Consider the following 143008-nt stretch of genomic DNA (forward strand, 5'->3'; position numbering starts at 1 on the left):
ATTTCGGCCCCTCCTTCCGGTGGTGTCATCACCCCTCTTCTCTCTCGGTGCTTTCCTCTTGAGGTCTTAATCATCAGATCACCCACCATTTGCATAATGCCTCATCAACTTCTTCAAGGCCGGAGAGCATGATGTGAGACCATCTCTCCGTCACCCCACTGACTGCCATCTGCCGGCTCACAACACAGATGGGGAGTGCTCGCCCTGACCATTCCACAACATTGTCTTCTCAGCAGTCCAACGCCTTGAGAGCGATGGTTATGCAGAGTTGTCTGCCTCTTATGATAAGACACAGACGAGATGGTGGACGTATTAATAACATACAATACATCTGAAAGGTTTCGTGACTGCAGGAATTCATACTCTTTGAGTCTTTCGGTAAAGTCACGTAGAAGAAAAATACAAAAAAATCACGTTTCGATCGCAACACGAGCAATCGTCTTCAGGTGAAAAAATATACAGCGAGAGAGCTGTTGAAGCAGGGTGTTATATAGGCCTGAGATGGGTAAGTGGGCGGGACGAGAGATGCTATTTGCATGTCAATGTAAGATCGGAGGGCATCCTGAAGCTGTGGGGGTGGCCATTGTATCGTGAAAAAACGAGAGCCTCCGCCACATCGAGGGAAAGGAGCATCGGTGACTGCGAGTAAGACAATACAGCACAGCCTGTCAATGCAACTCAGAGTCAGAAATAACTGCGAACATCGGCAGGTGAGAGACACCACGTGAGAGGAGGAAATCCCTCTGTATCTGGCATGAGCATCCCGGGGAGAGACACCACGTGAGAGGAGGAAATACCTCTGTGTCTGGCATGAACATCCCGGTGAGAGAGACCACGTGAGAGGAGGAAATACCTCTGTGTCTGGCATGAGCATCCCGGTGAGAGAGACCACGTGAGAGGAGGAAATCCCTCTGTGTCTGGCATGAGCATCCCGATAAGAGACACCACGTGAGAGGAGGAAATCCCTCTGTGTCTGGCATGAGCATCCCGGTGAGAGACACCACGTGAGAGGAGGAAATCCCTCTGTGTCTGGCATGAACATCCCGGTGAGAGACACCACGTGAGAGGAGGAAATCCCTCTGTGTCTGGCATTAACATCCCGGTGAGAGACACCACGTGAGCAGAGGAAATCCCTCTGTGTCTGGCATGAACTTCCCGGTGAGAAAACCCACGTGAGCAGAGGAAATACCTCGGTGTCTGGCATGACCATCCCGGCTATTACCGCGCGCCCGTTTGAACCGGAAGTGGAGTGGCGCGGGGCGCTCGAAGAGCGGCGCGAGGCGCCTGGGCGCGAGACGGCGGCGGTGGCACGCGAGGTGAGTGGGGAGCGGTGAGCGGAGGGTGAGGGGGGCGAGGGGCGGTGAGCGGTGGGCGAGGTGAGCGCGGAGCGAGGTGAGCGTCGGGGGCGGCGGTCCTCACTCTCAGTTTCGCACGCCTGATACAGTATTGCACTTTTATACCAATAGCTCTAATAGTGGAACACTCCATCACCCCGCTCACACCATCACATCACGAACACCATCACCCCGCTCACACCATCACATTGCAAGAGTCCCGTCCCCGCGTGGCTCTTACATAAGAGCAGCAGCAGCTGTCGTTGCTGCTGGCGGTACCACGAGGATGCCTCTGCGGTGAGGAGGGGCACTGATTCAGAAATCCCGAGTGGAGTCCCCTCGCGTTGAGTCGGTGGTGGGCAGCGGGTCACGCTGGGAGGTCAAGGTCAGCAGATCTGCGCTTCCATCGCCTCGCATCGGTCCTGCAGCTGTTGCACGGTCGACGCGTGACCTGCAGGCTTCGTTATCACATTCTCCTCGTCCCCATCGTCTGGCTCGAGGTCGTCTCACCGCGGTGGCGAGGAGATGTTAACTACCTCGCCACGTGTGCAGGAGGTCGTAGGTTCAATCCCGACCCTGACGATGCCTGCTGCTGCTGTATATTTGGAGTTTGCGTGTTCCTCTCCCCGTGGTCGCGTGGAGTTTTTAAAGGGAACTCTGTTTTTTTCTCTCCACGTGTAGAAACATGCGTTCAAAGTATATGGCTGCTATAAATAACCATATGATAAGCGACTTCGTTGAGATATTATTTGTGGTCAGTCGCTTCTGAAAAAATTCTATATAGCTCAGTGGGCCTTACCAAGTATGTCTTATGAAGCCATCCAGATATATAAACACAGACGCATCTTCAACCGAGAGGATGGGTACAAACTGAACAATCATTGGAAGGACATTATTAACCAGGTAAAGTCATAACTGACTGTGATGTTTCCATCCTACCTGCTTATGTCAGCTGTTATTTCCGACTCTGATATACATCACCAGGTTAAATGTCTTTACATTAACGGGCTAAGTGTCTCACTAACACAGCTACCATTGCCCCTTTCCCTCGATGTGGCGGGATCTCTCGGTTTTTAACAGACTATATCTGTCTTTGATGTTTCTGTGCATGTGTCTCTCTGTTTGTCTCTCTCTGTGTGTGACTCTCTGTGTGTGTCTCTCTGTGTGTGTCTCTCTGTGTGTGTCTGTCTGTGTTGTGTCTATGTGTGTGTCTCTCTGGGAGTATGTCTCTCTATGTCTTTCTGTATGTGTCTCTATGTGCTTGTGTCTCTCTCTCTGTGGTTGTCTCGCTGTTTGTGTCTCTGTGTGTCTCTCTCTTTATGTGTCTATATGTGTGTGGTCTCTGTGTGTGTGTCTCTGTGTGGGGGTTGTCTCCCTGTGTATGTCTCTCTCTGTGTGTCTCTCTGGGTGTATGTCTCTCTCTCTGTGTCTCTCTGTTTGTGTGTGTGTCTCTCTGTGTGTGTGTGTCTCTCTCTCTGTGGGGGTTGTTTGTCTGTGTGTCTCTTCCTCTCTCTCTCTCTCTGTGTCTCTCTGTGTTGTGTCTCTGTGTGTGTCTCTGGGTATATGTCTCTCTCTCTGTGTCTCTGTGTGTGTCTCTCTCTCTCTGTGTGTCTCTCTCTCTGTTGGGGTTGTCTGTCTGTGTGTCTCTTCCTCTCTCTCTCTCTCTGTGTCTCTCTGTGTTGTGTCTCTATGTGTGTCTCCGTATGTGTCTCTGTGTGGGTCTCTCTCTCTATGTGTGTCTCTCTCTGTCTCTCTCTGTGTCTCTCTAGGTTGTCTCTCTCTCTGTCTCTCTGTGTGTATGTCTCTCTCTATGTGCGTGTGTCTCTTTATGCGTGTCTCTCTGTGGTTGTCTCTCTGTGTGTCTTTGTGTGTGGATGTCTCTCTGTTTGTGGGTTGTCCCTCTGTGTGTGTCTCCCTGTGTGTGTCGACACTTGATGTGGCCTCAAGGTGCACATAGCCTGGCACAAGCGTAGTTGTGACCTCACCGCCACTTAGTGGCGAATGGCGGTTGTTGTTGTCTCTTTATGTCTCTCTCTCTGTGTGTCTCTCCATGTGTATCTCTCTCGTTGACATGCTGGTCTCGCCTCGTACTTGCTCTTGCGGGTTTTTTGTTCTTGTTGACCGGTTCTCTGACATTGACATGCCAATCTTCTCATTGGCACAGCCCCTGGTTGCTGGAGCCGTCTCACATTGACATGCTAATCTCTTACATTTACATGCAAATTCCATCTCTAGCTCCGCCTACTTACCCTTGGGTTGAGCTCACCTAAAGCCTATATAACCTCTTGTTGCAGCAGCTCTTTCTCCTGCGTCAGCAGTTCTCCTGCTGTGTTTGTCTCACCTGATGACGGTTGCTTGTGTTGCAATCGATACGTCGTGATCTATTAATTTTCTATCTACGTGACTTTACCAAAAGAACCAAATAATATGGATTCCTGCAGTCACGAAAGCTTCAAATCAAGATTGAATTACAAAAGTTTAGTTTAAGAGAAACCAGCTCAGACAAATTTCTGGAACAAATGCATTTGCGCTGGTTGCTTGGCCGTGCCTTTACATGCATTTAACATACATACATAAGCACTGCAAAAAGCAGCAGAGCGCTGGATGAAGGCTCCAAAGATGTGCAGCGCTCAAATGCAGCGCAGTTTGCAGGGTGCAGAGCGTGGTGCAGTGGGATGTGAACAAATGCGCAGAACGACTGTGGACAGTGTGTAGGCAGCTGTTGGAGGTGCGTGCTGATCTAGTCCACGCTTCTCTCTGTGGGAGACTGGCTTCACCTCAATGAGTGCCCGGTGCTGTGGGCTGAATTCCTCAACTCGGATGTATAGCTGTGTATACAGTATGTGTTGTAGAGCACGTGCAACATGTCAGGGGGGTTGGTATGTTTGGTATTTCAACCGAGTAGAATTGTTGACAGCCTCAGCTCCGTTCTATTTCATATTTATTAGATTGTTGTTTTAAATGTTAGTTGTTGACAAAGGTGATGTGCAATAGCTTGATGATTATTAGTTCTGTACTTAACTGGGGAACCTAACATCTATAATATTATGCAGCACACTTGTTTCAAGATAAGTTGGCCACCTTGTGTCATCGACGATTAATTTGACAATCGGAGTGATATCCACTTCTGGCTGATTCATGCTACCCACGACCGTACGACCGTGGGTGGCATGAGTCAACACCTAACTTCTGGGGACCCACCTCCGGGTGCCACCTGGCTGTGGATGAACATGAATAGTCGGAGTAATTGTGTCCTGTACCATTATCGACATCATTACATCATCATAACATACATATTACTTTCAACATCACCAACATCACCATCGTCATCAACATCATCACCAAAATTATATTAATCACTGTCGGCTCCCCACATCCATCTCACTCCTACACGCGAGCAGTTTTCATCGTTCCATCTCACCGGTGGTCGTCCTCGCTGCTTTTCTTCATCGCACCCCGTGCAGTGCACAAGCTAGAGGCGTATCGACAATTGAGAATCGGTTTGGACAGGGCAGTCCATTGAAGAAGTTGATGGCCAGTGGGCGAGACTTAATGACAGAGTGGTAGGCAAAGGATTGAACATGCCGGAGAGGACGTCGGGCACAGAGAGAGAGGGAGCGATTAAATCAGCCCCGTTGCAGGCGCTAAATGGATTTGCTGCATCGCAAGACGTCGAGAGTTTATGATGGCTTGAGGGGAGGCCTTTATCCAGCAGTGGATTGATCTTGGCTCATATGATGAATCTGGCCACGGATAACAGGAGTCATAGGTATAAGGAGCTCCATTTTGTCTTGTTTGTGGCTTTCTAAAAAGGCAGTGCCGAAACGGTCATGGATACTCATTGGGGCTAAATGTAGTGGCCGGTCTCTGTCAGAATGTAAAGAGAGACCAGGACGACTCGCATGATAATGTTTTACAACACATCTTAGCCATAGCTACGAGTGTTGTTTGGCTTCTGTCCTTGGAGGTCTCAGATCCTCTCCACGTTTTCGTTGAATTTGGGGGGGGGGGGGGTGCGACGAAGGGGCCCTGAAGGTACTGTCTCTCACAGCCAACATTTACATTATTTTCCAGACCACACGCTTTTCCGGTTGTTGGGGATGGTTGTCAAATATCGAGATTTTCAATATGGTTTAACATCTTTCAGTAGTGCTATATCCAAATGCATTTTTGGCAGATTAGGGCGATGATGAAAGTAAAATCATTACACTTTAAAAAACTATATACAGTATACTGTTGCTCTGTTTACTGCCACATAACGCTAGCTTTGGATGAGGCTATTAAACACATGCATGCAGTGCGCATATAGGGTGGCGTGATGTTGATGTCATGCACAATGGCTTACAGGCACTTTGACACTTGGGTTGAAATCATAAACACATTAACTATGTCTCTCCGTCTGAGGCAGGGGCTCACAATTCATCATAAAGACAAATCTTAAGTACAAAATTGGTATTATAAAGTGTTATAATTAATTACTTAATGACAGTGAGGGAATGAACTGTGTTTTAGCTGATGACTGCACGTGTAACGCTGCCTCAAGTGTGTTGTTGTTTACGTTTAATAAGTTACGTGGAGAAAGATGACATCACAAGTGATGTCACCTCATTAAGTGGGATGTAATCTCATTTATTTTGAAATTATAAATTAACGTATTAATTTTAACCATGAACGCAGCTGACATCTAGATCCTGCAGGGTGAGTCCTGTCTCATATCACTCATCATCAGCCATGGTCTATCTCCTGCCTGGATGAAGACTAATGCGATGTCTCTGATTTGTTAACCCGAAATGTGTTTCCCTTTCTCAGCGTAATTCCAAATCTGCAACTGTCCTTGCTTTTATCTTCTTCATCATGGTCTGTCTATTGATACATTATATAAACAATTAGGACAACTTTGTAATTTAATATCAATTTAAACGCATTGCATCTAGATGTTAAATGATCTTGAGTCATAACGTTACTCAAATTAGACTATGAATTATTCTTACAGTACTGCTTTTGTACTGATGATGGGGTTATGGCCCATGTCTGCTTTGTTCTAAACGTGCCTCTGCTTTAGTTTTGTATACATTTCACCCACCCTTGTGCTCAAATGCGCCAAGCTGGGCTAATTCGCTTCGCCAAGGGCAGTAGGGTGGCGTTGCAGTGGTAACGCGCATTCATGCCTCACACGAAGAAGGACCTGGGTTTGATTTTCGACTTGGGCGCCTCTCTGTGTGGCATTTGTACGCTCTCTCCCTGTTGTGGATGGGTTTCCTCCCATATATATAAAAATAAGCTATGTAACTGGTATTTTACAAATTCTTAAATTTACCTGTACATGACTCAATTGGGATTACAAAGCAACATCATCCCTGATTACTAAAATTTGGCAGGAGTGCTCTGTGGATTACTCCATGGATCAGAAAGAGTCTGAGACTGGGGTTTTCCTGGGTAAACACACCAAGCTATATTGATGACCACAAACAAGAGTGAAACCAAAACACAACTCTTGACTGTTATCTTTCAGCTGCAAATACATGGTCATCATTCGTGGTGGCAAATACTATCTTGAGTATACAAAGCTGCTTGTTGAAACCTATGAAATATATACCTTTGGAATCCTACAATCCCATGTGAACCTTTTATTTGTACTTCGTGACATAAATCGGCCCTCCCCCATCCTGCACTCTCAGCGTAACTATTTTTTTGCCTCATATCTCCAACACTCGCTGGCTGTGTTCGCTTCCGGACTTCTGCATTCCTTATCCTGCCCTACCACAACATTCCTAGCATCCGTCTCAGACACTACCTGAGCTCAAATATCCAATAACTTTCATCTAGAACTGCTCAGGGTTCCAGCTCTCTGATCCATATGGGAACACGGATGTCACTCGTGCCTTACATGCCCTTCTCTTTACACGCAGACTCATCTCCCTTCTCTTACACAGTGGTTTCTGTAGCCCAGCACAAACCTGCCCTGCTGATGCAATGCGCCTCTTGATCTTGTCTTAGCTCCCTACATTATGGAGAACACTGCCTAAGTACACAAAGTCCCTCACCTTCTCTCCACTTACCAGGGCTTGTGATCCTACGAGAGGAGCTCCGTTTCTACATTTGTCTGAAAGGGAAAGCCTGCATCTTCAGACCCCAGTGTCTAACCCAGGAGTCGGCAACCTGTGGCTCCGGAGTGGCATGCAGCTCTTCAAGGACTGCTTCGTGACATTATTTATTAAGGACCACCATCTCCTATTCACATGCATTGCAGCTCTTGTTCTTTTGCTTGTCGCCCTCTGGTCTAGCCTCATTGCCGTAAGACTGCCAACAACTGTATTGACTCCAGCCAAAGTCATAGGCAAGTGTGTTAGGTATTGCGTGTAAACGCAATCAAACCTTCACAATGATGCATGCCATTATTTGCAGTGTGCCGGACACCCCCCTTAATTTGAAAGGCTCTTCTCACAATTCAGCGCCAAACACTGTAAGTAGTGCAGTGCCACTGCACTACAGCGTTGCTCTGATACCGAACATCTGCTTCGCAAGAATACGACGGCGGGGACAATGAGGCCCTCCTCGTCCTCACCGTCGTCATGTGTGTGGGAGATGTGGCCCCTGCACCTGGAGAACTTGGTCCTCCACCCACCCGGCAAAAGGGAAACAAGCACCAAGCTCAGGCACCTGCTTGCAGCGCCTGATTGCAGATATATTTTAAGTTTAGAGTTGCTGTGGTTATTTTTGCTGAAGCGATTGCGAAATGATGCTAATCTCCCGTTTACATTCCTTGGGTGCATACTGGCTTAAGTTCCACATTCATATGACAGAGTAAGTTTGTCCATAGGACAACCACGATTGACTTCCTACAAAGTGTTACTAATTGTGTCAACTCGTGATAATTGATGGTTGAGTTGACCACCTACCAGAACTTACATTTCATTACTTCCCAACTGAGTGTGTACGCCTGAGCGAGGTTTTGAATTCGCCCACTCGCACGGTCACTGGCTGTCGTGGGCATTGCAAGCACCGTGGGCCTGCTTTTAAAACGATGCGTTACGGTTTGGCTGTACTCCAAGTGGACGTTAAATAGCATTATGTTCACTGGGAAAAATATGACCTTTTAGCCGACAACCCTCGAAGGGCAGCGTTTTCCGTTAGAATGTAAAGGCGCGTGCCACCACAGCCACACAAATGCGCCCTGGGCTCCTATAAGGCAGAAGTGCTCAAGGGTAACCACCTGCAGAGCTGCGACGCACCCGTACTCTTGTACCTTCGCTACTTGTGTGCAGATGAACAAGCCGGTGTTTTGACAGCATGGGCTAGTGTTGCCATGCTTGAGGGTAGTAACTGTCTCTGTATCATTGGAATATTGAGGAAGTTGCTGCCATGCGTGTCTGCATTGTCTAAACAGCAGAATATGAGTCGGTCTGCTTTATCTCCATCCCTTCTGTTCCACGGAGTTTGTGGCAGAAGTCTGGGCGGATTGAGTATGAAACCCAAGCAACCGTCATTGCACTCTGTTTCTTTCTGCAAACCACCACAGGTGCAACGGTGCATTACGTGTGCATTTATGCTGTATGTACAGTGAGGGAAAAGTATTTGATCCCCTGCTGATTTTGTACGTTTGCCCATTAACAAAGAAATGATCAGTCTATAATTTTAATTGTAGGTTTATTTGAACAGTGAGAGACAGAATAACAACAACAAAATCCAGAAAAACGCATGTCAAAAATGTTATAAATTGTTTTGCATTTTAATGAGGGAAATAAGTATTTGACCCCCTCTCAATCAGAAAGATTTCTGGCTCCCAGGTGTCTTTTATGCAGGTAACGAGCTGAGATTAGGAGCACACTCTTAAAGGGAGTGTTCAAATAAACCTACCATTAAAATTATAGACTAATCATGTCTTTGTCAGTGGGCAAACGTACAAAATCAGCAGGGGATCAAATACTTTTTTCCCTCACTGTAGTACGCTGTGACTGTCCCTTGATTAGACTTGGAGTAAAACTGAAGGTTACTTTTTGAAATGCCAGGATTTTTGTCTTGATGTTGCGTTATCAGACCCATGTTGATTTTGCCCTTGTTGCCTTGATGTCTGCTCTTTACAATAATGTGGTTATCGAAAACTGGAAGAGAGATATGAATACAGCGATAGGAGAAAGGGGGGGGGGGGGGCTGCTCCTCCTCCGCCTCACCTCCCCACAATCTCTGTACTCCAAAGCCTCTCATGTTTTGAGATGAGACTGAGCTGCCCTGTGTGTGCGTGGGCATTCTACCTACGTACGAACTTCCATACCGAGTCACTGTGCGCTGTTGACCAGTGGCACCAAGAGCACCGTGATCATCAAGCCCCCTCCCAGGTTCTGTTCGCTCAGCAGCCGCATGGCTCTGAACAAATAGATAGAGCCGTGGCTTCGTGTAGGGCACGTGAGAGCAAGTACACGCGACTCCATTAAGTGGCACGTGTACACCGATATTTACGGAGCTCTTTTAGCAAAGAAGCACAACGCACACCTGTTTTCACAATTCCGATGCAGAACGAAATAACCGGAGTGTAAAAGCCCTTGTGCGAATACTGAAACTTGTTCACGAAAAAAATGTTACCACAAGTGGAGCAACAAACCAGTACAACTGCCTTATCGGAAATCACGAACGCCCGGCTTATCACTGCAGCACACGTGTGGGGACCATGGTGAGGTTGTGAGCCGTGACGTCACAGCTCGCGCACAGGACAGGGGGAGAGAGAGGGGGGAACCGCTGCTTGGCTATCGGCGGCGGCCACAGCGGCCACGTAAGCCGCACGCTCGCTCTCTCCGCGGACGTCTCCCAGCTGCGGTTCTCCACCGGTGCAGTTTCTTCGCAAGAAGACAATTCAGACATTTCAGTGGGGTTTTGTTCCTTTGAACAATATAGTTCCGTGGCTTAATAGATGTTTAAAAGTGAATACATTGCGGCCATTGAAGGTGAGCGGTGTGCACAAGCATCACGGTGAGCGTGGGTTGGGTTTGGTTTTACCAAACGTCACTTATTGCTGCTTTGAGTAACAGCATCGTCATCATCTGTGTGTTCATCATCTGTGTGTTCATCATCTATGTGTTCATCATCTATGTGTTCATCATCTATGTGTTCATCATCTATGTGTTCTGCCAATTATTACACGTGGGGAAACGTTCGTACATTTGAACAGCAGCTGTCTATCGGAGCAAGTGTGAAGCTAAATCTCCGTAATGTAACACACATTCTCTTTTAAAGGGCTATTAAAAGAGAATGTGTACAGAGTTTGTATTGTTTTGTCTGATTCTCATAATTTTAGTAAATGTAAAATAATGTCCGTTCGTTGCCATTTTACTCAAGACTCGAAAAATGTAACCTTGGTGTGCTTCCCATGACTGGTGGACTGCAGTTATTTACGTTTATTAGCCATATTACTTCCAATTGCGCACACATATTGTGAATACCTTCTTCGGACATTAATGTCCAGATATAATCAGTCAATTTTTGTAAAAGATGTGCAGGCCATGTTGAGGCATATTTAAAGCAATGGCTAGGTTTGAGGTCCGGGGTAAGGTGTCGTTTTGTTCGTGCTCTGTGAGTGTGCCAAGTGCATCACCACCATGTCTCTACGAAGCACAATGACGCTGTCCATGAGGACGTGCACTTTCCTCATCGTATCACCACCGCTCCTCCCATTTGGACGCTTATGAGCAAAGGATCATCCGTAGCACCAAACAGATCTGCAGCATACATTATTTATTTAGTTAAATCTTCTGTATTATTAAAAAATTGTAGACATTTGACAACTGCCGGTGCGTGGGCGGATCACTCCCTCATGGCAGTCATATCATCCATCTCGCCACACCCCCTGCCGAGCGTTGGTGGTGCGCTCCAGGCAGGCTAATCTTGTACGTCCAAACCAACTCCTCCCTTCTCTTGAGATCTCATCGCATTTATGTACGTTGAACTTCTTTCGAACCGTACATAGCCAACCATGCCAATCAGAGGTGTGGGTGGAGTCAGTCTCTGGGCAAGCTGCAAGTGACAGTGTCGCTTTAAGGCCTCTGTGGTGAGGGCACATATTAGAAAGTGGGAAGCCTTGATGATACAGCACCTATGCCTTCTCCCCCAGCGCTGCCTAAGATGCTCAGTAAAATGGGGCCAGAGCTATCAGAGTGAGCTTATACGACCGACTCCTATGATGAGAGGAGTGCTCCACTCCTTAGAGAGAGAGAGGAGGGACAGTTATTCAAAATGATTTGATCCTCATCCTCCGAGAGCTTGGAAGGAATTGCCACAGGAAAGACTCGTGAAGCGCCTTCTCAAGTCTGGCCAGAGCTCAAAAGTCTCTTCTCTGAGGGAAGAGTGCCCAGACATTTCTGATGGTGCACTGGCCTGGACACATTAATGGGTGAAGCTGCGTAGGGGGATTGAGGCCTCCTCAATTATGAAGGCAATGTTCATCATACAGCAAGGTCAAGCCTAGACATGTACCACAGTCCTGACTATGGATGCAGTGAGGTTAGCTAAGAACCCCCTAGGAAGGCTGCATATGAGGGACTTCTGGCCTCAATTCCATCTCCAACAATACCGGTTGGATAAGGATTTTTAACAGGAATTTAAGACATGCACAGATTGACCACAACTCTAAGATTGTGACTATTAAAGTGAATGTAGGCAAGTTCTTCACCCAGTCCCTGAATCATCATTGGAAGCCTGAGTGATGGCAACATGAAGAGACAGCGGTGCGAGGAGGAGCTGGCTGGTTGTGAGTTTCGGGTGGCGCAGGGGCAACACATTCCTGTGAGGGCCGCAGTGGCTCATGAGGCGTCGCCAGATGGGGTCTTTTAGCTGCCGCTCGGACCCTGTTGAGATTGTAGAGCGCCAAAGCGTTACCCAGCAGCGGTGGAGAGGGTCGGTGGGATGGGCGGACGGCACCTTCTCAGCGAGGCCACGTTTCGCTCGCACTCACTCACCCACCCGCAGAGAGTCTACGCTCGTTTCATAGTTTATTCACTGGTCGTGTTCGTGAAAAGATTGAATATCTAAATTTCGATTTGAAGCTTTCGTGACTGCAGGGATTCATATTCCCTTCTACGTGACTTTACCGAAAGAACCAAGAAGATTGATGATCATTAAATTCGCGACATCCGGCTGGCGCTATGCTCTTGCGTTTCGCAACGGGAGTGAGGATGGCGGAAGCACGAGTTGTAATGTGGGCGCGAAAAATACCCTTTTGTTTCAAATCGTGAAATTAAATGAGGCAGCTGGAACTCGCGATAGCGTCCGAGGTTTATTTACACCGCTGAAGTGCACTTTTCCTATCTCCGTGGCAACGCTTATATGGCATAAACATCACGAAAGTAAATGGCGCACAATGCACGCACACGGGAGTGGTGTTTGGAGTGTTGTACACGTGCGAGTTAATGCGCACGGTTCTCACAGGGCATGTGCAGGCGTGAGCAGAATGCCGTATGTGGATCGGTTCAATCGCATCTGTGGCTTCTTGGACATTGAGGAGTGCGAAGGCAGCGGGCGCTTCCAGCGGCGATACTTCATCCTAGATGGCTCCGCCAACAGCCTCGTGTGGTACATGGACAATCCACAGGTATGAGGGAACAGATGGGCTACGTCGCCTTGCAAGAGCCCGTTGATCAGTAGCAGTGTCGACCGTTATTGCACTTTGGATTACCCAGTACAGCTTTACTGAAGAGTGGACATTCTCTTTGTTAGGAGGATCACAGTAGTGTGGGCGACAATTGCCGTGCAATTGCTAAGCAAGCAATATGCGAGTATTTTTATTTTAATTATTTGGCAAAAGTGGACCATGATGTCAGCACGCAATGGCCTACTCTTTGAATGACATTGCAGGGTCTTTAATGTCCAGCGTTAAAGTGACGGCATGTATTGGAGCAAGGCAGATTTGTACCAAACTCAAGGTGCCAGGTCATACAGAGTGCCTTAGATTCAAGAAAGGCTAAGTGGTGGGTGCTAAGGGGTTTCAACAAATTGCCTTCATGTGCCACGGGTTGCACACACCAATTCTTTTTCCTGGCCCGCCGGTTGGGTCACGGAGGTTTAGCCTTCAAGACCAAACTCGGCTTCTACGTTGGTGGCTTTACAGCATTGTTCACCGCAATAAGTTGACGGCAGTTTCATAATAATCCCAAGTCGACTTTTAGAAAGTGTGCAGATGCCTGCTCCAAGGGCTTACATTTACTGTGGCTGCAGTGGCACAAAATTCACCCACTTCTCATAAGTGGCTTATTTGATTAATTCATTAACGGGCCTTAAATTGAATGTGAAGATTTTACTGTGAGTGATTAATACAAAATTACGCACGATGTGTATGTTCTATGTACAAAATTCCTATGTCATTGATTATTACCATGCTTCATGTTCATGAACCCACTGAACAAGTATTACAATTCCTCATTCATAATGTAATCCTAAATCTTAACTCGATAGTTTAGGGATATTTCCATTCTCTTTTGCCGATTTGTATCTCGTGCTGGACATGAATCATCGGGTTCAATGTTGTGAAATATTTGTCTGTTTCGGTTTCCTGTGACTTGCCTTGTTAGGAAGTCCCCCCCACTTTGTTTTGGCATGGAGCATATGAAGCGTATGGAGTTGTCTTCATCATTTGGACGATTACGGCCGTCGCACGCAGTCACTCCGAACGAAGATCCCTGCACGGCCATATACGGGCCCTGAGGACGTTATCCACTGAGAACAGTGCACACGAGCCAGATGTTTATTGTCTTTGAAGTACAAGGCTGCAATGCCACCAGAGAACACTATCTTTATGATGTTTTACCCATTTAAATTTAGAAGTGAATGCTCCATCCAGGGACTAGGACTGTATGTATGGGTGTGTCCTGGCATTGCGTTCACAGCATGGCGCTGGGCTGAGGGTCATCCAGAGGGCTACCCAGTGTTCTGTTGCAGTGCGTTTGAGTGGCTGAGTCATCATTGTTCCTTTTGAACCACTTTTAGAACCTGCCGGAAGGAGCGACAAATGTTGGATCTCTTAACCTCACCTACGTAAACAAGGTGCGTTCCGGCCAACATACAAGCGTTCGGTACATGTTAATACGTGCACTTCGTGTGTCTGTTGTAAATATTTGTGCATGCGGCATCTTGAAATAGGGTCACATTTAGACGCTATATAAATTACTTGGATTGGAATACACGAGTTCATGAGAATTAGTTTGATATCACGCTGCTCTTTACACACTTTACATCGCATGTCATGCCAACACATTTGATAGGGTACTCACATGGGCAGCTGGCCCTGTGGGCACAAGGTGACTCAGCGCCCCTGGCCTACAAAAGGATATTCTTCTGCCAGTTAGGGGCGATAATTGATTGCTGGGCGCCACGGTGGCGAGATGTTAACTACCTCGCTTAGTATGCAGGAGATCATGGGTTCGATCCTGATCCTGACGCCTACTGTATATTTGGAGTTTGTGTGATCTCCTCGTGGTTGCGGAGATTTTTGTCCGAGTCCTCCGGTTTTTCCCTCCACATTTAGAAACATGCACTTCGAGCATTTGGCTACTATAAATTTCCACATATTAAGCAACTTCATTGAGCTATCATTTGTGGCTAGGTCGCTTCTGAAAAAGATATATATATCTCAGTGGGCATTACCTGATCAAATAAAAAATAGTTTAGTTTTAGTTTAATCCCAATTGAGTGATGTTGCGGGTCATGTAAAATTTGTCAAATTTGGATCCAGAGGCCGGCACACCATGGTCTATTCGTTTTGAATGGGATCTTTAACGTCTGCTGTGTAGCGTATGTGAACATCTACATCTCTGCGTGAACGCAGGCTGCGTGCAGCCCATGGGCATCGCATGTGAATGTGTCTACGGGTGTTTGTGGACACGTTTTGTACCGAGACTTTTAGACTGGTTGACGCAAGCCTTGGGATTCCCATTGAGACGTTCCATCCGCATGTATTGCAGGACTTCAGCTGACATATACGTTTTATTTTTGCACTGTACATTTGGGTAATTAGTTGATTATAGAACATTTTACATTTCTAAAGCATCTAGAAGTAACTACAGCGCAAGCCACTGTATGCAAATAAATGAATATATGATATTTGCTGTATTTATATGGTGTTTTTTTTTTAAAACAGCTACTGGTGTCTGTAACGCTGAGGCAGTTCCATCAACAGAGATGTGCGCAATGACAGCAGACCCACCCAGCCTGGCTCTGAGCATACCCACAGGGGGAAGCACAGGCCCTCCCCTCCATCCCCGCTCCTTCCCCTCATCCCTCCCTCCTCTTCCCCTGTCCCCTTCCCCCCACCCTGCGCTGTGTGGATCGGTCACCCACCTCCTTGCCTCTTACTGTATGGCAGTATTAGACGGAGGGCACCGTGTGCGTTCCTGTGCACCTGCCGGCTCCTTGCTGCTCCGTGACAGCAGATTGACCCAGCCTGGCTCCGAACATCCCCAAAGGGGGGCAGCACAGCCCACCTCCCCCCTTCCCCCCTTCTCCCTCCCATCCCCATTTGCCTCTTCCCTCCCTCCATGTGCCTACCTGCGCACTTGCAGACTCATTGCTGCTCCATGTTGTTCCATTTAAGTGGTATCATGAGGAATCGTCACAAAGAACGGTTATTTTTGTTTTTGTGCACAGTGCCAATTTTTATTTAAGCAACTTGTTAACACATCCGGACACTAACCTCTCCATGTTTGTCACATGTTTGTACTTGCTTGTGAGTTGTAACTGTCTGAACTCGGGAGGGGCTTTAAAAGTAACCGTGATAAAATGCTCATCGGTCGTAAAATTAAACCAGGAAATTGCGCACTGTACGTGGGTGTAAGCGCGCTGTAATGAGCGTTTGGCCACGGGAAATTGCAGTCATGTATGTATGTTGAACTTCTTTCGCACCGTACGTAGCCAACCGTGATCATCAGAGGTGGGGGGGAAGGACAACAAACTAAACACAATGAGCAGATCATAGGGATTAAATGTTGCCAACCTCGCACACGTGGGTTTTCTCCAGGTACTCCGGCTTCCTCCCACGTGTCTAGACACTCGTGAATGGGGTTGGCATAAATGTCGTATAGGGCCACAGAGCTTGGGCAATTCATTATTGTCTGTGGTTTCCCGTCTCTCTGAATGTGACAAAAACCATGCTTGCTGCAAATCTGTGTCTTCGTTTTATCAAGTATTTGACACAACGGTCGTTTTGGAGTCCTGGCCATAGCAGGAGGCGGCACTCCAGTGTAGCGCTGCCTGTCGCCAGTGGAGCGCCGCCGGTTCGCTGAGCCGCATCCGCAGGCCTCGATTGATGCTCACAGGAAGGTTTTCTCTCCCCAGGTCAGCGATGCAACAAAGGTGCGGCCCAAGGCAGAATTCTGCTTTGGTGAGTGATGTCTTGGTGTGTTTTGCACGGCGTTTTTGAAAAAAGTATGTAAAAGCCGTCGCGGTGGGAATGATCGCGCCTCACGGCAAGATGAAGGGCCTGGGTTCGATTCCTGGCTCGAGTGCCCCTCTGTGCAGGTTCTACGTTCTCTTTCCCCCTGTTCTGCTCGGGTTTCACATGAGTTCTCCCGTTTTGAGTGCTCCTGTTTCCTACCACAGCTGGAAGCATAGACCGTCATTGGTATTGGTCAAATATGAAACATTATCTACAAATAACTCATTTGAATCTTGACTTAAAGCTTTCGTGACTGCAGGAATTCATATTCTTTGGGTCTTTTGGTAAAGTCACGTAGATAGGTTCAAAGAAAAAATCAAAATAAATAAATAACTACGACGTTTCGATTGCGACACAAGTGTTCGTCATCAGGAAGAAAAGAGACGGGGAAAGCTGCTGAGGCAGACTGTTTTAAAGGTTTAAAATGGGTGTAGCCCAAGGTTCATAAACAAAGTGGGCGGGGCTAGTGATGTTAACGTGAGAAATTAGCATGTTAATGTAGGATCGGAGGGCGACCACGGTGAGGGTGCAGAGGTGGCTATGTTACTGTGAGAGATTAGTATGTTAATGTAAGATCGCAGAGCAGCACCGGCGAGCGAGGTGGCTGTATTAATGTGGGAAATTTAAACCTGTTAATGTAAAATCAGAGAGCCGAACATTAAACAACTAACATCGGAAGGTGGTAGGATCGGAACATCACAGCCAGTTATGACTTGAACTGGTTGATAACATCCTTCCAATCATTGCTCAGTTTATACCCATCTTCTCGATTGAAGTTGTGTCTGTGTCATCATCACCTGACCATCATCACCTAGCCGGTGAACTGAAACACATACACCAAGCCCTCAAGATGAATTAATATTCAGACTACACAATCCATAAAGCCATCACCCCAACCGTTGGGAAAGAACCATCTGAAGACCCAATCAAAACCATCACCTTGCCATACATAGCAGGGGTCACCAAAAAGATCTCCAAAAGCATGAGCAAACACACGATCCAGATTCGATTTAACACAGTACATAAAATTCGTGATCTGATCCCATCTGTAAAGGATGTGATCCCTGACATGCAATACCCCGGTGTCTACAAACTAAGCTGTCTGCAGCAGTAGTTACATTGGGGAAACTAAGCGACATGTCTCGGACCGTGTTCGTGAACATAAGACAGATCTGAAACACGGTAGGACCAATACCTCGGCCGTGGCTGATCATTATTTTAATTTACGTTAGGCTCACACGAAATTGATTTCTCTAAGACGAAGGTACTTTGCAAACCCACTGGCTATCAACAAATATTCGTTTATCATGGGACCTCCTTTGCCAGTACCAAAATAGGAGAATAGGTTTTTCCCCTTTTATCTGGCAACAAAACAGGTGTTAAGTTGTTAAAACACCAAACTGATAATATATGCATTGTCTTTGAAACTGATTGGTCCACACCAGAGACAGCTTTCTTAGTCTCAAACGGTGTTAGACCAGAGAACGCCTTTTGGTGTTTTAACAACTTAAGACCTGTTTTGTTGCCATATAAAAGGGGAAAACCCTAATCTCAATGAACGAATCAAAGATTCATGAACGAATCAAAGATTCGTTCATGAATCAAAGATTCGTTCATGAAGCCATCTACAGACACAACTTCTATCACTCGCCAAGCTCGACGTTGCTGCTCTGATCTTCCATTAACATACTAATCTCTCACATTAACATACTAATCTCTCACATTAACACACTAATCTCTCACATTAACATACTAATCTCTCACATTAACACACTAATCTCTCACATTAACATGCTAATCTCTCACATTAACATACTAATCTCTCACATTAACATACCAATCTCTCACAGTAACATACTAATCTCTCACATTGACATACTAATCTCTCACATTGACATACTAATCTCTCACATTAACATACTAATCTCTCACATTAACACACTAATCTCTCACATTAACATACTAATCTCTCACATCAACACACTAATCTCTCACATCGACATACTAATCTCTCACATCAACACACTAATCTCTCACATCAACACACTAATCTCTCACATTGACATACTAATCTCTCACATTAACATGCTAATCTCTCACATTAACATACTAATCTCTCACATTAACATACTAATCTCTCACATTAACATACTAATCTCTCACATTAACACACTAATCTCTCACATTAACATACTAAACTCTCACATCAACACACTAATCTCTCACATTGACATACTAATCTCTCGCATCAACACACTAATATCTCGCATCAACACACTAATCTCTCGCATTGACATACTAATCTCTCACATTAACATGCTAATCTCTCACATTAACATACTAATCTCTCACATTAACATATTAATCTCTCACATCAACACACTAATCTCTCACATTAACATACTAATCTCTCACATCAACACACTAATCTCTCACATTAACATACTAATCTCTCACATTAACATACTAATCTCTCACATCAACACACTAATCTCTCACATTAACATACTAATCTCTCACATTAACATACTAATCTCTCACATTAACATACTAATCTCTCACATTAACATACCAATCTCTCACATCAACACACTAATCTCTCACATTGACATACTAATCTCTCACATTAACATACTAATCTCTCACATTGACATACTAATCTCTCACATTAACATACCAATCTCTCACATCGACATACTAATCTCTCACATCAACACACTAATCTCTCACATTAACATACTAATCTCTCACATCAACACACTAATCTCTCACATTAACATACTAATCTCTCACATCAACACACTAATCTCTCACATCAACACACTAATCTCTCACATCAACACACTAATCTCTCACATTAACATACTAATCTCTCACATCAACACACTAATCTCTCACATCAACACACCAATCTCTCACATCAACACACTAATCTCTCACATCAACACACTAATCTCTCACATTAACATACTAATCTCTCACATTAACATGCTAATCTCTCACATTGACATACTAATCTCTCACATCAACACACTAATCTCTCACATCAACACACTAATCTCTCACATCAACACACTAATCTCTCACATTAACATGCTAATCTCTCACATCAACACGCTAATCTCTCACATTAACATACTAATCTCTCACATCAACTCACTAATCTCTCACATTAATATACCAATCTCTCACATTAGCTGCCTAATCTCTCACATCAACACACTAATCTCTCACATTAACATACCAATCTCTCACATTAGTTGCCTAATCTCTCACATTAACATACTAATCTCTCACATCAACACACTAATCTCTCACATTAACATACTAATCTCTCACATTAACATACCAATCTCTCACATTAGCTGCCTAATATCTCACATTAACATACTAATCTCTCACATTGACGTACTAATCTCTAACATTAACATACTAATCTCTCACATTAACATACTAATCTCTACTCTTTGGTTCTATTCGGTAAAGTCACGTAGGTAAAAAAATAAAACAACAAAAATCACGACGTTTCGGCCACAACACAAGCGGCCTTCATCAGGTGAAGGGACCAGACTGTCTCGAAGACTGCGCTGGAGTGAAACAGAGCCAAGCTCAGACCACGACCTTTAAGCTGTGTGAGAGGGATTAGGGTGCCTTGACAAAGGAATTAGCATAAAAAATAGCATTTGATTGGCGGCTTTAGCATGATGAAAGGTGCAGCTCAGTGATCGGCGACGGCATTGCAACCGCCTGTGCTGCGAAAGTTTGGGGTACCACTACTTGAAAAAATATACTGTACCAATGAAAATTAGTTTAATGTTTGGTTCGATTTAGAGCATCTTTCCAATGGTTGCTTAATTTGAAACCGTCTTCTCGGTTGAAATTTTGTCTGTGTTTGTAGATCTGAATTGCCTCGTGAACAAATCTCTGATAAAAACCTCACAGTAACATAGCCACCTCCGTGCCCTCGTCGTGGTCGCCCTCCGATCTTACATTAACATTATGCTAATTTATCACATTAACATTTCTCGCCCCACTCACTTCGTTTATGACCCTTGGGCTACACCCATTTTAAACCTTTATAACAGTCTGCCTCAGCAGCTTTCCCCCTCTTTTTTCTTCCTGATGACGACCGCTTTTGTTGCGATCATAACGTCGTAGTTTATTTTTTATTTTATTTTCTTTGAACCGATCTACGTGACTTTACCGAAAGACCGAAAGAATATAAGAATAAGTCATATTTAAAAATACTTTTTTTAAAACACGCATTAATGAAATGTACCATACTCATAATGGCAGAACTCCACGACTCTAGGAAGTGGCCGCAAAGCTTGCCATAACGTAAGGGGCCATGGTTATTTACAGCCAACATGAGTTGACCGTGGACAATTAGACCCAAGTCGAAACATAACATATAAAAAATAATGTTTAAAAATATATATTTTTTTAATAGAATGTAGTATTGTCATCAGTATGACATAAGTATACCAAGTTTGCAGTCGATACCACATTGGGAAGTGGGTTAAAATTTAGTTACAAGATTTGAGGATACAACAACAACAACAGACAGAGTGAGTTAAATAAAAACGTGTAAAAAGAGTCTTGAGAATCGGTACGGCTTTGCTGGGTAAACAAGCCAAGTAGTAGTAATAATAATAAGTAAACTAGTTGGATGCATTGTTTTGGAAGGATTTTTAAGTTTACATCACTTCACACGTTTGAGGTATTGGAACAGGCTTCTGATTTTTGGTGGAGTAGAGACCAACTTGGCACAAACTGAGCGGGGTATTTTTTATTTCCCTGCCAGCACAGACCCCAGGCCCCTGGTTTCTTAACCCTGACCGCTGTTGCTACACGTGCTGCTTTGATTATTTTGGAGCCACAAATGCTCTCATATTTCCTCTTTCTATCACCTGACACTCGCCTTGCTTCAGCTACTCAATCTCAGCCTCTATATTCCCGAAGCAAAGCCGTTCAGCCGTGCAAGGTGGCACATGCCCCGAATCCATTATTCTGGAGACAGATGTTTGCTGGATCACTTGGGTATACTGTACAAGGGTTATACCTCATCGGATTCCTCCAGTATAAATAAATATTCTGAATCTGAGATATGTGAACCTCCCAAACCTTATCAATGTAGCCATGAGGTAAGTGCGGTGAGCATTGAGACTCATTAAGGATTTCCTGGATGAGTTAAATCTATACATTGCCCCCTCACACTTTTGTACTGGCAGAATACTCCTTGAAATGCACGTCATTGATGTCATTTTGACACGTGCGTAATAAATGTTTGATAAGACTCTATTACCGTGCATCATAGTGCACCTTGCCCCTTTGGGTCTTTGTGATTGTAGTTATCAACTCAGGGATGAGGAGATTTTTCCTGCAAGCCAACGACCAACAAGACCTCATTGACTGGGTGGAGGCCCTCAACAATGCCAGCAAGATCACGGTACGTGCCAGAAGCCCTGACTGCGGCGGTGTGCTTGTGAGCGTGTGCCCCGGGAGCACCCTGCTGCGCTGCCCATGGTTGTGTGTGAAAAGGGCCGCAGTTCGACCGCGACTGGGGTGGCGATTGCGTGTCCCAGCGGCCCCGCGGTCGCCGCTTGTTGCAGAGGTTCGCGGTTCGAATCTCTGGTCTGCCGTGATCAATACTGCTGCTGTGGGTATATTGACAATGTTGACGCTACGCGCCATCCGCTTCACTCACAAGTGGACGTTAAAGATCCTTGACGCCGTTCACGAGAGTATGCCGTTGTGTGCCGACGTCTGGGTCCAACTTTTCCAAATTCGATCAATTACCTGCAACATCACTCAATTGGGATTAAACTAAAACTAAACACGAAATTTAGCACTCTTCTGAAATTCGTGGACCGCCAGGCAAGTGTCTAACTGTGTCGTTGGCCGACTGGTTTTGCATCACGTAATACTTTCTTAGGTTTGTTGAATTCTCGTCTCTCATCTTCCTGTTGTATTTACCTCCGTGCAGTCTAACGTTCTCTATGTGTTGCGTTGATGTAACCTATGTACTCCCTCACTGTTTTTTTTTTTTTACACCTGATGAAGATCGCTTGTGTTGCGGTCGAAACGTCGTGATTGATTTATTTTAATATAATTTTATGGTATTTCTACATACGTGACTTTACCGAAAAAACCAATGAGTAATTTTATGCAGTCACGAAAGCTTTAATTCTTTATTAAACCTTTTTATTTGACCAGGTATGGCCCACTGAGCTCTGTAGCTTTTTTCAGAAGCGCCCTCACATTTTTTAATTACGTCCATTGTGAAAACATGGGAACAACCTCCTGAAAGAGTCATGAGACTCACCGAGGCTTTTCTGGATTAGCAAAACATCATAATAAATACTTACATTTCTGTCTGTGTGTGGAGTGGTGTTGCAGTGGTGAGCAAACTATGCTACAATCCCAGAAATTTGGTATCTGAATTTATCACGGGCTGTGTCTATGTTATCTCAGCCTTGAATGAATACTTTGGTGTGCAAACATTTGTGGAGACAAATGTGGCCAGAGGTGGTCCTGACCACAGCACCCACTTTGTGCACCGTGTAGGCCTTGAAAGGTGTTCCCTCACGGTACTTGTGCCTCCAGTCTACACAGCTCAACAGGGGATGCTGTCTGCACAGTCAGAATAAATAGTTCAGTACAACCATTCTTTCAGATTATGCATTCTCAAAATGTTTTTCCTTTGCTTGTGAAGGATTTAAGCGTCCTAGCCAACTGTGTTTGATTTCTGCGTGCTAAAACAATGGGTGGTATAAATAACATTCGAGGAAAGATGCCGTGTGCTATTTTGGGCATACGGTTACATATGGGGTAATTTCCTCTGCGCTCACTGTAACACATTAGTGAGATGCGGTAGTGATCCTCTTGCAGTCTTATGTTGCATTGAGTGGGGTTATGGTCAGGATCAAAAAGGTTAGGCTATGTTCTGTTGGTTGATAATGGAGACCGTGTTTTGTGGTGAACCCACTGGATAAACACCGATGCCTTCCGTGTGTCCGGCAAGACAACACAGTGGTAAAGCTCGCGGCTCGCAGCAAGAAGAGCCTTGTTCGATTCCTCAATTCTGGCCCCTTTCTGTGTGGCGGTTATATGTTCCGTGTGGTGGTTGTATATTCTGTGTGGCTGTTAAATTTTCTCCCCATATTCTGCACAGAGTGAGTGTGTGAATGTAGGTGTGTATATGTTTAATACAATACAAAAATAACCTGCAGTGCCACACAGTGAGTCTGAAAACTTGTTATTGTGCACTCTTGAGTCCAATCCATCACCATCTTTAAGGGACAGAACAGTGATCCAATCCCCGAACCCCAGGAACAAGTTTCCAGGTTTTCTGAGAACAATTCCGCAAACGAGGAACCCCATAAAATCTTGACAACAGTTATAACAACATTTTAGGGCAGAACAATTCCACAAACGAGAAGGACGAAACACAAAAATAAAAAATCCTAACATCAATAATAACGGCAAGGAAGAGAGAGAGAAAAAAAATACAATCCGACTCGCGTTGCTCGAAACCCGATCCCAACGCACCCCCACACACACAGGAAGATTCCTATTTACGGAACATGGCACATTTCGACCGGGTCCTTGACGCCGATCCATCCTTGGGGGCGAACTTTGTCTTCTCTCCGGGCGATGGAGACGTGCATAAAAGCCCTAAAGGGGTTGGCTCCTCCCCTGTTTCTTTAGAAGACGTGGACCGAGCTCCAGCCAGTGGTCCATCGCACACAGTGGGATCCCGTGACTCCGCGGCCTTCAGGGGCTCAGAATCTTTTGGCGGCACAACACAATCCTTCTGACGCACTCTCTCTGTGGCCGATTCCTCCAACTCGTTGAACACATCAGACACCGGCCGTACAGTGCTTGGAGATGATCCGTCAGTTTGGGGAAGAACATGGTTTCAGACGTGACGGATGTACAAATCAACGGTGACGCCCCACCTGTATACCCACACACTGTGGCCGTTCAATCTCCACCACTTCCACAGGACCCTGCCATGACCGATGCAGTTTAGGGGACGTGCCCAGGGGCACCTGCGGGCAGTGCAACCATACCCTGTCCCCGATGGCCCATGGAAGCACACGCTCATGCTGCCCCGCGTTCTTTTCATTGGCGGTATTTACCTTAGCCGCGTCGCGTGCTGCCGACATGCAACTCAGCGTAACCTGCAGGGGCATGGGCAAGGCCGTTTTTCCATTACCCGCCCGTCATGCCCAATTGGACCTCCATGGGGGGTTCATTCTCCCTCCTGTGCATAAGGAAAAATGGCAAAAATCCCGTGGAAGCGTGTGGGGCCATCCTGTACGCTGCCAAGACTACATGTGTACAGACTGCCCTATGTGAATTCATTACAACCGGCTGGTCCACAGGACGAGTTCCACAGGACCTGAAGGATGCCCTGGTGGTCCTAATTTTTAAGAAGGGGGACTACACTGATTGCAACAATTACTGTGGCATTTCTCACGTCAGTGTGCTGGGAAATGTCCTGGCAAGGATTATTCAACATTAACTTGCCAGGCACGCTGAGGAGAGGCTTGTGGAGCCCCAATGTGGTTTCAGGCCAGGGCAGTCCTGCATGGATCCCATATTCTTGGTCTGTCTGCTAGCAGCAGAGGTGTAGGAAATATCAACAGGACCTACATCTCTGCCTTTTCTTCCTGGTCAAGGCCTATGATACTATCAATAGACCAGGGCTCTGGATTATACTTCATGTTTTGAGAGTCCCAGACCCTCTGTTCACAATTATTAAGGACGTTCATGTTGGTGGGAAAGCCATGAGTAAAGCTACGTGGCCCAGAGTCAGAGATATTTCCTGTTCATTTTTTGGGTGCAACAAGGATGTTCTCTGGCCCCTACACTATTTTACATTTTTTTAATTATATAATTCGAGATGTTTTACATGGCTGTACTGGAGGAGTTTCCATTTTTTTACAGATACCATGGGAGGCTGATCGATGCTCTTGTGCAGTCAAGGGATGGCCTCCATGTTATGTATACCGGTGATCTGGTAATTACTGCTCATTCTGAGGAGTTGGAGATGCTACTGCTGAACCTGGAGCGTGCTACAAAGAGATGGGTTCTTACCATTAGTTCCACCAATACAAAGCACCTGCATGGGTATTTTTATATCATCAACACATCCACTCGTCATGAGTGATGGAGCAGTTGTGCAGAGAGTAGAAAAATGTTTGTACCTGGGCAGTATGCGTATGACCAGCTTCGTTTTGGTAGAGGAGGTATCACTCCAAATCAGTCAGGCGGCATTATATTTTGATCAACTTCACAATTTTGCTTGGAAGATACCTGACCTATTACTCCATACAAAGTTCCAGGTCTTCTCTAGCCACAGTTATGCCCTGTGCTCCCTTTATGCTTGCGAAATGTGAAGCCCTTTAAAGGAACATCTGTCGGTTTGAAACATTCAGGCTGGTTTGCCTCCCGGCAAGACTGGATTGTGAGCAGCTCACAGATGTTTGAAACATCTGAACACAGTCCCATCAGTGAGCTCCTCTGGCAGGCGAGGCTATCTTGGTTGGGTCATGTATCCTGCATGCTCACCCACTGCATGCCCAAGCAGCATCTGTTTGGCCGGATAGATGGAGCAAAATGGGTGCGGTATGAGCTGGAGAAGAGATGGGCTGATGTAGTACAGAAGTATGTGGAGCTGAGTTGACTTGTTGATGACTGGATACCAGCGGTGTCAAGATTGTCCTCTGTGGAGGAGGCTCGTGAAGGATGCTACTGGGCAGTTGGATGCAGTCGACCTCCAACAACAGAGGGTAAAGGAGCGATGCTCAGCAATGAGTGTAGCACCAGGCAGCTAAAATGCTGTAAGTTGGCACATTAGAGAGCACAGGTGGTAGATCTGGCCGACATCAACCCATAACACCTGAGTCTCTTCTGTGACCTGCCAGCGAGCCTTTGACACTTCACCTGGCCTCAAGGTACACCATGCCTGGCACACAGTGAAGTGACTTTTCCACCACTTAGTAGCTTCTAGTGGTTGTTGTGTGAAGTATGTTCCGCTGTTCAGCGTGAGTTCCCTCTGGGTTCTCCGGTTTCCTCCCATAGCTAAAAAAACACAATCTAACCAGTATTGGCCAAACATTCTAAAGCTGAAAAATTACAAACAGCTTACTCAATTGGGATTATACAGCAACATCATCCCCTACCTCGGAAGCCTGGTGGAACACTGCAAGACATTACCGGGTAGACTTGCATGAACAATAATAATAATATCCACACACGACTAAGTTTTTTGTGAGTGTCATGAATGTATGTATTTTGAACTTCTTTTGCACTTTACGTACATGTTTCTCTGTGTCTTTGGCTTGTTTACATAAACTACCTGGGTGAGGTTTGCAAACGTGAATGTGGCTCAACATTTTGTACGTCACAGGGCTGGCGTATATGTTATGTTGGCTCAATAACTGAAGAAACATCTAGTTTTACGCTCTTGCCAATTATGATTTGCATCTTTGAAACATGTCTTTTTTTACTACGCCAAAATAACAAGAAGAGCCATTTATTTCAAATTCGGCAAAAATCTAAATTTCAAGAGCCGCAATGCATGTAGTGAATACGAGATGGTGGTCCTCCTTAATAAACAACGTCACAAAGCAGTTCCTTAAAGAGCCGCAGGTCGCCGACCCCTGCTGGAGATCATTACTAATACAAACTGTGTTCTATGGGAACGAGTATGCAAGTTGTTTATCATGACGTTCAAAAGGCAGGCTTTGTTACTAGCGAGCACGAGGGTGCTGGTTGTCGAAGCCCTCTTAATGAAGCCGGCAGTGTTGTTGTCGTCGTGGTGGTATGCGGAGGATGCCCTCTCATAGTGGCGTCGTCGTCGTGTCTCCCCCAGGTGCCCAGGCCGTGCACCCCGTCCTCGGCGTGCGGGAGGAGCTCCGTGGCCATGGAGGCGGCGCTGCTGCGTTCCGCTCACGCTGGGCCCTACCGTACCGAGGTGATCGGCGGTGTCGTGCTGCAGCTGCCCGTCTCACAGCCGGTGGGTGCGAGGAGTGTGACTGAGTGAGCTAGTGTGATAGAGTGAGCGAGAGTGTGAGTGTGAGCGAGAGTGTGAGTATGAGAGAGTGAGCGAGAGTGTGAGTGTTCGTGGTGGATGTGGTGTTGAGGTGGTGGACACGGTGTTGAGTTGGTGGACCCGATGTTGAATTGGTGGACGCGGTGTTGAGGTGGTGGACGTGAATGAGGTGGTGGATGTGAATGAGGTGGTGGATGCGGTGTTGAGGTGGTGGACGCAGTGTTGAGGTAGTGGACGCGGTGTTGAGGTGGTGGACGCGGTGTTTAGGTGGTGGACGTGGTGTTGAGGTGGTGGATGCAGGTGGACACTCCGTCAGTGTGGAGCAGGAGAAACCCGGATCCCTGCGCCGCACCCAAAGCCAGTCCCCTCGCGCTGTCCACCGCGAGTCGCCAACTCAGCCGTTTGCACTGAAGACGGGCTACTGCGTCAAGCAGGGGGGCATGGTGTGTACCACAGTCTCAGCGTGTTGATGCTCCTACCACTGCTGCTAGTGCTGCCCTGTTACACCAAATATTGGACATTATTAATGCATAATTCGCGTGTGTAGTACAACTCTTTTTACCCATTATCTTATCAACATTGTACAAGATGAAACTGTTATTGTTATTACTATTCTCTGGACTTTGGCTGATGTCAGGAGCTAAAGGATGTTTAGTGTCACCACACCTAATGTTGTCTTCACCTCCGTAGCCTTAGTTGCGTTTGTGTTTTATGTATGTTGACCTTGTTTTGCACTTTACGTAGCCAACCTTGCTAATCGGAGGTGCAGGTGGCAATCCGAGGTGTGTTGTGTCTCTGTGCCGTGTTTCTGATGTTACTGTGGCTTGCGATGTTCAACGTTTTGAGATGCAGTTTGTATGAGTAACATTATTATTTGATTTGAAGCTTTCTTGACTGCAGTAATTACTTTCTGGTTCTTTCGGTAAAGTCACGTAGAAAGAAAATAAATTTAATAATAGAATACGACGTTTCGATTGCAACACAAGCAATCGTCATCAAAATTTACCAGGCTCTCATAAGTCCATTCGCTCTTTCTCTCCCCCTGCCGCCGCGGGGTGTATTTCCACACAGCTCTAATTTAGCAATCTTTGGAGAACATAATCAACCAGGCTATGCGTTAACTGTGTGTTAGCCGACTCTCTGCGTTGCATTGCATTACATTTCCAAAAAAATGCTAAGTTTGTGTTCTTAAACTGCCTATTTCTCTCTCTAAAATTTACCAGGCTGTCATAGGTCCATTCGGTCTTTCTCTCCCCCGGGCACTTCGGGGTGGATTTCCACACAACTCTGTCTAAACAACAAAAATACCAGACTTGCTGGGTCTTTCTCTCTCCCTGCCGCTGCGGGGTGGATTTCCACACAGCTCTCTCATTGACATGCTAATTTCTCTGCTCCAGCAGACCCACCTCTCTCCCTGCCCCACCCCCCCCCCCCCCCCGTCTCTCTCTATTTAAGGCGACGACACAGAGGCATTGGGTCTCTGTGTGTCTATGTTGTGTGTCACTGTGTGTCTGTTGTCTCAATCTGCTTGTGTGTCTGTGTGTCTCCATGTCTGTGTTTGGTCTCTCTCTCAAATGTAGTTCTACCTAATGACTGCTTGTGTTGCAATCGAAATGTCGTATTCTATTATTTAATTTATTTTCTTTCTACGTGACTTTACCGAAAGAACCAAAGAGTAACATTATTGTATGCTCCAACCCTGCTCAGTCCTCTGCATGAAGAGTGGGAAAACCTTCCGGTGTAGCCGTGGCATTGAGGCCTCATTTCACAAAGCAACGCAGTCTGCGCGCTCACTGGCACTGCTGACGCGTGCACGCACGCACCAACTCAGAACCCTGTGGGAAGCCACAAGGAAGCTAACGATATCTGGAGCTCCATTCTCTAGTCGGTCGTACTGGAGACTCCCTCCAAATACAGCCTGTGCACGGTTTGGCTACGTAGGGTGCCAAAGAAGTTCAACATACATACCTATCCTGAGCCTATCTCTCATTGCTATGGAGCTTTGAAATACACTCCCCACTGAGTCATTGTATTGTCTGTACCTTATGTTTCAGCATTTAGAAATATACATTTGTGTTACAAATTTTGAAGTCGTGTTTTTATATTTTACAGATGAAAACCTGGAAAAGGCGCTTCTTTGTACTGAATGAATGCACCATCAGTTACTACAAGTCTGAATTTGTAAGTATTCATATGCTCCATAAATGAAAGTTGTAAAGTGAAACGAGTTTAATTGTGAGGAAAGATGTAATTCATTGACAGGAGAATTAAGCCCTTTCGAGGGCGAATCTCATTGCAATTAACTTTCTCAAAAGCTGGCCAGTGCCCTCTGCTGGCCACGTCACGGCGGTGACGCGGGGCCGCCTCTACCGTGGCAGCCCCCTCTGCGGCCGGGGACGTCTCTCGCCGTATTGGCGGTCATTGGTATCCGAGTACGACGCTCACTCCAGTAACTAGAGTCCAGAGTCCAGGATGACGGACTTCGAGGTCACCGCTTGCTCCCATCCCGACTAGTGCTCGGGCGACTCGCGAGTCCCATTGTGGCTCCGTATGCTCGCCCTGCGGGCTTCACAGCGGCAGTGAGTGTGCGGAGTGCCGCGCGGCTGGCGCCGGGCTGCTTGGCGGTGGCCGCATCGTAGCGACGCGCGCTGCACACGCGGGGTGTGTGTGCACTGCCCTTCTGTCCCCTGCCCTCTCTCGCAAGCTAAAACTTCCTGCTGGTTCTTGCCTGCCAGTTTGCATTTTGGCAGCAAAGGTTTGGCTGCGCTTGTGGATGTGGCAGAGTGGCCGACTTGCTGGCACAGCCCCCACATTGCCTTGAGACCACGCTGCTCTCGCTCACTTTCGTAGCCGTCTGGCTAACAGCAGCAGCTACTTATCAGCAAGAATCTGACAGCTCGTTAATGATGACGACTTCGATGAGCCACTAATTCACCGGCGAGATACAGGTTGCAGCTTTGTTTGGAGGTGGTCGATGTTAAAGTAACATTTTTCAAGAACAAATGTTATATTTGACATAGGTTCTGTTGAAACAAGTCTACGGGTTCCCCTCTGCTTAATCACAGGAGAGAGACCCTCTGCGCACCATTCTAATAAAGGACGTAATCAAGGCAAAAGAGAACAGCCATGGGTAAGGTGTGTGTGATGTGTGTTTGTTTTTACGTGCGTGTGTCTGTGTTTATTTGTGTGTCTGTGTTTACTTGTGTGTTTGTGATGTGCGTCTGTGTTTACGTGTTTGTGTCTGTTTACTGGTGTGTTTGTATTTTTCGATTTAAAGCTTTCGTGACTGCAGGGATTCATATTGGTTCTTTCGGTAAAGTCACGTAGAAGGGAAATAATAAAATAATAAAAATAAAACAATAAAATAATATTAAATTCTCACGACGTTTATGTAGGATTAGCAGTAATAAAGGGAGGGAAATTTTTATAATAAAGAACTGCATATCAAGCTAGTGCATTGTGGGGAACAAAAAAGGAGTTTCTAAAGAACTGCAAATACCCCACTACCATACAATAAACCGATTGAAAAAATATATAAACTACATCAATATCATCAATGTACTCAATATACTCTCCAATAAGCTGAGCTATTAACATTAAGTAACTGGGTATACACTACACTATATAATGACTACCATATAGTAAACTGATAAAAAAACTAAAATATAAACTCCATAAATATGAATTATGATTTAAAGCTTTCGTGACTGCAGGGATTCATATTCTTGGTTCTTTCGGTAAAGCCACGTAGAAGGGAAACAATAAAATAATAATAATAAAAATATAAAACAATAAAATTCTCACGACGTTTCGACTGCAACACAAGCAATCATCATCAGGTGTGTAAACCACAGCAAATTTTCTTGCTGTGGTTTTCACACCTGATGATGATTGCACATTTTCTGGCTGTGGTTTTCACACCTGATGATGATTGCTTGTGTTGCAGTCGAAAGGTCGTGGGAATTTTATTTTTTATATTTTTATTATTTTATTGTTTCCCTTCTACGTGACTTTACTGAAAGAACCAAGAATATACATCAATATAATCAATAAACTCAATATACACTCCAATAAGCTGAGTTACTAACAATAAGTCATTATACATTACACTTCTATGTCGAAAAAAGTGGCGTTTTTTTCCTTAACGTTAGCACCACGGAAAGCGGTGAGCGTTGTTCAGACGGAAGAGTCCATCTATGCTCGGAACGGAGGAGGGGGGAGAGAGAGAAACAACCACGGTGCGCTGCTCTGTCCTGTGCTGCGTTACAACTATGCTATAAACTAGACTACTATACATTACAATATCATACCTTCCAATCTAAACTACACTGTATAATATCGTATACACAGCCGAATATAAACTCTAACATGCATTATATTGATATGCCTCCAACTAAACTTTTTTCTACATCACACGACTATACACCGTACTATACACTGCCATAGACAAACCCCAACATTGAATTATACACTGCGTTACTATACACTACCCTATACCTTAGACCAGGGGTCACCAAACTTTTTTCACAGTGGGCCGGATAACTGAAAGAATGACGAGCGCGGGCCGCATAATCATTCTGTTCAATACTTGCAAGCCAGAACGAAAGCTCGGGGAAAAAAGACGAAAAACTAAGTTTAGCATTCCATGTTAATCATGGGTGAGTGGCGTGCAATGCACAAAAAACAAAGACAAACAACATTTATTTACTAAAACGTTATCAAAGAAGGCGACGTTAGCAAAAAGATAGATAGTTACATCAGACCTAGTGTGCACATATCCGAATCTCACAAACTAAGCAGCAAAAAAATGTTAGTGAGATTTGTGAAACTGACGTTTGGCTTTCAAGATATCATCAATGTTTGGTTTGGAATTGCTGCATCCAATCAAGAGAATTGCTTTCAAATGTTCATCAGTCAATCTCGTTCGATGTGTTGACTTCACATACTTCATTTTTTAAAATGTTTGCTCACAGACATAAGTTATTCCAAACACTGATGCCATACCAGCGGCAAATTTCTTCAGTTTCGGAAACTCAACATCAGGTAAGCAGCGGTAAAATTCAACAAGTTTTCATTCTCTGTGCTCTTTTTCAACAAGTCATTTGCTTGCAAATCAATGAGCTCCAACTGTAGTTCAACTGGCACATCATCAAGGTTACAATCAAACGGATTCTGGAACAGAAGAATGTCACTCAATTCTGTCAAGATCTGAAAATCTCTTCAAAAAATGCTTCTTCAAGTCACGAATAATCTTTTTTGGAAAATCGAGGTTGACATCTTCAGCGATTGTAGCGCAAAATTCTTTGAAACAGTGAAAATGAGAGAAGTTTTCTCTTTCCAGTTGTGCTTCAAACAATGACAGCTTTCTCCAAAATCCTTTGATGTTTCTGTAGAGATCACAGACGAGGTTATCCTTTCCCTTAAGTTTCAAGTTCAGTTCATTCATGTGGGATGTGATGTCGACCAAAAATGACAACTTTGACAGCCAGGTAGGATCTGACAGCTGTGGATCAGCTCTATCTTTTTCAGTGAGAAAAACATCTATTTCGTTTCGGAGCTTGTAAAAACGAAACAGGACTTTACCGCAGCTGAGCCACCTCACTGCTGTGTGATAAGGCAAGTCACAGAAATCAGAATCCATTTCTTCAAGAAAAGCCTGGAACTGACGGTGATTGAGTGCATGTCCCCGAATGAAGTTCACAGCAGAAATGACTGGTTTCAGTACACAAGAAATATCTAAGTCTTTCCCACAGAGTGCTTGCTGATGTATAATGCAATGTATGAACAGAGCACCCGGAATTTGCAAATCTTCCATCTGCGTCCTGATCTGCCCCACCAGACCCTTCCTCACTCCAGCCATGTTTTTTCCTCCATCAACTGTAACACCTCGAAGCTGATTCCACTGAAGGTTATAGTCTTGCAAAGTTTTTTGCACTTCCATGAAAATGTCTTTTCCAGTTGTTGTTCCATGCATGCTGCAAACGGATGCCAACTCTTCCATTATCTGAAAGTCCAAATTGACACCACGAATGAACACGAGAAGTTGTGACGTACTCGAGAGATCAGTAGATTCATCCAGCGCCAGAAAATACCACAACAAATTCCTAGCTTTCTCGCGTATTTGTAGCACAATGTTCTCTCCAAGTTCTTCTGTTCTCCGCACAACTGAACTTGCCGAAAGGCTGATACTTCCAAACAAATCGGCTTTCTCAGGACACAAGTCATTTGCTGCTTCCATCATACACTCTTTGATGAAGTTGCCATCAGTAAACGGTTTTCCTCGTTCTGCCATCTTATGCACTATTTTGTAACTTGTACGAGTTACAGATTCCTTTTCAGCAAACTTTCTTTGAGTTTCTAAACCACGTTTCATGGACTCATATTTCTCAGAGCGTAACTTTCCAGAAAACTTTGAATATGTTGATAGATATTCTTAGTTTTTTCGGTAAAGTCACGTTGAAGAGAAACAACAAAATAACAAAATATATATAAAACAATAAAAAATTCTCACGACGTTTCGACCATAACTCAAACGGTCATCATCAGGTGTGTCGGTTTGCATAAATTTATTTTGAAAACGGCATATTTATTAAGATCTTTCAACAAACTCCGGGATAAGAAAGCTCAGCTGATCGAGTCTCTCACCTTCCTGAAGAGATGCCGCGACTCTGGGGTAATACCAATCGCATTTACACTCACCTCTGCTACTGTAACTTCTTCTAATGCGAAACGAATTCTTTTCAAAACTAGTTTAGCTCTTATCTCAGAAAAAATCAGACTTATACGCACAGAACTAGATCAGTTAGACAAGACACTCTACAAATCACACTTATCATTGACGGCAATAATGTCCACATCGGATTGGGAACATGTAGACAATATGACTGCCTCTTCAGCTGCTACGATGTCGACCAAATGTAAGGAAAACCTGATTTCCAAATTTAACCTCCTCTTAAACAAAAGACCGGACCCACACACCAAAAAGTTAGACGTTAATAAAGTCGTAATTAATCGCAGTAACAGTTCTATTTCCGATGGTCTGAAATCCGTTTTAGCTAAAGGTCTAAACTTTGCAGTCACACCTAAACACATACCAGTTAATGATATAATTGCCCAAGTAGACGTTGCTCTCAGGGGCCTGGGTCACATCGCTGCAGACGTAGCAAGATCTGAAATCGCTGCAACCCTCAAAAACGCTAAGATGCCAGCTAGCAACCTCAGCAAAGATGAGCGTTTTGAATTATATAAATTAAAAAAGAGGAATGATATTGTAGTTCTCTCAGCTGACAAAGGCAATGCTACTGTTATCATGGATAAAATAGAATACAACAACAAAATTAAAGAATTACTCGACGATGGTAGTTATACAAAAATAAAAAGAGATCCCACCAACAGCCTCGTCACACAAACCAACAAAATAATTTCTGATTCAACCACATTAATTGATCAATCTAAACAGTTTTCGTTGAAACCTTCTGCTGCCAGGCCACCAAGATTATACGGCTTACCAAAAATACATAAAGTTGATACACCTCTTCGTCCCATAGTCTCTACTATCAGCTCCCCCACCTACAAACTAGCTCGTTTTTTGTCTGAAATCCTGCGTCCTTTCACTGGAAAGACCACCTCTGCGGTACAAAATTCTACTCACCTGGTATCAACAATCAAGGGTATTTCCCTGTCCCCAGACGACCTGCTTGTCAGTTTTGATGTAGTTTCCTTATTCACCAAGGTTCCTGTACCTGACACCATTGCAATCATTGAAGACTTGGTTCATCAAGGACTAAACACTGAGGTACCCCCCCTGGTGAGACACTGTTTAACCAATACATACTTCACTTGGAATGGAACTTTCTACAAACAAACTGAGGGCACCCCAATGGGCTCCCCCCTTTCTCCAGTTATAGCTAACATTTTCATGGAGAAATTTGAGACTGACGCCATCCAGACTGCCACTCTGCGCCCAACCTTATGGAAGAGGTACGTGGATGACACTTTTGTCATCTGGCCACATGGCCGGCCTGCTCTAGACAAATTCTTCGACCACATCAATTCCATACACCCAGCCATCAGATTTACCATGGAAGTCGAAATAGATGGCAAGATACCTTTTTTGGATGTCCTAATTAAAAAGAGACCTGATGGTTCAATGAGCCACTCTGTCTACAGGAAAGCTACCCATACGGATGCTTATCTGAAACCGGATTCCCACCACCATCCATCACAGAAGAATTCTCTCATCAAGACTCTGTATCATAGAGCCCAATGCATATCCGACCAGGAACACATAAGCAGTGAACTCAAGCACGTACACCAAGCTCTTAGGGCTAATGGTTACTCCGACTATACAATCCGCAAAGCTATCACTCAAACCATGAAGAAGAACCCTCTTGAGGAGCCTTTCAAAACCATCACTTTACCCTACATTGCTGGGATCACAAAAAAGATCTCCAAAATCTTGAATAAACACAAGATCCAGGTCCGTTTCAACACATTACATAAAATCCGTGATCTGGTTCCGTCTGTAAAAGATGTGATTCCGGACATACAATACCCTGGTGTCTACAAACTAAGTTGCCTCTGTGGTAGTAGTTACATTGGAGAAACCAAACGCCATATCTCGGACCGCATTCGTGAACATAAAGCAGACCTTAAACACGGTAGGACCAACACCTCGGCCGTAGCAGATCATTGTTCTAATTCAGTAGGCTCACATGCCATTGACTTTTCCAAGACGGAGGTTCTTTGTAAGCCATCTGGCTTCCATGAGAGATTCGTTCATGAGGCTATCCACATATACAAACACAGAGACAATTTCAACCGAGAAGATGGATTCTATCTTAGCAATCATTGGAAAGATTTGATAAATCATTTCAGTTCTTGATTGATTGTTCACGCTTACAGTGCCTTTCAGACAGCTTACATAAAAACAAATTTCGTCTCCCCCCTCCTCTTTTCAAAAAATAGATGGACTAGTCCTGGCAAACTGCCATCGTTGCGCGTGACGCAAACGTTATTTTTATATATATAAATAAATATGCCGTTTTCAAAATAAATTTATGCAAACCGACACACCTGATGATGACCGTTTGAGTTATGGTCGAAACGTCGTGAGAATTTTTTATTGTTTTATATATATTTTGTTATTTTGTTGTTTCTCTTCAACGTGACTTTACCGAAAAAACTAAGAATATGAATTACTGCAGTCACGAAAGCTTTAAATCAAAATTTAATCGCCTCTACGGGGAGGGTTTTCACATAACTTTAAGATCTTTCAACAAACTCCGGGATAAGAAAGCTCAGCTGATCGAGTCTCTCACCTTCCTGAAGAGATGCCGCGACTCTGGGGTAATACCAATCGCATTTACACTCACCTCTGCTACTGTAACTTCTTCTAATGCGAAACGAATTCTTTTCAAAACTAGTTTAGCTCTTATCTCAGAAAAAATCAGACTTATACGCACAGAACTAGATCAGTTAGACAAGACACTCTACAAATCACACTTATCATTGACGGCAATAATGTCCACATCGGATTGGGAACATGTAGACAATATGACTGCCTCTTCAGCTGCTACGATGTCGACCAAATGTAAGGAAAACCTGATTTCCAAATTTAACCTCCTCTTAAACAAAAGACCGGACCCACACACCAAAAAGTTAGACGTTAATAAAGTCGTAATTAATCGCAGTAACAGTTCTATTTCCGATGGTCTGAAATCCGTTTTAGCTAAAGGTCTAAACTTTGCAGTCACACCTAAACACATACCAGTTAATGATATAATTGCCCAAGTAGACGTTGCTCTCAGGGGCCTGGGTCACATCGCTGCAGACGTAGCAAGATCTGAAATCGCTGCAACCCTCAAAAACGCTAAGATGCCAGCTAGCAACCTCAGCAAAGATGAGCGTTTTGAATTATATAAATTAAAAAAGAGGAATGATATTGTAGTTCTCTCAGCTGACAAAGGCAATGCTACTGTTATCATGGATAAAATAGAATACAACAACAAAATTAAAGAATTACTCGACGATGGTAGTTATACAAAAATAAAAAGAGATCCCACCAACAGCCTCGTCACACAAACCAACAAAATAATTTCTGATTCAACCACATTAATTGATCAATCTAAACAGTTTTCGTTGAAACCTTCTGCTGCCAGGCCACCAAGATTATACGGCTTACCAAAAATACATAAAGTTGATACACCTCTTCGTCCCATAGTCTCTACTATCAGCTCCCCCACCTACAAACTAGCTCGTTTTTTGTCTGAAATCCTGCGTCCTTTCACTGGAAAGACCACCTCTGCGGTACAAAATTCTACTCACCTGGTATCAACAATCAAGGGTATTTCCCTGTCCCCAGACGACCTGCTTGTCAGTTTTGATGTAGTTTCCTTATTCACCAAGGTTCCTGTACCTGACACCATTGCAATCATTGAAGACTTGGTTCATCAAGGACTAAACACTGAGGTACCCCCCCTGGTGAGACACTGTTTAACCAATACATACTTCACTTGGAATGGAACTTTCTACAAACAAACTGAGGGCACCCCAATGGGCTCCCCCCTTTCTCCAGTTATAGCTAACATTTTCATGGAGAAATTTGAGACTGACGCCATCCAGACTGCCACTCTGCGCCCAACCTTATGGAAGAGGTACGTGGATGACACTTTTGTCATCTGGCCACATGGCCGGCCTGCTCTAGACAAATTCTTCGACCACATCAATTCCATACACCCAGCCATCAGATTTACCATGGAAGTCGAAATAGATGGCAAGATACCTTTTTTGGATGTCCTAATTAAAAAGAGACCTGATGGTTCAATGAGCCACTCTGTCTACAGGAAAGCTACCCATACGGATGCTTATCTGAAACCGGATTCCCACCACCATCCATCACAGAAGAATTCTCTCATCAAGACTCTGTATCATAGAGCCCAATGCATATCCGACCAGGAACACATAAGCAGTGAACTCAAGCACGTACACCAAGCTCTTAGGGCTAATGGTTACTCCGACTATACAATCCGCAAAGCTATCACTCAAACCATGAAGAAGAACCCTCTTGAGGAGCCTTTCAAAACCATCACTTTACCCTACATTGCTGGGATCACAAAAAAGATCTCCAAAATCTTGAATAAACACAAGATCCAGGTCCGTTTCAACACATTACATAAAATCCGTGATCTGGTTCCGTCTGTAAAAGATGTGATTCCGGACATACAATACCCTGGTGTCTACAAACTAAGTTGCCTCTGTGGTAGTAGTTACATTGGAGAAACCAAACGCCATATCTCGGACCGCATTCGTGAACATAAAGCAGACCTTAAACACGGTAGGACCAACACCTCGGCCGTAGCAGATCATTGTTCTAATTCAGTAGGCTCACATGCCATTGACTTTTCCAAGACGGAGGTTCTTTGTAAGCCATCTGGCTTCCATGAGAGATTCGTTCATGAGGCTATCCACATATACAAACACAGAGACAATTTCAACCGAGAAGATGGATTCTATCTTAGCAATCATTGGAAAGATTTGATAAATCATTTCAGTTCTTGATTGATTGTTCACGCTTACAGTGCCTTTCAGACAGCTTACATAAAAACAAATTTCGTCTCCCCCCTCCTCTTTTCAAAAAATAGATGGACTAGTCCTGGCAAACTGCCATCGTTGCGCGTGACGCAAACGTTATTTTTATATATATAAATAAATATGCCGTTTTCAAAATAAATTTATGCAAACCGACACACCTGATGATGACCGTTTGAGTTATGGTCGAAACGTCGTGAGAATTTTTTATTGTTTTATATATATTTTGTTATTTTGTTGTTTCTCTTCAACGTGACTTTACCGAAAAAACTAAGAATATGAATTACTGCAGTCACGAAAGCTTTAAATCAAAATTTAATCGCCTCTACGGGGAGGGTTTTCACATAACTTTAAGATCTTTCAACAAACTCCGGGATAAGAAAGCTCAGCTGATCGAGTCTCTCACCTTCCTGAAGAGATGCCGCGACTCTGGGGTAATACCAATCGCATTTACACTCACCTCTGCTACTGTAACTTCTTCTAATGCGAAACGAATTCTTTTCAAAACTAGTTTAGCTCTTATCTCAGAAAAAATCAGACTTATACGCACAGAACTAGATCAGTTAGACAAGACACTCTACAAATCACACTTATCATTGACGGCAATAATGTCCACATCGGATTGGGAACATGTAGACAATATGACTGCCTCTTCAGCTGCTACGATGTCGACCAAATGTAAGGAAAACCTGATTTCCAAATTTAACCTCCTCTTAAACAAAAGACCGGACCCACACACCAAAAAGTTAGACGTTAATAAAGTCGTAATTAATCGCAGTAACAGTTCTATTTCCGATGGTCTGAAATCCGTTTTAGCTAAAGGTCTAAACTTTGCAGTCACACCTAAACACATACCAGTTAATGATATAATTGCCCAAGTAGACGTTGCTCTCAGGGGCCTGGGTCACATCGCTGCAGACGTAGCAAGATCTGAAATCGCTGCAACCCTCAAAAACGCTAAGATGCCAGCTAGCAACCTCAGCAAAGATGAGCGTTTTGAATTATATAAATTAAAAAAGAGGAATGATATTGTAGTTCTCTCAGCTGACAAAGGCAATGCTACTGTTATCATGGATAAAATAGAATACAACAACAAAATTAAAGAATTACTCGACGATGGTAGTTATACAAAAATAAAAAGAGATCCCACCAACAGCCTCGTCACACAAACCAACAAAATAATTTCTGATTCAACCACATTAATTGATCAATCTAAACAGTTTTCGTTGAAACCTTCTGCTGCCAGGCCACCAAGATTATACGGCTTACCAAAAATACATAAAGTTGATACACCTCTTCGTCCCATAGTCTCTACTATCAGCTCCCCCACCTACAAACTAGCTCGTTTTTTGTCTGAAATCCTGCGTCCTTTCACTGGAAAGACCACCTCTGCGGTACAAAATTCTACTCACCTGGTATCAACAATCAAGGGTATTTCCCTGTCCCCAGACGACCTGCTTGTCAGTTTTGATGTAGTTTCCTTATTCACCAAGGTTCCTGTACCTGACACCATTGCAATCATTGAAGACTTGGTTCATCAAGGACTAAACACTGAGGTACCCCCCCTGGTGAGACACTGTTTAACCAATACATACTTCACTTGGAATGGAACTTTCTACAAACAAACTGAGGGCACCCCAATGGGCTCCCCCCTTTCTCCAGTTATAGCTAACATTTTCATGGAGAAATTTGAGACTGACGCCATCCAGACTGCCACTCTGCGCCCAACCTTATGGAAGAGGTACGTGGATGACACTTTTGTCATCTGGCCACATGGCCGGCCTGCTCTAGACAAATTCTTCGACCACATCAATTCCATACACCCAGCCATCAGATTTACCATGGAAGTCGAAATAGATGGCAAGATACCTTTTTTGGATGTCCTAATTAAAAAGAGACCTGATGGTTCAATGAGCCACTCTGTCTACAGGAAAGCTACCCATACGGATGCTTATCTGAAACCGGATTCCCACCACCATCCATCACAGAAGAATTCTCTCATCAAGACTCTGTATCATAGAGCCCAATGCATATCCGACCAGGAACACATAAGCAGTGAACTCAAGCACGTACACCAAGCTCTTAGGGCTAATGGTTACTCCGACTATACAATCCGCAAAGCTATCACTCAAACCATGAAGAAGAACCCTCTTGAGGAGCCTTTCAAAACCATCACTTTACCCTACATTGCTGGGATCACAAAAAAGATCTCCAAAATCTTGAATAAACACAAGATCCAGGTCCGTTTCAACACATTACATAAAATCCGTGATCTGGTTCCGTCTGTAAAAGATGTGATTCCGGACATACAATACCCTGGTGTCTACAAACTAAGTTGCCTCTGTGGTAGTAGTTACATTGGAGAAACCAAACGCCATATCTCGGACCGCATTCGTGAACATAAAGCAGACCTTAAACACGGTAGGACCAACACCTCGGCCGTAGCAGATCATTGTTCTAATTCAGTAGGCTCACATGCCATTGACTTTTCCAAGACGGAGGTTCTTTGTAAGCCATCTGGCTTCCATGAGAGATTCGTTCATGAGGCTATCCACATATACAAACACAGAGACAATTTCAACCGAGAAGATGGATTCTATCTTAGCAATCATTGGAAAGATTTGATAAATCATTTCAGTTCTTGATTGATTGTTCACGCTTACAGTGCCTTTCAGACAGCTTACATAAAAACAAATTTCGTCTCCCCCCTCCTCTTTTCAAAAAATAGATGGACTAGTCCTGGCAAACTGCCATCGTTGCGCGTGACGCAAACGTTATTTTTATATATATAAATAAATATGCCGTTTTCAAAATAAATTTATGCAAACCGACACACCTGATGATGACCGTTTGAGTTATGGTCGAAACGTCGTGAGAATTTTTTATTGTTTTATATATATTTTGTTATTTTGTTGTTTCTCTTCAACGTGACTTTACCGAAAAAACTAAGAATATGAATTACTGCAGTCACGAAAGCTTTAAATCAAAATGTTGATAGATGTTTTGTTTCATAGTGACGCCGAAGATTGTACTCTTTCAAAACGGCAACACTTTCGCGGCATGTTACGCAACTAGCTTTCTGGTCCTTTGTTTCCACAAAGAAGTACTTTACTCCCCATTCTTCATTGAAAACGCGACACTCGGCGTCCACTTTTCTTTTCTTAGTAGCCATAATGAAGGGTGAAGAAAACGGGATCTGAAAATGAAAAAGACATTGAATTGTTTCCTATTGAAACACAAGAAAAGCAGAGGATTCAGGGGTCACTGGTGAAGCTACAGCTCACCAAAGGCACATATAAAGTTTATAGGTACCTTTGGTAATAGAATATATCACATAATAAGGTTTACAAAATATATAAATAGGGCGGGTCTAAATAAACAGCCTAGAGACCAGCTCGATTAACACCTTAACCGGGGAATTTTTCTGAGCTGGGGATAATATTTTCGTAATAACACGAGGCTTCTATGGCCTTGTTATTCTATGTTTGTTACTTTATGACCTCTAATCACACTTGTAGTTCACTTACCTATCACTGTCAAACAAAGAAATCCTTGTTACATAGCTATAAAATGGATGACAGGCAAAAAGAAGTAAATATTTCTGGAGCGTCCGGACCTGTGTTGACAGCCAGAAAATCTGGGGGCGGGAAAGATGCGTGTTTGTGTGTGTTGCCATGGAAACCGTGGTAACGTCAGAGCGTAGGCGGAGCTACCACGAGCCGGGGAAGGACTTGGGATGGCGCGAAATAAGAAAGCATTACAATAAACAAGAAAATCTAGATACAATAATTTAAAATAGTAAATTTAAGGCACATAGCAGTCAGGAGGTCTCCGCACGCGTGAAGATCTCCTAGTATTCTAAACATAAACTTTAAATTGTATCACAACGTCTCGTGTTCCATACGTTTTATCAACCAAATTCAAGTACCGTCGGCGGGCCTGATGGACTGACGTCGCGGGCCGGATTCGGCCCGTGGGCCGTAGTTTGGTGACCCTTGCCTTAGACTATACATTGTAATATTACACTATGTATTATTCTACAAACCCTACTGTATACCACACTGCTGTATATTGACTATACAATTACGATACTATATATTACCTTATACATTCTATTAAATATTACACTATTATACAATCTACTATACACCATACCATTGACCGTCACGTGAAAGGTACTAAGAGGAAGCAAAGAAATATGTCAATGGGAGAGTGGTAGCAGGAAACTTGCAGCGGAGCAAAGACTCCGATCCGTGAAGAGAATACAAAAGCTATATAGTCAATGCCAGCGAATGGAATGTGGTCTGAAAGTCACCGTAAACGTGAACACAATCAATCAAGACCCAAAATGGTTGATCACGTCCATCCAATGATTGCTGGGCCAGAATCCATCTTCTCGGTTGAAATTGTCTCTGTGTTTGCATATGCGGATGGCCTCATGAACGAATCTCTCATGGTAGCCGGATGGCTTGCAGAGAACCTCTGTCTTGGAGAAGTCAATGTCATTTGAGCCCACTGAATTAGAACAATGGTCTGCCACGGCTGATGTGTTGGTCCTACCGTGTTTCAGGTCTGCTTTGTGTTCACGGATGCGGTCCGAGACATGTCGTTTGGTTTCCCCAATGTAACTGCTACCACAGAGGCAACTTAGTTTGTAGACGCCAGGGTACTGTATGTCTGGAATCACATCTTTTGCAGACGGGACCAGATCACGAACTTTATGTACTGTGTTGAATCGGACTTGGACCTTGTGTTTATTCAGAATTTTGGAGATGTTTTTTTTGACCCCCGCAATGTAGGGTAAGGTGATGGTTTTGAATAGCTCAAGAGGATCCTTCTTCATGGTTGAAGTGATGACTTTGCGGATTGTGTAGTCGGAGTAACCATTAGCCTTGAGAGCTTGGTGTACCTGCTTGAGTTCACTGGCAATGTGTGCCTGGTCGGAGATGCATTGGGCTCTATGGTGTAGAGTCTTGATGAGGGAATTCTTCTGGGATGGATGGTGGTTGGAATCCGGTTTTAGGTAAGCATCCGTATGTGTAGCTTTCCTGTAGACAGTGGCTCATTGAACCATCAGGTCTCTTTTTTATTAGGACATCCAAAAGGGGTAGCTTGCCATTTTTTTGACTTCCATGGTGAATCTGATGGCTTGGTGTATGGAATTGATGTGGTCGAGGATTTGGTCAAGAGCAGGCCGGCCATGTGGCCAAATGACAAGTGTCATCCATGTACCTCTTCCTTAAGGTCGGGCGTAGAGTGGCAGTCTGGATGGCGTCAGTCTCAAATTTCTCCATGAAAATGTTGGCTACAACCGGAGATAAGGGGGAGCCCATTGGGGTGCCCTCAGTTTGTTTGTAGAAAGTTCCATTCCAGGTGAAGTATGTATTGGTGAAGCAGTGTCTCACCAGGGGGGGTACCTCAGTATTCAGTCCTTGATGAACCAAGTCTTCAATGATTGCGATGGTGTCAGGTACAGGAACTTTGGTGAATAAGGAAACCACATCCATACTGACAAGCAGGTCGTCTGGGGACAGGGAAATACCCTTGATTGTCGATACCAGGTGAGTAGAGTTTAGTACCGCAGAGGTGGGTTTTCCAGTGAAAGGCCGCAGGATTTCAGACAAAAAACGAACCAGTTTGTAGGTGGAGGAGTTGATAGAAGAGACTATGGGACGAAGGGGTGTATCTTCTTTATGTATCTTTGGTAAGCTATATCATCTTGGTGTCCTGGCCGCAGAAGGTTTCAACGAGAACTGTTTGGTTTGATCAATTAATGCGGTTGAATCACAAATGATTTTGTTGGTTTTAATGACGAAGCTGTTGGTGGGATCTCTTTTTATTTTTGTATGGCTTTTTGTGTCTGTTTACTTGTGTGTAGATGTGATGTGTGTCTGTGTTTCCTTGCGTGTGTATGTAATGTGTGTTTGTGTTTACTTGTGTATGTGATGTGTCTGTGATTTCTTGTGTGCGTGTGTAATCTGTGTCTGTGTTTACGTGTGTGTGTATGGGCAGCAGTAGTGTCACGGTTAACGCACTTTGCTATGGACCCGACTACCTGAGTTCGATTCCCACTCCCGAATAACTCCAGTGACAATTATCCAAACTAGTCCTGGGCCTCTCTTAAGTCGACTCGGCCTCAAATTAGTACCTGGTTCAATATGTAAACATCACCACTAAGGAAACAAATGTGGGCATGGTACTGGCTACCCATCTCCTTGTGTGCCATGCTTGCCTTCATAGGTACTCGCTAATAGCACTTGCCCAAACAGCCTGTGTGGGCTACATGGGGGGGGTCTTTGTCTCCCCCTAATGTAATGTGCCCCCCACCCCTCAGTTTGCTTCACTGTTCTCCCTGTAATCATTGTACTCCCCTCTAACATCGGTTAACTCGGCCTGTACACTGACTTTCTTTGACATGAATTGAAAGTAAAACTTAAATTAATTCACCAAAGTGACACAGCGACCCCAACTCTCTGAAGTAATGAAGTCATGTAAATGTGACGCGATGAGACCTCGCTGAGGTACAGGAGACCTGGCTTAGGAACAGGTATAGCAGGGAAGCTGAGCAGTGCAAAGTGGTATAACCTAAACATCAAAAACACAATAAATCAGGTTTACATACAAAAATGTAACTATTACTTCTAAATATAACTGGCCTTTAATGTTATAAATACCACTAATCAATGTATGTGTTTTTCCGTGTGCAGGGAAATACTCAGGAGAGATAACTTGTTTGAAATCGTCACAACCAACAGGATTTTCTACATCCAAGTGAGTCGTCGTCACTGCCACGGCCGCGGTGCCCCTGGCGCTCCCTTCACTGCCGCCTGTTCAGGCCGCAGCCACGGAGCCGTGGCGAGGGCCGCGAGCGCGAGCACGGGCAGCGTGTCGCCCCCTCGCCACCCCACGGTTACTCTGACGCGTGGCGACGGTCCGATTCGAGAATGCGTCTTTTACTTTTGATAGTAGGCTGGCGTAGCCATTGTTGCGATCCGTATTTGTTTGTGGGTGAGGCCGCGTTGTAGTTTTGTGCCCCCTTCATCTAAAACATTACTAGCTGGTCCCACAGAGCCGTGCACTCGTGACACTGACCAAGGGATTCCGAGATTACACAGCTTTTAGATCATGTAAGATGTTGTAACGTTCTGATCCGCCCCTACTGGACATCTTCCAGTATAAATATTCTGATTTTGATTCTGAACCATATGTATGTATGTTCAACTTCTTTTGCACTGTACGTAGCCAACCGTGCTAATCGGAGGTGCAACTTCCTCTTCACAGTCATGTAAAAATTGGTTCACATAAAATTGTTACGTAACCCGTTAAAAGTATTTTTAAAATCAAAACTTGACTTATGTGTCTTCTCAAAGTTGTGCGTACAAGTATAGGATGTAGTCTTTCTCCTGGTATGAATACATGGACAAAAACGACTCAACGGTTTGATGCCTGCGCTTGGTTTGTGTTGTGATCAGACAGAGAGTCCGGAAGAGATGCACAACTGGATCAAGGCCATCTCAGGAGCCATTGTGGCTCAGCGAGGCCCAGCACGAGCTGCAGCCATGGTACGCACGCTCAGCTCTGTGACCGCGGCTCTCTGGGCTTCCTTGCCCACATCACAAAGACAAATATCCCACATATAGCCTTTCCTGACTGTTGGGGCAAGTGCTGTTAGCGAGTAGCAACCTATAAAGGCCGGCACTGCTTATGAGGGGGTGGGTCGCCAGCACCACGCCCGACCGCCTTTGTCTCCCCGGCGGCGATGTTTACACACCACACTCGGTACTCGTTTAAGGCTGAGTCGACCTAAGGGAAGCCCAGGACCGGTTCAGATATTCGTCACAGATGTTTGCCGTGTCCACATTGCTCACTTTCCCACCTACCTATCTCCTCGCAACTTTGTGAAGTAACTCCATAAGCACAGACCCAATGCAGAAGATCCCTGGGTTTGATCTTCTATGAAGATCATGGTCCATCCTAAACTGCATCCGCACAAACCATGGCAGATGCAGATACCTGATGCACATATGGAACACTTTAAACTCTCCAGTGTGCGACTGTGATAATCCAAAAACAGACCATACAACGTATAACGACTCAATGGCCGATCCATAAATACGAGGGAGACATTCCAGCGATAGACTCCGCTGCTCTTGACGTGGTTATCAGGCTTGTCTACTTGAATGTGAAATTGTAGTTGTTGCTCTACATCTACATCAGCCATATGGAAGAAGAAGATCAGCAGGATATAGGAATTAGCTTATAATTCTGAATAGTATTTTAACACGTAGGCTTTCCCAACCAATATTCATAATAAACGTTTTTGGGTTAGATCACGCTATTTATAAATGTGTCGTAACCCTCTACCACCCGACAGGGCCAATCAGTAAAAAATATGTCACGTTGACAAAAGACAAATAGTTCACTACTTTAGTCCACCGGTGTGTTGAAGAGTGAATCAACATCATTTACAATTTTTGAGTATGACGTTTCACTAGTAATTACATCCAGCATCATTGGTAGTGAACTATTTGTCTTTTGTCAACGTGACACATTTTTTACTGATTGGTCATGTCGGGTGGTGGAGGGTTACGACACATTTCTAAATAATGCGATCTAACCCAAAAACGTTTATTATGAATCTGATTATTATTGTTCTTGCACTTGTTTACCCAGGAAAGTTTCGATGAGTCTCAATACTTTTTTCCAAGAGGGTCCTGCCAAGTGTTCACAGTCGCAAGCGATAATACTGCTGTGTGTGATCCAATTGAGATATTTTAAGGTCAGTTTTCAGCAATGGGATGTTTGGCCCAAACCAGTCACACTGGATGTGTTAAGCTATGGGAGGAAACTGGAGAACATGGAGGAAACCCACGCAGAACAGAGGGAGAGAATACAAACTCCACACAGGAAGGTGCAAGTTCAGTTTCTGGTTGGGGATTGACTGAGCTCATGAACCCTCATCAATAAAGTGAATTATATTTTATGTTAAGTTAATAGTCATTGTTGATTTGAAGCTTTCGTGACTGCAGGAATCCATACTCTTTGGTTCTTTCGGTAAAGTCACGTAGTTAGAAATAAAATAAAACAAATCACGACGTTTCGATTGCAACACAAGCAAACATCATCAGGTGGGAAAACCACAGCAAGAAAAAAATTGCTGAAGTGGGAGAGAGACATGTCTCAAACCGTGTCCGCGAACACAAGGCAGATCTGAAACACGCCAGAACCAATACCTCTGCCATAGCTGACCATTGTTATAACGCTGTGGGCTTGCATGATATTGTTTTTTCCGAGACCAAGGTACTCTGCAAACCTTCAGGCTATTATCAAAGGTTTGTTCATCAAGCCATCCAGATATATAAACATAGACATAACTTCAACTGAGAAGATGGATACAAATTGAGCAATCATTGGAAGGATGTTATTAACCAGGTAAAACCTTAACTGCTTTATGGTCGTGTCTATCATATCTGCCGGGTACGAGTCTATTTTTCAGAGTTAATTTCCCCCCGCATCCCCAGCTCTCTCGGCCTCCTACTTCTAGCCCCGCCCACTCCCCCCCCCCAGCCTCACGTCCTCTCTCCCCCTAGCGCTCACGCAGCGCCCCCCTCCCCTTACCCCACACCCTCCCCTCTCTCTCCCCCCTTGCCCCTCCCCCCTTACCTATATAACCTCTTGCCACGGCAGTTCTCTCTCCCACTTCAGCAATTTTTTCTTGCTGTGGTTTCCCCACCTGATGATGATTGCTTGTGTTGCAATCGAAATGTTGTGATTCGTTTTATTTTATTGTATTTCTAACTACGTGACTTTATCGAAATAACCAAAGAGTAAGAATAGTCATTGTGGTTTGGGTAATCTGGCCCCTGCCATGAGAATGTAGAATTTTCACCAGTGGATCAGAGCCTCAATCCCCCATGTGCGCCATTTGAGTTGGAACCCACCTGGGAACTCATACCAGGAGGTAGAATCTTAAACTTTGCGACTCAATCTGTAACCAGCTTCAACGACGCTTTTTTTGGTTCATGATCGCCCAATTTGCTTTTTTACTGGCGCCTCAAAAAAGAATAGTTTACACGAAAATACGTGTTAATATTTCCTTTTATATTATTACGATAAGTAGCTAGCCTTTTCCCCAAATTACCAAAAAGTGGGAATCTTCTACAAACAAGACAGGAAAGACACGTGAGAGGATCTGTTGTGATTCCGAGGGGGTTTGAGTTGAAGGGAAGCTGACTCAAGCACAAACCGCAGCTGCTCATCTCCCGGCGCAGCTGAACCTGAAGTGTGTGCGTTTCACAATCTGAGGCTTTTATGAAGTTTGCACGATAGACAAATAACCGGTCCACATCTTCACGGCGCTGCGGCTGGCTTGTACAGCTTGTAGCACGTGCATTGAGGAAGTTGTGATTTGATGTCGCTACGAGCCTCTTTTTACCCTTTCCACCGCCGCGTCCCTCAATGGCCCCAGTGGTGATAGTGGCGGCCCATCTCCTGCGCGCTCTCTCGTACTGCTTCTGCTTGCCCCTCTTCTCAACGCCTCGCTTCCTGGCCCCCCCACCAGCATGCGCAGTGGCAGTGCCAATCGCGTTTCCTCCACCACGAGGGGGTGTACCACTCATTGTTCTTGTTTTGCATTGAGCGGGCCCACGTGGAGGGGGATGGCTCTCGTCTGTAACGTCCGCAAACCTAAGAGCTGTCGTTTACAGACCCGACTATGCTGTTGAGACTGTGCTGCAAGTGGAAACGTGTCCAGAGGGTTTTGGAGTTCAAAACAAATCCTCCTCGAAATCATTGCTGCAGAAATCTATTTATAGGCTGATGTACAAACTAATTTATTTGTACGTGGAGAGACTGACTTTTTGTCTGGGTTGTTTTTTTTCAAGGACTACTGTTCATAATAAAGGTTTTTGGGTTAGATTGCGTTATTTATAAATGTATCGTAACCCTCCACCACCCGACACGACCAAACAGTAAAAAATGTGTCACGCTTACAAATGACAAATAGTTCACCACTTTAGCCCACCGGTGTGTTGAAGAGTGAATCAACATCATTTAAAATTTGAGTACGACGTTTTGCTGGTTATTACATCCAGCATCATCGGGCAATTCGCCAGAATAGTAAAGCCCTCACTTGCTCCCGGTCTTAAACCTTTCTTATGAATAATATTGGTTGCGAAAGCCTACGTGTTAAACTGAAGGACTACTGTTTTTGCATTCACATTTTTTTTTCCAAATCTACAATGCAGGTTTTTTCCCAGCGTAGTTTAAGATAAGACTTAAAAATACAGTGACTAACCTTAACTTCCTCACCAGCATCTATGACTTAATTCTCACGTCTCATCGTTATGTTAAAGAGTTGACACAATTAGGACTAAATTTTGATTTAAAGCTTTCGTGACTGCAGTGATTCATATTCTTGGTTCTTTTGGCAAAGTCACGTTGAAGGGAAACAATAAATATATATATTGTTTTATATATTTTATTATTTTATTGTTTCCCTTCAACGTGACTTTACCGAAAGAACCAAGAATACAATCAGGACTCTTGTTTTGGTGCTGTAACCGTGAGAATTAGCGTCGGACAGTGAAATGTAAATCTATCTGATTCTGGTTATCAGTGCTGCTGCAGTTGTCTATTAGTCGTGCAAATACTACGCGCCGTCTTCACAGTGGACGTTCTAGATAATGTGATGTCATTCATAAGAGTAGGCCTTTGTGTGCCAGCATCATGGTCCAAATATTAAATATTACAGTCAATGTAATAAAATGTAATATCCATTGCAAACATCACCCGAGACTGCAAAAACTTGGTAGAATCCTCCTGAAAAATAATGCCGATACTCAGGCTTTCCTGGGTAAACAAGCGTTATATTCTAGATTTAAAGCTTTCGTGACTGCAAGGATCCATGCTCTTTGGTTCTATTCGGTAAAGTCACGTAGGTAAAAAATAAAACAACAAAAATCACGACGTTTCGGCCACAACACAAGCGGCCTTCATCAGGTGAAGGGACCAGGCTGTCTCGAGGACAGTGCTGGAGTGAAACACAGCCACGCTCAGACCGCGACCTTTAATCTGTGCGCGAGGAAACAAGGTGCCTTGACAAAGGAATTAGCATAAAAATTAGCATTTGATTGGCCGACTTAGCATGATGAACGGTGTAGAGGTGGTGTACATGCGGGTGAACATGCCGGTTGGCGAGGGGGGGAGGGGGAGTTTACCTATTGATGGTGTGAAAAGGGAATTTTTAAGAGCTGCGAAAGTTTGAGGTACCACTACTTGAAAAATATACTGTACCATTGGAAATTAGTTTAATGTTTGGTTCGATTTAGAGCATCTTTCCAATGGTTGCTTAATTTGAAACCATCTTCTTGGTTGAAATTGTGTCAGTGTTTGTAGATCTGAATTGCCTCGTGAACAAATCTCGGATAAAAACCCGTGGGTTTGCAAAGAACCTTGGTATCGGAGAAAATTATATCGTGATCACCCACAGCGTTGTAACAGTGATCAGCTACGGCAGAAGAATTAGTTCTGCCGTGTTTCAAATCTGATTTGTGCTCGCGAATTCGGTCAGAGACATGTCGCTTTGTCTCCCCAATATAGCAATCACTGCAGGTACAACTCAATTTGTAAACCCCGGGGTACTGTAAGTCAGGAATGACATCTTTCACGGATGGGATCAGATCACGAATCATCAATTCCAGACATCCCGCCATCAAATTCACCATGGAAGTGGAGAAAGATGGCAAGCTACCATTCTTAGATGTTCTGTTTGAGAGGAGACCTGATGGCTCATTGGGGCATTCTGTCTACAGGAAACCCACCCACACAGATTCCTACTTGAAACCTGATTCCCACCACCACCCAGCCCAAAATAATTATCTCATCAAAACTTTATACCATAGGGCTCATTGCATTTTGGACCAACACCACCTGACCAGTGAATTAAAACATGTACACCTGGCCCTCAAAAGGAATGGATACCCTGACCGTACCATCCGCCAAGCTGTTTCTCCCTCCATACAGAAACAACCACTTGATACTCCGGTCAAAACCATCACACTACCATATATAGCAGGCGTTACTAAAAAGATTTCCAAAATTCTAAACAAACACAAGATCCAGGTCCGGTTCAATACAGTACACAATTCGTGATCTGATCCCATCCGTGAAGGATGTCATTCCTGACTTACAGTACCCCGGGGTTTACAAATTGAGTTGTACCTGCGGTGATTGCTATATCGGGGAGACAAAGTGACATGTTTCTGACCGAATTCGCGAGCACAAATCAGATTTGAAATACGGCAGAACGAATTATTCTGCCGTAGCTGATCACTGTTACAACACTGTGGGTGATCACGATATAATTTTCTCCGATACCAAGGTTCTTTGCAAACCCACGGGTTTTTATCAGAGATTTGTTCACGAGGCAATTCAGATCTACAAACACAGACACAATTTCAACCGAGAAGATGGTTTCAAATTAAGCAACCATTGGAAAGATATTCTAAATCAAACCAAACATTAAACTAATTTTCAATGGTACAGTAAATTTTTCAAGTAGTGGTACCTCAAATTTTCACAGCTCTTAAAAATTCCCTTTTCACACCATCAATAGGTAAACTCCCCCTCCCCCCCTCGCCAACCGGCATGTTCACCCGCATGTACACCGCCTCTACACCGTTCATCATGCTAAGTCGGCCAATCAAATGCTAATTTTTATGCTAATTCCTTTGTCAAGGCACCTTGTTTCCTCGCACACAGCTTAAAGGTCGCGGTCTGAGCGTGGCTGTGTTTCACTCCAGCGCTGTCCTCGAGACAGCCTGGTCCCTTCACCTGATGAAGGCCGCTTGTGTTGTGGCCGAAACGTCTTGATTTTTGTTGTTTTATTTTTTACCTACGTGACTTTACCGAATAGAACCAAAGAGTAAGCGTTATATTTATAATAATAAATAATAAACATTTGTTATTAGCCCAGAATTTTGAAACTCTTAAGTTGAGAGTTTTCTTTGGTTTACATGAATATTACATTCCTATTGATGAACTTCCCAGGAAGTCTGTGCCCTCTGTATGTCTTTGTGGATGCTGCCTGGCGCCGTCCCTTCACACATAAGTCTGGCTCCTTGTTAAATCAGTCATGCTACAGTTGCTGCTCGTGAGACATGGGCCACCTTGTGTGAACGTGTGTGGTGTCGGCTGGCCAGTCTGCACTCTGTGGTATGGCCTGTCAAGGTTGGAATGTGTAGTGGTTCATTCGGAGATTGGAGATTTTTGATAGGTATAGCATTTTCATTCAGTGATGGGAGCCTCAATCCCACGACGGTGCGAGCTCGGGTCCCCTAATCCACGCGGTAGTGACCGGACGCTATAGCGGCGGCTATTTCGCATGATCGAGAGAGCAGAACCAGTGAACGCAGCAGGGGTCAGCCGCAACGCAACAAGGTATTTGATACAAGTCTAGGTTGTATGTAGCCCAAATACTAGACATTGTTGACCATCCACCAAAGCTACCTGACCACTTCATATAGCCTTGCTGTGCACCAAGCCTGGCACAAGTGCCCTGATGACTTCACTCTGCAGTGAAGGATTACAGTTGTTGCAGCGCGTTGCTGTGGTACAGAGCTCATGGTGGTGGAAGGGTTTCGTGTGGTGAGAATAGGGGGCATGGTGGAGTATTACAAATGTATGAAGGAAATTGCTTCAGTTTCAAATTAAATACATTTACTTTTGTCTGTTACAGTTATGTAGCACGATAAATTGCCTAAACCGCACCAAGACTTATTCTAAATCGTGGTTCAGTGTAACTCCTCCAGACTCAAATAACCAAAGAGTTGTGGGAGAAATGTTGCAAGCCGGTCTGCACTGTCACCTTGTTTACGTTGTGTTGTCTTGTTCGGCTCCTTACATGTCGTGTGCTTTCCAACGTGTCTCCTGTACGTTGTGGTGTCCTCTTGTTGATTTTCTCTATTGCGATTTTTGACGTATCTTTCAGATGAGAGAGGCCAGACGGCTGTCTAAGTCTTGTTTACCCAGGTACCTCTTCGATCCCCCCTCTTGTCAACTCTCATTGAGCTAACAGCTTGACTAACCCACTGACTTCTAATCTCATCCCTTTACACCTTCCGGAGACTTGGAATGACTCCGTAATTTGAAACGGTGTCGTCATCTCCTAACCCCATTCACCGGTGCCACCGACGCATAGCGTGGTCCCTCTCCCCCCGTGTTGAGCGCATGCTCCCACAATGATGCGTGCCCAGGTGCTTCCTGCCGGGCAGATTGGGCAACCGCAGTGCGCCGAGGAAGCCGAGTTACGCAGCAGTGACATTGGCGGTCTCCCTAACCACCAGCGACATCAGCTGCTCTTGTGCTTTGACCAAACACTCGCAAATAGCTTGAGCAAATTACCTGTTGGTGCCATTGTAGTGGATTATGTAGGAGCGAGTGTGTTGGTGTGGATTAGCTAGTGTTGCCGTATACATACACAGCGCCGAAGGCTTTATAAATCGTTGACCATTTTGAAGATGTTGAATCATTGGCCGGTGATGCTGATATTATCCATACGTCCTAGCTACCACTGGATTTACAGCACCATTATTAGAGGACAACACAACCATCATTGAAGGACTTGGTAGGCATGGCACATTGAATACAGCCTGCATAGAGCATGCCATGTGAAGAATCCCTTTCTCTACACTGCCCAAAAGGCAAATGGCCTCGATTCAATAGGAAATGCTTCTAAAGTTGGAATTTGGAAAACTGTTTCATTAAAACTAAATCTTGAGATTAGCTGCCAGCATTGGTCACTCTTTTACAGTGAATTGCCAGCCACCAGTAGCCAAGAACTCCACGAGAAGGCACAGTTAAGTGCTTGGAGTGTTGGCAGGAGACCTCCGGTGTAAAGAGAGGTGCAGTGTGATGTGCCACGGTGGCGAGATGTTAACTCCCTCGCCTGGAATACAAGAAGTTATGGGTTCGATCCCAACCCTGACGCCTGTATATTTGGAGTCTGTGTCTCTCTCCCTGTGATCGCATGGATTTTTCTGCGGGTCCTCTGGTTTTTCCCTCCACATTTAGAATCAACATGCGTTTAGAGTATTTTACTGCTATCAATTTCCACGTGATAAGCCACTTGGTTGAGCTACCAGTTACTGATAGCCAGGTCGCTAAATAGCTCAGTGGGCCTTGCCTGGTAAAAATGTTTAAAATTATAAAAAATGAGATGTAGGGGCACTCCCTGCTGAACAGGTCCCCACTCCATGTGCCTTGGCGCTCAAGAGCTACCAAACATCCCCACACCTGGCCTTTGTCTCTCCTGATGAACGCCTTCACCTCAAAAATAACTTTCATTTCTGTTCTCGAGGGAAAATTGTATTATTTTTGCTGTCATGTTAACAGAGCTGTGCCGACACGGGCAGGATCCACTGAGTTTGTGAGAGGGACTCCCACAGCTTCTCGTTGTCAGTTGGCAGTTAACGTTTAATACAGTTGAATTGCAGGAGTGAGTGGGTAGGTGCGATTTATTTAAAACATTTCAAGCTCACTGTTTCTCAAGGGAGAGCTGGGGGAGTACAATTGCAGGAATACAGGAATCTGAAACAATTGCACACATCCAAAACAGTGAATACAAATGAGTACCATTTAAATGGAGAGGCGTTCCAGTCATGCAGCTGTGAATGGTTGGTTCTACCACGTGGGGGCGAGGAACCTGCAGCGAGTTGGAGACGTTGCGTTCACTGTTGAGCCGCCGCTGCTGCTGTCTGCATGACGTCTGCATGCACACACGCGGAGTCCCCTGCTGCGGAGCCCCCTGCTGTGGACTGTACGGGAACGCTTGCATGCGGTGCGCACGGCCGTCGCGGCCGGGGTTTTGCCAGAAGAATATTCTTCCTTGCGGGATGCAATTTGTGTTTATGTTTTCGGACTACGCTAATTCACATTCGGGCATGAACAGGCTTTTAGCAGTGGCCCACCACTGAAATGTATAACATTTCGCCAGAAAATGATGTTGAATTGCAAAGCGTGGTAGTGGTGGAGGTGGTGGGGTTGCTCGGCGTGCTGGCGCCGTGTCACGGCAGCGAGCTGAGTGTCTCTGCGTGCGCAGCCAGGACGCAGCTACCCGGTGCCAAACCAGCGACTCATGGAGCAGCAGCAGCGAGTGGACGGTGTCTGGTGACCGATCCCCGCATAAAACAGCATAGAGGTTAAACTTATTTTAATGGTAATGAAGTGAAATGCTTCAAAGGGGGTCGTAGTGCAATATAATTGGTTATTGTTGTTACAGCGACGGTAATTTGTATAATTTGGCTCGCTTGTTTGTAGCGCACTCTTGTTTCACAACAGGAGTGATGTCACAGTTATCCAATGTCATTCACGTATCAGTGCTGCTCCTGGTGCTGCCCGTGCACAATCGCCTCCACAGTTGAAGAATATCAGCGTCACAGCAGCTCTTAGCTCTGTTACGTGTGGAGAAAAAGCTCGAGTGCGGTGGTGATGGTGGTGTTGGTTGAAAATGTGAATTTACAATCAGTTGGCAAAACAGTTTGAGATTGTGATGCTGTCAATGAAAAGTCACAGTTCAGCCCCTGTGAAATTCTACGGAACCATACTGCAGCCAGAGATAGCAATTTGGAAATTAAGTGGAAGATGTAAATATTATAGTGTAATTTATATGATTAAGTGGAAGATGTAAATGCTATAGTGCCATTTACATGATGACATGAAGAGTGTAATGGAATGTTTTTATGTAAAATTTTATCAAATTTTTAAACAAATAACAGGAGTGACATTTGAATGTCTACGCAATTATACTGAGAGCTCCGTGACGTCGCGCCTGTCACTCTCTGAGCTCCCTGACACGGAGTTCCTGGCGTGCAGAGGAAAAGCTGTGAGTTCAGATGGTATTGTAAGAGATCGCATAAAATACTAATTCAACCGCGGGCCCTGATTTTGGTGACAAGATGGTAACGCTTTTGTGCCACAGAAAGAGCTGCCTGGGTTCAATTTCTCTGTGGAGTGTGTATGTTCTCCCCCCGTTCTGAATGGGTTTCCTCTGGATTCTTAGGTTTCGTCACACGTTTTGGTCAATACCGGTTACACAATGTAACCGGTATTGATCAAAACATCCCGATTCTGAAAGATTAGCAGCAAGTGATTCAACTGGGATCACACAGAGCAGCAACGTCACCTACTGCAAACGCTGGGCAGGACCCTCCAGAAGAAAGAGTCTCAAGACTCAGGAGAGGTTTTCCTGGGTGAACTACAAGCAAAATGACGCCGTTGTATTAATATGGCGTTAAATACAACTGCATCTCTAAAGGCCCGGATGCAAGTCTACATTTCTAGAGAAGAGACAGTCATACGCAGAAGTGGAATGTCCAGAACCTGGCCTTTAACAGGGGGGAGGGGGAGTTAAGTAAACGATCGCAATTAAAATATATTTGCCCAAAGAAGTGGCGATGATTCTCTCAGAGTGAATTCCAGAGAGGACCTTTGCAGGGCGAGCAACGTGTGTGGAATCTTTTCATGGTGGGTGTTGTATAACTGTCCTAACTCTGGCCCAGCCCTCAAGTGTACAAAGTGGCAGTTGGCGCAGCTGTTTGCTGGTACAGGACGATAACAGCTCCCTCACTTCTCTCCCCCAAGGCATTTTGGATCCTTGCATCCACGTGAAGAGAACGGGGACATTGCTACCTCAAGTAGAGAAGCCGTCTAAGTGTGTCCATATTTCCGTTGCCCTTTCTCTTGTTCGCTGACATTTTTGTTGCAGATTTTCACCTGACAGGTTTTTTTTCCATGGTGCACCTCAAAAGAAGACTCACCTGGTGATGTGCCTTCATTCTCACCTTTTCTTCATCATGCTGATGGCTCGGCAAACATTTGCCACTCAACTCAACGCCCTTTGTATTTACCCGCACCTCCGATTAGCATGGTTGGCTACGTATGTTGCGAAAAGAAGTTCAACATACATACTGTACATTACCGACCCTTGACCCGGGATGTCTCCCTTTCCCCATAGCCGCCGGCCCCATTGTGCTTGCGGAGTGGAGGAGGGCTACGAGAGTGCAATGATGACGTCGTCCGCGGCATTGCATTTTCACGGGGTCGTGAGATGACCCGCGCTCGCCACACGTTTTAAACATCATGTGCTCCACAGCTGTTGCTTGATCGCACGCGGCCCCAAACTGACCTGCGTGCTGTTCCTCCTCGCAGGAGTTTCCAGAGACAGGCGTCGCACCTTCCACCGGAAACTCTGGGGCCAGGGACGCGTACGACGGAGGAGCCACCGATTCCGTGCCCCCCCACGACCGCACGTCTGCCGCATCCGGCGCCGCCGCAGCCGTCTCCCGTTCGCGACCCAAGTCCGCCGTTTGGCAGCCTCCTGCTGCCTTTGCACAAGCTCGGCAGTGGCAGACACAGAGCATGCGTCTCAGCGGGCAGGGAAGCAGGCAAGTAGGTAGCCGTCTGGCCCGCCAGCACAACCAGTCATCGCTGAAGTCAGCGCGCGCCACTACGGTGGCGACGGCGTCAGGGCCGTCGCGACACGGAGCCACAATCCACCACCTGTCCATCGCTGACAGCTGCGATGACGAGGCCCTGCCCAGCACTACTGTGTGAGGACCTGTGCTTGCGAAGGGATCCTCTCGAGCGTTGCTCGGCTACGAATCACCTGCCATTGGTTTATAATTCAGCTCCAAAGGGCACAACCACTGTGTGTCGCATCCCGGACAAGTCGTGCCCCCGGCCTACGAAGGCCGCGGGCAGCGCCGAGTCGGGTCGACGCGTCTCATTCAGGGCGTTTCTCTGCCGTGTTACTGTGGCCATTGTTCGCGGTGACCTGGAAATCTGCTGCTGAAGTACCTTGAAACCATCTCTCGTGAACAAAACGCGCAACTGCCATTGTGCCTGTTTAATACGGTGCCATTCTGAGTCATTGAATTTATTTAAGGTTTAGGCGTTAGCACGTATACACGTACCATGAGTACAGTTCACACGGTGCATGGCACGCTTGTGGTAAGGCAGCCCGCACCTCTTGCAGTTCCCACAGTTGTCGTTTAGGAACCGTTCGTCATGGTTTCCGAACACCCAATGGCCGCCACGGCTCATGCCCTGTGCGGAGAGCACTGTTGGGTGCAGGCCGTGGGGGGTCCAGTGCGGCTCGGAGCGGATGCGTGTGTGTGGGGAGGGGTGCCTTGCTGGCGTGTGGTGCTGCACAAACGCAATTCCTTATATTGGCAAATCTCAGTGCTCCTTGGGCAAAATGTCGGCTGTGAATTTGTATCCTTATTTCATCACCACTTGCACGTTACAGCTGCCTGTAATGTGCTGCTGCTGCTGCTCATGTTTCTGGCTGGAATTTGACACCTCGAGAATTCTGATCTGGAGTTGAATAGTGAGTGGGTGAAGAGAGGACGTGCGCTTTGTGGCACAGTTGCCCAGAATTTCCCTCTGGGTTTTTGCAAATCCACCAGTTCACCATGCAGCGAGCGGCGCAGCCGTGCATGGTCGCCTGCACACCGACACGTGTGTGTGCGCGCGCGGTAGTGTAGTGGTTTAATTCGTGGAGCTGAGTGGACTTGCCGATGACTGGTACCAGCGGTGTCAAGATCGGCCTCTGTGGAGGAGGCTCGTGAAGGATGCTACTGGGCAGTTGGAGGCAGTCGCCCTCCAACAACAACGGAGGGTGGAGGAGCGACGCTCAGAACAACGAGCGGAGCGCCGGGTGGCTAAAGCACAGCAGGTTGGCACAGTAGGGGGCACAGGTGGTGCATCAGCCAGTCATCTCAGTCAGTCGACCCGTGGCACCTGGGTCTGCCCCGTGACCTCCTGCCAGCGGGCGTTCGACACTTCACGTGGCCTCAGGGTGCACATAGCCTGGCACAAGCGTCGTGGTGACGTCACCGCCACTTAGTGGCGAATGGCGGTTGTTGTAGTGGTGAACGCACTGCGCTACGAACCCAGCGATCCGAGTTCGATTCCCGCTCATGGCCAACACCAGTGACGACTATCTAAACCAATCCTGGGCCTCCCCTAGGTCGACTCAGCCTAAAATGAGTACCTTGGGTGGTGTGTAAACATTGCCACCGGGGAGACAAAGGCGGCCAGGCATGGTTCTGGCCACCCACCCCCTCGTGTGCCACAGTGCCGGCCGTCAGAGGTACTCGCTCACAGCACTTGCCTCAACAATCTGTTAAGGCTTCACGGGGATCTTTGTGTGTGTGTGTGCGTGTGCCATTTAACCGACGAATCTGTGCTGCTTACAGTGCGGTGGGGTAATTGGGGTGTGACGTGGCCCCGCTGTCACCGCGGTTCGAATTCCTGGGCTGCCCTGATGAATGCTGCTGTGGGTGTATTGACCGCGATGATGACGCTACACGCCGTCCGCTTCACTCACAAGTGGACGTTAAAGATCCCCGACGTCATTCGCAATTGGAGGCCGCTGTGTGCCGGCGTCCGCCTCCAAATTTGCCAAATTCAAACATAACACCACAAATTACTCCTGTGGGATTATACACGCAGTAATCCAGAGTGAAAGTGAGACTCATTCTGGTCTCTTGAGTTCTCACCTGGTGGCTAAGTAAATTAAACTTGAACTGTAATGAAGATAGGCTCGGTAATATATATTGTTTATGTTGAAGGATAATAGAGTGGTGTATATACTTTTTTACGTTTTCGTATACAGTATAACGTGTTTGTAATGCACTGTTTTGATAGAAAAATTTTACTTTTTGGATAACTTGGTTAATCCTGTATCTGTATATATATCAGTATTGATTTACTTGGTGAAGGAGTGTTTTATGAAAAATGTTGAACAATGTTAAAGCCAAAAAGCAGCCGGTTTGAGTGGGGAACGGATCAAACGGACACAGGCCACGTGCAATTGCTGGATAACCTGCAAGCCACCACCCTGCGGTGACTGATCAATGAGCCAAATTCCCAAAGATCAACGTCGAAAGAGGAATCACGGTGATATTTTAAAATAAAAGACTCCGCTTTTGACGACGCGTGTGCTGTTGATTTGTTTGTGTGCCACGTTCGACGCTCGTTGCAGAGGTTCTCTGAATCCCAGCGGCCGCCCTCCTCACTGCTGCTGGGGTGAGTGTAGTTAACCGCGCTAGTGCTAATCACACAGTGACAATCATGGTGGCAATCACACATCTCTAGCGCTAATTGCACGGTGACAATCACAGCATTAGCGCTAATCACAGGGTGACAATCGCAGCACTAGCGCTAATCACGTTGACAATCACAGCACTAGCGATAATCACACGGTGACAATCACAGTGCTTGCGACAATCACAGCGCTAGCGATATTCACACATTGACAATCAGCGCTAGCACTAATAACACGGTGACAATCACAGTGCTCGTGTAGGGGTGTTACAGGAGGGTGACACGCGGTTATATAACGGTGGTCACAAACACGTCCATTAAGGCCACCACACTGGGGGGCTGTGGGGGATGCTGTGATTCCTCCCAGCCCCGCCCCTCAGTGAGAAACAGCACTAGCGCTAATCACATGGTGACAATCACAGCACTAGCGCTAATCACATGGTGACAATCAGCACTAGCGCTAATCACATGGTGACAATCACAGCACTAGCGCTTATCACATGGTGACAATCACAGCACTAGCGCTAATCACATGGTGACAATCACAGCACTAGCGCTAATCACATGGTGACAATCACAGCACTAGCGCTAATCACATGGTGACAATCACAGCACTAGCGCTAATCACATGGTGACAATCACAGCACTAGCGCTAATCACATGGTGACAATCACAGCACTAGCGCTAATCACATGGTGACAATCACAGCACTAGCGCTAATCACAGTGACAATCACAGCACTAGCGCTAATCACATGGTGACAATTACAGCACTAGCGGTAATCACATTGTGACAATCACAGCACTAGCGCTAATCACATGGTGACAATCATGGTGGCAATCACAGTGCTAGCGCTAATCACATGGTGACAATCAGTGATAGTGACAATCATAGCGCTAGCGACAATCACACGGTGATAATTACACAGCCCTAGTGCTAATCACACGGGGATAATCACAGGCCTAGCGCTAATCACATGGTGACAATCAGCGCTAGCGCTAATCACTGTGGGGGCTACCGTCCCCCGCCATCACTGAATTGTCGGGGCCGTTGCCCACCGACTCCCCCGTTCCACTCATACCTCTACCGCCAGGCTGCTCTGTCAGGTCCAGACTACCGACCCCTAATGTCTCGCCCCCCTGTACCTCTGCCTGGGATGTCGACCGCGTTTGCATAGCTTAATTAGCGGCTCGTACGCTTCGCGCTTGCGATGCGCTACCCTGTTCAACGGCGGTGTGGGGCTGTAAGCGCGCTCGCCAGTAAAATCTCCGTACCGCCCGTAAACAAACAGGCGCGGCGCGTGTTTCCCTCCCACCCGCGCTCCACGTGTGCCGACAATAATAAACACGCCCCTACCCTCTGCCCAGCCCCGTACACCAATCGCACGCGAGGGGGTTGGAGCCGAGGGATGAGCGGGCGGGGTTTCTGCCGTGTGCGCGCCGCTGATTGGGGACGCTCGCTCAGCTCTGAGTTAAAGGTCCCGCTCAAACAGTCGCGCGAATACGCGCGCGCTCGGCGCTTTAACTCGCTACTTCGCGATTAGACCCGTGTGCGGGTGCGTGACCGCGACACAGCCACCCAGGTACGCGATCGCTAAGCACTATTGTGAGCAATCGTGCGGGCACGCAAACACCACACGCTTCGTCTCGAGGTGCACAGCTGCGCATACACGTAGACACCCAGCGCACTCTGCCCTCCCCTTCACACTCCCAAAAGACCACGCAACACAGTTTTATCCCCCCACTAGCGAATTTTATTTACCTCGAGTAACCAATTTTATCTACGCGTGATGGTATGGGTTAGTGGACGCTAATCTATCCCTCAGGTCTTCGATTCAATTTCTCCTACCGATCGCCCCGCTCTCTATCCTGGATTTAAAACGCTTAAACTTACGCCTCTCTCACTCGTACTTACTTCCACCTGATGTACTGACCGCTGTAAGGGGATGAGGCAGCGAGCCTGTCGGTGCTGGAGTACGTCTTATGGACGTCTCGGATGGCTGACTCTGCTGCTGCCGGGACCGCGATGATCTTGAAGAAGAAGAACACCCTTGCTACCCCAATCCCCCTCCTTTTATCCTACCTACAACAAAGGAATTTTGCTCTTTCAGTCCCTTGGCCTCCCGTCCAATCAGGGGCTCGGATTCTCCCGCCCTATCGATGCCCGGATCCCAGCTCGGGTGACGTCGCCGCAGTGATCTCACCGACGTCCGCTCTCTGTTCTCCCGCTACCAGTCCACTGACCCGTGCTTGTGCGTGCGTGGTTCCACTCGCGGTGGTTCGATGGCCCTTGCCGTGACCATGCAACTTTAATATTAGGTCGCGGCGCTGCAGTGCATGTCAGCTACAGGGGGAAGATCGCCCAATTTCCCGGCCGCAGGAAACAATGAAGTTCGATCCCACTAGGGACTTCTGGACAAAAACCTATCAGCCGGGTGACCTCCCCTCCCGACTCTACGTGGGGCGTGTGTACGTTCGTGTGTGGGGGGGGGGGGTGGTGAGGGTGCACCGCGTCGGCGTCCCCCGGTGGCGGCTTTGCGGCGGTGGGCACGACCTCGGCAGAGCGGCCCTGCTGCAGCGGCCTCACGACTGTGCAGTGGCCAAAACGCGGACGTCTGAGAGGGCACCGGCTTCGGGAGAGTGGCGGGAAATCCGAGGCATCGGTGACGGCGTCGCGGTGGTGGGCGCGGTTCCGCTGGAGCGGCTCTGTTGCGGCGGCACCACAAGTGACAATCACACGGTTACAATCACAGCGCGAGCAATTAATACACGGTGACAATCACACGGTTACAATCACAGCGCTAGCGCTAATCACACAGTGACAATGATGGTGGCAATCACAGTGCTAGCGCTAATCACATGGTGACAATCAGTGATAGTGACAATCATAGCGCTAGCGACAATCACACGGTGATAATTACACAGCCCTAGTGCTAATCACACGGGGATAATCACAGGCCTAGCGCTAACCACATGGTGACAATCAGCGCTAGCGCTAATCACACGTTGACAATCACAGCACTAGCGCTAATCACACGGTGACAATCACGTGCTGATGCTAATCACATGGTGACAATCACAGTGCGAGCGACAATCACAGCACTAGCGATAATCACACATTGACAATCATACGGTGACAATCACAGCGCTAGCGCTAATCACACGGTGACAATTACAGTGATAGTGACAATCACAGTGCTAGCGGTAATCACACATTGACAATCGTATCGCTAGCACTAATCCCCATGGTCTGTTCCTTGGCTCAGTTGGCTGTCCGGGCTGCCTCTTCCTCACCGGCCGAGGGCTGATCCAACTCCGGCCGGCCGAGGAGTGCAGCCACTCCTCGCGCTTACGCTGGCCCTTCTACAGACCCTTCTCCTCACCCCTGGTCCTCACACCCACCCTTCACGTTCCCAGCTCTCCGCAATGACCTCGCTTACGTCACGGGCTCTCTCAAGTATCCCTGCGGGACATGACGTCATCCCGCCGGCGCACATGACGCCACCTCCCATGACGTCATCGCCCCTGGAAGCGAGCGTGACGTCATGTCCGCAACTAGTCCTCTACATTACCCCCCCCCCCCCCGTGAAAAAAAACAGCCGACCCGGCTGCAACCATTACGTAAGTGGAGCCCAATTCCGAATGGAAGGCCCAACAACTGAACAAAACGTATGTGCCCAAAGGCAAAATCGGCTACTAGAAAAGGAACCCAACATTAGGGCAGCACGGCATAACAACAACAACACCCAAAAAAAGAGTCCAAAGGCCTCTTCCGCACGACAGTGCCGAACTGGCGCCAGGGGCTGGGGCACGATGAACGGCCATCAAGGCCATCACCGGAGCTGCATCCCCCTCGAGCGGGAATGCGCTGCCGGTCCGCTCCTTCGTGTGGCGTCGGCCGCTAGTGCAGGTGGCTCGTCAGCGGGCGACAGGCCCCCCGCCATGACCTCCGGTGGCCGAGGATCTTTTGCAGGCGTCACTTGGGAGGGCTCTGGGGGCACACACAAAGGGCGGACGTCGCCTCCGTCATCAAGACCCGGCCGATCAGGCACGTCGGACGCATCACCCACCGGCCGCTCTGGGAGTGGGGATGGATTCACCGGGGTAGATGACACGTAACACTTGAGCCGGGACGGGTGCACCATCCACCGCCGGCGACCAAACCGAATCCGAACGCACTGCAGCCATCGGACCTCTACAACCTCAACGGGGCCCTGCCAAGGGCGATGTAATTTGGGAGATGTGCCAACGGGAACCTGGGGGCAGTGCAGCCACGCCTTCTGGCCCGTTACCCATGGGAGGCCAGCTGTCTGGTGTTTGGGCAGGCGCTCGTTAGCTGCCTGCCAACTGGCGGAATTCTCGACAGCGGCCTGCCGTGCCTCGCGCAATCGGTCGAGCGCGACCTTCAAGGGGACCGGCACCGCCGAGCACTTCCTGGAGGACCCGACGTCCATCTAGACGTGCATCGGGGGCTCCGGTTCCCTACCATACATCAAATAAAAAGGTGAGAATCCCGTTGAGGCATGAGGAGCCAACAGATACATCGCCAAGACCCCCGGGACAAACAGGTCCCAGTCTGACTGGGACGTGTTCACGTGGTGGCACAGCATGGACGTGAGGGTGCAGTTCAACCGCTCTACCATCCTGTCCGATTGGGGGTAGTAGGGCGAGGTGCGGATTTTCTTGGTGCCAAGGAGGTCACACACTTCCTTGAGCAACCTAGATGAGAAATTCCGCCCCTGGTCAGTTAGCAATTGTTCTGGCGCGCCCTTGTCCAAATCGTACCCCTGGACGAACGCCTCGGTGATAGAAGAGGCTGACTGGTCCACCAAAGGCCACGCCACAGGCCAACGTGTGAGGTACTCGACGCCCACCAAGAGGTATTTATGGCCCCGTTTGGATGTGGGGAATGGGCCCAAAATGTCAAGCACTACGAGCTCAACGTGAAAACCCGGATGGACTGCAGCGGGGCCCGGTCCTTGCCAACTGGGGCCTTCCTCCGCGCACAGTCGTGGCAACCTTTCAAAATCAGTGCCACGTCACCCTCCACACCCGGCCAATAATAGTCCCGTTTAAGGGTCAACAAGGTCTTGTAGTAGCCAAGGTGCATAAGCTTCTCGTGAATGGCTCGGGTTAATTTACCTCGCAGGCTAGTAGGCACAACCGCGCAATAGCGTTCCAATTGGGCATCCCAATGCATGAGGAAACCGTCATGCATGGCGATCGCCGGGGCAGTCGACGAAGCTGAGCTCTGGGCCTTACGCCCAACGCGGCGTCGTAGCTTCAGCAGAGAGGAATCCTCCATATGCAAGCTAGACCATACCTCTCGGGGGAGTCCCAGGCCGAAATCCACGGGCAACGCCGTACCTGGAGGGGTGGCCGCATCGGCCGAAGCAACCAACTGGGCCGCGGTATCCCCTGGGGCCTTGCAACGGCTAGAGCCTAGGGCACAAGCACACCCGCCGCCTGCCGGCAATCTGGAGAGACTGTCCGCATTTTCATGCTGTGCCCCCTTTTTGTGGATTACGTCAAAGGGGTATTCCTGGGGCACCTCGAGCCAGCGGGACAGCTGACCCGAGAGCTGGCCAATCCGCAGCGAGTATTGCAGGGCTGCATGGTCAGTTCGGACCGTAAACCGTCTGCCGTACAATAAGGCCTATACAACTGCATAAAAAACACGATGGCAAGCAGTTCCCTCCAGGTCACACAATAACACTGTTCCGTCGGGGACAGAACGTGACTACCATAGGCCACTACCCTCTCAACCCCGTCCACTACCTTGGCCAGGACTGCCCCAATGCCAATGTCGCTGGCATCGGTGTCGAGGAGGAACGGTTTTGAAAAATCCAGGAACCCCAAAGGCGGCGCATCTGCCAAGGCCGTGCGAAGCGCCGCAAAAGCGGCCTCCTCCTCCGTGCCCAAGTTAAACTTTTGGCCTTTGGTGGAGAGCGCGTGCAGCGGCTTCGCAATTGTCGCAAAATTGCGGCTAAGCCGACGATAGTACGATGCAAAGCCGACGAAGCTACGCACCTCCGCGACAGATGTGGGAGTCGGCCACGTCCGGACACAAGCCGTTTTCTCCGGATCCGTGGCGACACCTGACGCACTAACAATGTGTCCCAAATACTTCACCGATGGTTGTAGCAAATGGCATTTCTGGGGTTTAAATTTCAAGCCCGCAGCACGCACTTTGATGAACACTGACTCAAGAATATACTGACTCAAGACGTTGCAAGTGCTCGTCAAATGTACGGCCAAAAACAATAACGTCATCCAAGTGAATTAAACAAAACTCCCACTGCAGCCCCGCCAAGACCATCTCCATGAGACGCTGGAAGGTGGCTGGGGCCCAAGACAGCAGAATGCTGTCTTGGGTCTAGAGGCCTCATCTAGTGGCAATTGCCAGAAGCCGGAGAGCAAATATAGAGTCGAAAAGAACCACGCACCCGAGAGGGCGTCCAGGGAATCATCCATGTGAGGCAATGGATATGCATCAGCACCGATATCTTGTTCAATTTACGGAAATCGACGCAGACCTGGAGACTCCCTTCCTGTTCCTTGACTAGCACAATGGGGGCACCCCAAGGGCTAGTGGATGGGGAGATAATGTCCGCTGCCAACATTTCATTGACAGCCGAGTGGACATGCTCTTTTTCCGCCGGGCTAAAGCGGTGGGAATTCAGTCGAATAGGGGCCGAATCGCCCATGTCAATGTGGTGTTCCAGAAGGGCAGTGCGACCCAGATCAAATTTACTTTGGCTGAACACATCAGTGAATCTCTCGACGAGGTTGTGGAGTCGCTGGCGCTCCTCGGGGAACAACGTGGTGTTCTCATCGCACAACGCGTCGATCCACGACGCGTTGTGCGCATCACACCCGCCACCACCCCTCCATCCGGTGAAGTGCACTCGGGTGGAGGAGCTGGGGTCACATGCGCTAGGACGGCGCCGCCCGGAACAACGATCGAATTGAGGACCTGTAAGAAAAGGTCCTGGCCTCCCGACACGGCCGTGAAAGCACCCACAAACCCGTCCATCCTTGAAAAGTAACTGGAGGGGGATAGAAGAACAGCCATCTCTGGAGAGCCCAAATTGAGCGATCTGCGCAGCCTGAGGGGTAGCAGGATTTGTGACCCCAGTGGAACGGTCACAGCCACCCTATTCAAAGCCCGTACACTGGCGACCAAGGGGGACAGAACGGTCGGCGATTGCAGAAAGTGCAACCACTTCCCAGACGGCATTTCCACACAGACCTGGTCGACGAGAATTCGAATGGGCATTCTGGACAAAAAGTCAGTCCCCAAACGGCATGGCACCGCCAATGCCTTGGAGACCAAAATAGGCCCGACCAAGTCAATCTCGTCGCCCCAAACCGATGCCACAATGTGGCCAAAGGATGCCCAAACTGACGCTATTTGCGGCCACACAAGCCCCGTGAATGGGCTGTAAGGGACCCAACGCTGCTGGGTAACAAATGGAAGATGGCTTCCGAAATGATGGTGGCAGACGCCCCCGTATCCACCAAGATGCATACATTGACCCCCTGCACGCATCCTGCTACCGCCGAGGAGCCGGCAGCCGCTGCCACCACCCGATGCGCAAGCGCCTTCCAATGGCGGATCCGTCTGGGCCACCCAGCGGATGACAACGATGGTGCACCCGACCCACCAGAGATAACCCCATGATGATGGACCCTAGTCCCGCTAGATGCATGAGGTGAGTGGAGCGGCCGTGCGAGTGATGCATCGCGACTCGCCTGGGGCCCGGGGGCCAATGCTGACGAGGGTCCGGAGGGAGCCGGAGAAGCCTTGCTGAAGGCCCCCGGAGCATTCCGGCAGCCCCGCTCTATGTGGCCCTGCTGACCACAGTGGAAACAGGCCATTGCAGCAGCGTTCTGCTGACGGGAAGGTCCCGGCCGCCCCCGCTGATGGAAAGGTCCTGTTGTTAATCGACAAGACGATCCCTAGCTCCCACGCCAGGTCAAACAGCCTTTCGAGGGCCAATGAGTCTAACGCCCTGCCCTCCACGTCAGGGTATGCGGCCTGCGCCAAAGCCAGGAGTGAGCAGCGGAAGGCCAGCGGCAGTTCCCCCTCCTCCTGCTGCCGTAGCGAGAGCTTCAGCCGTGCATTGGACGGCGGCTCGAAGACGTTTGCTATCTGTAGATACGCCGCCAGAAGTGAAGCCTTATCGGCCAGCGGAATCGATTTGTATGCTTGCAGCGCCCTCTCGTCCAAGCAGGTCGGAAGGGCCCGCAACGCTTCCTCCATGGGCCAACCGACCGACATATACGCTGCGTCGAACCGATCCTGGAAGGCTAACCAGTCGCCCCCCTTCGTGATGAACGGCGCGACGTGGGGCAACCGGCGCAGCCCTTGGCCACTCGGCGCGGCGGGTTGCAGAGCCACGGTGGCCTCCGCGGCCCAACCCGCAGTCGCAGCAAAATACGTGGGCACGGCGGTACCTGCGGCCCCCCCGCGGAGCTGCGGCGTCACAGGCGGCCAACCCTGCAGGCACGGCGAGGTGCAGAGCTGCGGCGTTCCCCGCGGTGGAGAGCGGCGTCGCGGCGGCCATGGCGCCGACTTGCGGCATCGCAGCAACAATGGCGGCCATCTCCCGCGGCGTATCCATTGGTAAGATGGCGGCAATTTCAAAAGTGGCGGGAGGCGGATTGGCGGGAATCCGCCGCTCCCATTCCGAGTGTGGGCCGGGTGACTGCAAATGCGCTCCCACCTCGGTAATTGTGGCGGAGAGCTGAGCCATCGCCTGCAGGAGCAGCTGCAGCTGCTCTGCGAAGGCGCTCCCCGCCTCCGGCGGCGGTGTGCTGGCACCCCCGTCCGCCGTCTCCTCCTGCTCCGTCTGAGCCTTCTCCCCGGGGGCCATCTCCGAGGCCCCGGACTCCGGGGTCGCTGCCGGAGCCTCCTCCACGCCGTCTTCACTCTCTAAGCGCCCCGTCGGTAGGTTATTACGCCGCGCGCCCGATTTTGACATGGTGGCGGCAGCGCAAGCACTCTGACACCACTTGTTGAGACGTGTCGGACGACTCGGAGGCAAGTTTCCAAGTAAGGGCTTACGCCGGTGTTTTATTAAGGGCTTACGACAACTTAACAGAAAGGGCGTAACACTTCCCAGGGTTAGGGGTCCTTGGCTGGGTCCTCTGCTGGGACCTTCCCCACAGTCTGTTCCTTGGCTCAGTTGGCTGTCCGGGCTGCCTCCTCCACGCCGGCCGAGGGCTGATCCAACTTCGGCCGGCCAAGGAGTGCAGCCAATCCTAGCGCTTACGCTGGCCCTTCTACAGACCCTTCTCCTCACCCCTGGTCTTCACACCCACCCTTCACGTTCCCAGCTCCCTGCAACGACCCCGCTTACGTCACGGGCTCTCTCTTAAGTATCTCTGCGGGACATGACGCCATCCCGCCAGCAGGCGCGCATGACACCACCTCCCGCAACTAGTCCTCTACACTAGCACTAATCACACAGTGACAATCACAGCGCTCGCAACAATCACATGGTAACATTCGCAGCGCGAGCACTAATCACATGGTGACAATCACAGCGTCAGCGCTAATTACATGGTGACAATCACAGCAATAGTGGCAATCACAGCGCTAGCGCTAATCGCACGTTGAAAATCACAGCGCTCGCTATAATCACACGTTGACAATCACAGCACTAATGCTAATCACACGTTGACAATCACAGCACTAGTGCTAATCACAAGGAGACAATCACAGCGCTAGTGCTAATCACACGTTGACAATCACAGCACTAGTGCTAATCACAAGGAAACAATCACAGCGCTAGTGATAATCACAGTGACAATCACACAGTGCTAGCGCTAATCACATGGTGACAATCACAGCGCTAGCGCTAATCAAATGGTGACAATCACCCAGCTCTAGCGCTAATCGGAAGGTGACAATCACAGCATTAAAGCGAATCACACTGTGACAGTCACAGCGCTAGCGCTAATCACACGTTGACAATCACAGCGCTAGCGATAATCACATGGTGACAATCGCAGTGCTTGTGACAATCACATGGTAACACATTGACAATCACATCACTAGCACTAATCACACGGTGACAATCACAGCGCTAGCAACAATCACATGGTAACATTTTCAGTGCTAGCACTAATTACACGATGACAATCACAGCGCCAGCGCTAATCACATGGTGACACCCACAGCGATAGTGACAATCACAGCGATAGTGACAATCACAGCGATAGTGACAATCACAGTGCTCGCGCTAATCACACGTTGACAATCACAACACTAGCACTAATCACGGTGACAATCACGGTGCTAGTGATAATCACAGTGACAATCACACAGTGCTAGCACTAATCACATGGTGACAATCACAGCGATAGTGACAATCACAGTACTAGCGACAATCATAGCGCAAGCGATAATCACACGTTGACAATTGTAGTGCTGGTATTAATCACATGACAATCACAGTGCTAGTGACAATCACATGGTGACAATCACAGAGCTAGTGCTAATCAGATGGTGACATTCAAAGCACTAGCACTAATTACACCGTGACAATCACAGCGCTAGTGCTAATCACACAGTGACAATCACAGCGATAGCAACAATCACACAGTGACAATCACAGTGCTAGCGCTAATCACACAGTGACAATCACATCTCTAGCGCTAATCACACAGTGACAATCACATCTCTAGTGCTAATCACACGGTGACAATCACAACGCTAGCGCTAATCACATGGTGACAATCACACAGCGCTAGCGCTAATCACATGGTGACAATCACACAGCGCTAGCGCTAACCACACAGTTACAATCACAGCACTAGCAATAAATATACAGTGACAATCACAGCGCTAGCGCTAAATGCACGGTGAAAATGACACAGTTGAAATCACAGCACTAGCGAAAAATACACGGTGACAATCGCATGGTGAGAATCACAGCGCTAGTGATAAATACACAGTGACAATCAGAGCACTAGAGACAATCGCACGGTGACAATCACAGTGCTAGTGCTAATCATACGGTCACAATCACAGTGCTAACGACAATCACAGCGCTAACACTAATCACAGGGTGACAATCGCAGTGCTAGTGACAATCACACGGTGACAATCACAGCGCTAGTGTTAATCACACAGTGACAAGCATGGTGGCAATCACAGTGCTCGAGCTAATCACATGGTGACAATCACAGCACTAGCACTAATCACGGTGACAATCACAGCGCTAGTGCTAATCACACGTTGACAATCACAGCACTAGCACTAATCACATGGTGACAATCACAGCACTAGCACTAATGACGGTGACAATCACGGCGCTAGTGATAATCACAGTGACAATTACACAGTGCTAGCGCTAATCACATGGTGACAATCACAGCGCTAGCGCTAATCACATGGTGACAATCACACAGCTCTAGCGCTAATCGGAAGGTGACAATCACAGGATTAGAGCGAATCACACTGTGACAGACACAGCGCTAGCGCTAATAACACGTTGACAATCACAGCGCTAGCGATAATCACACAGTGACAATCACAGTGCTGGTGCTAATCACATGGTAACAATCACAGTGCTTGTGACAATCACAGTGCGAGCAACAATCACAGCGTTAGCGACAATCACATGGTAACACATTGACAATCACATCACTAGCACTAATCAGACGGTGACAATTACAGCGCTAGCAACAATCACATGGTAACTTTCGCAGCGCTAGCACTAATCGCACGGTGACAATCACAGCGCCAGCGCTAATCACACGGTGACAATCACAGCGATAGTGACAATCACAGCGATAGTGACAATCACAGTGCTCGCGCTAATCACACGTTGACAATCACAACACTAGCACTAATCACGGTGACAATCACGGTGCTAGTGATAATCACAGTGACAATCACACAGTGCTAGCACTAATCACATGGTGACAATCACAGCGATAGTGACAATCACAGTACTAGCGACAATCATAGCGCAAGCGATAATCACACGTTGACAATTGTAGTGCTGGTATTAATCACATGACAATCACAGTGCTAGTGACAATCACATGGTGACAATCACAGAGCTAGTGCTAATCAGATGGTGACATTCAAAGCACTAGCACTAATTACACCGTGACAATCACAGCGCTAGTGCTAATCACACAGTGACAATCACAGCGATAGCAACAATCACACAGTGACAATCACAGTGCTAGCGCTAATCACACAGTGACAATCACATCTCTAGCGCTAATCACACAGTGACAATCACATCTCTAGTGCTAATCACACGGTGACAATCACAACGCTAGCGCTAATCACATGGTGACAATCACACAGCGCTAGCGCTAATCACATGGTGACAATCACACAGCGCTAGCGCTAACCACACAGTTACAATCACAGCACTAGCAATAAATATACAGTGACAATCACAGCGCTAGCGCTAAATGCACGGTGAAAATGACACAGTTGAAATCACAGCACTAGCGAAAAATACACGGTGACAATCGCATGGTGAGAATCACAGCGCTAGTGATAAATACACAGTGACAATCAGAGCACTAGAGACAATCGCACGGTGACAATCACAGTGCTAGTGCTAATCATACGGTCACAATCACAGTGCTAACGACAATCACAGCGCTAACACTAATCACAGGGTGACAATCGCAGTGCTAGTGACAATCACACGGTGACAATCACAGCGCTAGTGTTAATCACACAGTGACAAGCATGGTGGCAATCACAGTGCTCGAGCTAATCACATGGTGACAATCACAGCACTAGCACTAATCACGGTGACAATCACAGCGCTAGTGCTAATCACACGTTGACAATCACAGCACTAGCACTAATCACATGGTGACAATCACAGCACTAGCACTAATGACGGTGACAATCACGGCGCTAGTGATAATCACAGTGACAATTACACAGTGCTAGCGCTAATCACATGGTGACAATCACAGCGCTAGCGCTAATCACATGGTGACAATCACACAGCTCTAGCGCTAATCGGAAGGTGACAATCACAGGATTAGAGCGAATCACACTGTGACAGACACAGCGCTAGCGCTAATAACACGTTGACAATCACAGCGCTAGCGATAATCACACAGTGACAATCACAGTGCTGGTGCTAATCACATGGTAACAATCACAGTGCTTGTGACAATCACAGTGCGAGCAACAATCACAGCGTTAGCGACAATCACATGGTAACACATTGACAATCACATCACTAGCACTAATCAGACGGTGACAATTACAGCGCTAGCAACAATCACATGGTAACTTTCGCAGCGCTAGCACTAATCGCACGGTGACAATCACAGCGCCAGCGCTAATCACACGGTGACAATCACAGCGATAGTGACAATCACAGTGCTAGCGACAATCACAGCGCAAAAGATAATCACACTTTGACAATCGTAGCGCTAGCTGTGATTGTCACCGTGTGAGTGAGGGGGTGAGTGAGTGAGTGGTGAGTGTGTGAGTGGTGAGTGTGTGAGGGGGTGAGTGAGTGGTGATTGAGTGAGTGGTGAGTGTGTGAGTGGTGAGTGTGTGAGGAGTGAGTGAGTGGTGAGTGTGTGAGGGGGTGAGTGAGTGAGGGGGTGAGTGAGTGGTGAGTGTGTGAGGGGGTGAGTTAGTGAGTGGTGAGTGTGTGAGTGGAGAGTGTGTGAGGGGGTGAGTGAGTGAGTAGTGAGTGAGGTGGTGAGTGGTGAGTGAGTGAGTGGTGATTGAGTGAGTGGTGAGTGTGTGAGTGGTGAGTGTGTGAGGGGTGAGTGAGTGGTGAGTGTGTGAGGGGGTGAGTGAGTGAGGGGGTGAGTCAGTGGTGAGTGTGTGAGGGGGTGAGTGAGTGAGTGGTAAGTGTGTGAGTGGGGAGTGTGTGAGGGGGTGAGTGAGTGAGTGGTGAGTGAGGGGGTGAGTGGTGAGTGAGTGGTGAGTGAGTGAGTGAGTGGTGAGTGTGTGAGTGGTGAGTGTGTGAGGGGGTGAGTGAATAGGTGGTGAGTGAGGGGGTGAGTGGTGAGTGAGTGAGTGGTGAGTGGTGAGTGAGCGAGGGCGTGAGTGAGTGGTGAGTGAGTGAGGGGGTGAGTGAGTGAGTGAGTGGTGAGTGTGTGAGGGGGTGAGTGAGTGGTGAGTGTGTGAGGGGGTGAGTGAGTGAGTGAGTGGTGAGTGTGTGGTGAGTGAGTGGTAAGTGAGTGGTGAGGGAATGAGGGGGTGAGTGAGGGGGTGAGTGAATGAGTGAGTGGTGAGTGAGTGAGGGGGTGAGTGAGTGTGTGAGGGGGTGAGTGGTGAGTGTGTGAGAGGGTGAGTGAGTGAGTGGTGAGTGTGTGGTGAGTGAGAGGTGTGTGTGTGAGTGGCGAGTGAGTGATTGGTGAGTGAGTGGTGAGTGAGTGAGGGCGTGATTGAGGGTGTGAGTGAATAAGTGAGTGATGAGTGAGTGAGGGGTGAGTCAGTAAGTGTGTGAGGGGGTGAGTGAGTGGTGAGTGTGTGAGTGAATGAGTGGTGAGTGGTGTGTGAGTGGCGAGTGAGTGAGTGAATGAGTGGTGAGTGAGTGAGGGGGTGAGTGAGTGGTGAGTGAGTGAGGGGGTGAGTGTGTGAGTGGCGAGTGTGTGAGGGGATGAATGAGTGGTGAGTATGTGAGGGGGTGAGTGAGTGGTGAGTGTGTGAGGGGTGAGTGAGTGGTGAATGTGTGAAGGGTTAAGTTAGTGAGGGGGTGAATGAGTGAGTGGTGATTGTGTGGTGAGTGGTGAGTGAGTGGTGTGTGAGTGGCGAGTGAGTGAGTGGTGAGTGAATGAGTGAGGGGGTGAGTGAATGTGTGAGGGGGTGAGTGAGTGGTGAGTGAGTGAGTGAGGGGGTGAGTGAGTGAGTGAGTGGTGAGTGTGTGGTGAGTGAGTGGTGAGTGAGTGGTGTGTGAATGAGTGGCGAGTGAGTGAGTGGTGAGTGTGTGAGGGGGTGAGTGAGTGGTGAGTGAGTGGTAAGTGAGTGGTGAGGGAGTGAGGGGGTGAGTGAGGGGGTGAGTGAATGAGTGAGTGGTGAGTGAGTGAGGGGGTGAGTGAGTGTGTGAGGGGGTGAATGGTGAGTGTGTGAGAGGGTGAGTGAGTGAGTGGTGAGTGTGTGGTGAGTGAGAGGTGTGTGTGTGAGTGGCGAGTGAGTGATTGGTGAGTGAGTGGTGAGTGATTGAGGAGGTGAGTGAATAAGTGAGTGATGAGTGAGTGAGGGGGTGAGTCAGTAAGTGTGTGAGGGGGTGAGTGAGTGGTGAGTGTGTGAGTGAATGAGTCGTGAGTGGTGTGTGAGTGAGTGGCGAGTGAGTGAGTGAATGAGTGGTGAGTGAGTGAGGGGGTGAGTGAGTGGTGAGTGAGTGAGGGGGTGAGTGGTGAGTGTGTGAGTGGCGAGTGTGTGAGGGGGTGAATGAGTGGTGAGTATGTGAGGGGGTGAGTGAGTGGTGAGTGTGTGAGTGGTGAGTGTGTGAGGGGTGAGTGAGTGGTGAATGTGTGAAGGGTTAAGTTAGTGAGGGGGTGAATGAGTGAGTGGTGATTGTGTGGTGAGTGAGTGGTGAGTGAGTGGTGTGTGAGTGGCGAGTGAGTGAGTGGTGAGTGAATGAGTGGTGAGTGACGGGGTGAGTGAATGTGTGAGGGGGTGAGTGAGTGGTGAGTGAGGGGGTGAGTGAGTGAGTGAGGGGGTGAGTGAGTGAGTGAGTGGTGAGTGTGTGGTGAGTGGTGAGTGAGTGGTGTGTGAGTGAGTGGCGAGTGAGTGAGTGAATGAGTGGTGAGTGTGTGAGGGGGTGAGTGAGTGAGGGGGTGAGTGTGTGAGTGGTGAGTGTGTGAGGGGGTGAGTGAGTGAGGGGGTGAGTGGTGAGTGTGTGAGTGGCGAGTGTGTGAGGGGTGAGTGAGTGGCGAGTGTGTGAGGGGTGAGTGAGTGGTGAGTGTGTGAGTGGTGAGTGTGCGAGGGATGAGTGAGTGGTGAGAGTGTGAGAGGGTGAGTGAGTGAGAGGGTGAGTGAGTGGTGAGTGAATGAGGGGGTGAGTGAGTGGTGAGTGAGTGAGGGGGTGAGTGGTGAGTGAGTTGTGAGTGTGTGAGGGGGTGAGTGAATGGTGAGTGTGCGAGGGGGTGAATGAGTGGTGAGTGTGTGAGGGGGTGAGTGAATGAGTGGTGAGTGTGTGAGGGGGTGAGTGAGTGGTGAGTGTGTGAGGGGATGAGTGAGTGGTGAGTGAGTGAGGGGGTGAGTGAGTGAGTGAGTGGTGAGTGAGTGAGGGGGTGAGTGAGTGGTGAGTGAGTGAGGGGGTGAGTGAGTGGTGACTGTGTGAGGGGGTGAGTGAGTGATGAGTGTGTGAGTGTGTGAGGGGTGAGTGAGTGGTGAGTGGCGAGTGTGTGAGGGGGTGAGTGAATGGTGAGTGTGTGAGGGGGTGAGTGAGTGAGTGAGTGGTGTGTGAGGGGGTGAGTGAGTGGTGAGTGTGTGAGAAGATGAGTGAGTGAGGGGGGGAGTGAGTGGTGAGTGAATGAGGGGGTGAGTGAGTGAGGGGGTGAATGAGTGTGTGAGGGGGTGAGTGGTGAGTGAGTGAAGGGGTGAGTGGTGAGTGAGTGGTGAGTGTGAGGGGGTGAGTGAGTGGTGAGTGTATGAGGGGGTGAGTGAGTGGTGAGTGTGTGAGTGGTGAGTGTGTGAGGGGTGAGTGAGTGGTGAGTGTATGAGGGGGTGAGTGAGTGGTGAGTGTGTGAGTGGTGAGTGTGTGAGGGGGTGAGTGAATGGTGAGTGTGCGAGGGGGTGAATGGGTCGTGAGTGTGTGAGTGGTGAGTGTGTGAGGGAGTGAGTGAGTGGTGAGTGTGTGAGGGGATGAGTGAGTGGTGAGTGAGTGGTGAGTGTGTGGTGAGTGGTGAGTGAGTGGTGTGTGAGTGAGTGGCGAGTGAGTGAGTGAATGAGTGGTGAGTGTGTGAGGGGGTGAGTGAGTGAGGAGGTGAGTGGTGAGTGTGTGAGTGGTGAGTGTGTGAGGGGGTGAGTGAGTGAGGGGGTGAGTGGTGAGTGTGTGAGTGGCGAGTGTGTGAGGGGTGAGTGAGTGGTGAGTGTGTGAGAGGGTGAGTGAGTGAGGAGGTGAGTGAGTGGTGAGTGTGTGAGTGGTGAGTGTGTGAGGGATGAGTGAGTGGTGAGAGTGTGAGAGGGTGAGTGAGTGAGGGGGTGAGTGAGTGGTGAGTGTGTGAGAAGATGAGTGACGTGAGGGGGGGAGTGAGTGGTGAGTGAATGAGGGGGTGAGTGAGTGAGGGGGTGAATGAGTGTGTGAGGGGGTGAGTGGTGAGTGAGTGAAGGGGTGAGTGGTGAGTGAGTGGTGAGTGTGTGAGGGGGTGAGTGAGTGGTGAGTGTATGAGGGGGTGAGTGAGTGGTGAGTGTGTGAGTGGTGAGTGTGTGAGGGGTGAGTGAGTGGTGAGTGTATGAGGGGGTGAGTGAGTGGTGAGTGTGTGAGTGGTGAGTGTGTGAGGGGGTGAGTGAATGGTGAGTGTGCGAGGGGGTGAATGGGTCGTGAGTGTGTGAGTGGTGAGTGTGTGAGGGAGTGAGTGGTGAGTGTGTGAGGGGATGAGTGAGTGGTGAGTGAGTGGTGAGTGTGTGGTGAGTGGTGAGTGAGTGGTGTGTGAGTGAGTGGCGAGTGAGTGAGTGAATGAGTGGTGAGTGTGTGAGGGGGTGAGTGAGTGAGGAGGTGAGTGGTGAGTGTGTGAGTGGTGAGTGTGTGAGGGGGTGAGTGAGTGAGGGGGTGAGTGGTGAGTGTGTGAGTGGCGAGTGTGTGAGGGGTGAGTGAGTGGTGAGTGTGTGAGAGGGTGAGTGAGTGAGGAGGTGAGTGAGTGGTGAGTGTGTGAGTGGTGAGTGTGTGAGGGATGAGTGAGTGGTGAGAGTGTGAGAGGGTGAGTGAGTGAGGGGGTGAGTGAGTGGTGAGTGAGTGAGGGGGTGAGTGAGTGGTGAGTGAGTGAGGGGGTGAGTGGTGAGTGAGTTGTGAGTGTGTGAGGGGGTGAGTGAATGGTGAGTGTGCGAGGGGGTGAATGAGTGGTGAGTGTGTGAGGGGGTGAGTGAATGAGTGGTGAGTGTGTGAGGGGGTGAGTGAGTGGTGAGTGTGTGAGGGGGTGAGTGAGTGGTGAGTGTGTGAGGGGGTGAGTGAGTGGTGAGTGTGTGAGGGGATGAGTGAGTGGTGAGTGAGTGAGTGAGGGGGTGAGTGAGTGAGTGAGTGGTGAGTGAATGAGGGGGTGAGTGAGTGGTGAGTGAGTGAGGGGGTGAGTGAGTGGTGACTGTGTGAGGGGGTGAGTGAGTGGTGAGTGTGTGAGTGTGTGAGGGGTGAGTGAGTGGTGAGTGGCAAGTGTGTGAGGGGGTGAGTGAATGGTGAGTGTGTGAGGGGGTGAGTGAGTGAGTGGTGTGTGAGGGGGTGATTGAGTGGTGAGTGTGTGAGAAGTTGAGTGAGTGAGGGGGTGAGTGAGTGGTGAGTGAATGAGGGGGTGAGTGAGTGAGGGGGTGAATGAGTGTGTGAGGGGGTGAGTGGTGAGTAAGTGAAGGGGTGAGTGGTGAGTGAGTGGTGAGTGTGTGAGGGGGTGAGTGAGTGGTGAGTGTATGAGGGGGTGAGTGAGTGGTGAGTGTGTGAGTGGTGAGTGTGTGAGGGGTGAGTGAGTGGTGAGTGTATGAGGGGGTGAGTGAGTGGTGAGTGTGTGAGTGGGTGAGTGTGTGAGGGGGTGAGTGAATGGTGAGTGTGCGAGGGGGTGAATGGGTCGTGAGTGTGTGAGTGGTGAGTGTGTGAGGGGTGAGTGAGTAGTGAGTGTGTGAGGGGGTGAGTGAGTGGTGAGCGAGTGAGGGGTGAGTGAGTGAGTGAGTGGTGAGTGTGTGGTGAGTGAGTGGTGAGTGAGTGGTGTGTGAGTGAGTGGGCGAGTGAGTGAATGAGTAGTGAGTGTGTGAGGGGGTGAGTGAGTGGTGAGTGAGTGAGTGGTGAGTGAGGGGTGAGTGAGTGGTGAGTAAGTGGTGAGTATGTGAGGGGGTGAGTGAGTGAGTGGTGAGTGAGTGGTGAATGTGTGCGGGGTTGAGTTAGTGAGGGGGTGAGTTAGTGGTGAGTGAGTGAGGGGGTGAGTTAGTGGTGAGTGAGTGAGGGGGTGAGTAGTGAGTGAGTGGTGAGTGTGTGAGGGGGTGAGTGAGTGGTGAGTGTATGAGGGGGTGAGTGAGTGGTGAGTGTGTGAGTGGTGAGTGTGTGAGAGGGTGAGTGAGTGAGGGGGTGAGTGAGTGGTGAGGAGTGAGGGGAGAGTGAGTGGTGAGTGAGTGAGGGGGTGAGTGGTGAATGAGTGGTGAGTGTGTGAGGGGTGAGTGAATGGTGAGTGTGCGAGGGGGTGAATGAGTGGTGAGTGAGTGAGGGGGTGAGTGAGTGGTGAGTGTGTGAGGGGGTGAGTGAGTGGTGAGTGTATGAGGGGGTCAGTGAGTGGTGAGTGTGTGAGGGGATGAGTGAGTGGTGAGTGAGTGAGTGAGGGGGTGAGTGAGTGAGTGGTGAGTGAGTGAGGGGGTGAGTGAGTGGTGAGTGAGTGAGGGGGTGAGTGAGTGGTGAGTGTGTGAGGGGGTGAGTGAGGGGGTGAGTGAGTGGTGAGTGAGTGGTTGAGGGGGTGAGTGAGTGGTGAGTGAGGGGGTGAGTAGTGAGTGAGTGGTGAGTGAGTGAGTGAGGGGGTGAGTGAGTAGTGACTGTGTGAGGGGGTGAGTGAGTGGTGAATGTGTGAGTGGTGAGTGTGTGAAGGGTGAGTGAGTGGTGAGTGGCGAGTGTGTGAGGGGGTGAGTGAATGGTGAGTGTGTGAGACGGTGAGTGAGTGAGTGGTGTGTGAGGGGGTGAGTGAGTGGTGAGTGTGTGAGTGGTGAGTGTGTGAGGGATGAGTGAGTGGTGAATGTGTGAGTGTGTGAGGGGTGAGTGAGTGGTGAGTGGCGAGTGTGTGAGGGGGTGAGTGAATGGTGAGTGTGTGAGACGGTGAGTGAGTGAGTGGTGTGTGAGGGGGTGAGTGAGTGGTGAGTGTGTGAGTGGTGAGTGTGTGAGGGATGAGTGAGTGGTGAGTGTGTGAGAGGGTGAGTGAGTGAGGGGGTGAGTGAGTGGTGAGTGAGTGAGGGGGTGAGTGAGTGGTGAGTGAGTGAGGGGGTGAGTGGTGAGTGAGTTGTGAGTGTGTGAGGGGGTGAGTGAATGGTGAGAGTGCGAGGGGGTGAATGAGTGGTGAGTGTGTGAGGGGGTGAGTGAATGAGTGGTGAGTGTGTGAGGGGGTGAGTGAGTGGTGAGTGTGTGAGGGGGTGAGTGAGTGGTGAGTGTGTGAGGGGGGGAGTGAGTGGTGAGTGTGTGAGGGGATGAGTGAGTGGTCAGTGAGTGAGGGGGTGAGTGAGTGAGTAGTGAGTGAGTGAGGGGGTGAGTGAGTGGTGAGTGAGCGAGGGGATGAGTGAGTGAGTGGTGAGTGTGTGAGGGGGTGAGTGAGTGGTGAGTGTGTGAGGGGATGAGTGAGTGGTGAGTGAGTGAGGGGGTGAGTGAGTGGTGAGTGAGTGAGGGGGTGAGTGAGTGGTGAGTGAGTGAGGGGGTGAGTGAGTGGTGACTGTGTGAGGGGGTGAGTGAGTGGTGAGTGTGTGAGTGGTGAGTGTGTGAGGGGTGAGTGAGTGGTGAGTGGCGAGTGTGTGAGGGGGTGAGTGAGTGATTGGTGTGTGAGGGGGTGAGTGAGTGGTGAGTGTGTGAGAAGATGAGTGAGTGAGGGGGTGAGTGAGTGGTGAGTGAATGAGGGGGTGAGTGAGTGAGGGGGTGAGTGAGTGTGTGAGGGGGTGAGTGGTGAGTGAGTGAAGGGGTGAGTGAGTGGTGAGTGTGTGAGGGGGTGAGTGAGTGGTGAGTGTATGAGGGGGTGAGTGAGTGGTGAGTGTGTGAGTGGTGAGTGTGTGAGGGGTGAGTGAGTGGTGAGTGTATGAGGGGGTGAGTGAGTGGTGAGTGTGTGAGTGGTGAGTGTGTGAGGGGGTGAATGGGTGCTGAGTGTGTGAGTGGTGAGTGTGTGAGGGGTGAGTGAGTAGTGAGTGTGTGAGGGGGTGAGTGAGTGGTGAGCGAGTGAGGGGTGAGTGAGTGAGTGGTGAGTGTGTGGTGAGTGGTGAGTGAGTGGTGTGTGAGTGAGTGGCGAGTGAGTGAATGAGTAGTGAGTGTGTGAGGGGGTGAGTGAGTGGTGAGTGAGTGAGTGGTGAGTGAGGGGGTGAGTGAGTGGTGAGTAAGTGGTGAGTATGTGAGGGGGTGAGTGAGTGAGTGAGTGGTGAGTGAGTGGTGAATGTGTGAGGGGTTGAGTTAGTGAGGGGGTGAGTTAGTGGTGAGTGAGTGAGGGGGTGAGTTAGTGGTGAGTGAGTGAGGGGGTGAGTAGTGAGTGAGTGGTGAGTGTGTGAGGGGGTGAGTGAGTGGTGAGTGTATGAGGGGTGAGTGAGTGGTGAGTTTGTGAGTGGTGAGTGTGTGAGGGATGAGTGAGTGGTAAGTGTGTGAGAGGGTGAGTGAGTGAGGGGGTGAGTGAGTGGTGAGTGAGTGAGGGGGTGAGTGAGTGGTGAGTGATTGAGTGAGGGGGTGAGTGGTGAGTGAGTGGTGAGTGTGTGAGGGGGTGAGTGAATGGTGAGTATGCGAGGGGGTGAGTGAGTGGTGAGTGAGTGAGGGGGTGAGTGAGTGGTGAGAGAGTGAGGGGGTGAGTGAGTGGTGAGTGTGTGAGGGGGTGAGTGAGTGAGTGAGTGATTGGTGAGTGTGTGAGGGGGTGAGTGAGGGGGTGAGTGAGTGGTGAGTGTGTGAGGGGATGGGTGAGTGGTGAGTGAGTGATTGAGGGGGTGAGTGAGTGAGTGGTGAGTGAGTGAGGGGGTGAATGAGTAGTGACTGTGTGAGGGGGTGAGTGAGTGGTGAATGTGTGAGTGGTGAGTGTGTGAGGGGTGAGTGAGTGGTGAGTGGCGAGTGTGTGAGGGGGTGAGTGAATGGTGAGTGTGTGAGACGGTGAGTGAGTGAGTGGTGTGTGAGGGGGTGAGTGAGTGGTGAGTGTGTGAGAAGATGAGTGAGGGGGTGAGTGAGTGGTGAGTGAATGAGGGGGTGAGTGAGTGGGGAGTGAGTGAGGGGGTGAGTGAGTAATGAGTGAGTGAAGGGGTGAGTGGTGAGTGAGTGGTGAGTGTGTGAGGGGGTGAGTGAGTGGTGAGTGTATGAGGGGGTGAGTGAGTGGTGAGTGTGTGAGTGGTGAGTGTGTGAGGGGTGAGTGAGTGGTGAGTGTGTGAGGGGGTGAGTGTGTGAGAGGGTGTGTGAGTGGTGAGTGTGTGAGGGGGTGAGTGAATGATGAGTGTGCGAGGGGGTGAATGAGTGGTGAGTGTGTGAGTGGTGAGTGTGTGAGGGGTGAGTGAGTAGTGAGTGTGTGAGGGGGTGAGTGAGTGGTGAGTAAGTGGTGAGTATGTGAGGGGGTGAGTGAGTGAGTGGTGAGTGAGTGGTGAGTGTGTGAGTGGTGAGTGAGGGGGTGAGTGAGTGAGTGGTGGGTGAGTGAGTGGTGAGTGTGTGAGTGGTGAGTGTATGAGGGGGTGAGTGAGTAAGTGTTGAGTGAGTGAGTGTTGAGTGTGTGAGGGGGTGAGTGAGTGAGTGGTGAGTGTGTGAGAGGGTGAGTGAGTGTTGAGTGAGTGTTGAGTGAGTGGTGAGTGTGTGAGGGGGTGAGTGAGTGGTGAGTGAGGGGGTGAGTGGTGAGTGAGTGAGTGAGTGGTGAGTAAGTGGTGAGTATGTGAGGGGGTGAGAGAGTGAGTGGTGAGTGAGTGGTGAGTGTGTGAGTGATGAGTGAGGGGGTGAGTGAGTGAGTGGTGGGTGAGTGAGTGGTGAGTGTGTGGTGTGTGAGGGAGTGAGTGAGTGAGTGGTGAGTGTGTGAGAGGGTGAGTGAGAGTTGAGTGAGTGGTGAGTGTGTGAGGGGGTGAGTGAGTGGTGAGTGAGAAGGTGAGTGGTGAGTGAGTGAGTGGTGAGTGGTGAGTGTGTGAGGGGGTGAGTGAGTGGTGAGTGTGTGAGAGGATGAGTGAGTGGTGAGTGAGTGATGGGGTGAGTGAGTGAGTGAGTGGTGAGTGAGTGAGGGGGTGAGTGAGTGGTGAGTGAGTGAGGGGGTGAGTGAGTGGTGAGTGTGTGAGGGGGTGAGTGAGTGAGTGGTGAGTGTGTGAGGGGGTGAGTGGTGAGTGTGTGAGGGGGTGAGTGAGGGGTGAGTGTGTGAGGGGATGAGTGAGTGGTGAGTGAGTGAGTGAGTGGTGAGTGAGTGAGTGGTGAGTGAGTGAGGGGGTGAGTGAGTGGTGAGTGTGTGAGTGGTGAGTGTGTGAGGGGTGAGTGAGTGGTGAGTGGCGAGTGTGTGAGGGGGTGAGTGAATGGTGAGTGTGTGAGGGGGTGAGTGGGTGGTGTGTGAGGGGGTGAGTGAGTGAGTGAGTGGTGTGTGAGGGGGTGAGTGAGTGGTGAGTGTGTGAGAAGATGAGTGAGTGAGGGGGTGAGTGAGTGGTGAGTGAATGAGGGGGTGAGTGAGTGGGGAGTGAGTGAGGGGGTGAGTGAGTAATGAGTGAGTGAAGGGGTGAGTGGTGAGTGAGTGGTGAGTGTGTGAGGGGGTGAGTGAGTGGTGAGTGTATGAGGGGGTGAGTGAGTGGTGAGTGTGTGAGTGGTGAGTGTGTGAGGGGTGAGTGAGTGGTGAGTGTGTGAGGGGGTGAGTGTGTGAGAGAGTGTGTGAGTGGTGAGTGTGTGAGGGGGTGAGTGAATGATGAGTGTGCGAGGGGGTGAATGAGTGGTGAGTGTGTGAGTGGTGAGTGTGTGAGGGGTGAGTGAGTAGTGAGTGTGTGAGGGGGTGAGTGAGTGGTGAGTAAGTGGTGAGTATGTGAGGGGGTGAGTGAGTGAGTGGTGAGTGAGTGGTGAGTGTGTGAGTGGTGAGTGAGGGGGTGAGTGAGTGAGTGGTGGGTGAGTGAGTGGTGAGTGTGTGAGTGGTGAGTGTATGAGGGGGTGAGTGAGTAAGTGTTGAGTGAGTGAGTGTTGAGTGTGTGAGGGGGTGAGTGAGTGAGTGGTGAGTGTGTGAGGGTGAGTGAGTGTTGAGTGAGTGTTGAGTGAGTGGTGAGTGTGTGAGGGGGTGAGTGAGTGGTGAGTGAGGGGGTGAGTGGTGAGTGAGTGAGTGAGTGGTGAGTAAGTGGTGAGTATGTGAGGGGGTGAGTGAGTGGTGAGTGAGTGGTGAGTGTGTGAGTGTTGAGTGAGGGGGTGAGTGAGTGAGTGGTCGGTGAGTGAGTGGTGAGTGTGTGAGTGGTGAGTGTATGAGGGGGTGAGTGAGTAAGTGGTGAGTCAGTGGTGAGTGTGTGGTGAGTGTGTGAGGGAGTGAGTGAGTGGTGAGTGTGTGAGAGGGTGAGTGAGAGTTGAGTGAGTGGTGAGTGTGTGAGGGGGTGAGTGAGTGGTGAGTGAGAAGGTGAGTGGTGAGTGAGTGAGTGGTGAGTGGTGAGTGTGTGAGGGGGTGAGTGAGTGAGTGGTGAGTGTGTGAGGAGGTGAGTGAGTGGTGAGTGTGTGAGGGGGTGAGTGAGTGGTGAGTGTGTGAGAGGATGAGTGAGTGGTGAGTGAGTGAGTGATGGGGTGAGTGAGTGAGTGGTGAGTGAGTGAGGGGGTGAGTGAGTGGTGAGTGAGTGAGGGGGTGAGTGAGTGGTGAGTGTGTGAGGGGGTGAGTGAGTGAGTGGTGAGTGTGTGAGGGGGTGAGTGGTGAGTGTGTGAGGGGGTGAGTGAGGGGTGAGTGTGTGAGGGGATGAGTGAGTGGTGAGTGAGTGAGTGGTGAGTGAGTGAGTGGTGAGTGAGTGAGGGGGTGAGTGAGTGGTGACTGTGTGAGGGGGTGAGTGAGTGGTGAGTGTGTGAGTGGTGAGTGTGTGAGGGGTGAGTGAGTGGTGAGTGGCGAGTGTGTGAGGGGGTGAGTGAATGGTGAGTGTGTGAGGGGGTGAGTGAGTGGTGTGTGAGGGGGTGAGTGAGTGAGTGAGTGGTGTGTGAGGGGGTGAGTGAGTGGTGAGTGTGTGAGAAGATGAGTGAGTGAGGGGGTGAGTGAGTGGTGAGTGAATGAGGGGGTGAGTGAGTGGGTGAGTGAGTGAGGGGGTGAGTGGTGAGTGAGTGAGTGAGGGGGTGAGTGGTGAGTGAGTGGTGAGTGTGTGAGGGTGTGAGTGAGTGTTGAGTGTATGAGGGGGTGAGTGAGGGGTGAGTGTGTGAGTGGTGAGTGTGTGAGGGGTGAGTGAGTGGTGAGTGTGTGAGGGGGTGAGTGTGTGAGAGGGTGAGTGAATGATGAGTGTGCGAGGGGGTGAATGAGTGGTGAGTGTGTGAGTGGTGAGTGTGTGAGGGGTGAGTGAGTAGTGAGTGTGTGAGGGGGTGAGTGAGTGGTGAGTAAGTGGTGAGTATGTGAGGGGGTGAGTGAGTGAGTGGTGAGTGAGTGGTGAGTGTGTGAGTGGTGAGTGAGGGGGTGAGTGAGTGAGTGGTGGGTGAGTGAGTGGTGAGTGTGTGAGTGGTGAGTGTATGAGGGGGTGAGTGAGTGAGTGGTGAGTGTGTGAGAGGGTGAGTGAGTGTTGAGTGAGTGTTGAGTGAGTGGTGAGTGTGTGAGGGGGTGAGTGAGTGGTGAGTGAGGGGGTGAGTGGTGAGTGAGTGAGTGGTGAGTAAGTGGTGAGTATGTGAGGGGGTGAGTGAGTGAGTGGTGAGTGAGTGGTGAGTGTGTGAGTGATGAGTGAGGGGGTGAGTGAGTGAGTGGTGGGTGAGTGAGTGGTGAGTGTGTGAGTGGTGAGTGTATGAGGGGGTGAGTGAGTAAGTGGTGAGTCAGTGGTGAGTGTGTGGTGAGTGTGTGAGGGAGTGAGTGAGTGAGTGGTGAGTGTGTGAGAGGGTGAGTGAGAGTTGAGTGAGTGGAGAGTGTGTGAGGGGGTGAGTGAGTGGTGAGTGAGAAGGTGAGTGGTGAGTGAGTGAGTGGTGAGTGGTGAGTGTGTGAGGGGGTGAGTGAGTAGTGAGTGTGTGAGGGGGTGAGTGAGTGGTGAGTAAGTGGTGAGTATGTGAGGGGGTGAGTGAGTGAGTGGTGAGTGAGTGGTGAGTGTGTGAGTGGTGAGTGAGGGGGTGAGTGAGTGAGTGGTGGGTGAGTGAGTGGTGAGTGTGTGAGTGGTGAGTGTATGAGGGGGTGAGTGAGTAAGTGTTGAGTGAGTGAGTGTTGAGTGTGTGAGGGGGTGAGTGAGTGAGTGGTGAGTGGGTGAGAGGGTGAGTGAGTGTTGAGTGAGTGTTGAGTGAGTGGTGAGTGTGTGAGGGGGTGAGTGAGTGGTGAGTGAGGGGGTGAGTGGTGAGTGAGTGAGTGGTGAGTAAGTGGTGAGTATGTGAGGGGGTGAGTGAGTGAGTGGTGAGTGAGTGGTGAGTGTGTGAGTGATGAGTGAGGGGGTGAGTGAGTGAGTGGTGGGTGAGTGAGTGGTGAGTGTGTGAGTGGTGAGTGTATGAGGGGGTGAGTGAGTAAGTGGTGAGTCAGTGGTGAGTGTGTGGTGAGTGTGTGAGGGAGTGAGTGAGTGAGTGGTGAGTGTGTGAGAGGGTGAGTGAGAGTTGAGTGAGTGGAGAGTGTGTGAGGGGGTGAGTGAGTGGTGAGTGAGAAGGTGAGTGGTGAGTGAGTGAGTGGTGAGTGGTGAGTGTGTGAGGGGGTGAGTGAGTAGTGAGTGTGTGAGGGGGTGAGTGAGTGGTGAGTGAGAAGGTGAGTGGTGAGTGAGTGAGTGGTGAGTGGTGAGTGTGTGAGGGGGTGAGTGAGTAGTGAGTGTGTGAGGGGGTGAGTGAGTGGTGAGTAAGTGGTGAGTATGTGAGGGGGTGAGTGAGTGAGTGGTGAGTGAGTGGTGAGTGTGTGAGTGGTGAGTGAGGGGGTGAGTGAGTGAGTGGTGGGTGAGTGAGTGGTGAGTGTGTGAGTGGTGAGTGTATGAGGGGGTGAGTGAGTAAGTGTTGAGTGAGTGAGTGTTGAGTGTGTGAGGGGGTGAGTGAGTGAGTGGTGAGTGGGTGAGAGGGTGAGTGAGTGTTGAGTGAGTGTTGAGTGAGTGGTGAGTGTGTGAGGGGGTGAGTGAGTGGTGAGTGAGGGGGTGAGTGGTGAGTGAGTGAGTGGTGAGTAAGTGGTGAGTATGTGAGGGGGTGAGTGAGTGAGTGGTGAGTGAGTGGTGAGTGTGTGAGTGATGAGTGAGGGGGTGAGTGAGTGAGTGGTGGGTGAGTGAGTGGTGAGTGTGTGAGTGGTGAGTGTATGAGGGGGTGAGTGAGTAAGTGGTGAGTCAGTGGTGAGTGTGTGGTGAGTGTGTGAGGGAGTGAGTGAGTGAGTGGTGAGTGTGTGAGAGGGTGAGTGAGAGTTGAGTGAGTGGAGAGTGTGTGAGGGGGTGAGTGAGTGGTGAGTGAGAAGGTGAGTGGTGAGTGAGTGAGTGGTGAGTGGTGAGTGTGTGAGGGGGTGAGTGAGTAGTGAGTGTGTGAGGGGGTGAGTGAGTGGTGAGTAAGTGGTGAGTATGTGAGGGGGTGAGTGAGTGAGTGGTGAGTGAGTGGTGAGTGTGTGAGTGGTGAGTGAGGGGGTGAGTGAGTGAGTGGTGGGTGAGTGAGTGGTGAGTGTGTGAGTGGTGAGTGTATGAGGGGGTGAGTGAGTAAGTGTTGAGTGAGTGAGTGTTGAGTGTGTGAGGGGGTGAGTGAGTGAGTGGTGAGTGGGTGAGAGGGTGAGTGAGTGTTGAGTGAGTGTTGAGTGAGTGTTGAGTGAGTGGTGAGTGTGTGAGGGGGTGAGTGAGTGGTGAGTGAGGGGGTGAGTGGTGAGTGAGTGAGTGGTGAGTATGTGAGGGGGTGAGTGAGTGAGTGGTGAGTGAGTGGTGAGTGTGTGAGTGGTGAGTGAGGGGGTGAGTGAGTGAGTGAGTGGTGGGTGAGTGAGTGGTGAGTGTGTGAGTGGTGAGTGTATGAGGGGGTGAGCGAGTAAGTGGTGAGTCAGTGGTGAGTGTGTGGTGAGTGTGTGAGGGAGTGAGTGAGTGAGTGGTGAGTGTGTGAGAGGGTGAGTGAGAGTTGAGTGAGTGGTGAGTGTGTGAGGGGGTGAGTGAGTGGTGAGTGAGAAGGTGAGTGGTGAGTGAGTGAGTGGTGAGTGGTGAGTGTGTGAGGGGGTGAGTGAGTGAGTGGTGAGTGTGTGAGGGGGTGAGTGAGTGGTGAGTGTGTGAGGGGGTGAGTGAGTGGTGAGTGTGTGAGAGGATGAGTGAGTGGTGAGTGAGTGAGTGATGGGGTGAGTGAGTGAGTAGTGAGTGAGTGAGGGGGTGAGTGAGTGGTGAGTGAGTGAGGGGGTGAGTGAGTGGTGAGTGTGTGAGGGGGTGAGTGAGTGAGTGGTGAGTGTGTGAGGGGGTGAGTGGTGAGTGTGTGAGGGGGTGAGTGAGGGGTGAGTGTGTGAGGGGATGAGTGAGTGGTGAGTGAGTGGTGAGTGTGTGAGGGGGTAAGTGAGTGGTGAGTGTATGAGGGGGTGAGTCAGTGGTGAGTGTGTGAGTGGTGAGTGTGTGAGGGGTGAGTGAGTGAGGGGGTGAGTGAGTAGTGAGTGTTGAGTGAGTGGTGAGTGTGTGAGGGGGTGAGTGAGTGGTAAGTGAGGGGGTGAGTGGTGAGTGAGTGGTGAGTGAGTGGTGAGTGTATGAGGGGGTGAGTCAGTGGTGAGTGTGTGAGGGGGTGAGTGAGTGAGGGGGTGAGTGAGTGGTGAGTGTGTGAGGGGGGGAGTGAGTGGTGAGTGTGTGAGGGGATGAGTGAGTGGTGAGTGAGTGAGGGGGTGAGTGGTGAATGAGTGAGTGGTGAGTGAGTGAGTGAGTGGTGAGTAAGTGGTGAGTAAGTGGTGAGTATGTGAGTGAGTGTGTGAGTGAGTGGTGAGTAAGTGAGTGAGGGGGTGAGTGGTGAGTGAGTGGTGGGTGAGTGAGTGGTGAGTGTGTGAGTGGTGAGTGTATGAGGGGGTGAGTGAGTAAGTGGTGAGTCAGTGGTGAGTGTGTGGTGAGTGTGTGAGGGAGTGAGTGAGTGAGTGGTGAGTGTGTGAGAGGGTGAGTGAGAGTTGAGTGAGTGGTGAGTGTGTGAGGGGGTGAGTGAGTGGTGAGTGAGAAGGTGAGTGGTGAGTGAGTGAGTGGTGAGTGGTGAGTGTGTGAGGGGGTGAGTGAGTGAGTGGTGAGTGTGTGAGGGGGTGAGTGAGTGGTGAGTGTGTGAGGGGGTGAGTGAGTGGTGAGTGTGTGAGAGGATGAGTGAGTGGTGAGTGAGTGAGTGATGGGGTGAGTGAGTGAGTGGTGAGTGAGTGAGGGGGTGAGTGAGTGGTGAGTGAGTGAGGGGGTGAGTGAGTGGTGAGTGTGTGAGGGGGTGAGTGAGTGAGTGGTGAGTGTGTGAGGGGGTGAGTGGTGAGTGTGTGAGGGGGTGAGTGAGGGGTGAGTGTGTGAGGGGATGAGTGAGTGGTGAGTGAGTGGTGAGTGTGTGAGGGGGTAAGTGAGTGGTGAGTGTATGAGGGGGTGAGTCAGTGGTGAGTGTGTGAGTGGTGAGTGTGTGAGGGGTGAGTGAGTGAGGGGGTGAGTGAGTAGTGAGTGTTGAGTGAGTGGTGAGTGTGTGAGGGGGTGAGTGAGTGGTAAGTGAGGGGGTGAGTGGTGAGTGAGTGGTGAGTGAGTGGTGAGTGTATGAGGGGGTGAGTCAGTGGTGAGTGTGTGAGGGGGTGAGTGAGTGAGGGGGTGAGTGAGTGGTGAGTGTGTGAGGGGGGGAGTGAGTGGTGAGTGTGTGAGGGGATGAGTGAGTGGTGAGTGAGTGAGGGGGTGAGTGGTGAATGAGTGAGTGGTGAGTGAGTGAGTGGTGAGTAAGTGGTGAGTAAGTGGTGAGTATGTGAGTGAGTGTGTGAGTGAGTGGTGAGTAAGTGAGTGAGGGGGTGAGTGGTGAGTGAGTGAGTGAGTGGTGAGTGAGTGAGTGAGTGGTGAGTAAGTGGTGAGTATGTGAGTGGTGAGTGAGTGTGTGAGTGAGTGGTGAGTGAGTGGTGAGTAAGTGGTGAGTATGTGAGTGAGTGTGTGAGTGAGTGGTGAGTAGTGAGTGAGGGGGTGAGTGGTGAGTGAGTGAGTGGTGAGTGAGTGAGTGGTGAGTAAGTGGTGAGTATGTGAGTGGTGAGTGAGTGGTGAGTGAGTGAGTGGTGAGTGAGTGAGTGGTGAGTAAGTGGTGAGTATGTGAGTGGTGAGTGAGTGGTGAGTGAGTGTGTGGTGAGTAAGTGGTGAGTATGTGAATGGTGAGTGAGTCGTTGGGGGCGGGGCGAGGCCTCGCACCCGGAACTCCGCCTTGAGTCGCGCCCCATGGAGGAAGCAGCGCGGCGGCGGCAGGTGAAGTCCAGCGGAGCCGCGTCTCCCGTGTCCACCTGTGTCTCCCTGCGTCTCCCGTGTCCAACTGTGTCTCCCTGCGTCCACCTGTGTTTCCCCGCGCCTCCCGTGTCCACCTGTGACTCCCCGCGTCCACCTGTGACTCACCATGTCCACCTGTGACTCCCCGCGTCCACCTGTGTCTCCCCGCGTCTCCCGTGTCCACCTGTGACTCCCGTGTCCACCTGTGACTCCCCGCGTCCACCTGTGTCTCCCCGCGTCTCCCGTGTCCACCTGTGTCTCCCCGCGTCCACCTGTGGCTCTCCGCGTCTGCCTGCGTGTCCGCCTTGTGGCCGCTTGTTTCCGCGTCCTTTAATCCCCGTGTCTCTCTCCTTGTCCCTCTGTCTCCTCGTGTCTCTCTCCTTGTCCCTCTGTCTCCTCGTGTCTCTCTCCTTGTCCCCCTGTCTCCTCGTGTCTCTCTCCTTGTCCCCCTGTCCCCTCGTGTCTCTCTCCTTGTCCCCCTGTCTCCTCGTGTCTCTCTCCTTGTCCCCCTGTCTCCTCGTGTCTCTCTCCTTGTCCCTCTGTCTCCTCGTGTCTCTCTCCTTGTCCCTCTGTCTCCCCGTGTCTCTCTCCTTGTCCCTCTGTCTCCCCGTGTCTCTCTCCTTGTCCCTCTGTCTCCCCGTGTCTCTCTCCTTGTCCCTCTGTCTCCCCGTGTCTCTCTCCTTGTCCCTCTGTCTCCCCGTGTCTCTCTCCTTGTCCCTCTGTCTCCCCGTGTCTCTCTCCTTGTCCCTCTGTCTCCCCGTGTCTCTCTCCTTGTCTCTCTGTCTCCCCGTGTATCTCTCCTTGTCCCTCTGTCTCCTCGTGTCTCTCTCCTTGTCCCTCTGTCTCCCCGTGTCTCTCCTTGTCCCTCTGTCTCCCCGTGTCTCCTTGCCCCCCTGTCTCCCCGTGTCTCTCCGTGTCTCTCCCTGTCTCCCCGAGTCTCCTTGTCTCCCTGTCTCCCCGTGTCTCTCCGTGTCTCTCCCTGTCTCCCCGAGTCTCCTTGTCTCCCTGTCTCCCCGTGTCTCTCCGTGTCTCTCCCTGTCTCACCGAGTCTCCTTATCTCCCTGTCTCCCCGAGTCTCCTTGTCTCCCTGTCTCCCCGTGTCTTCTTGTCCCTCTGTCTCCCCGTGTCTCCTTGTCCCTCTGTCTCCCCGTGTCTCCTTGGCCCCCTGTCTCCCCGTGTCTCTCCGTGTCTCTCCCTATCTCCCCGAGTCTCCTTGTCTCCCTGTCTCCCCGTGTCTCCCCGAGTCTCCTTGTCTCCCTGTCTCACCGTCTAATCCCCCAGTCCTGCTCCTATCCGCGTCGCCTCTCTCCCTCCTTAACCGGCGGCACCTGTTGACGTATCGAGACTCCTGCTGCTCCTACTGCTGGTGTTGTTGTGGTGATTGTGCTGCTGTTGTTGTTGTGGTTGTGCTGTTGTTGTGGTGATTGTGCTATTGTTGTGGTGATTGTGCTGCTGTTGTGGTGGTTGTGCTGCTGCTGTGGTTGTGCTGTTGTGATTTTGTTGTGATTGTGCTGCTGTTGTGGTGGTTGTGCTGCTGCTGTTTTGGTTGTGCTGCTCTTGTGGTGGTTGTGTTGTTGTGGTTGTGCTGTTGTGGTTGTGCTGCTGTTGTGGTGGCTGTGCTGCTGTTTGCTCGTTCACTGCGCGGCTGCGTCTATGTGAGGCGATGAGGCTGAAGCCGTGTACTGAGTGGTGAGTAGTGAGAGGATCTGGGTGAGTGGTGATTGGGTCTGGGAGAGTGGTGAGTGGTTGTGGTGCATGGTGCGTGAGGGATGCATGAATGACACCAGCTATTGATGGGAGTGCATTCTGTCTTCTGCTGGGTCCTGGGCGGTGCAGGAGCTGTCTCGGCTGAAGGCCCCGGTCTCTAACGAGCGTATGGCATGTGGGAGGAGGACCCGGAGCTCCCAGATAGATCCCCTGGGCATGAGCGTTTCGCGCAACAAAGCTCCACACAGACGCATTCAAGAATCAATCGCTCTTCTGCCATCTCGCAGCCTAAGCCTATAACACCTGGTGTTCCCGTAAAAGCACTAACCAGGTAACATACCAGCTGAGCTTGCATACTCGAACATGATGGTGCACTGTTAGAATGATTTTGGTTATTTAACCTTGCGGAAGAGTAAACTCTACGAGATTGAATGAACGACCTGGTGACCATGGGCCCTTTTGGGGCTGTGTTATGGTGTCTTGCCCTAAGGTGCACGTTTTGTGCTTTAACCGCCTTGGCTCCATTGTCCTCAGCAGTGAGTGGCTGCATCCATTTGGAGATCGCTGAGGACAACACAGATGGGTGTACGCATACCCAATCAATGTAAGCCTGTCGGGTTGCAAAAGAGAAATTTTGTCTTGATGAACGTTAATCCAGTTAATATTCAGACGCGTCCGACGCGCGCGCCTCATTGGTTGACCACGGGGACCAGGAGGTGTGCGGTGTCCTGAGCCTACAGTGAGGGAAAAAAGTATTTGATCCCCTGCTGATTTTGTACGTTTGCCCACTGACAAAGAAATGATCAGTCTATAATTTTAATGGTAGGTTTATTTGAACAGTGAGAGACAGAATAACAACAAAAAAATCCAGAAAAACGCATGTTGAAAATGTTATAAATTGATTTGCATTTTAATGAGGGAAATAAGTATTTGACCCCTGTGCAAAATATGACTTAGTACTTGGTGGCAAAACCTTGTTGGCAATCACAGAGGTCAGACGTTTCTTGTAGTTGGCCACCAGGTTTGCACATATCTCAGGAGGGATTTTGTCCCACTCCTCTTTGCAGATCTTCTCCAAGTCATTAAGGTTTCGAGGCTGACGTTTGGCAACTCGAACCTTCAGCTCCCCCCACATATTTTCTATGGGATTAAGGTCTGGAGACTGGCTAGGCCACTCCAGGACCTTAATGTGCTTCTTCTTGAGCCACTCCTTTGTTGCCTTGGCCGTGTGTTTTGGGTCATTGTCATGCTGGAATACCCATCCACGACCCATTTTCAATGCCCTGGCTGAGGGAAGGAGGTTCTCACCCAAGATTTGACGGTACATGGCCCCGTCCATCGTTCCTTTGATGCGGTGAAGTTGTCCTGTCCCCTTAGCAGAAAAACACCCCCAAAGCATAATATTTCCACCTCCATGTTTTACGGTGGGGATGGTGTTCTTGGGGTCATAGGCAGCATTCCTCCTCCTCCAAACACGGCGAGTTGAGTTGATGCCAAAAAGCTCCATTTTGGTCTCATCTGACCACAACACTTTCACCCATTTGTCCACTGAATCATTCAGATATTCATTGGCAAACTTCAGACGGGCATGTATATGTGCTTTCTTGAGCAGGGGGACCTTGCGGGCGCTGCAGGATTTCAGTCCTTCACGGCGCAGTGTGCTACCAATTGTTTTCTTGGTGACTATGGTCCCTGCTGCCTTGAGATAATTGACAAGATCCTCCCGTGTAGTTCTGGGCTGATTCCTCACCATTCTCATGATCATTGCAACTCCGCGAGGTGAGATATTGCATGGAGCCCCAGGCCGAGGGAGATTGAGTTCTTTTGTGTTTCTTCCATTTGCGAATAATCGCACCAACTGTTGTCACCTTCTCAGCAAGCTGCTTGGCAATGGTCTTTTAGCCCATTCCAGCCTTGTGTAGGTCTACAATCTTGTCCCTGACATCCTTGGAGAGCTCTTTGGTCTTGGCCATGGTGGAGAGTTTGGAAACTGATTGATTGATTGATTGCTTCTGTGGACAGGTGTCTTTTATACAGGTAACAAGCTGAGATTAGGAGCACTCCCTTGAAGAGTGTGCTCCTAATCTCAGCTCGTTACCTGTATAAAAGACACCTGGGAGCCAGAAATTTTTCTGATTGAGAGGGGGTCAATTACTTATTTCCCTCATTAAAATGCAAATCAATTTATAACATTTTTGACATGCGTTTTTCTGGATTTTCTTGTTGTTATTCTGTCTCTCACTGTTCAAATAAACCTACCATTAAAATTATAGACTGATCATTTCTTTGTCAGTGGGCAAACGAACAAAATCAGCAGGGGATCAAATACTTTTTTCCCTCACTGTACATCTGAGCCCTTCAACAGTGGGTCCTAGGGCAGGCGCAAGGGACCACAACCCCAATCGGCTAAGCTCTGCACGGCCACATGTCGTGGGGTTCTCAGTCTGGGTCGACATAAAATCCCTTCCTTGCAGCTTCGTGGCAAGTAGGCCAGTGGCGAAAGGTCGTGCTTGCTTCTCAACTGTCACGATTCAGGATCACTTATATTTCAAGAATGGAAATTCAGAACCTCTAGTGGCGGCAATATTTGTAAGTGCTGTTTGTTATTAATTAATTAAATATTCCATCCGGATCATTGCTTGAGATGGAACATCTCGCTTGCAAGGGTGTAAAGTGATATGCAAAGCCTTAAAGTGCAACAAGATAAGAAAATCAATTCTTAGACACAATTACATGCATGTATTGTGAACTTGATTTTCATGACTCGATGCATCGCTGCTTGTTTTCTTGAGTGGTATGGCACTGTGAGCCATGCGAGTAGTAATGCTTTTGCATCGGGGCTCATTGTGCCACAGGAGGTCGTGGGTTCGATCCCAACCCTGACGTCTGCTGTATATTTGGGGTTTGCATGATCTCCCCGTGGTCGCGTGGATTTTTCTCCGGGTCCTCCGGTTTTTCCCTCCATTTAGTAACATGCATTTAGAGTATTTGGCTGCTATACATTTCCACATGCTAAGCCACTTGGTTGAGCTATCATTTGTGGTCAGGTTGCTTCTGAAAAAGAGCTTTATAGTTCAGTGGGCCTTACCTGGTAAAATACAAACAGTTTTAGTTGAATTGCCCTACAGATTGTTTATTCTGTCAGTGAAGCAAATTGAGTATGTAATGCGTCAACGTTGCAACAAGCGGTGACACCTCGCCCCCTTGGTGGATGGCTGCTCGCGTACTTTTGTTCAGTTGAGACCACAAACGGCTTGTGCCTAAGTTGCAACGTCTGGTTACTCGATCTGAACAGACCGGGTTTCCACCGGCTCGGGTTCCCAGCGAGCGAAGGGGGGCGAGGCCTTTGGTTGCCGGAAGGCGCGTGATCTCCATGTGGCCGTTTTCCCTGACTGCAAAACTCCCCTCGTGCCGTTTGACGATCCCCCTTCTTGCCTACAGCAGCAGAACCTTGTTTTTAACCATATTTGTTGATCTCTTTATAAGAGTGGGTGGACCATTTTGTGGTCAAACTAAAAAAACTAAACTAAACCATTTTAAATTTTGATTTAAAGCTTTCGTGACTGCAGGGATTCATATTCTTGGTTCTTTCGGTAAAGTCACGTAGAAGGGAAACTATAAAATAATACAAAAATTGTTTCCCTTCTACGTGACTTTACCGAAAAAACCAAGAATATAAACCATTTTATTTATTCTACCAGGTAAGGCCCACTCAGCTTTGTATGTCTTTTTCAGAAGCGGCTTGTCCACAAATGATAGCTCAACAAAGTGGCTTATGTGGAAATTTATAGCAACCAAATAATCTAAATGCATGTTTATAAATGTGGAGGGAGAAACCAGAGGACCCGGAGAAAAATCCAAATATACAGTAGGCACCAGGGTCGGGATTGAAACCCACAACCTCCTGCATACCAGGCGAGGAAGTTAATATCTCGCCACTGCGGCGTCCCAATCATGAGGCAGCTTAGAGAGAGGTGGTGTGCGGGGTGTGCACGCCAGCACTGCATAGGGCCCCGGCCTCCCGGGTCTCCTGGCAGACGCGGCAGTTGGGCCAAGCAGCAGCAGCGGCACGTGTGGGCACGCTCGGCGTCGAGAGCACCGGCGAGCGGTTTGTGCTGTGTCCAGGCATTAACCCCTCCATAGTCACTCGCTACGGCGTCCTGCGAGGGGGATCTGGTGGCACTTAGATACAGGATAGAGGTGTAAAAGAGTCACACGAGTCGTCCTGGTAAGAGAACTTCTTTGTGCAGCAACGCAACCTGCACACTTGTAGGAAGCGCTCTCCCCAGCCCCATGTATCTCCTCCTCCTCCCCGTCCATTCTGAACCTTTCAGAAGGTTCTCCCACTCTTCCTTTCCACCAACCCTGTACCTAGGTCTCTTCCTCCGCCTCGAACTGTCTTCTCTCGTTTCTCTTTCCCCCCCATATCTCTCTCCAAGTCCTCAGCCAATCCCATGCTCCCCCTCCCCCTGGCTGCGCCCCCAGCCGTCGTTATTTAATTAATTACTGCAGAGTGTTTTTCCACCGTTTAGTTGAAGGCAAATTTGAAATTGTGGATTTAAATTGAAATCAGTTCGTAATAATTACATTATTATTTATGTTTACCCAAGAAAGCCTCAAGACTTTTTCAGCAGGATCCTGACACATTTTTGCAGTAGGGGGAGATGTCGTTATATGTAATCACACTTCCGTAATTTGCAGTTAATTGTTATGCATTTGGGTGGTTTGGCCAACACCGGTTACATTGCGTGGTTATTTTTTTTTATCTTTCGGAGGAAACCCATGCAGAGCAGGTGGAGAGCACATACAACTTCACACAGGAAGGTGCCTGAGTTGGGACTCGAACCCAGGGCCCTCTTGTTGTGAGGCACCAGTATTGCCACTGCACTACCGCCGTGCTGCCTGGGTGGCAGTGGAACGTCTGCGTTCAATACCGATGGAACTTGTGCCCTTGCCATATTGAAAACACATTTAGTCGGCGATTTCGTCACTGTTTCTAACATCTGAATGTGCGATTATTGTTTCAGGATACATGATGGCAGTGACAGAACATTTGAAGATAGCTTTATAAACGACACTCATCTTATTTTATGCAGAAGCAACTGTTGTACTTACACGTAAATGAAAGTATGGAATTGCGATTCAGGTGCATTGTGTAACCACTGTGTTCACAACACGTTAATCCTCGGCAAAAGTGGTTCTATGAACACAGCATCTTTTTACTTACCCGTCTCAACTGATTTCATTTGAAGACTGCGTGCTCTCTTAAGTTCCGAGTGCGCTGCTGGCATGAATTTAAAGGCCGATGGGAACCTTGAGGCAGCTCCTGCAGCAAACGGCCCCAGTTCTGTACAGACGTTGAGAACGATGGAGCTCAAGGGTCGTGTGGTTTCCGAGAGTCCTTGTGATGCTGCCGAGAAGACGGAGAAGACGAACGATGGAATCTCTGTCCCGGTGCTGCAAGTCGGTGACCCGGATACTGCTCACCCCAGGTCGAGGGGCAAAACAAGTTCTCTTTGCTTGGGCCGGTCCGACGCAAGCGACGCCTGCGCGGTCAGCGAGAGCTCCCGCAGCCTGCCGCCGGCGCCGTCGTTCGGCTCCGCGCGGTACGAGGCTGGTCACGGCGTGCGGCGCCCCTTGCCCGCGCCGCGCCCTGGCTGCAACGGCGACCTGGGTGACGTCCCGGACGGGTTGCAGGGCTGGCACGGCAGGACGGATGGCCTGAGCCTGTCCAGCACCAGCACCGAGCTGTCGGGCAGCGTGAGCCTCTCGGACTTTTCTGGGATGCACCTGGACAGCGCCTCGAGTGCCATCGTGCCACTGCACACGGACGAGTCGATGTTCATGGACGTGAACTTGCACGCGCGCAACAGCTGCGAGTGGGCTCCTGGGCAGAAGGCCGAGCCGCGGCCTCCCGGTGCCGAGCCGACGCACGCACCCCAGGGCAGCCTGCAGGGCCTCAGCGGATTTTTCTCCCGGTGGGTGTTCAATATAACGCATTTATTGGAAGCGCTGCCTTCAAAGGAAAAGGCGACGTTTCAGCCATTGGCATCTTCATAGCGCACAGAGAATTCGGAGAATCCATTTCATTCACACACCTAAAACAGCTTTTCATTCTGTTGCAGCTCAGTGATCATAGATACAAAAATATTCTGTATGCAATTTTAACAAATGCCAAGGTGCCTGGATTTTGCTGGGTGGCAATTCTTGGGCCAAAGCATGGAGCCAGCACGACCCAGACTCTGGGTGTCAATCCGGGATAACCACCCAACATAAACCAGGCTCTCAAGTCGAGGATGTTGATTATGATACTTTTAATTTATGTCACGTATAAAAATACCCAGGCATCTCAAGATACTGCACAAGACTAACACTCTTCATATTTTGTTCCACGGTCTCTGTCATAGCCATGTTTCCGATCCCAGTGTCATGGCCGGTAATGTGCACTGGTTGAAATGTTATCGTTTAGGCACTATTGATGCGTTTCGTCTGTAAAATTAACAATAATAATCACAATCTGTTATATTAAAACTATGGCTTTTGAGAGGCTCCTCTGTCTTCAGACATAGTCAATGCTGCACCATGGCCTCCACACCCAGAACCGAGAGCCATTCAGCTACCACTCTCAGAACGACCAACCTATTGCCCATCTCCTACGACTAGGACAGGGGTTGATATTTCAGAGTCATCTGTAGATAAAAAAATCACATTACATGAACTCAATCACTGAGGCCTGGCCTAGCCCTGGTCTGCACAGTGCGATGCCGCGGCTGCATCGCGCTGCATGGCGGACGCCGGGACCTGCTGGCGCTTGTACCGTGCAGTGTGGCGTTCGGCGGAGGAGTTCACAAAACAGCAACAGTGGCTGGGAGGCGGCCATAGGCTCCAGTGAGACCAGCACCGGGCACGTCCTACGTGGGTTTGAATCAGCGTTGTGTAATATTAAATTCGTTGTTTCTCTGTTATTTACGGTTGTGTCTTGCGTGAAGTGGCGACGTAAACTGAGCATGGTGCGAATCTCTGTTCCCACAGGAGCTTGTTTGGGGCTAAGGTACCGAGCTCCCCGGTGGGAGCGGGCCCGAGCATGCCGGGGTGGAGGCTGTTCGGCCGGGTCCCGGTGCGCAGTGGCTCCAACCGCGACTCTCGAGCTATCCAAAAGGTACGGCGAGCGTGCGTGCATTTTAAAAAACTTCCATACCTTTGCCAAAATTTTTGGATGGACATCAATAATATAATTGGAACATATCCCTCATACGTGCATGCGCACGTGCACTCCCTGTAGAACTCGTGATCATGCCAGCCTCTGCCTACAGGGTCGGTATTTGTCGGCACCACTGCCTCTAGGCAGCCCGTCCCTGCGGCTCGCGCTCAGGGGGATGGGCTGCAACTGCTAACGGGCAACACCGACGGCTGCGTGCATAGGCAAAGCGCCGCATTAGTTGGGTTTAAATGTGTAAACTCGCTTGCCGGGGCGATAGACTCGCGGGCACCCAGTGAGGTCACGTCACTCACTCTCGCCGTTACCCACACCATCACTCATCCACGCCATTACCCACTTCGTCACTCACCCACGCCGTCACTCACCCACACGTCACCCACACTGTCACTCACCCACACGTCAACCACGCCGTCACTCACCCACACGTCACCCACGCCGTCACTCACCCACCCACCCACATGTCAACCACGCCATCACCCACCCACACGTCACCCACACCATCACCCACCCACATGTCACCCACGCCGTCACTCAACCACGCCGTCACTCACCCACACATCACCCACGATGTCACTCACCCACACGTCACCCACGATGTCACTCACCTACATGCCACCGACACTGTCACTCACCCACAGGTTACCCACACCATCACTCAGCCACGCCATTACTCACACCGTCACTCACCCACGCCGTCACTCACCCACACGTCACCCACACCGTCTCTCACCCACACGTCACCCACGCCGTCACTCATCCACACCGTCACTCACCCACACGTCACCCACGCCGTCACTCACCCACACGTCAACCACGCCGTCACTCACCCACACGTCACCCACGCCGTCACTCACTCACCCACCCACACGTCAACCACGCCATCACCCACCCACACGTCACCCACACCATCACCCACCCACACGTCACCCTCGCCATCACTCAACCACGCCGTCACTCACCCACACGTCACCCACGCCGTCACTCACCCACCCACACATCAACCACGCCGTACCCACCCACCTACACGTCACCCACGCCGTCACCCACCCACACGTCACCCACGCCATCACTTACCCACACGTCAACCACGATGTCACTCACCCACATGCCACCGACACTGTCACTCACCCACAGGTCACCCACGCCGTCACTCACCCACATGTCACCCACGCCGTCACTCACCCACACATCACCCACGATGTCACTCACCCATATGCCACCTACACTGTCACTCACCCACAGGTCACCCACGCTGCCACTCGCCCACTCGTCACCCACGCCGTCACTCACCCACCCACACGTCACCCACGCCATCACTTGCCCACACGTCACCCACGATGTCACTCATCCATCCACACGTCACCCACGCCGTCACTCACCCACACGTCACCCACGATGTCACTCACCCACATACCACCGACACTGTCACTCACCCACAGGTCACCCACGCCATCACTCACCCACGCCGTCACTCACCCACGCCGTCACTCACCCACACCGTCACTCGCACCATCACTCACCGATGCCGTCACTCACCCACACGTCACCCACGCCGTCACTCACCCACACGTCACCCACGCCGTCACTCACCCACACGTCACCCACGATGTCACTCGCCCACATGCCACCTACACTGTCATTCACCCACAGGTCACCCACGCCGTCACTCGCCCACACGTCACCCGCACCGTCACTCACCCATACGTCCTATTCACTCACTGCACATATAGAACTCGCGTATGTCTCTCACTCGCACTTCACTCAATTATATGAATCACCCCTGTGTGGTGAGTGCTCTGTATGGTGAGTTATGTGCGGGTGAGTGCTCTGTGTGGCGAGTTCTGTGTGGGTGAGTGCGCTGTGTGTGGTGAGTGCTCTCGCAAGTGCTCTGTGCGTGGTGAGTACTCTGTGTGTGGTAAGTAATCTGTGCATGTGTGATTGCTCCGTGTACTTGTGGGTTGGGGTCTGCATTGTAAATGTTTGCACAGCTGCAAATCCAGCAACAGGGACACGCATACACACACAGGTGCCTGGCTTCTAACCTCTCTCCTCTGCCCTGTGGAGTCATTATTGCACGGAAAACTTCAAATGAATTTCCTATACAGGGTTATGACCACAGGTGACACCTCCACCGCACAGACTGATGATTAGTGCATCACTCCTTTGGGTAAGTGGTTAGCTGCAGCTACGTTCAAATATAACATCTTGTGCAGTGTTGTAGCTATGCTTTTGCACCTGGCCAGTAATGCGGCACTGTGGAGGGCAGCGAGGGTTGGTGGATAACATTCGTAAAACTCCCAAACCCACTGGACGGTGAGGTCGCCACCTTTCGGCTTGCCAGAGTATGATGGCAGTAGAGCAAGTGGGTTAATTTCCATCTGTATCCCATGTGTACAAGTGCAGGGGATTGAGTTACCCCCTTCGCAAGCGTGGGTTTTCTCCCAGTGTTCCGGTTTCCTCCCCTATGTATGTACACTCATTGATGGAGTTGGCCAAACGTTCCAATATAGGACCACAGAGGTAGGGCAATTCCTCCCTTGCTTTTTTGTGGTTTTTCCAACACCTCTGAATTTAATTAAACGAGTGCGTATTATAAATGTATTAATTTATTTAACGTGCAAATGATTTTGTATTATGTGACCTGCGTATAATGGCAATATTTTGAGGACCAATGTCGAGGTCTACTCGCCGCGAGACGGCTTCAAGAGTTTTGCGATTCCTTAGTTGCAGGAGCGCGCAGACTACAGTGGTTTACTATATGGTCCACAGTTTTGGTTGCATGGCCACAATCACTCACTCTACTGTGGCTTGTCTTTAATGAATCTCTGGGGCTCTGTCTCTCAATGGGTTTAATATACGGTCCACAGTTTGGGTTGCAGGGTGATAATCGCACTGCTGTGCTGTGGATTGTCTTTATTTTTCCATTCATGAAGGAGATGTACGCATCGGCCTGCTGATGGTCTCATGCGAGTAAGTTCATTGGCCTTCCAGCACTCGGGGGATGCTTCCCATTCAAAGCCTGAGCGTGCCCCTGTTTTGTCTATTGTCCTAAAGCATTGTATAACTGAATCAGATTTATTTATCCTGGAGGAAGCCAATGAGCTTCTGAAGCTCTTTTTTCACAGATGTCCAGTAGGGGTGGGTCAGAAAGTTACATCAATACGAATGGGTTTGTGACTGGAATGTGAACGGTGAAACATTAACTTTGTTTTAATCATTTTTAAACCTATACTGTATCTTTAAAACGAAAGCGGATTTAACATCACACAGATATGCGCAGCATACCATGCACGAGACACGTCTTCGTGTGGCGTTAAATACGTCCTGTATTGAATTGAGTGGAAACCTCCTGGGTCTTTAATCTCCAGTCAAGTTCTGATGACCCATTGTCCGATGGACTGCATTATAATATATTTTTTAATGCTTATAATGAGCTATTTATGCTACTTCAAATATGAGGTTGCCCTTACGACAGGTGCAATGAAACATAATTTATTTATTTTGCTATAGTGCTGCCCTTTATACGGGTATGAGGGTGATTGTCTCCGAGCGTTTTAAATCACATCTCATGTCAACACAATTCACGGTACTTTGATGATCAATACACCCGCAGTAATACCCATCAACCCCTGATCAATGACTACCCTATTACAGACCAATTCAGATCTTATTGGTCGCCCCGTGCCCTTATACATCTCAACGTTCATCCCACCAAGTCCCATCACAAATAGACAAAACAAATGTTTGCCCGTCTCGAAACGGCTGTACGCCTAATGGAGCTGAAAACTAAATTTCCCTGTACAAGAATACGGATAAACCGTACAGCTATGAGTAATACAGACCCGCAGTAATAACCAGCCCTGGCCACGGTGTTCGAACCGCGAACCTTTGCAAGGAGCGGTGTTGAACGCGTTACCGCCCTCGACGTGGATTTGCCGGAGGTTGCCCTCGGGCCTCTGTGACGCTCCTGCAGATAGCATAAGCAGGTTGCCTTAGGGCCTCTGTGACGCTCCTGCAGATAGCATCAGCAGGTTGCCTTAGGGCCTCTGTGACGCTCCTGCAGATAGCATCAGCAGGTTGCCGTAGGGCCTCTGTGACGCTCCTGCAGATAGCATCAGCAGGTTGCCTTAGGGCCTCTGTGACGCTCCTGCAGATAGCATCAGCAGGTTGCCTTAGGGCCTCTGTGACGCTCCTGCAGATAGCATCAGCAGGTTGACCTCGGGCCTCTGTGACTCTCCTGCAGATAGCATCAGCAGGTTGACCTCGGGCCTCTGTGACGCTCCTGCAGATAGCATCAGCAGGTTGACCTCGGGCCTCTGTGACGCTCCTGCAGATAGCATCAGCAGGTTGACCTCGGGCCTCTGTGACGCTCCTGCAGATAGCATCAGCAGGTTGCCTTAGGGCCTCTGTGACGCTCCTGCAGATAGCATCAGCAGGTTGACCTCGGGCCTCTGTGACTCTCCTGCAGATAGCATCAGCAGGTTGACCTCGGGCCTCTGTGACTCTCCTGCAGATAGCATCAGCAGGTTGACCTCGGGCCTCTGTGATGCTCCTGCAGATAGCATCAGCAGGTTGCCTTAGGGCCTCTGTGACGCTCCTGCAAATAGCATCAGCAGGTTGCCTTAGGGCCTCTGTGATGCTCCTGCAGATAGCATCAGCAGGTTGACCTCGGGCCTCTGTGATGCTCCTGCAGATAGCATCAGCAGGTTGCCTTAGGGCCTCTGTGACGCTCCTGCAGATAGCATCAGCAGGTTGCCTTAGGGCCTCTGTGACGCTCCTGCAGATAGCATCAGCAGGTTGACCTCGGGCCTCTGTGACGCTCCTGCAGATAACATCAGCAGGTTGCCCTCGGGCCTCTGTGACGCTCCTGCAGATACAGTGAGGGAAAAAAGTATTTGATCCCCTGCTGATTTTGTACGTTTGCCCACTGACAAAGAAATGATCAGTCTATAATTTTAATGGTAGGTTTATTTGAACAGTGAGAGACAGAATAACAACAACAATATCCAGAAAAATGCATGTCAAAAATGTTATAAATTGATTTGCATTTTAATGAGGGAAATAAGTATTTGACCCCCTCTCAATCAGAAAGATTTCTGGCTCCCAGGTGTCTTTTATACAGGTAAGAAGCTGAGATTAGGAGCACACTCTTAAAGGGAGTGCTCCTAATCTCAGCTTCTTACCTGTATAAAAGACACCTGTCTACAGAAGCAATCAATCAATCAGATTCCAAACTCTCCACCATGGCCAAGACCAAAGAGCTCTCCAAGGATGTCAGGGACAAGATTGTAGACCTACACAAGGCTGGAATGGGCTACAAGACCATTGCCAAGCAGCTTGGTGAGAAGGTGACAACAGTTGGTGCGATTATTCGCAAATGGAAGAAACACAAAAGAACTGTCAATCTCCCTCGGCCTGCGGCTCCATGCAAGATCTCACCTCGTGGAGTTGCAATGATCATGAGAACGGTGAGGAATCAGCCCAGAACTACACGGGAGGATCTTGTCAATGATCTCAAGGCAGCTGGGACCATAGTCACCAAGAAAACAATTGGTAACACACTATGTCGTGAAGGACTGAAATCCTGCAGCGCCCACAAGGTCCCCCTGCTCAAGAAAGCACATATACATGCCCGTCTGAAGTTTGCCAATGAACATCTGAATGATTCAGAGGACAACTGGGTGAAAGTGTTGTGGTCAGATGAGACCAAAATGGAGCTCTTTGGCATCAACTCAAATCGCCGTGTTTGGAGGAGGAGGAATGCTGCCTATGACCGCAAGAACACCATCCCCACCGTCAAACATGGAGGTGGAAACAGTATGCTTTGGGGGTGTTTTTCTGCAAAGGGGACAGGACAACTTCACCGCATCAAAGGGACGATGGACGGGGCCATGTACTGTCAAATCTTGGGTGAGAACCTGCTTCCCTCAGCCAGGGCATTGAAAATGGGTCGTGGATGGGTATTCCAGCATGACAATGACCCAAAACACACGGCCAAGGCAACAAAGGAGTGGCTCAAGAAGAAGCACATTAAGGTCCTGGAGTGGCCTAGCCAGTCTCCAGACCTTAATCCCATAGAAAATCTGTGGAGGGAGCTGAAGGTTCGAGTTGCCAAACGTCAGCCTCGAAACCTTAATGACTTGAAGAAGATCTGCAAAGAGGAGTGGGACAAAATCCCTCCTGAGATGTGTGCAAACCTGGTGGCCAACTACAAGAAACGTCTGACCTCTGTGTTTGCCAACAAGGGTTTTGCCACCAAGTACTAAGTCATGTTTTGCTGAGGGGTCAAATACATATTTCCCTCATTAAAATGCAAATAAATTCATAACATTTTTGACATGCGTTTTTCTGGATGTTTTTGTTATTCTGTCTCTCACTGTTCAAATAAACCTACCATTAAAATTATAGACTGATCATTTCTTTGTCAGTGGGCAAACGTACAAAATCAGCAGGGGTTCAAATACTTTTTTCCCTCACTGTAGCATCAGCAGGTTGCCCTAGGGCGGCCTCTGTGACGCTCCTACAGATAGCATCAGCAGGTTGACCTCGGGCCTCTGTGATGCTCCTGCAGATAGCATCAGCAGGTTGCCTTAGGGCCTCTGTGACGTTCCTGCAGATTGCATCAGCAGGTTGCCCACGCTAATCCATCACATTCGAGTCTGGCATCAGTCGCCTGTTAACTCGCCCGCCCAGTCTCCACCGTGGCAAGAAGGAAGTCCCTGCAACGTGTCCACGTGATTTTTCATATCACCGATTGTCCGTTTGTTTGTAGCAAATGTTCGCACCTCCGATTAGCACTGTTGGCTACGTACGGTGCGAAAGAAGTTCAACATACCTACAAGTGTTAAGACTTACGCGTTACCACAGAGGACTCTGCGACTCCTAGGCAGTCAGCATGTTGGGAGTTACATGCACACACCACTGCTTCTTGCAATGCGCGTCACGCCTGCTTTGATCTCTTCACATTCAGCCTGAGGGCTGCCTTGCCGGCAGCCATAAGCCTCGTCTCTCTCTCTCGTGTTTCATTTGATTCCGTGTTTAAGACATTACAGGAATCGGCCGGCCTATAACCTCGTAGTAATAACACACAGAGAACCTTCGGCGCGTGTTTATGTCATCACAGTATCGCGCAACAATTTCCCAGCGAATGGATTACAAAGTTGAAAATGACATTGTTTGAGGGTGAGCATTGAGTTAGTGAGCAGTGTGACGAGTCAAAAATCAAGTGTGCAGTGAGGGGGAGTTGTGGTGAGCGGTAGTGGTGAGGGTGAGCGGTGGTGATGAAGAGGAGCGGTGGCGGTGAAGAGGAGCGGTGGTGGTGGTGAGGAGCGGTGGTGGTGGTGAGGACCTGTGGTGGTGGTGAGGAGCGGTGGCGAGGGGGAGCTGTGGTGGTGGTGAGGAGCTGTGGTGGTGGTGAGGAGCGGTGGTGAGGGGGAGCTGTGGTGGTGGTGGTGAGCGGTGGTGGTGAGGGGGAGCTGCGGTGGTGGTGAGGAGCAGTGGCGAGGGGGAGCTGTGGTGGTGGTGAGGGGGAGCTGTGGTGGTGAGGGGGAGCTGTGGTGGTGGTGAGGAGCGGTGGTGAGGGGGAGCTGTGGTGGTGGTGGTGGTGGCGAGGGGGAGCGGGTTGGCTGCGCTGTACGCGCCATTAAAGTGGCAGCGCCGTGAGGCCGCAGCCTGCCCCGAGCTCGGGGCGAGAGGCTCGGGAGTGAGGCGCGCGGGGCGAGAGGCCCGGAGCCAGGGGATGGCAGTGACCTCGCGGCGCGGCCTCTGAGCCATGGCCGGCACGGGCAGGCTCCGCGCGGACCCCCGCGCCGCCTCCGCGCAGGGTGAGCGGCGTCTCCCCCGCACGAGTACAGTGCGACCTGTGTACAGTGCGACGGATGTACAGTGTGGCGTGTGTGTGTAGATAATCACGTGTACGGTGCGCGTTGTGTACAGCGTGCCGTCAATACAGTCCGATTTAGCACGATTGTATTCGTACGGTGCGAAAGAAGTTCCACTTGCAGTCTCTAGGCGCGGCGGTTAAATGCGCTGCGCTACGAACCCGCCTCCCCGAGTACGATTCCCGCTCACGGCCAACACCGGTGACGATTATGTGGACGTGTCCTGGGGCCTCCCCTAGGTCGACTCAGCATCTAATGAGTTACTGCTGCGGTGTGTAAACATCGCCACTGGGGAGACAAAGGCGGCCGGGCGTGGTGCTGAGAAACCACCCCGTCGCGAACAGCACTTGCCCCAACAGTCTGTTCAGGCTACACGGGGGATGTTTGCGAGGACAGTCGAGTGTGTAAAGTGTGTGTGTGTGCAGTGGTTAGTACAGTGCGAGTATGCAGTACACCTAGCCTGGCACAAGTGCCATGGTCACGGCACCGCCACTTCGTTGTGATTGGCTGCTGCTGCTGTGTCTGGGGGTGCGTGTCGGCTCCCGCAGCGTTCGTGCGTCCACTGGAGGCCGCATGGATACGAGGCGAACCTTACATCATCCGTCCGAATTTTATTTCGCACTTATTTTCGTGCTTTATTTGCCCTTCCTCCGTACCTCCGATTCGCACTGTTTGCTATGTACGGTGCGAAATAAGTTCAAAATAGGTGCATACAAGACTCATGGCATTTTAAGATAGAGCTATCAACTGATAATTCCATCCTCGTCGCTTGAGCTCTTGTGAAATTAGCCGCAGTGTGCTGCAGTGTCAGGACGTTTAGGGCCACGCGTTGCTTAATCTGTAGACTTTCTTTCACGAGCTGAAAAGCCAGTGAGACCCCAAGTCTCCTGCTCTGGTGACCTGGGTCAATACGGGACAGCCAATACAGGCCTCACAACACACAGCTGAGACCAAACAGGAGGGAAGGTAAAGCAGAGTGCAAATTACTTGGACAGGTGCAGAAACAACCATGATCGGCATCTGTGCTCAAAGTTTCCGAGAAAAGTATCTAGTTTATCGTCTTGGAGAGATGAGAAATATAGAAATTATCAGACATCTAGAAAATCACCTGATCACAAGGACGAGGAACTCAGTCCTTGGTTCCCGTAGTCGGCTGCGTCTTTCCCTGGCTTCACCGGGGCAGGGCACATGGGCATTGCTGTGCAGAGTATTTTTCCCAGTTCTGCAGCTATGATTTTGGATTTTAAAACAAAAAAAACAACTCATTTAGGGTTCTATAAAAGACCGTGTTCTGTCCAAACTTCCAGTGAACCGAGTGTGACGTTTTTGTATGACTCCTCTGCGCATGTCTACATCTCTTGTGTGTGTTCTCTCCTTTCCCACTTTCCGTAGGTGACTCCAGCTGGCTGGAATCCCAGAGCCCGTCGGACTCAGTGTCTCCTATATTAACTTGTTGTGGGTTTAAGGCATGTCAAACGCCCCCCGACCCGGCCCTCTTAGCATGCCCCCTGTTGCCATCACGCCGACCCCTCGTGCTCTCTCGGAGAGTGTGCCGCGAGGCTGAGCAGCCTTGCGCCTCGGGCCCTGTTTCCTCAACCAATTGCTTTTCGTGGTTCACATTCATCTAACACTTGGTGGTTGTGGTTTTGTGTAAACTATGTGTGTTCTTGCTCGTTGCATGTGTTTCATACTCGCCTTTTAGTTGCATGTGGTTTTGGTTTGCTTAGTTCCACTGCAAACAATGGTAACTCACACAAGGCTGTTAAGTTTTGCATAAAGAGGAAAGAGCCTTTGCATCAGCGCACCTGGCGAGTTAAGGAACCTGAATTCTCCTCATTCCCAGTGCACGCTTGGCCTTGCTGGATATGCCCACGTGAAACCCACTGACATGGTGCGAATGTATTCAGTGTGTTACGTGGCGTAACAGTAAGTTACACGCAGAGAGTAGAGTCGACGTTTAGCTGCAGCCAATAATTATTTAGCCTTCAGGGCGCCTGCTTTGTGACGTTTCGGTAGCATGGTCTTTTGAAAGTGCCGCACCAGCGGATTTAAGTGTATGCTGGCCAGTGATACGGTGCAGCGGTACCGCGTTCGGTGCTCGTAGCAGAGCTTCACAGTTAAAATCCAGCAGCCACCCTGGTTAATACTGCGGTGTTTAACAACACAAAAATGCTCCGTCAGCTTCACAGCTTACGTTAAAGATACTCTGCCGTCATTCGCGAGTCTCGGCCATTGTATCCCAGCATCGTGGTCCTAATTTGCTAAATTCGAAAAATTACCCGAAAATTACTCTATTGGAATAGACAAAGTAATTATCGCTACCTACTGTGAAAACTTGGCAGGACCCTCCACAAAAAGTAATGAGACTCAGTGAGGCTTTCCTGGGTAAATAAGTTTAATAATAAAAGTACAATAATGGAATATTTTGCCTATTATGATTTTTTTTATAAAGTCTTGCAAACATATGTGTAGCCCAACGGACTTTTACCTGGCTCTCAGTGCTGCCAATGTAATTGAGCTCCATCCAAGGCTTATTTTAGAGTTCGGTCACACGTTGACCGAATGAAATATACATTTGCATGCTAACTCCGAATGGCAAGCGAGGTTAGTTTTGTTAAGTTAGCTCGTGAGATGAATATTAAAGAAAAGTCACCACATTTGCCATCACAGTCGAACTCCATGAATCCTCGGTGATGTGGGGGAACTGCTCATAGATCCTGTAACCGCGGCGACCACGGATTACCCCGAAATCTGCGCCGGAAAGATTAGCCGTGTGCCACAGATTGGAGGAGCTTTTAGTTTCCGCATTGTCAGTCTCTCTGTCTCCGTTTGTTTCTCTCGGTTGTGGACTGGACAGTATGAAAATGTTGAGTTCGACTATAATGACAACATACAAATGTGGCTTAAGAAAGCATTGCCTGTACAAAAGAGACCACAGCACACTTACATGATGGCAACACCTTTACACACAGCAGAGCAGAGCTCCAAAAACTTTGCCAATGCAGCCATTACGTAAAGCAGGCCAATCGCACAGAGCAGTGGCTTCCAACGGTTCTGCTCCCATGGACACAGTCGGCCCTTCAAACCGTGTTGGCGGACCACTGTGCAGTGGGTGGTAAATTGGTTTATAGTGATAGAAGTCTTGTCTGCAAGAGTTCCGCAAACCACTTCCTACGGTGCTACGGAGCACCCCAGTGGTCCTTGTTCCACAGCTTGGGAGCCACTGCCAACAATATGATTACCAACCGTGCTCCTAATGATTAATGACTGCAATATCTATCGTGTGACACGGAGTAAATACAGCGATGTGTCAAATACAGAGGATATAATTTTGTCAACATCCAATCTCTGCCATGTCAGTTGCATGATACAACCTGTGGAGTCAAAACAGCACCAATGCTACCATGCTCTTGCTATTCACTGCATGGTGAGAGAGGAAGCGAGGGAGGAGGGAACAAGCAAGTGAGAGAGACTAAGAGAAGGAGGTAGAGGGTGAGTGAGCGAAGGATGGAGCTAGGGAGCAATTGAGTGAGAGGGTGAGTGCGCGCGCTAGGGAGGGATCGAGTGAGCGAAGGATAGAGGGAGGGAGCGAGTGAGTGAGAGGGCGAGTAAGTGAAAGATGGAGCTAGGGAGCGAGTGAGCGAGAGGGCGTGTGAGCGAGGAGGGAGGTGTGGTTGAGGAGCTCACGCCGCCTGCACCGTCCTACAGGAGTACGAGGATCGCGCGCGACGCTCGTCAGCGGTGCTGTCAGGGCCACCACTACCACCGGTGGTGAGGAGGCCCCTGGAGTTCGAGCCCCTGTCCACGACAGCGCTCATCCTGGAAAACCGCCCCGCGTGAGTGCGCGGCTGCCACCGCCGCCGCATCCCAGCAGAACCGCTCTGGGAGACGTAGCCCATGACGTTCACAGCTCTTCGTTAAGCTTACAAAAATAAAGTTTAAAATCACATCTAGGTACTTTGTCATCACGCTGCAGTGATTGCACCGCGTTGATATTTCATGAACGCTTAAGGATGTCGCAGTGGCTGCACTCTAGAGCCATTGTGATGCGTGTGAATGAAGTTTAAAATCCCTGCCGGCCAGCCCTAAGTGTTAATGAGCCAAGAGCTATTTAGATTTTGGTTTGAGTCTCGAGGTAGCAAATGTGATCTCCGAGTCAGAAGCGTGTGGTTACAAATTCAGAACACCAATTTCATCATGGGCTTTAGTTTGGATTGTTCCCTTTCATTATTCCTGCATGACACCATCCTCAGCTTGGTAGCTCGTGAGGGACGAAGGGTTCGCAGAGACCAGACCTTGCATCTGTGCATCTCTGACAGCGGCCAGCATGGGCCCAAGTGCCCATGCACACCCTTTTCGCTTGTGTGATATCTCTGAGACTGTTGTCTTGGACTCAGCCCATTTTTTCCTATGATTTTCTGATTGTGTTGACTTTCCCTTCGTAGCCAAGTGCAGTTTGACACCATGGTGGCGAGAGGTTACCTACCGTGCCTGGTATACAGGAGGTCGTGCGTCCCATCCCGACCCTGATGCCTGCTATATATTTGGAGTTTGCATGTCTCTTTCTCTCCCCGTGGTCACGAGTATTTTTCTCCATGTCCTCCAGTTTTTCCCTCCACATTGAAAAACACGCATTTAGAGTATTTGGCTGCTATAAATGTCCACATTATAAGCCACTTCACACCTCCGATTAGCATGGTTGGCTACATACGGTGCGAAGAAAGCTCAACATACACACATACATACATGGTTGAGCTCTCATTTGTGACCAGGTTGCTTCTAAAAAAGAGCTGTATTGCTCACTAGGCCGTGCCTGGTAAAATAAATAATATAAAAGTTTAGTTTTACTTCCATCATGGGTGTATTCCCCCAATCATTCCCGTCATTAGTGTTGTCAGCGACGATGATAAATGCGGTCATGACTCGTGATTAAAGCTCCCGAATGCGGTGTGGCATGATTGTGCGCCGCGTTCCTTGATGCTGTGTTGGGGGCTGCCACATGCGTGTCTATCCTCAGTCACCTCCCCGCCAAGCCCCCGGACGAGGCAGAGAGACACCAGCAGCTGTACGATGAGATGGTGCTGCAGGCCAAGAAGAGAGGTGGGGCGTACATTGGAACTCGTGAACCTCTTGGTTGTGTATAACATTTTTTCCATTTTGATTCCATTCATGTATACAGTAATTCCTCATTTGATGCGGTCGATGCATTTCTGAGAAAAGTGCCTTCATTAAACGAAAAAGCGTTTAGCGAGGAATTACTGTACCGATCACGTATGCACTGTAAATCAGCCTGTAGTAATCACATGGTGGGAGAAATAACTGAGATGAGGGTACGACGCCGCGCACTGTATCATTCCGTTTACTGTATTACACCGCTCAGCTGCGCAGCTCGAGAAAGCAGTTGTCGACCACTCAGAAACCGTGTTATAACGGGCGCATTCGACGTTGTGGGAAAATGTTTCCGAATAGAAGAACTGAGAACGCGTTAAGTGAGAACTTACCATACACCACACAAAGTACACACTCTATTCGGCAAGTCAACATTCACCGGTGGGTTTGGGTTCATGAATTGTGACAAACCGGTGCTACGATGTAGGAGTCGATTCCTAATTGACTGAATTTCAAGATAATACTACTCACTGTCTACAAGGTTCTCCATGGACTCACCCCTCTCCTACCTCCCCCCGCTCATCTCACTACTCCACACACTCTCCCCTACCTCTCCCCTCTCATCTCACTCTACTCCCCTCCTCGCACTCTCCTTCCTCTCCCCTCTCACTCTACTCCCCTCCACACACTCCTACCTCTCCCCTCTCATCTCACTCTACTCCCCTCCACACACTCTCCTACCTCTCCCCTCTCATCTCACTCTACTCCCCTCCACACACTCTCCTACCTCTCCCAACTCATCTCACTCTACTCCCCTCCTCGCACTCTCCTTCCTCTCCCCTCTCACTCTACTCCCCTCCACACACTCTCCTACCTCTCCCAACTCATCTCACTCTACTCCCCTCCACACACTCTCCTACCTCTCCCCTCTCATCTCACTCTACACCTCTCTACAAAATTACTGTTTATGGACTGCATCTGGACATGCAGTTGCATCTCAAGACAGTCAAAAGCTCGGGTTTCCTCCAGGCTCCCCACTTACCTCCACAAATGTACTCATTGTGGAATTGCCCATTCATCCCAAACAAGCTTGAGTCTTTGAGACTCCTTGAGGCTTTCCTCGGTAAATTTGTGCGAATGTGTTTATTGTTTCTGTTCCTTACATGGTAATGTAGAGTGTGTGTGTGTGAAGCAACGGGAAGCTTTCCAGTGGTGCGTCCTTGGAACAGCAGCCGCATGGACTCCTGCTGTGGCTCTCCGGGGCTCGCTGTCGTCCGTGTGCAGAGGTACGAGAAATGCAGAGGCGTAAGAAGCAGCTGAAGGAGCGGTGCAAGCAGGAGGAGAACATCTCCATCTCGGTTGCCGTGTGGAACACGGAAATTCTGCCCCACTGGGACCGCACGTGAGTTCCCATGATACCCTTCCCGCCATGCTGTGATGTTACAGGAAACGGGACCGATCACATGGGTCTGCTCACCGTGACATTGCTGCTCTCACTGCCCCTGTACCGAGGGAACAAGTAGACCTTGGTCGCAGCGATAGCCAGGTCGGCAGATACCTTTATTTTTTGTTAATTAAGCACCTTAGATGTGGTACGTGGTACAATAAAGCCGAGAGGTGTAATATTATAATTACTCAGGTGAGAGTGGAGCGCTGCATATAGTGTGGGTTCAATCCCAATACAGGGTGTATGGGCGTCGACCACGTATTTGAAAAGAGGGATGGTGAAGTGGCACAGGTTCTGGGTTTGGCAGGGGATAAAGGAATTGAGGAGCCTTATTCAGGTCGCCAATTCATTCGGCATGCAGCATGCACTGTGAGTGAAAGAATTAGCTGCAGGAACCCATGCGGTAATATTCAGAACAGGTGCAGGGCTAAATTTCATCAGGAAATTAACCTATGGACTGTGCCAAACCCAGCCCTAGTTTCATATGTATTGGAACCCCCTCTCACGCAATTGAGAGGCGGGATGAGACCACAGCAGCAGGACACCAGCCACTAGCAGCTCTGCCCAACATCCAGCCAGCAGTGGAGAGAGGAGCCGACCACAGAGAACAGCCAAGTTGAATGCTTGGCCATCTGCTCGGGGAGCAGACACGTGAGATGATGAGAAAACGCTTCAGCAGTGGGGCGAGCGCAAAGAGGCCGCCTTGAGCGCCATCCTGTGGGGGAAAGCAGCGGTGCAAGCGGGGCAGCTGAGCACACACAAGCCAATAATCTGCCGTCATTGTCCGACTTGTGCCGTTAAGTCCAATATTGTACTGTTGAGCGTGGTGATTGTGGTACTGTGAATGAGAAGGGGTGCTTGGGGATTTCTGTGTACTGCATCTCAGCATAAGTACACTGTGGTGAGGTGGTTTAATATTGGCCACATAGATTTTGTGATCGTGAGGAATGCCATCTACTGGAGTGCAGAGGTGTGAGGGGATGTCTGATAACAGGGGCGTTAGAAGGCTGAGTGGTCTCACCAACTCCCAGAACCCTGAAGACGAATCACGATCTTTATTTACTATGGAGAAATCTGATGAGCTATGAAGCTCTTTTTCATAGATGTTCAGGGTAAAAAGTGCGAAATCCAACGGGCCTCGCACTACTGTGGCGGAGTGGGAACTTCCCCATATCTGGACAAAGAAGCAAATCAGCCTTAAGGGCCAACGGTGGCCAAGATAGCCTTATCCGAGAGTGCATGAGTCCGGGAATGCGCTTTGACATTGATGCGAGTGGGTACATGTTTGTATGTTACTATTTATAAGATACCGTGTGTGAGACTTGTCGTTCGAAGTTGTGGAAACGTATCGGGTGACTGACCGTTTAAAGATGGTCAATTCTAGTAATGCTTCGCCTCAGGTGAAAGGTTGCCTCGTTCTCACACGACTAAAACCACCATATGAGCACTCGTGACCTGGCGAACCAACAATATCACCGTGACACCGGCAACGGTCTATTATAGTCATAGACTATGTCACACGGTGCCAGCATTACAAACGAAGCGAATGTGAGACGTTGGTGATGTTGACGTGAGAACGTTCTACATTTAGGAGGCAGACCCGGAAAGCCAAGGACCTCTGGTGGCAAGGCATCCCTCCCAGCGTGCGGGGCAGAGTGTGGAGGCTGGCCATCGGCAATGAGCTCAACATCACACACGGTCAGCGGCATGCCGTGCCAGTGCACCGGCATGCCGCATCCTCTGCCGCACTCTCACTGCTGTGGCGGCCACGTGGTTCCACACACCCCCCCCCACCAGTTCCGAACCACTGATGTCAGTATTCTGCACAAATATAACTGAGAGAGCAACAGAGACTTGCGGGTCGGAGCTCTGTTATTATTGCCGATGGAGAGAAGTGCGGGACTGGCCTGTGAGGCATCGCCGTGTGAATAAGGATGGAACAATGCAATGATTTAGAAACATGCTTTTAAAGTATTTGGCCGGTATAAATTTGCACATGATAAGCCACTTTGTTGAGCGATCATTTGTGGCCAGGCTGCTGCTGAAAGAGAGCTATATAGCTGAGCGAGCCTTTTATATTGATACAATATAAATAGTTTATTTACTTTAAAATATAAATTTTCAATCTGCCGATATGTGAATCGAGAGCTCACTCTTGACGGATCTCTAAAAATCACGTGTCCTCTCCGCTCGTTTCAGAGCTGTACGAGATCTTCCTTTCTCGAGCAGAAGAACGGTGGAAAAGCTTCAGTGAGACGAGCTCCAACGTTGAAGCTGAAGGTAACCGTAGAATTCACCATGAGGCCATTGGAAATCTCAGCCTTGCTGGCACTCCTAACACAGGGAGTTGGGAGTTTTCCCTCTCACCCAATGCATTGAGAGAGGCCAGGATTAGGGTTTGTTTTAGTGGTCCCAGGTTATTTAGTTTATGATTTACATTGGTGGCAAAATACAGTCCAGCCGATTACAGGGCATGGACCCGAACATGGACGTAATCGCCACCAAAGTAGTGCATTACTGATTGTTTTTTTCGGTAAAGTCACGTATGTAGAAATACAATAAAATTATATTAAAACAAAAAACAATCACGACGTTTCGATCACAACGCAAGCGATCTTCATCAGGTGTCAAGAACAAATCACGGAGGTAAATACAACAAAAAGATGAGAGACGAGAATTCAACAAACCTGAAAAAACATGTGAAGCACATCCAGTCAGGCCAACAACACAGTTAGACACTTCCTGGCGGACCACGAATTCAGAAGAGTGTTAAATTTCGTGTTCAACCTTTGGATTGCACATACCAGCATAGATAGAATGAAAAATACGAGGTACACGGTCAGTAGAAATACATAAACAAGTCCACCAAGAGGTAAGGAGGGAGGAAAGACGGACAGGGAGGCAGAGAGAGAGAGAGGGGGGGGCCGGAGGGATGAACAGAAGCTTAAATAGGAAATACGGTTGGAGGGCGGGAGGGGCCAGAGCGAGAGCGGCAGCTCAAACACGCACATCTTACACGTACAAAACGGCAGCTCAAAAAATGACCACCTCTTGTAACTACAAAACGGCAGCTCAAAAAAGGGCACATCTTACACATAATTACAACGGTAACTTCCCCGTAGAAGTGTGATAATATCAGTTTGCTTCTGAGGTTGCATTAAAGAAGCTAAACTTACTCTACCAATTCAGCTCTTAGCTTTGTTCTGGATGCTCCCTTCAGTACCCACCATTGTGACAATTACATTGGTTCAACTTGAAACTCTCTCTGCTCATATAAGCATCCCACTGGGCTTTGTTTATTTTAAAGGTCCTCTTGGATAAATCTGATCAATACTAGATGGATCAGTTGACCCCGAAAGAATATAAACTAAGCCGAAGAAGCTCCTCTGACTTCCTCTTAGAAACCCCCCAGGTTCGATTCGGTCTGCAGAAAAAATGTCTTTCTCGGTGGCTGCTCCCTCGCTGTGGAATCGCTTTCACGTTAGCTTTGGGAATTAATTTGTTGATGACCTTGAGACAGCTACGTTCACTCTTGAAACTCAAGTTCCTTGATAGGTGTAGCCGTCGTAAATAATTGTCAGAGATGTTTGAGCTGGAGCTTATTTGGAGCATAAAATTCCGGTTGCTCATTGTGTTTATTTGTTAGTGACAATTTTTTTTCCTTTTATTTTTGTTCACAAAAGAATGTAGTCTTGTTATTTAGTTTTTTCAATGGTTCCCACTTCCTTTAACATATAAAGCACATGCATGAATACTCACTGTTTGTATCATGACCTATGTAACCATGATTGTAAATCAGATCCGTACTGTGGTCGTAAAATTTGTGGGAGGTCCCCTTTTATGCCCCTTGCCCATTGAGGGGTGTGGCTGCGAGGGATTGTAGACCAATCAAATGCTAATTTTTATGTTAATTTCTTTGTCAGGACACCTTGTTTGCTCGCACACAGCTTAAAGGTCCGCGGTCTGAGCGTGATTGTGTTTCGCTAAATTCTCCTGTTTGATTTTTACTAGGTGCCTCGGTGAATGTATATGCTCTGACTTTAACATAGCTATTTCTGTGACCAGTTACAAGCTAATCACTCAGCTATTTCAATGCTAAATTCTATGCTAATTCCTTTGTCAAGAGGTGCCTCTGCAGATGTGTATACTTTAACTTAGCTATTTCAATGCTAAATTCTATGCTAATTCTTTGTCAAGGGGTGCCTTTGCGGATGTGTATGCTTTAACTTTAACATAGCCATTTCTGTGACCAGTCACAAGCTAATCACTCAGCCATTTCAATGCTAAATTATATGCTAATTCCTTTGTCAAGGCACTTTGTTTCTTCTCACACAGCTTAAAGGTCGTGATCTGAGCGTGGCTTTTTTCACTCCAGCGCTGTCCTCCAGACAGTCTCGTCCCTTCACCTGATGAAGGCCGCTTGTGTTGTGGCCGAAACATCGCGATTTTTGTTATTTTATTTTTTTACCTACGTGACTTTACCCACTAGAACCAAAGAGTATGGATCCTTGCAGTCACGGAAGCTTTAAATCTAGAACTCCTTCACTTGTTCGATTTGTGGCTCTGAAACATAAACAATAAAATAAATCTAAAAAAATAATCACAACCACAATGCCGGTACCCCGGGGTACCATAGTACACCGGCTCTCGCATAATGTCCGTGATGCAGTCATTTTTAGTCTGTTGATGGTCGGCGATGCGGCAATCGACTCATCTCGATGAGCTGTACACGATGCGCTATTCAAAGTTTAATTTTTTTTATTTCGGATTTATTGGTACCCCAGTCGTGGAGTTAAGTACACCCTTGGAAAAAATAGTTTCCCAGAAATAAAATATTTAATTGCCTCATCCATTTTGTATTATTTGGTACCCTGGGGTTTCGCCATAAGGATCAATTATCCCCTCCACTCACAGGCGTCGCCTCCTAATGATAGAGGCACCAGTGGCTGCATTTCCACGTGTTTGGTCCACAGCATGACATGTTTGTCAACATTCTATTAACATTTGGAAAAAAATATACAAAAAACTGTACTTTTGGAAAAACGCAGTCAGTGCCACATATAAACCTGTAAATTAAACTTGAGATAATTTAAAATGTGAGTGTTAATGGACGAGACAGACAAAATGCAAATTAGGAGGGTGGCAAGGTAGTGCCTTGGTAACGCTCGTGCCACACAGCAAGAAGGGCCTGGGTTCAATTCCTAACCCAGGCTGCCTTCTGTGTACACTCTGTACATTCTCCCCCTGCTCTAAATTGATTTCCTCCGGTTTCTCCAGTTTCCTACAATAGCTAAAACATGCTGAAACGTTACCTGAAAATTACTCGAGGGAGTAGACATGGTGACATCGCCCCCTGGAGTTGAGACTTGCTAAGACTTTCCTGGGTAAACAAGCGTCACATCACCCTTTCCTGTTCCGAGACGTCTGCAATTTGCAGGGTGGGGTCCCGTTCACCGCTGAATCTAGGAACATGCAAGCGGTTAGCGTAAATTTTATTTAGAGAGGCATGTTGCCGTTGTTTTTTAAGACATTGTGCTGACCGTAGAGGACTGCAGCGACATGACCGCACTCTACGATAGCTGGCGCCAAACTGCCACACGCCCTCCCGCATGGCATTGTGGGAGCCTCGGTACCGATAAAGTTATTTTATTTTAGTTTTCCTTCCGGTTCCGTTCCAATGACGTACGTGTCCATGAAGATGTTATTTCAATGGAAGGCATTGACGCACTGTTCTGCGGGGGTGGTGCAGAGGCTGTTGTTGCTGTTGTTGCTGCCACGGCGGAGGCCGACCGAGAGGCGAGCCTGGAGCTCATCAAACTCGACATCTCGCGCACCTTCCCCACGCTCTGCATCTTCCAGAAGGTGCGTTTCCTCCTCAGGCCGCCCCCAACGCCCGATAAAATAAGCGATTGCCTTCTGGAAACAATAGCCGCGCACAGGCATGGAGAATCTCAACCGCTGCCTTAGGTTTTAGCGACATTTTAACTACTGTCTCCACCTGCACACTATTGGTCAACTGTGTTCAACTTTTGTCGCCGGGACGAGAATGTCTGGTTGTTTGACCGCTCAGCTAGCACTGTTGTCCGCAGCCGTTGGTGGCGTCCCTACTGAGCAGGGAACGCGCAGTTTTGGCTCTGCCAGATGTTGTCTCGTGGCGGTCAACAGAAAGCATTTGCTGGTCCACAAGGAAGCACGAAGTTTTATATGAATAAAAAAACTGAGCCTCAAAAAGTTGCATGCGCATCACAGTACTCAGCCCTTCGAGAATCAGTGTAGTTGTGTTTTCCTCGGTAAGAACACTGCAGTTTGACACGTAGTTTGTCATTGCAAAATTTACCGTGACTCGTGACCTCTGTGTAACCCGGAGTATCTCCTACGTTTCCTCGTATGAGAAAAGCAACTCAGCATTTTATCTCAACGGCTCACTTTGGATAGTTCACGCTCCGAGCTGTAAGCACCAAAACGTTGCCCATCTCAGATGTTGCGTTCTCAGAAAATAGCCGCAATCGGCAAATCCGCAAACTCAAAGGCACATGGGAAATATCGGGTTTGGTTCACGTTTCTTTATACAACTTCGCTGCTTTTACTTTATGTTCCTTATGTTAACCCAAACATGAAAAGGGAAGTATTTTAATGTAAAATATAATTAATATTTTCTATATTGTTAAATACAACTGATACGGTCAATGTATAGAATGAAAATATTTAATATAGTGTACCGAACTGTACTGTACATGTAAAAGTAAACCTGAAAATAAGGTTAATGACATGTACTGTCCAGTAAATATTATACAGTTTAAAAACAAACAAACTACGAAGATTCACTACCACTTAATTTTATTTTAGGGGCCCATTGCAAAACAATAAGAGCACTGATAAATAAACAAAAATCGTGTATCTGAACCTCACTGCCTCACTGGAGGATGCTGGGAGCACGTGAAGTGGTACCCGCGATGCGCCGCTTGGGAGACAAGACGGAGATGAGACGGCGCGTGTGTTCCTCCGCAGCAGCATAATTGCAAGCAGTACAGTTACGATGCAAACAAGAATATTGCGGTTAACTGCGAATGGTCGAGGCAAAGGGGTGCGATTGGCAAACCTGTATCTCAATCGATTTTGCGTGAATAGTCAAATCCGCTTTGGGGAAACCTCGATGGCCAAGGTTTCGGTGTAGTAACTACAAGGTTAAACCACAGTCAGGTGTTCAGCTCACTAGCCACTATGGCATTCATCTGATTAGCGGAGAGACGCACGGCATATTTATAGAAATCTCTTCTTTGCTTCCAGTAAACACCGTTGAGCCGTTTATGTTGTTGGGGTTACTGCAGGACATGCGATTTCTCCTCGGAACTTAATAGTTGGAAACCCTCACACAGAAGAGTTTATCGCAACCCAAAATCCTAACCCAGGAGTTGGCAACGAAAATAATAATACCCATATTGTTCGAATTCTGTAAACTCAATATTTTAAGAGCCGCCAATGCATGTGAATAGGAGACAGTCCTTAATAAATAACGTCAAGAAGCAGTACTTAAAGAGCCGCATGCGGCTCCGGAGCCGCAGGTTGCCGACCCCCTGCCCTCACCTGAATCCTAACCAACTCATTGCACCCAGGATAATTGCACCTCTGATGAGGCAGTCTTTAAACCGTGACATAATTTGCCTCGTTTTGTTACAGAAGTGTTAGGTGTGTGGTTTCCCAAATATTAAGACTACGGGGGTTTACCTCCAGCAGCTCACGCGCGTTTCACAAACTGAGAAGAGTTAGAAAGTCAAACGTGGTGGTGTTGATTGAAGGGGTGTCGGTAGTTATTGTGCACCTGCCAGGCGGTGGTCATGGTGGAGAGATCAGAATCGGAATATTTCATAATCAGAATATTAATTTATACTGGAGGAATCCAATGAGCTCTCCAGCAGTTGTTTGTGTGTCCCGTGTTGTTGCAGGGTGGACCCTACCACGACGTACTGCACAGTGTGCTGGGCGCCTACACCTGCTACCGGCCGGACGTGGGCTACGTGAGTTGCCCCGGCCTCGCCGTGTGCTTGGCGGTGTCTTTCCCGAACCCGGACGGAAAATCAACAGCATCGGGTCACGTTCTCTCGCCTTGCCACAATCGCTTCAAATGAGTAAAAATGTGAAATTCCCGTTAAAATTACTCGCATGGCTATTCCCGCCCCCGCCTAGCAAATGAACGCCCATCGCCGAGCCAGGTGTTGAGTCCGCTTGTTCCGCATGTGGAACAGGGGAATCTGCACTCGAATTTGTTTTGTTAGTCGAGAGAGCGCCATATAAATTAAATGTATACATTCACTTCCACGGCCATCAGTAGCTGTCGTGGTCTCTGCCGGGAAGTTGATAGTGGAATTTTTCGTTTTATAAATGGGAATTATCTACGAGGCAGTTACATGCATGTCATCACTTGCTCTCATTTCAACACGAAAACTGATAAGTTCCCGGAAAAAAATCTTGTTGTCTATAGTGTGGATCGCCACATTCTACTAATGTGCTACACCATGCTGCTTATTGTCTAACCTCGAGGTTAATTTGTTGTATTGTTTAGACTAATGCTTTGTGAACTTATGAATTACAGTATTGACTTAAGTGATTAACACATTTTGATGCCCTGTGCTGTAACTGTGCGCTGTAGGACTGTGGTGTAACGCTGCATGTTTTTCAGGTGCAGGGCATGTCCTTCATTGCTGCTGTGCTGCTGCTGAATATGGACACGGCCGATGCCTTCATTGCCTTTGCCAACTTACTGAACCGACCCTGCCAGATGGCCTTTTTCCGCGTTGACCATGGCCTGGTGTGTGCGCTGGAGACTGAAACTAATTCACGGCACATCACCGGGAACAAACGAGAGCTCCCTTTTCTGCGGTTGTCCGCTATTCTAATCGCATGCCGTAATTAATTCTGTAACACCTCTTTATGTAGGCTATTAATAATCACAACTTCTGTAAGATCATAATTGATATTCGGGTCGGTTCGTGCAAGTCAAATTTGTGCCGTGTGCCCTCCTCCACCCGACACGTGAAAAAACGCGTCAATTTATCACTGCTTCAGCAGCACCACTGCATTGTTGGGAGAGTCATCCGCACACGTTGTTACTTGGCTGTGTCGAGTGGAGGAGGGTTTACAACACATTTTGCTTACGCGATCCGACGCAAATATCAATTATGAACCATTATATTGGTCGCGAAAGTCCACCCGTGTTAAACTTCCATAACTTGGCAAGCCATTACAAGGCATTGGCCACTGGTACGTTTAACGGCAGCTATTAACCAGTTGACGCCCTACCTCCGAGCACTGCCAAGGCAGCCGCTTGCACCCAAGGGTCTCTCCCTTTATCTGCTGACCGCGGGCTGACACTCCCCTGCCGGCGACTTGTGAGAGCAGGCGATCGGCTACGGGTGGTGATGTGTCGGTCGGTAGCTGTGGGAACTCAGAACTCCCTCACGCTGATACCAAGGCAGACCATATACATGCAAGGTCCTGCCACTTGGTCTCGGTGTGTCGAGCAGACATGCGCGCTTACACACACGTGCACAGTGCGCGTCCCTCAGTGCGGCCTTTGCTGTTTCTTGCGATGAAAGTAATTTGAATTTGCCAGTTAGTGGAAGTATGAATTGAGGTAGAGATACTGGGGGTGTGTAAGAATTGTGCACAGCCTGCAGAAAAGACATTTCCCTGATTGACTTGTGCGCGTCTGTTGCAGATGCTCGCTTACTTTGCAGCCTTTGAAGTTTTCTTTGAAGAAACCCTCCCACAGCTCTTTTCACATTTCAAGAAGAACAATTTGACTCCAGATATTTATTTGATCGACTGGTATGAATACAAACGCAGCATCACTACACTCTTAAATATATATGTATATGTAAATGTAAAAATAAGGAGAGTGGCTTTCCACTCGGTCATGCTAGGTGTGGTGCTCATGACCCTTTTACAACCCTCTGTGTACATTCCTGTGGTGGGGGTGCACCTGTTCAGAGTAAAGCTGCTGTTGACTTCCCGCAGAGTAGTACTCCTTCTTGATGTCGCTGCTGACAGGGCTCGGTGTGGATGTTCCTGCACTGCCCTCTCCGCCGCGTGATGCGTGCAGGATCTTCACCCTCTACAGCAAGTCGCTGCCCCTGGACGTTGCGTGCCGCGTCTGGGACATCTTCTGCCGTGATGGCGAGGAGTTCCTATTCCGCACGGCGCTCGCCATCCTGCACCTGTACGACGACGTGCTGCTGCACATGGACTTCATCCACATGGCCCAGCTGCTGACTCGCCTCCCCGAGGACCTGCAGGCCAGCGAGCTCTTCTCTTCCATCTCGGCCATCCAGCTGCAGAGCCGCAACAAGAAGTGGAGCCAGGTACAGGGGCCGCCCTCTGCGCCACACCGCAGAGTGTCCGTTACACTCGGGCCCCGCCAAGAACCTCGCGTGAGCGACACGCGTTCCTTGCACGAGGTCTAACGCGGGCGGTGTCGCGGCCTCATGGTAGCGCAATCACCGATCGTTGCAGAGGTTCACGGTTCTAATTCGTCAACCGCCACAATTACTACTGCGCTGGGTGTATTAACGGTAATGATATGACGCGTCGTCGGCTTCACAGTGGAAGTTACAGATCCGGCGACGTCATACACAAGAGTAGGGCATTGTGTGCCGGCGTCATCGGCCAAATTTGAAACATTTTCCACAAACTACTCAATTGGGGTTATCCTCGGCTGTGTATGTACGTTGCACTTCTTTTGCAACGTATGTAGCCAACCGTGCTAATTGGAGGTACAATCATCGCCCCCTCCTGCGAAAACTTAGCAGGACCCTCTTGAGGATTTCCTGGGTAAACAAGTGTAGTAATAATAACAAAAACGATCATTTTCTAAGTTGTCCTTGGGAAGTGGCGCACATTTCACGAGTGTTGATGGGGGGGCGGGTGGTGGTGGTTTGTGTTTGGCGAGGGCAGGTACTCGCCACCCTACTAAGGGACTGCAGGGACTCGGGCAGAAGCAGCAAGGCCAACAGCCCCAGCTTGAGGCACTGAGCCCCCCGGGGCAGCTCCAGCAGCACCTCCCTCGCCGCCCACGCGCCACGATGATCGTCTCCGTGAATGCCGGGAGCCGCATCAGGAATCGTGCCTTGCTGACAACACAGACTGCTGGGTGGGACTTACGACTCGTGAAGGAATGGGTTCACTAATGCTCTCGGCATCGCAGCAGACACCCTTCATCCAAATGAATTCCCGTTAGCAGCTTTTTAAATAAATGTAGAATACTGTACTATCTTGCACTTCTTTTTATTCAGGGAAAATTACTTGTTATTGATCAGGAAGTGTTTGTTTTTCTGTTCTGTTGCTGTTTAAAAGTGTTTTCTCTATTCAAGTTTTGTTCTTTCAGTTTTGTTAGCAATAACCATTTATTTAATGTGGGACCACGGAGACTTTAAAGGGTCATCGCTGCTCCAAGGTCAGGTTTTATGAACTATTTAGGAGCATTAATTATTCACTGAGCTGAGCAAGAAGATCAACTAAGTGAAGAAGCTCAACACATTCATTGATTAATTGTTGGTTGAAAAGGGCAGAATAGCCACATTCAGACAAATCTCAATTGAGAGAAATGCCCCATTTTCCAGCCTTAAATGTTACATTTATTGCAAATTTCAATTGTCCTCCGAGCCCAACGTGGGTTGGAGCTAGGGGTGCAGTTTGCACAAGCATCAAACGACTAGATTTCCAAAACTGTAGAACACAACATTAGATCCTCATTGCGGTTCTCCACCTTGTACAATGCAAATCGCTCCAGCTAATGCGACGCTCAGAGATTGAGGGGTTCGTGGCTTTCATGAAAATCCCTCACGTTGCAGTTGTGCTTTGCATCACAACGTGGCAGAAGGCTCCCCCGTCGTGGTGCGAAGTCACCAGGAGATCACTCGGAGTGCTTTCTGAGGACGAGCGCTCCCAATCAAACCTAGGCCTCCAAGGCGTTAATTTAATTTTAAATGTGGTTTTAATCATAACTCGGTTTATATAATAGGTGTGACATCAATGTGATTGGGTAGAATATTGTGAACTGACCTTATAATGAATGTACCTTAGCGTTTTACATAACATATGCATTTGTTTAGGAAATAATGCAAGGAGTTTTTGTGAGTGGCTTATGTCTTTCCTGATTGCAGTAGAACTTCGTTGGTTTATTCCATACTGGTCACAAATCCTGCTGCCCACAGGGGTCAGCAGACCTGCGGTTCTCCCAGTTGTGCGCAGAGCTCCCAAGATTCGTGAAGCGTTAAAATCTTTGGCGGAAGCGGTAGCAAACCGCAGTCTCTGTGCTGCAGTCGGTTGTCAAGTGCTGGCAACTCCCCCAGGGGGCGCGGCAATGTCTCTCTCCCGCGTGCCTGTCCGAGGCGCAAGGCGAATGGTGGAAATTTAAACTGGTTCATGAAAGTCGGGAGGTTCGCACATTGAATGCAATACTCACCCAAGTGATGACCTGTATTCATCAGATATTTTATTCAAACAGTGGCCTCCTCCATTGAAGGCAATGGGTATGCTGCCACTTCATAGGAATCGTATGGAGAGGAGCAATGTAAAATGAGAATGCCCTTGTTATGCACGATATGAGAATATTAACATAGGTCCTGTCCTTGATACAACATTACTAAACATGGGATATTCCAATGGGTAATTCTTGAGCTAACCCAGGAAATGTGCCTCGATGTTGCAAGCAATTCCCTATGGCCCATGATGCTGCAGATCAGAGGGAACGTCTGTTACTTGACCTGTATCTCCTGCAGAGCTTCGTGGAGGTGAAAGGGGAAATAGGCGGTGACACGGTCACCGCTTGTTGAAAAGCTTCACGGTTCGTATTCCAGCGGCCGCCCTGAGTAATACTGCTGTGTGTTAACCATAACAATACTCAGCGCCGTCTGCTTCACAATCGACGTTCAAGATACCGTGAAGTATCCCGCAAGAGTAGGCCAGTGTGCCGGTGTTGTGGTCCAATTTTTTTATTTAGCTGCAAATTACTCAATTAGAATATACATGGCGATCATGATGCCCTATTTGCAGGACCATCCTGAACAGTCTTGCCAGTGATGCTTTCTTTGGTAAATAAGCGTAATGATGACTAAGTGGGTGAAGGTGATGCTGCACCCAGACAACGCCGTTAGTCGGCATAGCCCGCTGTGTTTGCGTATCGTGCCTGATGCTCGTGGCTCTGTGGATCCCCGTGGCGATCAGACTCAACCTGTGGAATTTCTCTTTTCTGTCAATTTGGTCATCCACAACAGCACCCTATCTCTGTGGATAAGACGCATTCTGCCGTGCTTTTGCCTAAGCCACTTTTGTCATCGGCTGAAGAACAAACGGATACCCACTATAATCTTGATTGCTAAACCTGTTTAAATGCAACTGTATATCAAGATGCTGGGCGACGTTAAATGTTGTGCCGTACCAATACTTGCATGTGCAATACCCTGCAGAAAAAGCAATTATTTATAGTTCTCACCTGTACCCAATTTCAAATGGTGGACGTCTCTGTGTTACAATAATATAGGTACCTTTTCAGTTTTTTTAGGACCGCTGTGAACTAAATGCAATGCGGTATACGTTTGTACAATTGCAATGGTGTATATAATCAGTAAATTAAAAATATGGTCGGATTGTATAATTGTTCCAGTTGGTGTGTGAGTTGGCATGGTACACATGTAAGCATTTTAACGTGTGCATTGCTGAATATTGCTGAAGGAAACCACACCCAGGGGTGGGCACTGGGTTTAATAAAGTGGTATGATGACAAGGAGGCACGCTGTGTACACATTGATTCTTCGGGTTACCGATGAAGGGTCTCGACCGACTGAAAACCTGACTACTGTCCGCAACAAATATGGACATGAGCATCAATGACTTGTAAATAATTATAACCAATGGTAATTTAAAAAATCTCTGAACTTAACATAAGGCAGTAAAAGTGATAATGTATAAATGAACAAAAAAAGTCGCCTATAACACTGACCAAAACTCCAAAAGGAATTGCCTGTTGGAGGGATACTGCTGGAAATCAACCCACGAGTGTCTGGGACAAGTATTATAGTGTTCTTTGGGTCTTTCGGTAAAGTCATGTAGATAGAATAAATAATGAAAATAAAGTGAATAAAAAAATATCACGACGTTTCGATCGCAACAAGCAATCAATGAGAAAAAAGAGGGGAAAAGCTGCTGAGGCAGGCTGTTATAAAGTTTTGAAATGGGTGTAGCCCAAGGGTCACAAACGAAGTGGGTGGGGCTAGTGATAAAGTGTGAGAGATTAGCATGCCAATGTAAACGGCGGCTGTGTTAGTGTGAACCTGTTAATGTAAAATCAGAGAGTCGAAAATAACTGCTACCATCGGAAGGTAGGATGGAAACATCACAGCCAATTATGACTTAAACTGGTTAATAACGTCCTTCAAATGATTGCTCAGTTTGTACCCATCTTCTAGGTTGAAATTGTCTATATATCTGGATGGCTTCATGAACGAATCTTTGTTGATAGCCAGTGGGTTTGCAGAGTACCTTCGTCTTGGAGAAATCAATTTCTTGTGAGCCCACCGCATTAAAACAATGATCAGCGACGGCTGAGGTATTGGTCCTACCGTGTTTCAGATCTGCCTTATGTTCACGAACACGGTCCGAGACATGTCGCATAGTTTCCCCAATGTAACTACTGCCGCAGGCACAGCTTAGTTTGTAGACACCTGGGTACTGCATGTCAGGGATCACATCCTTCACAGATGGGATCAGATCACGAATTTTATGTACTGTGTTGTATCGTACCTGGATCTTGTGTTTGCTCATGATTTTGGAAATCTTTTTGGTGACCCCTGTTATGTATGGCAAGGTGATGGTTTTGATTGGGTCCTCAGATGGTTCTTTCCCAACGGTTGGGGTGAAAGCTTTACGGATTATGTAGTCTGAATATCCATTCATCTTGAGGGCTTTGTGTACGTGTTCCAGTTCACTGGCTAGGTGGTGATGGTCGGAAATACAACGAGCTCTATGGTGTAGAGTTTGGATGAGGGAATTCTTCTGGTTTTAGGTAGGCATCTGTATGGGTGGCTTTCCTGTAGACTGTCCCATTGAGCCATCTGGTCTATTTTCGATTAAAACATCCAAGAATGGTAACCTGCCATCCTTTTCTACCTCCATGGTGAATTTTATGGCTGGATGTATGGAATTGATGTGGTTGAAGAATTGGTTCAGAGCTGGTAGGCCATGTGGCCAGATGACGAACGTGTCATCTACGTACCTCTTCCACAAGGACAGACGTAGAGTGGATGCCTGGATGACATGTCTCAAATGTTTCCATAAAAACGTTGGCTTCAACTGGAGATAAGGGAGAACCCATTGGGGTACCTTCAACTTGTTTGTAGAATGTTCCATTCCAGTCCTTGTTGGACCAAATCTTCAATGATTACAAGTGTCAGGCACATGAACTTTGGTAAACAAAGTTACTACATCGAAACTAACGAGCAAGTCACCTGGAGATAGTGAGATGTCCTTAATTAACGATACCAAGTGAGCTAAGTACAGCTGAGGTGGTCTTACCAGTGAATGGTTGTAAGGTCTCAGACAGAAATCGGGCCAGTTTGTAGGTAGGTGAGTCAATGGTGGAGATGGTGGAGACAATAGGACGAAGTGGTGGGCCTTTATGCATGTTTGGTAAGCCATACAATCTGGGTGGTCTAGCAACAGAGGGTTTTAAAGAAAACCTCTTGGTTGGTTCGATTAAAGATGTCGAATCAGTGATGATATTATTGGTTTTCGTAGGTGGTTGGTGGGATCTATTGATTTTGGTATAGCTACCATCATTAAGTAGGTCCTGAATTTTGTTATTGTATGTGGTTTTGTCCATGATGACGGTGGCATTGCCCTTGTCGGCTGAGAGGATGACTGCCATCTCTCTTTTTTATAATTGAGAAAGCTCAAAGCGTTCATCCTTACTGAAAAGGTGTCTTCACGTTTTTGAGGATTGCAGTGATTTCCGATCTTGCCACGTCTGCAGGAATGTGTCCCAGACCCTTAAGGGCTACATCGACCGGGGCAATGATATAATAAACTGGAATGTGTTTAGGGGTGACTGCGAAATTCAACCCTTTAGGTAGAACCCATTTTAGGCTGTAGTAAATTGGACTGTTACTCTGATTGATAACAATCTTGTCAACGTCTAACTTTTTAATGTGTGGATCTGGCTTCTTCTTGGAAAGGTTGAAATTGGAAATCAGGTTATCTTTGCATTTAGCTGACATTGAGGCGGCTGAAGAGGCTGTCATGTTGTCGACATGTTCCCAATCAGATGTAGACATTTTCTCTGTCAATGTTAAGTGTTATTTCAAGAGAGTGTTGTCTAAATTGCTTAGTTCTCAACTGCATCCGCACCAAACCATGGCAGCAGATGCGGACAATTGATTAAAATTTTAAACTGGTGGGTGTGTGGCCATCGTCGTCCAGAACATTCAATGCAGGATGACTCCATTGCCCGGTTCGCATTCACGGAGGCGGCTTCATCACAGCGACTCACTCCGCCACCTGTGGCGCAGTCATCAGGCTCGTGATCACCCCCATTGGAAAGCACAGCCGTCCGCTCTACAACCTACATCGGCCGCACGATGGAGCAGGTCGCCAGGTGCCGGCCAGGACCCGCTTGACTCTGCGTGGGGGCGTGACCGTAGTCATGATGCTGGCACCTGGCCTGGAGTGATTGAAAGCCTTGGGCCGGATCAGTCGACCCGTGGCACCTGGGTCTGCCGCGTGACCTGCCAGCGGGCGTTCGACACTTCACGTGGCCTCAACGTGCACATAGCCTGGCACAAGCGCCACTTAGTGGCGAATGGCGGTGGTTGTAGGGGGGCCGTGTTCGTGCCCCGCCCCTCGCGAGGCCACACCCTACTCACGTGACGTTGGCATGCGCACTGTACTCGCACTCGGGCGCACTGTACTCGCCGCCGCGTCTCTACCCCGCGATGCCGCTGTCTCTGCGCGTCGTGGCCGAGTGCCGCTGGAGCGGCGCTCGCGCCGCCACGCTCGTGGCCCCCCACGGCCCCGTGGCGCTGCCCGTGTTCATGCCTGTGGGCACGCAGGGCACCCTCAAGGGGCTCACCGCGCGACAGCTGCGTCGTCTCGGCTGCGGCATCTGCCTGGGCAACACCTACCACCTGGCCATGCGGCCCGTGAGTCGACCGCCTCCTACACAAAGCTCCCCCGTGGAGCCCACGCAGCCTCTTGGTTGCAAGTGCTGTGAGCGAGCTGCAGCAGCAGCAGCGCCTACGATGCCTAGAACGGGGCACGAGTGGCTTGGCGTATCCCGCACCACGCACCGGCCGCGTTTTCTTTCTTCGGTGCTGATGTTTACTCACTGCACCCCGAGATACTCCTGTTAAGGCCGAGGGGAAGTCGAGGACTGGCTGAGCGATTCGGCAGTGATGTTGGGCGTCAGTGGGGATTGTTCAGGTCGCCGGGTTCGTCGCGCAGTGCACCGACCACCTCGGCACCGCTCCCCACAGACATCGTGCACACGCCACCTGTACCATCACCACATAGGGCAGGGGTCGGGAACCTTTTTGACTAAGAGAGCCATGAAAGCAAAAAATTTGGAAACTTATTTCAGTGAGAGCCATATAATATATTTTAAAAGTGAATTCAACTAAATGTCAGTATAATAAGCCTCTGAATTTATTCTTTTAAATAATGTTGTTATAACACTCACCATTAATGCGACTTCTGGTGCTGCATGGATTTGCTGATGTCTTTGTAGTCGGGTTGGTACTTGGTGAGGTTAAGCTTCATGCAAGCGTTGAGGCTTTCATCCGTTAAACGTGATCGTAGGTTGGACTTGATGTTTTTAAGATGTGAGAATGACTGCTCACATGCATACGTAGATCCAAACATGGTCAATACAGCAATACTCACACGCTGCAGTGTGTGGTATGTGACAGGAAGCGCGTTCCAAGTTTTGAGAATCAGCTGGTCTTCGGGTTGGAGTTTTTTCATTTCTGTCCACATGTGCTTGCTCGCCAACTCCGCTTTCTGTCGTGTGATTCTTTCCAAATCTTCATTCAGTGACTTGAACTTATTCACCCACATGTCTGAGGCCTTCAGGTCAGCCACTTCTGCTTCAAAATCTCTGACGGAGACACCAGGGATGTAATTCAGGTCGGCTGTGTTCAGTGAACACTCGTTTGGATGGGTGATGAACTTAAAAAGACGAATGTGCTCACGAAATTCTCCAAAGCGTGCTTTGAAGGACTGTAGGAGACTGGATGTGCAGCCAGCTAGCTGGTGGAGATCAAGGTTTTGAATGGGCTCACTTGCTGTGCATGCATCTTTAAATTGGCTCAGTTTTTCAAAATGTAGTAAACGACCTGTTTCAAGATCCGTGATGAAAAGCTCCAGCTTGTTTTCAAAAGCAAATACAGCTTGTTGAAGGGATAACACTGTATTTCCAATGCCTTGCATTTTCACGTTGAGCTGGTTCAGATGTTCAGTCAGATCTACGAGATAGTAAAACTTGAGGAGCCACTCGGTGTCGGCTAGCTCAGGATGCCCGACGCCTTTCATTTCAAGGAAAGTCCGGATTTCGTTCAGGCAAGCCGCAAAACGGCTAAGCACCTTCCCTCTTGACAACCAACGCACATTGCTGTGCAAAAGCAGACCAGGATAGTTATTTACAACTTCATCCAGCAGTGTTTTAAACTGGCGATCATTTAAGGCTCGGGCAACAATAAAGTTGATCACACGAATGACCAGCGACATCACTTCGCCAAACTGCCTGTCACACATCTGAGCACAAAGTGCCTCCTGGTGTATAATGCAATGGAAACTTAGGATGGGTCTATTTTCATGTTCACGGAGAAGCGCCACAAATCCTTTGTTTTTCCCCACCATACACGGAGCACCATCAGTACACACTGAGAGAAGTTTATCCATAGGTAGACTTTTTTCTTGAGCAAACTCCATGAAAGACTTGAATAAATCCTCACCTCTTGTGGACCCTTTTAATGGCAGAACAGCAAGACTTTCTTCACGCAGTGTGTCACCAACAGCATATCTTGCAATCACGCTGAACTGCGACAAATGGCTCACGTCTGTTGACTCATCCAAAGCCAGAGAAAAGAACGGCGCTGCATTTATGTCCTTCACTTGCGTTTCCTCCACTTTGTTTGCCATCACGATGGTACGATCATGAACAGTTCTTGCCGACAGTGGCATGTCTTGTATCCGTTTGATTATCTTGTCTTTGTTCGGAAGATCATCAAAAAGTTCATTGGCTACATCCAGCATGAACGTTTTAGCATACTCGCCATCTGTGAATGGTTTTCCGTTCCTCACTATTGCTAAAGAACCAGCAAAGCTAGCCGAATTATAGTCACCTTGCCGGGTCCATACGCGGAGTTGCTGCTGGCTAGCTTGCACCCTGCTCAGAAGCTCTTGGCACGCTTTATTTCTGCTGTCTCCCGCAGGGTATTTTGATGCAAAGGTAGCGTGGCGCGTGTCGAAGTGCCGCTTTACATTCGACCGTTTCAACGATGTAATTTTGTCATTGCAAATTAGACACACCGCAGAACCCGCTCTCTCCACAAAGGCGAATTCTTCGGTCCATTCGTCCTGAAATGTACGATACTCGTCGTCTTTTTTTCTTTTCGCCATCTTCTTCGTCGAAGGGTTAGCTTTGAGCTAATGACCGAGCAGACGCAGTCTCAGACTGATTCAAAAGGGGGCGTTTACCTGTTTTACCCAGCAACGGCAAACGTAGGCCAGTATCATCCAATTAAAATAATGGACAATTGCTCCTGCAGCCCTGAACAGGACATGCGCAGTGAAAAATCGATGGATGGATTAAAACAAGTGAGAATATTTTGTTTTATCTGCGAGCCATATGCAATCATCAAAAGAGCCACATCTGGCTCGCGAGCCATAGGTTCCCGACCCCTGACATAGGGGCTCCGCGTTAGCGAGGTGTTCACTACCTCTCCTGGTATGGAGGAGGTCGTGAGCTTGATCACGACCCTGATGCTTGTATACTTGTAGTTTACGTATCTCTCCCTGTGGTTGCATGCATTTTTCTTTGGGTCCGTTTTTCCCACCACATTTAGAATCAACGTCACACCTTTTTTTAGTATTTGGCTGCTTTAAATTTCCACAAGATTAGCCACTTTGTTGAGCTATCATTTGTGGCCAGGTCGATTCTGAAAATAGCTATATCGCTCAGTGAGTCTTACCTGATAAAATACAAAAAATAGTTTATAGTTTAGTTTATTCACAACCTACACCACATACACCATCTCCAATTCCAACGTGTACACGCGCACTGTGCCTGATTGCCTACACTATGCACGCACACCATAAAGCACACGCCACGGACAAAGATCCCCCGTGTAGACTCAACAGCGTTCGGGCAAGTGCTGCTATTGAGCACCGATGGAGGCTGGAACGGCGCACGAGGGGATTGGTGGCCAGCACTACGCCCAGCCGCCTTTGTCTCCCCAATGCCCACGTTTACACATTGCACCAAGTATTAATTTAATGCTGAGTCGATCTACACCGCGCATGCACTGACACCACACGACTATAATTTGCCTTCACGCTAAAATGTTGAGTTGCAGTCTGGGGCAACACGAACCCCACAGCGTGAATCCCCCTCAACTGCGGGTCCCCTCGCGGTGCCTCGTACACTTGGCACGGTCGTTAGAGACGCGTTGGTGGATTGACGTGGCTCTCGGATCGTGATGATGCTTCTCTTCCACAGGGGCCGGAGCTGATCGAGATGGCCAAGGGCTTGCACGGTTTCATGGACTGGGAGCGCTGCCTGCTGACCGTAAGCTCCGCACACTCACGGCAGCCCGGTGCGCGAGTGACCTCATTGGATTCCCAATTATCGAAACGTCGTGATTGTTTTTTTGTTTTAATATAATTTTATTGTATTTCTACATACGTGACTTTACCGAAAAAAACAATGAGTAATTTTATGCAGTCACGAAAGCTTTAATACTTTATTATCACACTTCTACGGGGAAGTTACCGTTGTAATTATGTGTAATATGTGCCCTTTTTTGAGCTGCCGTTTTGTATTTACAAGAGGTGGTCATTTTTTGAGCTGCCGTTTTGTATTTACAAGAGGTGGTCCTTTTTTGAGCTTCCGTTTTGTATGTGTAAGATGTGCGTGTTTGAGCTGCCGCTCTCACTCTGGCCCCTCCCCCCCTCCAACCGTATTTCCTATTTAAGCTTCTGTTCATCCCTCCGGCCCCCCCCCCCTCTCTCTCTGCCTCCCTGTCCGTCTTTCCTCCCTCCTTACCTCTTGGTGGACTTGTATATGTATTTCTACTGACCGTGTACCTCGTATTTTTCATTCTATCTATGCTGGTATGGGCAATCCAAAGGTTGAACACGAAATTTAACACTCTTCTGAATTCGTGGTCCGCCAGGAAGTGTCTGTGTTGTTGGCCTGACTGGATGTGCTTCACATAATGTTTTTTCAGGTTTGTTGAATTCTCGTCTCTCATCGTTTTGTTGTATTTACCTCCGTGTTTTTTTCTTGACACCTGATGAAGATCGCTTGCGTTGTGATCGAAACGTCGTGATTGTTTTTTGTTTTAATATAATTGTATTGTATTTTTACATACGTGACTTTACCGAAAAAAACAATGAGTAATTTTATGCAGTCACGAAAGCTTTAATACTGATGGTGCATGTTATGTCACGTGGACTTGTGTAAGGCAGCTGGTAAAAATGTATAAATTGTTGGTAGTGATCAGGGTGCACAAGTATCCTGCTGTTTTAAACTGGGCAGAGTCGTACACGTTAAAATACCACGTCCTGATAAGAGGCAGGGACTGTGATTTTAAGGTCAGTCGATGTAAGAAACCGCAATTTTGGTCATACTATCCTGAATATGGACTTTCCACTGATGCGTTTCTAACCAGGCCACGTTTATGAGTTTGGATTGTCGGCGGACTTCAGGGCCACCCTCCGGATAATGGTGTCATTCTGCAACTAAAGTTTAATGAAGGGACCATCAACAAGAAACATTTACCGAGGCAACAGGAATAGCTGAAACTCACACCGCTTCCTGCGCAGGACAGCGGCGGCTTTCAGATGGTGTCTCTGGTGGAGCTGGCGGAGGTGACGGAGGAGGGGGTCCGCTTCTCATCTCCATACGATGGCCGCCACATCCTCCTGACGCCCGAAGCCTCCATTCACATTCAGAATTCCCTGGGTGAGAGGTCTCCATCCACATTCACATTGCCCTGGGGAGCTCCCTGCATTCACCTTCACAATGCCCTGGGAAAGCGACACTGCCTTGAAGGGAATGCTCATGCAGAGATACACACGGCCCTGTGGTGCCACCAGGCTGTGATGTAGTGAAGAAGTGCGTGCTGTGTATCTCCGGATGTGGCATAGTGACGAGGTGTGTGCTGTGTGTGTGAGGATGTGGGATAGTAATGAGATGTGTGCTATGTCAGGCTCTGACATTATGATGCAGCTGGATGATGTGGTGAGCAGCACGGTGACTGGGCCACGTGTAGAGGAAGCCATGTGGAGGTGAGGGTGCTGTCACACGGTGTGTTCACTCATCATTGTGTGATGCGGTGTGTTCACTCATCAGTGTGTGATGTGGTTTGTTCACTCATCAGTGTGTGACACGGTCTGGTCACTCATCAGGTCAGTGCGCTGGTTGGATCGCTGCATTGCAGCGAACAAGAACCCAGACTCCCAGAACCTGTTTGCGATCATCCAGGGCGGACTTGACCCCGATCTACGGCTCAAGTGTCTGCAGGGTATGCGGCGCACGCCAGGCCACTGAGGATCTGGTGCTCGCTTCGTGAAGTCCGCCCACACAGTCACTGAGTACCAGTGGCACCCTGGCTACCCTCTAAACAAGAGATTGAATGCACTCATGGTCGCCCTCCGGGATGAAGATGGAACCATATCATGATAGAGACATTTATAATGAGTACAGAAAACAAAAACAAATCATATGTCCCAGGAACAAAATAAATGTTCCCGTAAAGAAGAAGTTCCAGATGTCACATTGTGGTCAATGCCACCACCTAGAGTACAGAAAACACTCCTGGGCCAAACACTCAGTGCATATGGTGGCAGCAAACATTGATGCCTGTACTGTACGAATGAGTCTTAATGAGCACGAGATCGGTCTCCAGTGATACCTTTGTTCCATTGTTACCTGTTGTGAGTTTCTTTAAGATGACACAATGGTTGCATACCCAGTTCTTAACCGAACTGTAGGCCTGAATCAGGCTGATCGAGCCGTTGTGCTTGCAAGACACATCTTTATGTGTTGTTTGAACTGTTTGGTTTTTGTTGTGATGGATTTCCTCATCGTTTATAGAACTGAATTCGAGGGGTAGATGTACAGGACAGGCGGTCCTCGCTTTTACGACAATGCGGTCCTGGAAACCCCGTCGTAAAATTGGATACTAGTCAATCGGACCATCGTAAACTGCTTTTATTGAGTGCCTAAAAATGTATTTCTTGCTGCCCCTGCTGTTGGCACAGAGATGAGCAAGCGCGACGTGCCAGGCTTCGCCATCGGGGGCCTGAGCGGCGGCGAGGAGAAGCAGCTGTTCTGGAGAGCAGTGAAGCTGAGCACCGAGCACCTGCCCCGCGACAAGCCCCGATACCTCATGGGCGTAGGGTGAGCCACGTGCCACAGAGCCCCGAGCCTGCCCTGAGAGCACTGCGGACACTCAGCGAGTCGCCTTCCGCTCCGGCTGGCAGGATGCACTTCCACTCGGCTGCTCGTGGGCGTGCAAGCGCAGCGGGCCAGCGCGCTGTGCTACGGACCTGGCAACCCGAGTTCAGTTCCCGCTAACGGCCAATGACACTGGTGAATATTTGAACTGGTCCTGGGTCGTCTTGACCTCCAAGTTACAAGCTTTATTTGTTGAATCAGGTGAGATCTCATTCAAAAGAACAACTTACAATGAGAGCCTGGCACGGTGCAGGAACATCACCACTGGGGAAACCGAGTTGGTCGGGCGAGGCGCCACCTCGATGTCGGCACGGTGGAGGTTCTCAGTGCCCCTCTTCTGGTGTGTGAGGCTACATGGGAGGGTGGTTGTCTCTGTGTGCGGTGCAGCTACGCCACGGACCTGGTGGTGTGCGTCGCCCTCGGCTGTGACATGTTCGACTGCGTATTCCCCACTAGGACAGCCGTGAGTACTCCTCCCCACTCGGACAGCCTTGAGTATGCCTCCCCACTTGGACAGCCTTGAGTATGCTTTTCCACATGCATGGCGATGAGTACACCTCCCTACACGGACAGCCGTGATTACACCTCCCCACTGAGACAGCCGTGAGTACACCTCCCCACTCGGACAGCCTCGAGTACGTCTTCCCACTCAGACAGCCGTGAGTATGCCTCTCCACTTGGACAGCCGTGAGTTCACCTCCCCACTCGGACAGACTTGAGTATGCTTTTCCACACAGACCGGCACCGATTTGCACCGCCGCCCAGCACCACTGCTGCGTAGCAGGGGCAGAATGGGTGGCAATCCCTGGCCCGCTCCCCCTGATGCAAGGCCATGACCTAGCAGGGGCCTGTGGACAACCGTGTGTGGGAGTTAGTCAAGAATATTCGTAACCCCCAAATGTGCATTCTGTCTCGGTCCGCACACCCCTAACGATGGCACTGGAGATAACTGCCGACCTCTATGTTTACGTCCAATCCCTACTCTCGCAAAACAGGTGGTTCCTGATTATTGAGTGAGACGTCGTAGTTTGGGGTTGGTGATGTTCATCTGTAACGGACGTGTGCTATGCTGTGTAGAGATTTGGCTCGGCGCTGGTGCCATCCGGCTCTCTCCAGCTGAAGAATAAGACGTTCGCCAAAGACTTCGCTCCCATAGATGACCAGTGCACTTGCCCCACGTGCAAAAGGTCAGTGTTCGTTCTGTCGGCGTCAGGTCCTGTGCGGTACGGAGACAATTCAACTATTTAAACTTTTTATTTTTCTAGGTATGAAGGCCCACTTAGCTATTTAGCTCTTTTTCAGAAGCGATCTGGCCACAAATTATCGTTTAACAACGTGGATTATCACGTGGAAATTTATCGTAGCAAAATACTCTAAACGCATGTTGATTCTAAATATGGAGGGAAAAGCCGGAGGACCCGGAGAAAAGTCCACGCGATCACGGGGAGAACATGCAAACTCCAAATATACAGGTGTCAGGGTTGGGATCTAACCCATGACCTCCTGTATACCAGGCTAGGTAGTTAATATATCACCATTGCAGCGCCCAAATTGCAGTTGTGCCATGAACACCGGGGATTGCAGCGGCACGTGTCAAGTTCTGTTATCTGCTGCACACTTAATTCATAAATGTTTCCTTCAGAATTCACTTTAACCACAACCATTTGTTTTTTTAACAGATTAATATCGATGCTGTTTGGTGGCGGTTGTGGCCCAGATTTCACTGTAGGATGTCTATTAACTTATCAGTTACAATGCATCCAGAAGTAGATATCATTTGGTATGGGACCAGTTGTGGAGGACTGCTATGAATTTAGCCAAAGTAACCTTGACCTCTGACAATTGAGAATCGGCGAGACGTTTTAAATGATTTCCAGTAATTTGTCAATGCGCTGCCGAATTAAGGCTTTTAACATTGTCTGGGTCACAGCGGATGGTTGATTGACCGTACTTCACCACGCTGGTCAGTGCAGATTTGTGAAGGAATCACGGGCTTGACTTGTGCGTGTGGTTCTCCTCTCCCAAGGTGTTCAAGAGCGTTCCTGCACGCGCTGTTCCGGAGCGACCCCGCGGCGTGCCACCACGTCACGGTGCACAACATCGCCTACCAGGTACGCACCCAGCGCCACACGCACTTCCAATCGATCTCACGCTCCACGCTACTCCACTTGTTCTCACGCTCCATGCTCCTCCACTCGTTCTCACGCTCCACGCTCATCCACTCGTTCTCACGCTCCATGCTCCTCCACTTGTTCTCACGCTCCATGCTCCACTCGTTCTCACGCTCCACGCTCGTCCACTCGTTCATACACTGCACGCTCCTTCACGCGTTCTCACACTGGACGGTCTACATGCTGTTTGATTGGTAATTGCACGTGTGTTTGATAAACTTTAGTAACCTTCAACGATTTAATAATGAGCAATATCTAGTGGTAGGGGCATGCGGGGACAGGTCCTAGTTCAGGTAGGGGAACTCAATGGGAGCGAGGATGGGAATCGCTGGCCTCTCTCTCCATAGCGAGAAGCTCATCTCACCGGCCACCCACCGGTGCTCGTGCCCCAACACTTGACGCGCCGTGCCTCTCCTCCCTGGACAGCTGTCGCTGATGAGCGCCGTGAGGGACAGCATCGTGGAGCAGCGCTTCCCGGACTTTGTGCGCGGGTTCATGGCCCGGCGGTACGGCTCACGCGACGCCTACCCACACTGGGCCGTGGACGCGCTGGCATCCGTCAACATCGTCCTCCCATGATGCGCGCTCTGTACGCATGCTCGTGGGCGATTTCAGCAATGTATTTTCACTGCCAGATCTTGTCTGATGGCGCGCGCCTCGACACACAGCCCGTTTCTAAACGTGCAGCGCGTTTTCGTTCCCACGCGTGTCTGTGTAGCCGCTGTGGTTTGATGAGGACCGTTGCAGCATCGATGACCCCTCCCTGCTGCCTTGTCTGTATGCAGCATACGCGGCCCTCCCCACAGCCACGTTCACATCAAATGCGGTCCATTGGCTGTAAGAGGTGATATTATAATCGGTGATATTTTATACTGTGTAAGTAGTCCCGAGTTCACGTTATCTGGTGCACTGCTCTGTTTTAACGAGTTGCAATGATCTAATTTAAAATAAACGTCGATGCCTCCCACGTGTTTACGCATTTCTTCACGCGCGTAATGACACATCCTCCTTGTCACCAAGTGTTTGCAAGGCAACTTCAACCGGGTCAAACCCCAGGGATCAGAACATCCTGGGTCAAACTCTGCTGCTCCATCTGGGACTTCTTTTTGTCTTCATTGTGGCCCTCCCACTTCCACCCATCACGAATTCCTCAGCAAGGCAGACGGTTCTATTGAGGGTGACAATTGACATGACTCTGCCTCTGTATATACACTGTGTCTATCCTTGCAATTTAAATGTTTATTCATGAAGATATGGTTAAATGTTATCATACAAACAAAAAAACATGGTCACATATTTTTCGTAGGCCCTAGGCACTGTCTACTGTGCCGATTGGATAATGCAGCCCGGACCACGGGGAGAACATGTACACTCAAAATATACAGGCATTGTCAGGGTTGGAATGGGTCACCAGCACCATGCCTGGCCGCCTTTGTCTCCCTCGTGATGTTTACACACCACACATGCACTCATTTGAGGCTGAGTAGACGTAGAAGAGGCCCAAAACCGGTTCTGATAATCGTCACTGCTTTTGGCCATGAGCGGAGAATCAAACTCGGGTCGCCAGGTTCGTAGCGTGGTATGCCAACACCTCCATCTGAATGGCTTCATGAACGAATCTTTGCTGATAGCTAGTGTGTTTGCAGAGTACCTTCGTCTTGGCAAAATCAATTTCGTGTGTGCCCACCACGTTGAAATAATGATCAGCCACGGCTGAGGTATTGGTCCTACCATGTTTCAGGTCTGCCTTATGTTCACGAACACTGTCCGAGACATGTCGCTTAGTTTCCCCAATGTAACTACTGCCACAGACAGCTTAGTTTGTAGGCACCGGGGTATTGCATGTCAGGGATCGCATCCTTCACAGATAGGATCAAATCACGAATTTTATGTAGTGTTTCGTACCTGGATCTTGTGTTTGCTCACGATTT

General features: G+C 48.8%; 3 protein-coding genes across 15 annotated transcripts; all 3 read left to right on the forward strand.

Moving 5' to 3' along the window:
- Positions 1 to 1191: 1191 nt before the first annotated feature.
- On the forward strand, positions 1192 to 61393 carry PLEKHA1 (pleckstrin homology domain containing A1). 4 transcript variants are annotated; one of them, XM_032951904.2, is made up of 13 exons: positions 5374 to 10298; positions 12750 to 12912; positions 14304 to 14360; positions 16647 to 16692; positions 22098 to 22195; positions 27632 to 27775; positions 28099 to 28254; positions 29924 to 29992; positions 30877 to 30941; positions 46108 to 46171; positions 46873 to 46962; positions 54390 to 54430; positions 58607 to 58993. In XM_032951904.2, exons 1-13 carry the CDS (start codon positions 10240 to 10242, stop codon positions 58848 to 58850), a joined length of 1296 nt encoding a protein of 431 aa, XP_032807795.1. In that variant the 5' UTR covers positions 5374 to 10239; the 3' UTR covers positions 58851 to 58993. The 4 variants fall into 4 exon arrangements, with proteins under 4 accessions (XP_032807793.1, XP_032807795.1, XP_032807792.1 ...); XM_032951902.2 differs by lacking the exons at positions 5374 to 10298; positions 54390 to 54430 and adding an exon at positions 1192 to 1316 and having other exon boundaries at positions 58607 to 61393; XM_032951901.2 differs by lacking the exon at positions 54390 to 54430 and having other exon boundaries at positions 5382 to 10298; positions 58607 to 61393.
- A 30317-nt stretch (positions 61394 to 91710) lies between these two features.
- Positions 91711 to 128962, forward strand: LOC142924292 (TBC1 domain family member 14-like). 9 transcript variants are annotated; one of them, XM_076066414.1, is made up of 16 exons: positions 91711 to 91798; positions 93653 to 93854; positions 94058 to 94127; positions 98551 to 99501; positions 100556 to 100682; positions 112331 to 112458; positions 113640 to 113722; positions 115016 to 115133; positions 116770 to 116876; positions 117378 to 117458; positions 120928 to 121040; positions 123122 to 123193; positions 123856 to 123984; positions 124894 to 125003; positions 125278 to 125536; positions 126129 to 128962. In XM_076066414.1, exons 4-16 carry the CDS (start codon positions 98813 to 98815, stop codon positions 126204 to 126206), a joined length of 2094 nt encoding a protein of 697 aa, XP_075922529.1. In that variant the 5' UTR covers positions 91711 to 91798; positions 93653 to 93854; positions 94058 to 94127; positions 98551 to 98812; the 3' UTR covers positions 126207 to 128962. The 9 variants fall into 9 exon arrangements, with proteins under 9 accessions (XP_075922529.1, XP_075922530.1, XP_075922526.1 ...); XM_076066415.1 differs by having other exon boundaries at positions 94061 to 94127; XM_076066411.1 differs by lacking the exon at positions 94058 to 94127.
- Positions 128963 to 132020: 3058 nt separating this feature from the next.
- On the forward strand, positions 132021 to 142044 carry QTRT1 (queuine tRNA-ribosyltransferase catalytic subunit 1). Of its 2 annotated transcripts, none has more exons than XM_076066420.1 (10): positions 132021 to 132367; positions 135943 to 136011; positions 137271 to 137409; positions 137657 to 137735; positions 137856 to 137971; positions 138711 to 138849; positions 139294 to 139369; positions 139984 to 140093; positions 140933 to 141017; positions 141425 to 142044. In XM_076066420.1, the coding sequence occupies exons 1-10, from the start codon at positions 132161 to 132163 to the stop codon at positions 141923 to 141925; spliced, it is 1521 nt and encodes a 506-aa protein (XP_075922535.1). In that variant the 5' UTR covers positions 132021 to 132160; the 3' UTR covers positions 141926 to 142044. The 2 variants fall into 2 exon arrangements, with proteins under 2 accessions (XP_075922535.1, XP_075922536.1); XM_076066421.1 differs by having other exon boundaries at positions 132042 to 132367; positions 141504 to 141823.
- Positions 142045 to 143008: the final 964 nt, after the last annotated feature.

Source organism: Petromyzon marinus, chromosome 11, assembly GCF_048934315.1.
Source record: "Petromyzon marinus isolate PM22_M1 ecotype Great Lakes invasive population chromosome 11, UKy_Petmar_22M1.pri1.0, whole genome shotgun sequence".
NCBI lineage: Eukaryota > Metazoa > Chordata > Hyperoartia > Petromyzontiformes > Petromyzontidae > Petromyzon > Petromyzon marinus.

Bases quoted from the DNA above. Each gene is read 5' to 3' on its own strand.
- PLEKHA1 (XM_032951901.2), top strand. From the start codon at position 10,240: ATGTTTAAAAGTGAATACATTGCGGCCATTGAAGGTGAGCGGTGTGCA. The intron at 16,693-22,097 runs GTGAGTGATGTC...TTGTGATTGTAG, and splicing joins CAAGGCAGAATTCTGCTTTG to TTATCAACTCAGGGATGAGG. The intron at 46,172-46,872 runs GTGAGTCGTCGT...TGTTGTGATCAG, and splicing joins ACAGGATTTTCTACATCCAA to ACAGAGAGTCCGGAAGAGAT.
- LOC142924292 (XM_076066414.1), top strand. From the start codon at position 98,813: ATGAATTTAAAGGCCGATGGGAACCTTGAGGCAGCTCCTGCAGCAAAC. The intron at 115,134-116,769 runs GTGAGTTCCCAT...TTCTACATTTAG, and splicing joins CTGCCCCACTGGGACCGCAC to GAGGCAGACCCGGAAAGCCA. The intron at 121,041-123,121 runs GTGCGTTTCCTC...GTGTTGTTGCAG, and splicing joins CGCTCTGCATCTTCCAGAAG to GGTGGACCCTACCACGACGT.
- QTRT1 (XM_076066420.1), top strand. From the start codon at position 132,161: ATGCCGCTGTCTCTGCGCGTCGTGGCCGAGTGCCGCTGGAGCGGCGCT. The intron at 139,370-139,983 runs GTGAGTACTCCT...TATGCTGTGTAG, and splicing joins TATTCCCCACTAGGACAGCC to AGATTTGGCTCGGCGCTGGT. The intron at 141,018-141,424 runs GTACGCACCCAG...CTCTCTCCATAG, and splicing joins TGCACAACATCGCCTACCAG to CGAGAAGCTCATCTCACCGG.